This window comes from Bicyclus anynana, chromosome 6 (genome assembly GCF_947172395.1).
Source record: "Bicyclus anynana chromosome 6, ilBicAnyn1.1, whole genome shotgun sequence".
NCBI lineage: Eukaryota > Metazoa > Arthropoda > Insecta > Lepidoptera > Nymphalidae > Bicyclus > Bicyclus anynana.
Genome location: NC_069088.1, coordinates 9,012,429 through 9,132,204, shown reverse-complemented (window position 1 = coordinate 9,132,204; position 119,776 = coordinate 9,012,429). Strand labels below are relative to the sequence as shown.

The 119,776-nt window shown below is 35.8% G+C and overlaps 3 protein-coding genes across 9 annotated transcripts; 1 reads left to right on the top strand and 2 right to left on the bottom strand.

The window, feature by feature from the left end:
* Positions 1-353: 353 nt before the first annotated feature.
* LOC112046487 (teneurin-a) lies at positions 354-85,310 on the top strand. 5 transcript variants are annotated; one of them, XM_052882008.1, is made up of 24 exons: positions 354-425; positions 21,052-21,354; positions 29,372-29,431; positions 39,162-39,409; positions 54,636-54,755; positions 54,834-55,511; positions 55,619-55,813; positions 56,193-56,402; positions 56,928-57,113; positions 57,948-58,094; positions 58,574-58,781; positions 66,232-66,351; positions 76,727-76,891; positions 77,504-77,678; positions 78,350-78,592; positions 78,767-78,994; positions 79,082-79,272; positions 79,380-79,615; positions 79,852-80,580; positions 80,673-81,076; positions 81,191-83,076; positions 83,200-83,353; positions 83,467-83,821; positions 83,927-85,310. In XM_052882008.1, the coding sequence occupies exons 2-24, from the start codon at positions 21,227-21,229 to the stop codon at positions 84,916-84,918; spliced, it is 8,058 nt and encodes a 2,685-aa protein (XP_052737968.1). In that variant the 5' UTR covers positions 354-425; positions 21,052-21,226; the 3' UTR covers positions 84,919-85,310. The 5 variants fall into 5 exon arrangements, with proteins under 5 accessions (XP_052737968.1, XP_052737966.1, XP_052737969.1 ...); XM_052882006.1 differs by lacking the exon at positions 354-425 and adding an exon at positions 464-582; XM_052882009.1 differs by lacking the exon at positions 354-425 and adding an exon at positions 544-561.
* A 432-nt stretch (positions 85,311-85,742) lies between these two features.
* On the bottom strand, positions 85,743-112,819 carry LOC112046517 (transcription factor SPT20 homolog). 3 transcript variants are annotated; one of them, XM_052882011.1, is made up of 18 exons: positions 112,613-112,819; positions 112,268-112,513; positions 111,381-111,536; positions 110,012-110,251; positions 107,527-107,748; positions 106,160-106,312; positions 105,370-105,679; positions 104,338-104,477; positions 102,858-102,931; positions 101,528-101,588; positions 100,971-101,168; positions 100,193-100,321; positions 99,722-99,860; positions 99,275-99,495; positions 98,085-98,237; positions 97,263-97,461; positions 95,633-95,761; positions 85,743-95,519 (listed from the first exon to the last, which is right to left on the bottom strand). In XM_052882011.1, the coding sequence occupies exons 1-18, from the start codon at positions 112,646-112,648 to the stop codon at positions 95,434-95,436; spliced, it is 2,892 nt and encodes a 963-aa protein (XP_052737971.1). In that variant the 5' UTR covers positions 112,649-112,819; the 3' UTR covers positions 85,743-95,433. The 3 variants fall into 3 exon arrangements, with proteins under 3 accessions (XP_052737971.1, XP_052737972.1, XP_023938922.2); XM_052882012.1 differs by having other exon boundaries at positions 99,728-99,860; XM_024083154.2 differs by having other exon boundaries at positions 100,193-100,318.
* Positions 112,820-116,416: 3,597 nt separating this feature from the next.
* LOC112046498 (signal recognition particle 9 kDa protein) lies at positions 116,417-117,191 on the bottom strand. Its single transcript, XM_024083135.2, has 2 exons — positions 116,848-117,191; positions 116,417-116,538 (listed from the first exon to the last, which is right to left on the bottom strand). Exons 1-2 carry the CDS (start codon positions 116,986-116,988, stop codon positions 116,443-116,445), a joined length of 237 nt encoding a protein of 78 aa, XP_023938903.2. The 5' UTR covers positions 116,989-117,191; the 3' UTR covers positions 116,417-116,442.
* Positions 117,192-119,776: the final 2,585 nt, after the last annotated feature.

Below are 119,776 nucleotides of genomic sequence, written 5' to 3'. Positions count from 1 at the left end.
ATGTTCCTTGTCGATTTTAAATTAAATTTTAAAGACGTCAACAACTATTCTACTACTTGGTATGCAATAATGTCTATTATTAATGTGTAGCGGTTATTCTTCTAAACGATCACTATCCGAAGAACTCATTAAAGTTATCATATTAAATAAATTATCGAGCAAGATGTCATGTCACGACTGTCGGAGGCGATGCGATATGAGTTTTTAATGTGTAGCAAGGAAACAGGCAGGGTTAAATGCGATAGCCACCCGCGGCGGATAACTCGATATCTCGCCGTGGGATAGGGCGGCATTATCCAGCGCGCGGAGTGCGCGCGCAGCGGCGTCGCGAGGAGGGCATCAAATCGCCTGCGGAGGGCGGCCGGTCCGCGCGCGTTCTGCCTCTGCCGCGCGGTCACTCGACTCAACACCTCCGACTGCGAGAGGTTCGCTCGGTGCTCGGTGCTCGGCTCGGTGCACGACCCGCGGTCACTGACCGATACCGTTGCGATTGCATCGCTCGACCTCCGCCCTTACGGTGCCGCGCGACCCGAGGACGCCGTGAGCCCTCACCGCTTCCCGGTACTTCACTTGCACGGGCAGGTAGCGCCGATAGCGTGATCGCTAGCAATTTCTACAAAACAGCGCAGTAACCCCCCACCCCCCCGATCGTGTGACCGACTTTAATTTGTTTTTTATTGTTTTTAAGTGTTTATTATTCTCCTAAACTGTGTTCCGTAATGGTATGCTCCGTATTACACTGCGCACGAGGGCGCTCGTGTTAGTGACTTACGAGCCCCACTGACGTAGCGGCATAGCGTGAGTTTTTTATGAACTGCTCCAATTTTTCTATGAATGAGTATGCGACGCAGCAATTCCCGATTGAGTCGTAAAATAAAGCAGTAGTGTAGCAACACCGCTCCGAAAGCTTACGCATGATTTGACTTTCGCTTTTAAAGATTTATATTATATCATAAATACAACCTTTATATAATGATTTATTAGGAATAATAAAGTAATATGCATAATACAATAACAAAATATTGTTTATGTACAGTTTTATTTTCAACATCACATAGGTAGTTATTGAAAAGCAAAAACATACAGAGCTTGTATTGATCTATTTCTGTACAAATTATGCACGTAACAGTTGTTATAAAACCCTTGTCGATGTCGATTTATCTATATCACATTTGATGTAAATAGGCGTTTACTCTTTTTTACGCTCTTTTTAATTAATAGGTAATTACGTTGGTTATTATAGAAATAACAAAAATATCACATATTTCCTAAAAGTACCTACTGTTTTTTATAGATATTCCAGGAAAAGTTTCTAGATAAATAGTATTTAATTATCCAATAATTTGTGTGAGTCTATTATAAAGTAAATTGACCAAAACATCAATTACGTAAGTTAAGTATTATTATTTTACAAGATTTCCATAAATATGAAATTCATTATTCGTAGTTACATATTCTATTTATTTATTTATTTATTTTAATTCTTTATTGCACACAAATAAGATACAAAAAAGAGAAGAGAAAAAAATAAATAGAAAAGCACATATGCCTATCTGTGTGTGCACAATACTAAAAAGTTCATTATTTTTGTTAAATTCACACTCAAATGACTGTCTTGTAAAATACATTTTGTAATTGCCAAACAAAATATACACTTTCAATCAACAAACGGATAAAGTACAGTTCCAATATCTTCGATAGATATACTTTACTCGTATTATGTGTAAATAATAGAAAAATAATAATCAAAAGACGAAAAATACAATTTCAGTCATTAAACTCTAAAAAAACGACTACCATTTGTTGGTTTGTATCGTCCTGAGCGCGATTAAAGATACCCTAATCGTTACCCCAGACAACGCAACGAAAAATTCTGCAGCCTTTTCGTTCTGGCTGATACAACACGTGCGCCGACAAATTACTGCCTCGGGGAAGGTTTTTAAACCCAAAAAAAAGGGTTTACAAATCTGCACATAAAATCTCTTAAAATTGCTTTCGCAAAAGTAATGAATAGGGGAATTCGATATTGAGTTCCTATTTTATTTATACGGCGACGGAAATTGAAAAGTGCCTCGCTTTACGCCCGCTTCCCGATGTATATTTATTTTGTTTGACTTGTAAACCACATGCCGTTTACTTTATATGCACGGGAATATAATCTATTTGAAGTAAACTTGCAAGTTTCTTGAATGTTTCTCTATACAACTAACTTTTGAACTGTAACTGCATCGTTGAATATATTATTGTATACCAAAGCTCACAAACAAGTTGTTTGAGTCGAGACAGTTTGAATCAATTGTGGGGAAATTAATATAATATTATTACAGTTGTGCAAAAGCAATGTCTAGTCGTTACGTTAAGTTAACTTCGCTTTAAGTTGAAGCCTCCATAGCTCTACAGTTAGAGTGCAGAACTCACGCTTAGGGATCATGGGTTCGATCCTAGTTCAGGACTTTCCCACTTTAGAAGTGACAAAGACTTTCCGACTAATTGTAAAATATATCCAAACTAGCGGACGCCCGCGACTCCGTCCGCGTGAAATTCAGTTTTTCACAAACCCCGTGGGAACGATGGATTTTTCCGGGATGAAAAGTAGTCTATGTGTTAATCCAATTATTACCTATCTTCGTTTTAAATTTCAGCAAAATCGGTTCAGTAATTGCGGTGTTAAAGAGTAACAAACATCCATACACACTTTCGCGTTTATAATATTAGTATGATATGTTTTTATCAATATCTACACTAATATTATAAAGAGGAAAGATTTGTATTTTTTTATGTAACGGAAACACTTAAAACTACTGGGAGGAATTGAATTTTTTTTCACCAGTAGAAAGCTCCGACGGCCTCCGTGGCGCAGTGGTATGCGCGGTGGAATTACAAGACGGAGGTCCTAGGATCGATTCCCGGCTGGACCGATTGATTGAGATTTTCTTAATTGGTCTGGCTGGCGCCTACCGCCAAGCGATTTAGCGTTCCGGTACGATGTCATGTAGAAACCGATAGGGGTATGGAATTTCTTCCTACTTGTAACAAGTTAGCTCGCTTCCATCTTAGATTGAATCATAACTTAATATCAGGTGAGGTTGTAATCAAGGGCTAACTTGTAAGAATTAAATAGAATCAAAAAAAGCTACATTATCAAGATATAACATAGCCTATCCCCGTATTCCCATGGGAATGGGAACTACGCGGATGAAACCGTCGAGTTCTGCTAGTTTATTATATTCTTATTTCATTTATTCTTATTTCATTTATAAAAAGAATTATAAGTATTTTGCGATGCACTTTCCTTTAATGCATGATTCAAAATAATGATGCAGTATGCTTATACATTTTTATGATATATCAACAGAATTGTCGAATTCCTGAGTAAAGTAGTAATATTATGATCATAATTCCCTTTTTTATCTAAAGCCTATAATTTTCTAAACTTTAGCTTTTAATCTTTAAGGAAAACTTGATAATAGTATCGGATATATGATGAAAACTCGATAATATTTCAATTATTCAAGCCCTTATAATACAAGTAGTTATTATTATAATAATCTAGTGAAACAACTATTATAATTGTATAGGTTTGATATCGTTATAATATATTATATATTATATATATTATATATTAGTTTATAAAAGTACTTGCATTCAAGATAACATTAAAATCAGTAGTTTTTCTTATCCTGTACATTTTCTTCTTTACTGAAGTAACTTGTAAAAGTCGACCGCTTTCAAACAGGATTTGTTAGCTTATCTCTTGAAATACAAACATAATATAGAACAAAATGTGGCTTTGCGGCAACTTAGCCCTTCCTTGTTAGAAGTTCGCTCAAGTCCTCTACGTTATACTCGGACATGGTTTTTTACTTTAACTTGAACTTTATCTAACTCGATAATATGCCAAGATATATATGATATCAGTTCTTACATTTATATACCGTTATTCTTAGATATTTCTAAAATATAACTACATTTACATTTATGTAAATAAACTATTGTTATTTTGTTATTTTTCTTCTTTAATTGAAATCATCGAATTTAGATATTAAGTAGGTAATTAATTCGTGGTAAGTTTCCATGCATTCCATTCCATTCCATTAAGAGTATGAGTTTCCAAAAAATATACAGCCAAACATAACAACAAAAAACCCCGTCCTTTTTGGAAGTTGGTTAAAAATAAATCTGGTTCCTTTAAAGCAAATGATACACATCTAATATAAACTCAAATATTAAAAATAATATTAGGTTACTGAAACTCTAGTTGATATATAAAGTAAGAGTAGTTAGTACAAGAGTAAGTTACTGACATACAAATAATACACATCTAATGTAAACTCAAATATTAAAAATAATATGTAACTGAATTTCTAGTTGAGATATAAAGTACGAGTAGTTAGTACAAGAGTTAGTCACTGATATAAAAATAAATCTAAGATAAACTCAAATATTAAAAATAATATGTAACTAAATTTCTAGTTGAGATATAAAGTACGAGTAGTTAGTACAAGAGTTAGTTACTGATAAAGCAGACGCCCGCAACTTGGAGTTAGTTTTTTAATAACTTTTTTCCTTATCTTCGCCCTCGATGAAATATAATACAGGCTTAGTCTAATCTACCTGTAAACCTTAATTATGAAGAAGTTCCGGAGATTGTCGTTAATATACAGACGAACATGGATAAATTAAAGAAAATTTAAAATGAAAAAGTATTTTTTGTTTTGTAATCGTTCCTTTTATCACCCCTCGGTTTTTAGTATACATGAAGTTTTCAATGCAAAATAAATCTGCATAAAAATACAAAATTTTTCGACATTTTACTAAAATATACAATTACAGAATCAGATATTTCTTTTCGATAATATCGGCGAGCTACCCGAACGGTTGTCCGATAGAATTTATTAATAAACTAGTGGACGCACGCAACTTCGTTAGCGAAATTCAATTTTTCATATCCCGCGTTAACCATGAATTATTCCGGGATAAAAAGTAGCATATATGTTGCTCGATAACCTTTTCTATCTACTAAAATACAGATAGACAGACAGACAAAAATTTTTAAAAAGTTTGATTGTGTTTGAGTATCATGTAAATAGCACTATCACTATCTCGTAACTAACGCTTGAAAAACTTTTTTTTTTATTCTTTACAAGTTAGCCCTTGACTCCAATCTCACCTAATGGTAAGTGATGATGCAGTCTAAGATGGAAGCGGGCTAACTTGTTAGGAGGAGGATGAAAATCCACACGGTTTCTACACGGCATCGTACCGGAACGCTAAATCACTTGGCGGTACGTCTTTGCCGGTAAGGTGGTAACTAGTCACGGCCGAATTTTCCCCCCCGCCAGACCTGGACTAATTAAGAAAACCTCAATCAGCCCAGCCGGGGATCGATCTGTAAATAACCGCGCATACCACTGCGCCACGGAGGCCGTCAAAACACACTAACTAACTCGAAGTAACACTATAAAACTTGGAAAAACAAAGTTATCTTGTAATCACAGACAGACACTTCAATTTTATTTATATGTATTGATAAACTGCCCTCAGTTAATTGCGACGTTTTTTGCCGGCAATGCAACGATCGCTTTAATGCATTGCGGTATGATGATAGGATAGGGTGAGCCGTATGTTGCAATTATTGTACGCCAGTCTATGGAGGCGTGTTGGCAACTTTTTTAAAAGCTAGGGGAGTAGCGAGTTCTCGTTGTAATGCTACGAGTAGCGTGCATTATCTGCCTCGGTATAAAACACCCGTTATTCGTGGCTTTTGTTTTTACAAACGGTGCCTGGTCTATACGAGTAAATAATGCTACATTCACGAAACAACTTCGAGCTTGAATAGCTAATAACAACGTTGGTGTTTCCACAAAATTCTGTTGGTGAATCTCTACCAATTCTCATGTTAGGAATTTATGTTTATGAATTCAGAAATATTTATGTAATGCGCAATATAATCAAAATCACGTATTATATCGTAAGTCAGTAACATTGCTAGTGTTTTTTTTTTTAATTCTTTACAAGTTAGCTCTTGATTACCATCTCACCGGATGGTAAGTGATGATGCAATCTAAGATGGAAGCGAGCTAACTTGTTAGGAGGAGGATGAAAATCCACACTCCTTTCGGTTTCTACACTACCTCGTACCGGAACGCTAAATCGCTTGGCGGTACGTCTTTGCCGGTAGGGTGGTAACTAGCCACAGCCGAAGCCTCCCACCAGCCAGACCTGGACTAATTAAGAAAATCTCAATCTGTCCAGCCGGGGATCGAACCCAGGACCTCCGATTTGTAAATCCACCGCGCATACCACTGCGCCACGGAGGCCGTCATGTTCTTAGGAATTTATATTTATGAATTCATAGCCATCAGAAATATTTATCTGTGCGTAATAGAATCAAAATCACGCATTATATCGTAAGTCACAATATCGTAAGTAACATTGCGAGTTTTGTGGGATAGTAATGACGAAATGCAATTGTGGGGCATATTTATACATGATCACGATATGGCCATACGTTCATAAATATCGTAAGCATATCGGATTAACATGCATTACAGCGGATAACAATGTAGCATGTCTCTACTATCAGAATCGTGTTAGGCTGAACCGTTCAGAGCTTAGTGATATTGAGGTGACATGACGAAACGTCGTAGTGAGCCTGTGTTATATACATCTTATGTAACACTCGAAATATATAACGAAAATATTTAAAAACTTATCATAGAGGTCAGGCCTATAAGCGCGTTCAAACAGATTTACAAAAATACAAATTCAAACTGATCAAAAGAACACCATTTTGTAAATACTTGTCTCTTTTTATGTTCTTTTCTTTATATCCGTTTCAACGCTGTATTAAGGCGTTTATGATTATTATTAGATACAGTACATATCCTTAACAAAATTCTGTTGCTATAATATTGAATATAGTAATTAGATCTTTATCAAGCAGTGTGTTAATTAAGCATAAGAAGCTTAACAAAGAGCTTTATTTACAACTAAAACAATTTTCTCAATCATCGTGGTAGTTATTCAGTTAACTCGTATAATTAAATCAATACCTATTATAAATGTGGAAGATTGGTTAGATGAACATTTGACATACAATCACGGATAGATTATAATCTGAAATACCACATCAACTACTATTTATTCCGATATTGCCACAATGAACGTGGATGAAACCGCGGACCACAGCTAGTAGGAAATAATGATTGCCCGACCAAATACTTTAGTATGGTCATAATCTTGATTGCTGTTAGTATTAGGCGAGAACCTGTCGGCGCCGTATTAACGGTACCTTGAACTTGGACCTGCGCATCGATTATGGCCTTAAAAGAGCAATCAAACGATCACCAACAAAATTCGATATACGTGTAATTTAATCAAAAATATACATATAAATATTTATCTATTATATTTTTTTATTAACGACACGTTAGCGCTTGAATTTCATCTTATTTCAAGCAACTATGCAGTCTCAGTAGCTGATTGCTGGCTTAGAAGTGTGACAATTTATTAGGACCACAAAACTTAAAGCACTTAAGATACGTCCTACCCTTTATTGAAGTTCCTAAGCTAAATTGCTTACTGTCAGTATGTATGTCGGTAGGGTGGAAACTAGCCAACTAACTGGCTGAACTACCGACAAAAAAAGCTAATTTAGACTAATCTGGCATGAACTGGAAATACCAGAAACATCTAACCAAGGCATTCCTAACAACTCCAGAGAAAATGCGAAGTTTATAGAACTTTCGATACCAATAACCATTTTTAATAAAATTTATGTAAGAGTTATTTTACACAAACATATTACTCATAAAGTTGGAGCTTAAATTCAAGGCCACTGTTTAGTTTAATCCCGAATCGAAAATATTTTGACGTACAAATATAGTCGTATGCTCAGCCATAACTTTCGGATATGTGCGTCGATATCCAAACTTGTTTCTTTACTTATAAAAGTAAGCATTGATAATAACCAAGTAAGACTAACATGTGAAGATTATTGAAAAACGATGAAGGATTTTACATATTTTTCGTTGATATTTTAAATATTTAAAACGGTCATCTATGCTAATATTATAAAACTGAAGAGTTTGTTTGTTTGTTTTATTGAACGCGCTAATCTCAGGAACTACTGGTCCGATTTGAAAAATTCTTTCTGTGTTAGATAGCCCATTTATTGAGAAAGGCTATAGGCTATATATTATCTCCTTATTCCTACGGAAATGGGAACCACGCGAGTAAAACCGCGCGGCGTCAGCTAGTTTCATATAAAACAAGTAAATGCCTCGAGTTGCACAGATTTTTCCATCAAGGAGTCTTGCCTCAAATTCAAATCTTCTTCGAAAATCTACTTAATTTTTTTCTAAATTACAGAACCTAACATTTTCTTTAGTTACTTCATGTATTTATGCATAAATGTCAGTTTGTAAGTCGGTACTTTGTGGCGCTCTAGTTACGAAATGCGTGGGCCAATTTTAATAATTCATGCAGCATTAAATTAGTCCATGTAAATGTCACTAATGTTATAAGTTATAACTCTTACCAATTAGGTATATCTATTATAGTAGAAAAAAATGTCAACGAACTCCATAAAAAAAGAGCTTAGAGTTTAATATTAAAATGTTTTTGGTTCGAAATTGTTATTCATTTTCATAGCATGACTAAACGATTGTCTTAAGGGTTTGAGATTTTTAATATTATTTCTTATTTTACTTTTAAGTAGGCAGATAATGTAGGATGATTACACCACTCTGGTTTTATTCAACCTTGCAAAATCTTAAATAGATTTTTAGATGGCTTTCAGTATAATTAAAAAAATATTAGCTGAATCTTTAAATATTATTCTCCTTTAAATACCTAAGCGAAAACCCTGTATAAAGTGTGGGTGCTATGATTGGCATTACCCTAGACTTATCTAGACGAGACCTGGATTATCGCCTTCGAAAAGTGCAAAATCATTCATAGGGCTGTATTCTTTTAAACAAGATCTTCAAAGCGATTTTGGACCTGCATAAATTTAATCAATTTTGTAGATTACCAAAGAAGTCTGGTAGGGCATGTCTTTTTTTAGCAATGTCTTAAAAATCATTTATATAAATCGAATTACTATATAATTAACAAAAATACTTAAAGGCCATTGGATCAGCTTGCACACGGGAGGTATATTGTAATTATTTTATCATCAATTTTTAATATTGTAATTTTTGGAAATGATTATTATTAAAAAAAAAACTGTTGAGTTTCATGCCAGCTCTTCTAAGCAGCTTCTGTCTTCCGATCCAATGGTAGTCACTATTCAATACAAACAGACAGACTTGACAAGCCAACCTACTTGAAATCATTTTGAATTTTATGAATTTCATGTCCGTCCACTTAATAGCTTTTGACTTTGAGGCTTTCAAATATATTAAATTCTTTGGAATTCATGTTGAATTATCCGATACTCGGTCGCTGTCTATCACAAGTTCCTCTTCTATTAACTTTGACGTGTACGCAATTATGTACTCAGAGTAAATTGCTGGAAAATTCGTCGATAGTTAATGACCAAGTCTTACCGTGACACGTGATGGAGATCGCTTGCCAGTTCACACGCTGATACTGCTTGGTTCATGACAAAAAATAAATAACATCTTTAGAAAAACTCATCCAACCTCAACTCATCACCTTTAAGGGGGTGTCGATTTTCATCCTCCTCCTAGTTAGCCTGCTTCCATCTTAGACTGCATCATTACTTACCATCAGGTGAGATTGTAGTCAAGGGTCATCTTGTAAACAATAAACACAAAAAAAAAACATTAAACCAGCTAAAAACTTATATGTTTATCTCGCATAACTGTTATTATTTAGGTGTACCTTGTGATTTCACTCATGTAGCTTTTTCTATGAGTTGCAGTTGTAATATTAGTAGATATAGATAAAGATTGTGTGTCACGGTGTTTGTGTTAACAGTCCCCTAGAAAGGCCGACCGATAGTTATTGCGTTTTTTGTATTTTTTGTATATTTGATAGGTATGACCCGTATACCCCCATTTTGTAACCAGTATTTTAGTTTTTTTTTAGTCTCACATTATTCATGCAATCTGTCGTGAGACATTCAGCGGGATTTTAAGTAATTGTATTAAGGCGTGTTAGGTGCAAAATCCAGTGATTTGCCCAAATATAATAATGTAGTGTCTATCTCATGACATCTTGCGGTGCTCGTCTCTTGAGCCTTTTGAAAGTTGTACCAGGTTCCTTCATCATTAGGTTCCTTGCAAGTTGATTGTATGTTTACGAATATGCTTTTGGTATGTTTTCATTGAGTGTGCAACTTCTGTCTTTATAGTTTTAATTTTTAGTTCACATTTTAGTATTTGAGTACGAAAGATTTTTTTACTATGGTAGAGGCCAACGTTTGCCGGGTCAGCCACTTAAAATATTTAATTACTCCTGAGTTCTAAATAGCCGTGTTCTAAAGCCGTGATAAGCTATCGGAAATCATCGTGAGGAAACCTGCATACCAGAGAATTTTCTTTTTTCTCTGTGTGTGTGAAGTCTGCCAATCCGCGTGGTGGATTATTGGCCTAACCCCTCTTATTCTGAGAGGAGACTCGAGCTCAGCAGTGAGCCAAATACGGGTTGATAATGATGATGATGAGTTCTAAATATACCTATGAATATGACGGCGTACATACGAGTAGAACTCTTTATGTCTTTCATGAAAAAAGTCGCAAATGCCGGTACACATTATCTGGTCCCTTTATTTTTGTACGCCGTCACGTGTTCCAAATGAAACGACACGCACACATTGTTTGCCACGCTGGCCTAATGTCCTCAGCTAATGCGCCAGCCGACCGACAAGAGGACAATTTCCGGACTCGCCCCAACCTTGCCATTACGCTAGAAACAATTTTCTAAGCATTATAATCATTACCCACACTGGTCGACAATGATTTCGTTAAAAAGACAAACAAACTAATGTATAGATAGAGGATGTTTTTTACTCAATGACAAGTTAGTCCTTGACTGCGATCCCACCTAATGTTAAGCCTTCTTTCACACTAAAGCTTTTTAACGGACGTTAAAAAAGCGTTCAAATCATCGATCTCCCATTAAAAAGTGGATGCACAATCAGCGACCGAAAAACGTCCCCACTCAATGAGTGCCAAACAAAACTTCTTGGCACTCAATTCAAGTACTCGCATTTGTAAATTCAACCTTGAGTTCAATTCTCAAGGTATCTCTAACTACATATTATAAAAATTAAAAAGGAAATATACTAAATTTAAATTATATCTAAAGGCTCAGGCGTCGTAGAATTCATCCGAATCGACGAGTTGAATTCTCAAGGTTGAATTTGCTCTGAATTTGGGATGTTATTGAATATTAAACTATATTTAAAGACTTTTAGGCATAACTTTCTTTACCAATAATTCTAAAACTGTCAAAGCAAAATTGGCCAGTTCTTAAGTGAAATTTTCTACATGATTGTGCGTCCTTTTATTATAAGAGGTCAATGGTTCAAATACAACAAATGCATTCCCAAGTATATATTCACACGGCAGCGTTTTTAAAACACAACGCATTTAGCATTAGTAATTTTGCATTTTGTATTTTGGGCTTTTCATGAACTCTCTGTTAAGAACCATACTATCAATTTGAGCTAGAGAGACTGTGAAATGTAGTTATAGACTACAAGCCAACGCCTTGCGGTTTCACACGCGTCGTTTCCATTCCCGTTAGAATACGGGAATAATATATCACTTAAGACACTTATAAGTAACGTGGCTGTCTAGTGGTACATTTTAAATTTTCAAAATCGGTTTAGTAGATGTAAAGATTACCCCCTACCCGCACAAATTTTACCTTTAACTTTGAAATCTAACAAGTTTAAGTTGATTTTATTACCCAACTAAGGCGAAGCCAAAAGGGAGGGTTATAGATAATAAAAAATACGTATTTTAAATGCTTTCACAACATGAGCTCAGCGCCAAAGCTAAAACATTCCATGTGCAAACAGACACACGACTAATTACAAATTAGCCGTTAAAATACGTTGAAAAGCAGCAAGAATAAAAACGTATAATATAATCAAGTATCCTATAGTAGATGTCACATAAAAAATACAATTGTAAATATCGTAAGGGACGTTAATAGATACAATAATAATTAATAAGATAATAAAGAAACTGCACTGGCCTAACTGTAGAATCTGCTTTTCGAACCGATGGTAGAGTCACTACTAACTGACGGAATTAATTTTTAAAACAAAAAAACATTTACACTTATTGTACAGAACAAATTTTTTTAGACAAATCGGTCTAGCCGTTCTTGAGTTTTATATAGTACTAGCTGACGCCTCGCGGTTTCACTCACGTGGTTCCCGTCCCCGTAGGAATACGGGGATAATATATAACCTATAGCCTTCCTCAATAAATGGGCTACCTAATACTTAAAGAATTTTTCAAATCAGACCAGTAGTTCCCGAGATTAGCGCGTTCAATCAAACAAACAAATTCTTAAGCTTTATTATATTAGTATAGACAACTAACTCGACTTTCGTTTGTAAACTATATCGATATAGATTTACATAAAATTCTAGGCAAGTTGTCAGGCTTACATAAAACGGGCACCGTGTTTGGAAGAAAACCAGCAGTGCTCTTTTTACGTGATATGTCTGTAGATGTTTTTGCGAAGAGCGCATTTGTTTTGGAAGATCCAAAGTTGAACGCAACATCGTGACTGCCCCTTTCAACGCACGCCGCGTCCGCTTCTGTCGGATGTAATATAGCTCGGAGATCGTTTGATCTCTCCTTATAAAACTCTTCATACGTCAAATTAGAGGCGAATTTATTTTCCAAGATTAAGAGCCGCCGCAAATTAATAGGAAGGCTTCCTTTTTTAGCCCGACGAGTTTAGATAACAAATCTATTTTCTCAATAAAGCTTTTACAGATTCACCGCAGCAACCGATACAGCTTTTCTTCCTCGATAATACTAATAAAAACCGGATTGAGAATTAATAATAAATGAAAACGGAAAGAGTATCTATTATCATAATACTGTAATAGGTATCAATTATGATTAAGCTCAATGATGCTCCGCTCCGATCATCTTAGAAACAATATTTTAATTCAGTCAGAACAAAGGAGAAACAACAATGTGAAATATTTATTTTATTGTTATTGTAAACTTCGATCATTATTCATAAATCTACGCAGACGATGTACATCGATCGTAAGATCGTTTTATGATTGATAATGAAGCAATAGTGATCTATCGGTGAAGAAAAACATTCGCACGCGAGCGCGGTTCGCTCCCACGATAATTATGGTAAATAACGATTCCGGCAAATCACATACTCCAAAATGAGGCATAAAATGTTAGAGTGGAGGCTTGGGAACGAGACGGGCGTGCGTAATTACCCGTCGAGAATGTGGCCAAGTCCTGCGGCCGGCCAGCCGCGTCTCAACTAGGAATAAAGTGCCATGTCGTACCCTTAACTCGTTAATTACGTCTAGGAACTCAATTCACATGTTGCTGATTTTATGCGGAATTAAAGATTTTACTCCTCGAATCTAATTAAAAGAAAATTAGTAGTTGAGTTAAACTGCTCTCTTTTTTTTCTGTACACGCATTCAAATTATAAGTAGTGTGGTGAAGCTTGAGCTCAGTTCACTCTCTCAAATTATCCTTCAGTGATCACGTACTCGCACTTAGCGTACTTATTTTTTTTAAACAGTATTATATGAACAAAGAGTTGTGAAGAGTTTGCGTCCTCGGGGCATCTATTAAGACAGGAATCGTTTCCCACAGTTCGCTCTCAGCTCGTCACGGAATCAATATCGTCTTTTATTTTACGAAACGTGCTCCGCACACATGCGAGTGAGTCCCGTAACCCCAGTACTGGACCGCCTAGGGCCGTATGAGATAAAATGAACTAATAACATCGAGTGTAGTAGTAATATTTAATTGAAGCGAAAAGAGAATTTCATCTCACATTAAATAATAACCCTTGTTTTTACATCGGTCTTTAAAATCGTTTAATTGAAATCTCCCGATATTAGTTTTTCATTTACTTAATTGATTGGCTGAATCTCGTTATATAGCGACACTCTTTATAGTATCTATAGTATCTATTTTCTTAGTAAACTTAGTAGAAAAAGACCTACTTACTATAAAATATAAAATGGAAATTTTGCTTCATTCAACATTATCAGCTTATTTTAACAATACTCTACAGCCCTCCTTCCTTTTAGGAGAGAGGATATGGAGCTTTGACCCACTACACTGGTCCAATGCGAGCTGACTGGCTTATAAAATTATTTAAGTTACAACAATTACGAACAAAGATTTATTTCTGTACAAATTTTGTCGTATAAATACCTCACCAGTCCTAATATAGCAAGTAGTCTACACATGTCAAGTGTGGGGCATCCATTGACATTTTTACGAGAAGAAACATCAAACCTTTACGCCAATTAAAATAGTTGAGTAATTTTTTGTTGCGCAACGGGACGGATGCTAAAATACATTTGGGTCAGGAACGAAGATTAATTAGATACAAACTTGAGCCGCAGTGCTAATGCTGGTGTAAATGCGCTGTGTAAAATGTGTTTATTAGCTGCTGTTGTCTTGCACAGGCGGAGATCTTCAAATGTAAACAATACACAGTTAATTGCTGCGCTGTTAATGTGCATCACTGTAAAGGCGAGCAGCGGGCGAGCAATTGTTTGCAATAATAAATCTATTTATAAAGGGATTTGATACTGCGTAAATAAGTGCTTGACCTGCTTAAGCTTACCAAACGTTAACTTTAGCGTTTTTTATGTTCTGTGTAAATTACAATGATATTAATTTATATAATAGATACTACTAGCGCATCAAACTGAGACGGACAAAATGTGCATAATTTTCTTAATTTAATTTAGTAGTTTATTAAATGACGAACGTCATTTAAACAAGAACCTTATGACTAAAAATCGTCTACAATGTCGAGTTGTGTATTCAGGAAGTTTATAAACTATATATATATATATATATATATATATATATATATATATATATATAATGGAATTAAGGACAAAATTGTGCATTTGTGCGCTCAGTGGTGTAGCCAAATTCGGTTCAATTTTTGCGATGATCACCCAGGTCCGACAAAATACTCTCATTTGATTAATTTTGTCGGACCTGGGTGACGTTGTCATGTGCGTTCGTCGGCTTTTCGTGGATAATAGCAAAATAAATAAATTATTATATATTCATGATGAACTTCCGCAAAGTAACGCCTGTTTCTATCCAAAATTAATGAATATTAATAGCATTACAAACTACAAAATGAAATTTTAGAATTTAAACTATCGTGAGTGTTATTCATATTAATTGATTATGAAACACGGCTAAAACTCACGTGATATTACGTCGGAGTATGCCCGACTAGTTTCGAACCCATACGGGGCCCTTAGTCATGAGCTGGTTCTTGCATCGCAGTATGGGTTCGAAACTAGTCGGGCATACTCCGACGTAATATCACGTGAGTTTTAGCCGTGTTTCATAATCAATTAATACAAAATGAAATGTTTATTAGCTCTAAAAAGCAGAAATTTTACCAAAGTCCCGGAGCAAAATATACGCGGAAATAATATTATTCTGGAGCAAACACTACTCCTGATAGATTAGTAGAACGGAGTAAATAAAACAAGCAATAACAATTATCATTCGGAATACCAGTTAAGCTTCATAGATGGTTAATCTGTTTAAAAAATTATTCTTTCGACTTTGATTAATCACATTTCTACACCCACACAACTGGTTTTGACGAAATGTTATTTCTGATTAAACTATCACATTAATAATAGTAAGCCGCTCTTTACACTATGGTTATAAAATTGCAGAATATGTTATTATGAATTCTGTGTGAGACTGAGATTAGAAAAAGCTGATGTTTAATATTTATAGTAGGTATGAGAGATTAAATTATAAAAAAAAGTGCAAGTTTACCTGCTACTACCTCCTCAGCTTTGTTTTCTGTTGTCTTTTAAAATTAGACATCCTAGTATCTGGCTAGCTTTACAGCGGAAAAGTAAATCTGAAACGTATTAAAATGTGATACAAAGTATTATATATAAATTCTCGATTTTTAAAATACCACGTATTTATCATATAAACTAGTAGATGCCTCCGCGGTTTCACGCGCGTGGTTCCCGTTCTCGTAGGAATACGGGGATAAAATATAGGCTTCTCGTTAAATGGGCTATCTAACACTGAAAGAATTTTTCAAATCGGACCGGTAGTTCCTGAGATTAGCGCGTTCAATCAAACAAACAGACAAACAAACTTTTCAGCTTTATAATATTAGCATAGATTCTCAATTTTTAAAATCTAAATCTCACTAGATAACGACTTTCTTTCTTAAATATTCTAGTCAGTTACCATTAAAATAGAAAAAATAGACATTAAGCTTTGCTAACTGTTAACCCATTTAACTTCTTCAAAAGTTGTTCGCAAATAAATTATTACTCAATGTAGGTAGTAATAAAATGATTAAAACGACGTAGTTTCAAAACCAGGAAATGTAAACAATAAGACCAATAAATGTATCTGTAATTACATGACATACTAAGCTTTTCATTGTGTGGGTTGGTACAGCGAATTTAATTTTGAACGCCGCTCAAAGTAATATAATATTGACTCCTATGTCGAAAACAATTCAGCCACGCTTTACAATATTACAATATAAATTCATTATATGGAAACCCTACCATTATAATTGACACCTTCCACAAAGCTTATATATGTTAGATAGACGTGTATATTTTAGAGAAATCAACGGGATTATTTTACCTAAAATTGCGGGTAAATGGAAAAAACACATACATAATAATATGACATGTTGATCAGGAACATAATTACTTTAAAATAGCCGAGTTTTATTTTTTTAATAATTGAAGTCTCTTTATAGCCTAATATGACACAGATATTGGATTAGCTTACGTAGGCAGCGCTAACTTAACTAAATTATAATTATTGAAGAAGTTAAAATATTAAATACAAGCCGTCGCCTCGCGGTTTCATCTAACACGGTAACACGAACTCGGGGGATAAAATGTAGCCTGTGACACTCACAAATAACGTGACCTTCTAGTGGTAGAAGAATTTTCAAAATCCTTTAATTACCCCCTACTACACCACAAACTTTCGTCGTCATCAACCCATATTCAGATCACTGCTGAGCTCGAGTCTCCTCTCAGAATGAGAGGGGTTAGGCCAATAGTCCACCACGCTGGCCCAATACGGATTGGCAGACTTCACACACGCAAAGAATTAAGAAAATTCTCTGGTATGCAGGTTTCCTCACGATGTTTTCCTTCACCTATTGAGACACGTGATATTTAATTTCTTAAAATGCATACAACCGAAAAGTTGGAGGTGCATGCCCCGGACCGGATTCGAACCCACACCATCCGGAATCGGAGGCTAAGGTCATATCCACTGGGCTATCACGGCTTCACAAACTTTACCTCTTTATGATATTAGTATAGATGAGGACATGGTCATATGATGGACATGGACCGGTCCATCCAAGAGACCTATGTCCAGCAATGGATGTCCATCGGCTGATAATAATGATGATGATAATGATGATGATAATGATAGATTGAACCAAAATAAAGAGCAATATTATCATTTAACATTGAACCCAAACAGACCTATGATCTAAAACAACGGGCGAAGTAGAGGAAAACATCTATTATCTAATTAAAATTGTTGTATAGACAGTGGAGGTCAATAATGCTCTCAAAGCCCGTATAATCCCGTACGTGTTGAATGTACAGTTGAAGTACACGTGACTGATATAAAAAGCACGTACAAAGCTTGCAAGTTCAAGTGCAAGAACAGGCACGCCATACATCAGGTCAAAGCGCCTTGTATGCGCCCAGGCGATGGGAAAACGTCCCTCGCTTCCTCATCGCCTTATAAGAGCAACTGTTGCTCAAGTAAGAATTGATTTCTACCAGTTATAATCTATATTTGGATTGATTTCAAGTGCACAGACTTTCATCAATCGATTCGTATTTATTTTTGTACTTATATATTTATGTACAACGTTTAGGTCCATTATGCGGCATATTAAAAAAGTATATAATGACTTTAAGCTTTTTCCGTGGCTTTGGGTTTTCAGAGCATCATAATGCACTCTCAGACGCATTACAAATTGTTGTTTCTGACTTTTTTGTTTAAATATTTTACTAAACACTTTGTTATGCTAAGAAAGTTATGCTTTATTTACAAATACTTTTAGTATCATCGTTGTGCAATAACAAATGAAATTAATTATTTATCACAGTACCTGTAAATCAAAGTAAAGATATACATAGGTACATTTTTGTGAAGCAACCTCCATCACATTCGAACAAAACGTCGTGTTCCCAAAACGATGTAGGCATTTACTTAAGAAAAAACTTTTCAAATTGATCCAAATGAAATTTCCTTTTAAAGATGTTCCAAGCCGAGTGTCGTTCTAACTTGACAAAAATTTACTTCGTAAAACGTACCCCGACAAGTATGGCTCCGGGGATCCAACAAAGTTCAGTCGCTGGGGCTTCAAATTCCCTAATGTTTGTCAAACATAACATAGGTACTTAAAGCTGTCACGAAGCGCTTAAATCAATTTATTATACAGGTACTTGGCAACTTCTGAAACAGGTATCCTCAACTTATAATGTGTTCGATTACGTAATGTATGTACGAATATATTTATTACTTCGGGACTTCTATAACCATAGTAATAAATAGAGTCCTCCGCTACCAGAGTCTATCCATCTGTCTGTTCCTGATGAACTCGAGACCAGTTCTCGAACGGAAAAAACGGATTTTTGTACAGTTTTCACAAATAGATATTGTGATTTAAGTGGAAGGTTTAGGGATGAAACTTTTTCAAGGTTTTGTGTAACTTGGTAGAAATATGAAGATAATTATTGTTGGAATTTAACTAAAAAAATTGGATCCGCCTGGTAGGTTTTATAAAAAAAGGCCACTTGGATGGATATTACTCATTCATAGAAAGTTTACGAACAAAGTCACGGGCGTCTTCTAGTACTACCTATGTAAATCTTGTATGCTTCTTTAAAAAATCCATATGGATGTCTCCAAGCTTCTTTTATATTCTCGCTGTTATCCTTGTGGGATAATTCGGTCCCATAGGACAGGTTTTACATAATTTTGTCGCAACCCTTTGTATCCGAGAGGCGATGTAACTGTTTTTGTGATATTTTACGGCGTAGCAGTCGATTTAAATTAACAAACATTCAATAAATCACGGATGGCTCTACAATTTTTGCTATCGCAAATAGTAATTTTGAGGAAGGGTAACGAGTTTTCAAAACAAACATTTCAATGAGTGAAAGGGTAGGTGATGTACGTAGGGTTGTCACGAACTGCGAATAAGTACATGATGGTTTTTGAGATTTTGACTATTTATTTATTAATTTACATCCTTAATGTACTTTTAATTTTTATTTGTGCCACCATCATAGTTAGACATATGTTAAAGAAAAGCTAACACTAACATTAATTTAATTTGGTTTATTGTTTGATACCGCAAATCCAGTTGCAACAACGCTAAATAAAAATGAAATTATTTCATTATTTTTCTCATAGCTGGCTTTACTTGTACATCTATCTCTATATGAATCTCTGTCTTTCGGAAATTAAGATAGAAAAATCCCATACGTATAAAATTAGCACGTTTGGCAAAAAACCACTTAATGTCAAACACGTTTTATTTTACGAAAGCGACTGTGTTAGTCCAACTAAACTAAAAAAATCAATTCATAGTTCTTAGATTTCATAGTCTTTACAAAATACAAATTTCTATGCAGAAATTACTTTTATATTACTTAGCTCACCTATTTAAATATTCCAATAAAAAAGTAAAAATTGCCAAATTGCTACTTTGGCCCTTTTGTGGGATCCATGGATATAGTAGTTCTTGCTAGTAATTTGGCAACCCTAGGTAACCCGCCTGTCGTATTTGTCATGAACAATGTATGGGGGTAATTGTTTGACATGCAAAGCGCTGAGATCAACCGCCGCCTCTCCTATAGGGAGTGGTAGTGCGGGAGACGGGACCATGTAGGTACAATCTACGTAAGCCCACACTACCCTACTTACAGCTTGCATCAAATATGAATTTGCCATTTGCTTAGGGCTTAGGAGACGCCATTTCTTTCCTACTTTATATTTATAAGTGTGACGTCTGCTTATCTGTCTGCATGTGTAATATATGAGGCGTGGATAGATCGGTGAAACTTTCACAGCGATTTATTAAGTATGGTAACCTTTTCACACTTTTAGGACAGTTATATTAATTAAATGTTGTAGACTGATAAAGAAATTATTTAATAATGATTTAGTCATTTTGTTAATAATAGAGAAATTTTGTAACAACACTTAGGAAAAATTTTAAAATTTATACACAACAAACGATTTCTGTGTAATCTTTGATAATGCCATGAAGTCCTAGTCTTTAGGATTTTATCTAATTAGCTTATTGCTAAATATATAGGTATAAAACATTGTTATTAACTACGACTTACTACTCTTAGTTATATAAAATATTCTACTACCTATATTTAGATTTACCCCCATTATAATATACCTATACCCCCATTATAATATAGATGACAATATATTCACAATAAAATTCCCCATAAAAAAAAACGTTTTGTTCACACTTCATACAATGCATATTCTTTGAAATGAATTTAACCGCATCACGTCATGTTGAACACGGGTCGAGCGGGCGCTTTTCATTCGGTTGCGTCAAGTCTATTACTTGCAATGTGCCGTCTTTCGTATGGTCCGCATTTTTTGTTCGATCGCCTAATAACTCGTCGAGCTTTTATGGCACCTCGGCGCGAGCGCAAAAACTACAAAAGCTTAGGCGAGGGTCGGCGGTACCGACGCGGCGGGCCCCGCAGTCGCGCCGACGTACCCGGCAAGAATAGCTGTGTGCCCGGGCACCGACCGGCTAACCACACACATAACGTGACATACGGATATTTCTTTTCAGTAAAAGTTCCTCAATACAAACAATGTTGACCTCAATGAACGTTTAGACAATAGAGTTACTCGTAATGTGATTGAATAAATACGTTCGTATAGTGCAATGATGTAAGTGATAAAGATTGATAGTGATGTTGGGGAAGACCGACATATAGTAGTGCAGTGGACTGTTTGTGGGCAAGATGACGATGAAATCGCTTAAGTACTGCGAGCGGGAGGACATGATGGACGGCTTCAGTCCTGTGCCGCCGCCGCTGCCTCGACGCCAACCCGTCAGGAACATCTATGCGGAACCCTTCGTAGACCCTAGGTAAGTCAATACATTATGTCTCTTACCGTCAGTGACGTGCACATCATAGAGACATTCCTACCCTGGAGCGTCGCACTGAGAGAACTTATCAAAAAAGGTATTAAAAGAAAAAACTAGAAATGTTACCTAAAACTAAACAATTTGAACTTTTTTGTGTTGTTTTGTGATACTTTGTTTTATGGTTACTTTGGATCGTACTCCTGTGCACGTCACTGATTACCGTACCATTTGTATTTTTATCTAACTAAAACATAGACAATTTTTCCTTTTTCCTCGCATTTCTGTCTCTTATAAATTTTTTAAAATTTTTATTACTTTTTTGTACACGTGAAAAATTCTTCTGTTGATTTTGATTTTTTACCCAGCAGGTCTTTCTGTTCCATATGAATGTTTAGTATTATCTCTGGCTTTTCTGCCCCCAAGATTTCCTTAACTTCTAGATAACTTATGAGTTAAACAATAAGTCTACTTCTGATATAAATATAAGAAACTGATAAAAATGCAAATGGTGCCTCGAGGTGTGAAAATTAACATTATGATTAATATAGATATCAAGATCACAGGTAAGTACAAAATAATCATCATTGTTTAATTATTTTTTGATTTTTATACTGCAATTGCTCTTTGTATTTACAATGTAATGGCTTGATTTTAACTATTAAACGATCACTTTTCAATTTTAAATCACCTAGGTTTGGTACTTTTCTTTTTTATAATTCAGTAGTTTCATACTCAAACTTCAGATACATCTCCGATCTGTTTCCTCATATACACTAGAATATCTCTATACTACTATAATATACATATAAATAAAGTCTAGTTAGTCACACCATTAATAGCTGAAAAAAAGATGGATAGTAGAATTTTCTTAACTATATCAAAAACAGAATGAATATTAACACCAATTTCCTCGGAGACAAAGTCACGGTCGTCGGCTAATCACGCTAACATATAAATGCGAAAGTCTTTGTGTAAGTGTGTATGTTTGTTCCTCCTTTGATCTGCGGCTACTGAAGCGATTTGGCTAAAATTTAGGATGAACATATATTTTACTCCGGATTAACACAGCTACTTTTCATCCCGGAAAAATCTATGGTTCCCGAAGGATGTGTGAAAAACTAAATTCCACGCGGACGAAGTCGCGGGCGTCCGCTAGTATAACATAAAACTAAAAGTAATCGTACGCGGCGAGATGAAACACACGATAGTAGCTGCCCGTTGACATAAATGACTAAACTTTGATAAAGCCGGCTTCATTCAAATCCCAGTGCAGAGCAAACGTAAATGATCTCACAAAGGACTACTTTAACGTCGCATCAAACTAAAACTAGTTACTTCTGAGCCAGCCATTAATGTAAACACTAATCCGTCTTCTATGAGAGATAACTACGGAGAAATGGAAAATAGATAAACTCGTTAAGTAAAGTCGAAGGTTGTTATATCTGCCTTATGTTATGAATGTCATTATCACGCCTTATATAAAAGAATAACAATTATAGTATTTAAAATAACAATATTACTAATCAAAAAACAACATGCTTCGTCAGCTGTAAGTACTGCTACTTGAAACGTTATAAAAAATACGCAATTGATTTTAATAGTCATTGAAGTAAAAGCTTTTTAAAAGTTAAAATATGATCTTGCCTTTTTTAATTTACCTTAATAATTCTTGATTTGTCTGACGATCGAAATAATAAAGTAAGACTAACTTGAGTTTATCAGTGGTGGTCAGTACTGTTTGATTTTGTTTTATCACTATATATTTTGATACTATTAGCATCTATTAAGATTTGCATTTGTTTATTTTAGTGTATCTGACAATGATTATACTAAATATCTTAGGGGTCAAACAAATATATACTTCTGTAGATATGCATGTTACTACAAATTCAAAGTACTTAAATAAATTAACATACAACGTTGTTACTGGTGTACCTACTAGTATTATGGAGGTATGTAAGTACATAGCGTGACATGAAATGTTATTACCAATAATAAACGTTATAGAATCTGAAATGAGGAAAACGTTCATTTTATCGACTGGTTGAATCAATTGGCGGCACTTGTTTACTTTCGAACCCCAACCTTCTGCCCTCCCCTTGTAGTTGCACCCACTCGATGTGGCTCTTCAAAGTAATAATAAACTGCCTGAAGCCAGAAAACATCTATTTCATATCGTACGGCTATATAAACATGAAGCGGAAACCCCACAATACTCCAAAGACCACATAGCATTATTAAAGTAAGGCTTTACACAAAACTAATTCGGAGCCTCTTATTTGGCGTGTCCTTTGGGAGTTTGAGGTTAATATTATGGTTTTCATTTCACCGAATAGGGGATTAACAAAACAACGAAATTCATAATAAACCCTAAGTAATTTATAGACTAAAAGTAGTTTTAGGAATATACGAATAAATAATAAGTAATTCTGAGAATCATATTGTAATACGCTCGAAAAGGTATTTATGCATATTATAGTACTTTGCAATGGCTTTTGTTTAATAATTCTAAATAACAAAAAGCTTACATTGATACTTTAAGCTCAACAGTAAGACGTGGGCTGAGGAGTAAAAGTTCCTAGGTTCAATTTTATCCTAGTGGGAATGGAATGGGAATATTGGTAATATTTAAAATCTATGGCAAATAATATTTAAAAAAAAATTACAGTTGCGTTATTCAAATACTTACTCCAACCATCTCTTCTCTTAAATTATAAGATGAAAAAGAATTATTCGCGTTTACAAAAAGGTTGCTATTGTTATTTTTTTTTATAAATAAAAATTAAAATACAAATATCATCATCATATTACTCGTAGACACATCACTTAATTGCGTGATATTTTTATCATTGATGCTTTGCCAATAAGCTTGTATTCCATGCATATTCATAAGTGTGCTAATGGTCGTCTGTAGACTAGATACCATCGCAGCGAATGTGCGTTTCTGTGTTATGTTTTGTCGTAAATCATATTTTTCTCTTGGCGCACGTCTGCCGGGCAACACCGTGGAGCCGTTACGACCATCTGCGACACCCCAACTGCCATTCAGCTTAATTTCGACAGATTCGAGGGCGAATATCAGCTAATATTACAAGACATTCAACCAAATGATTACAGACCACATATTAAACAAACTTCTGTCCTCTGCTGAAATAATCTCTAAAACACAAAACTCTACAGTGGCGAAAATTAAAAAAAATATGTGCAGCATACTGGCATTATTAGGTTCGGACTTATTATAAACAGTAGAACCTAGTATACTTACGTAAAAAGTATTTAAAGCATACGTAAACTATGGCCGGGTTTCAACTTGCTTCTATACATTGTAATTACCACAACAATGTTGTGGTAGCGTTGAGTCTCTACAAATAATCTTAACCTTGAAAAGCAAGCTTACTTGAAATAAACGAATTGGAATTTATAATACGACATATTTTGATGTATTAAGTAAATTCATTACTCTTTCCAAACCGAAACTAACCAATTTTAAAACATAGAATGTTGAAACATTCTACAATGCTGGAAGTTTGAAAAATTATATCAAATTATTTATATATATAATTAGCATTTCTCCGTCCATTTTACGTAAACACTAATCTGCCTTCTATTAAAGATAACTACGGAGAAATGGAAAATAGGTATACAAAGGTTATGGTACATATCTGCTTTATGTTACGAATGTCATCATCAGGCCTTAATGCAACTTACTTAAATTAAAAAGAAAATGGAGTATGTATACAAAATATATTTGCATTTTAAGTTGGAAGTTATAATATTATATAAGTCCCAATTATTAGTCAAAGTTATAAAGCCAACAAAAATACGCAAAGTATTTACAAGTCCGTAAACACAAGCTAAGTTTCAACTTGCTTATAAGCAATGTACACACCTTTAATGCAGTAAAATTACAACAATGTTGTAATTTGGATGAATAAAATTACAAGCAACTCTTCTGAAGTCGCAACAATATCAAAGTTGAAAAGTTTAACACAACGGAGGAATGTTGCTGTTGCTTTCGAATGCAACAAAGAATAAATTACGCTGTACTCTCCAACTTTATGCAAATTAATAGACATTATTTATTATCTCAAAGAAGGTTTATTTTAATGCAAGAATTTTATTCAATTCTTCGTATAATATTTTAAGATGTGCCTTGTTTTTATTTAGATACAATGAGACCAAATAAACCAAACAATATCATACTTTAACCACAGAATACATAATTTAAACTAACAGTTCAATTGATTTATTTTAATGTACTGTGTTGTTTTGTACTATTTCAAATATCTAAATTAGTACATCAGTGGTGAGGAGGTTAAGTATAAAATTCACGTTTATTAAAGTGCGAAGATTTTATTTCTCCTTTCAAGAAATTCAGGAGGGAGGAATGGCTAAAAAACATACTTCAAAAAACATTCAAATAGACACTAGCAATTGGCTCATTAACTTTAATATAATAACTAATATGCTTTTTTAAGAATGACTGAGGTACAAACCAAAAAGTGCTGATTGTATTTTGTTTTTACTTTTTTGTTTAACGAAGCAGCTCGTATTTCCAAACAAGTGGGAATATAGTTAATTTATTGTAGACTCTTGTAATGACAGCAATTTGACATGGTAGAACGATGATCGATAACGGAAATTGTATCTGAGGTCCCTGTGTGAAGAACGTAATTTCCTTTACAATGTGTTAACAAGGTCTGAATACAAGTTCAAAGCATGTGACGGTTAAGTGCACGCAACAATAGTGGACAGATAACATCGAGGGTGCCCCTCGAGCCGTTTCAACGAACAAAAACTCATCTAAAGGTGAGAAATCTAAAACATAAACAATTGTAAAACAAACAATATTGCTAAAATAAAATACTCCCATGGATTCACTTACGTAGATATATTTATTCATTATCACTATAACAAAAACAAGAGCCGTAGAGACATATTATGAAGATGGTAGATATCATTTGATAATAGTGCAAATTTTAGGCCATAATCTATCTCTATGCTAAATTTCATTCAGATAATCATGTGGGTATACGGTTTGTAATATAATGTATGCTAGTTAAAATACTGTGCCTTAATAGTTCCACGATTTGGGGATATTTGGAAAAGATATTTTCAAATGCACTTGCTCTAAATAAAGAAACGAGTCTGTAAATTTATAATACAAAGTTCCTATAATCAATGTTAATAAATGCATGAAATTATGCATAAAACGTTTTAATTTCCATTATACCAAAGATGTTATTGCCTCAATAAAAATATTTTAAGTGGTAATGATTTAACCACAAATTTAATTATTTTCTTAAGATTGAATATCAATATAAACTTCGTCCTTCAACGATCTTCTGAACGATGAAAATTGTAAGAGTTTCGACATCAAATATTTGCACAAAAGGAAAACCGTTCAAGCAAGAAATCACTTCAATACATTCCGGACAGCCCAAACACGGTTCACACATCAAAGTCCAATACAAACCTCAAATTAGATCCTTCTTATTCAAACACAGTTCCTACTTATTGAAACTTTGAAACCTTTTTCTTCAATAAAGGATTTTTTTAACTACAAAAACTAATGTTATAATTTAGAATGGTGCAGGTGCTACCAATATAAAAGTGCCCATTGTAAATGCACAAGGAACAAGAGAGTTGAAAAAATTACATATATTAATTTGAGCACTTTGAACTTCAAGCGTCAGTGTTACACTTGAACCGATCAAAAGGAACATTATCCGAATACAGTGATGGATTGTTTTGAAGTCTCGGCCAACATCTTATTAATAGGTCGAATAATTAGAGGAAACGCCTCATCAAATCGTACCGTGTGTCCTGAGCGGCGTGCTATGAAAGGGGCATTGAGTGTGGGGTACTATAGTCCAATACGATTCGTCCAGGAAATTCAATTATCTTCTTTCGACGTTAATATGTAATATCGACACAATCATTTCATTAAGCGGAATCTTGGTGCTCCAATCGCACATAATTGGCTCGGTCTAATGAATCAATTACGAGCATGCTGACATCACATGCGTCTGGTATTTGCCTCTAATCCTAATTTTCGTTCTCACGACAACAATCGTGGTGTGTCTGCTTCTTTGTCATTTTATCTATGTTTGTATTTTGGTTTTATTTATTATTGTGCGATGTGGTATTTGGAACAAAGGATTAACCAGGATTACCCGCAACAATTCCCCTGTCACGAAGTTGGACATAAATCTCTCGAGTCGACGTCGATCGACATGTCGTGTTCCCACTGCACTCTGCTGTTATCACTCACACATACAAAAACGTACTGTCACCACCGATCCTTTATACTTATCTATTCCAGCTTTTGTAAACAAACCACTTTTCGTTTGAATAATTTACCCGGTGAGGTGAGGCTCTGAATACAATGACTCGGCTGTAATAGTTTCCGTTTGAATAAGAGATGGCCATTGTCTCTACAATATTGATTGACTTCGTCGTCTCCGCTTCATAGATAGACAAATATTGTGTTCCACAGTAGACAGTGTTTTTCATAGCTATGAATATGTATAGAGAATAATTGTATCTCTAGACAGGATATACGGATGTTAACGTTATTGATTTTATAGCGAGCATCTATTTCGGGATGATTATCGTGCCATATTTCAGAGTTCAGTGAACGCATTCTTGGATAATGAAAATCTAAATATAGGTTGTAATATTTCGTCGTGTCAGATGGTCGTCGGATCGGTGACAGTGACACAAGCTGCAGTGGCGTCAGCCCCGAGGATATAATATCTCGTCAGATCAGTGAACGCTTATCGGCTGTGTATTTTAGTTTAACTCGTTTTAAAATAAACAAACTGCCGTACTGTCCGACTAAATACAAACACACTTTGACACTGGCTCCTATAAATAACAGTAGGCAGCTGGCATGACCGTGGCAATAAGTAACGTCGACGTATCCTTTGCTTGAATTTATTTATTTCCTTACTCGAATATTTATTTTTCGGAAGTTTATAATCGTCTCACCCTAATAAACCGATTCTCAAGTAGGTGCAAGTAATTTAAAAATGAAAGGATCAAAAATCAATAAATAATTAGATATGTACTTAATTTCGCGTGGTACGAAATATAAATTCACGCAAAATTGTTTTGAAAAAAAAATCTTTAACTTTTAAACAAAATTTAACTTTTGAAAAAAAATCATACGCTACCCGATATCGGGATTCATTTAACACAAGAGCACAAACTAATATAATATTCAATGGCTCCAGTAACTACTTCAAGCAAACTCTAAAATGTGTTAAGTTAATACAACTTTCTTTATTATTAACTATGTAGTGCACCCTATGATGTTTTCTTTATTATCAAGACTATAGTGATTTACATTCCACTTCGACGCAATACTTGAGCAAATTTTTAAACAATGAATGTTGGATGATGAATTTAATAGTGCAAGTTCTTTTGATAAAATACCTTGTTATCAATAAACTATTTGAAATGTAAAATTAACTGCAAACGGAGGAAATTCAGTTTGAAATGCACATATTTGGTGAGTTAGCTAAACAGACCACACAGGATGGCTCCATTTGTCTAAACCCAAACTCCCCGAGAGATAACAAACGTGCAACGCAATGCTCTCCGTTCTCCGCTACACTTATCTAAACACTTAACACACGCCATACACAAACAAAGCGCCCTAACTCACTTTTTACCACGAAATGCCTTTTCTTTTTACCCTTTAGGAGTTCGCGGTACCTACCACATGCTCGGCGCGTCGAGTGCCTTTGTATACGTCCAGAAATTCATACATTTCACCGTACTGTGAACATAAAATGTGATACCAAGGATATCTTCTTAATACTTTACGATACAAAACCACTTAAAACTTTAATCGACGCACTTCCACTAGGTCAATAATAAAACGGAATGTTTCGAACGGGACGAAGTTTTACTAAGATAATAATATAATACAGACAAAAAACCTTTTAAGACAAGTACCTAAAGAGCTGCCGACGAAATCATTCTAATAAAAGTTTTGGTCTTGTCCAAGGTACACGTCATCGGGCGTGACTAACGAATGGCTCGCCCTTCAGACCCTAAATTCAGAGTCGTAAGTATCAGAGAGACGACAGCGCCGAAGGCAGATATCTACGAAGGTTACCGAACATTACCATAACTCTAACCGAAGCATATACGTAATTAGAGACACCAATAACACGAAACATTCGGGATGCATTAATCCTTTTGATTTGACAGGGTTAAAGCGTCGAGGCGTGCCTACATCACACTTTACTGCTACCTACGAGCTCCTAATATTCTTTAACTACTACTTTACTCTACTAGTTACTATTAGTAAAATGAACACTACTTTTCCGCTTAATAAAACAAAACACACCTAATAAACTGCATGTTTTTTTATTACTCTAGTAGATTAGCTCGCCACTCTTATGTAGAAATATATATTACCTGATTTTGATCCTTATATATACGTCTTTATCAGTGTGTGGATTTTAGTAGGTCTCGGACCCCAGGTAAAAATATTTGAATATTAAATTCCCAAAAGAAAAATTCGAAGCAATTTTTTTATTAAATAATGAATAATAATGATAACATTTTTCCAAGTTGTTAGTGCCCGTATGTATTATAGCTTAAGTTTAATATTTTATAATATTACTTAAGTTATAATACCTACCTACTTGCCGTGATAACTTTTGAACCAAAGTGATAGATAGACAGGAAAAACAAGTCCAAAAGCTAAAACTTGGTTGTGCTAAGAAATATAATTAGTAATAATATAGATAAAAAGCATACTTCTTAATTATTCTTACAATCGTAGGTACTTGAGATTTTTCCATTATACATATTGTATTACATTTACTGCGTAGATAAGATCATGTAAGTACTATAGAGTTAGTACTTATAGAATAGTTTTATGTTTTTTTAGAAATAATCCAGTTTATACGACATCCTGAGATGTTGCAACCTGTTTCATTTCACACACTGGCTTAACAGTACCCTGTGCGTTGCAATTAGTGAGCGGCGAGCGCTGAGCCCTCATTCGCACGAGAGTTTTTTTAACGGACTTTTTAAAAATGCGTTTAAATACAACAATATTCCCAAGTATATGATTTTGCTACTAATGCACGCGAGAACGTTTTTAAGAAACAACCCTTTTTTCAAGCAATGTTGCATTTTCAATTTTGGGCGTTGGAAATAGAATTTCATTTAACTTCATACTATATTTGAACACTTTTTTAACGTCCGTTTAAAAATCTCTCGTGCGAATGAGGGCTAAGACCGTTATATGTATAAATATTCATCCACAAGTAATACCGGCTAAGAAATACAACAGACGATGGGAAGGATAACCAATGACCCAACACCCTATCATTTATTTGCGCCGGTCAACCGTAAAATGACGCTCTGTGCAATTTAAATCGCCCGAGCGGACTTGCCGTTAATCTAACGCCCTTGCAAGCTGGTATTCTGTTATAATATCAATTTTAATTTGTTTTGTTTAAAAAATCTTGTTTACTGAGTGTAGACTTTTATAGTTAACTAAATTACTTAAAAAGGCTTAGATGTCTTTGTCTCTGTACTTGTATCAAAATCTATTGGTTCTTTTAGATATTGAGTATTGTTGACGCAAATTGAGTCGGGTCATTTTAATTTTATGTGATAATATTAAGTATTCATCGACGTTTCTTGTTTTAACCTCACTGTTAAGATGTCGTGTCTCTCATAGAAGATCCAGGTTACTATACAACGTCAATAAAACGTAAGCCATAATCACTTATAAATCGATAGCCATAACTTAAAAAAAAAAGATTTGAACAAATATGACTCAGTTAATTAGTACATGTCTCTGCTTTAAGCGTTGCAAATAAATCTGACTGTAAAGCGTTACATTTTTCCATTAATTTATATGATTTGATTTAGGTATAACACTGATTAACGAGTATATCACGATATCCATTGTACCATATACCATGACATTTTGATTTACAAAATGGTAGCATGTAATAAATTGTGGGTTGTTTAAATGGCGCGACATAATACCAAAATCGAAACCAACCGTGTTTAATTGATAAAATATTACGCATGGAATTGTCCTTTAATAAATTTCACGGACCGCCAGTCAAATGTGGCCCTAAAAATGGAGATGAGACGATATTTCAATGTATTTCTATTAGAAAGGGGTCCTAAATTCTTGCGGGAGAAAACTAATGTACTGCAACCATGAATTCGCGCTCCATTTCTCTTTAGCTCTATATATTGTCATCTTGTTGTTTGAAGCTCCTATATAAGTTTAGCAGAGGGTTTTAAATTATTGGTACCAATTTTGGAATTCACCCCCTTTCAAGTCTACAGTTACGTTTATCATATTTTATCTCTTGCGACTGCACTTTTACTGCTTTTTTAATATAATGCGGCTTACATTTTGAAATCCAAGGTAATTATATATGGGTTATAAACTTTTACTGCCTCAGTTTGTGGAGCTTTTACAGTAATGACTGCGACAATCCGACGAGAAGGTTGAGACGAAGAAAATAACAGATCTTACAAGACTTAAAAGTTTATCTTTAGATAGTCTTCTTTGGCTTTGGATAACTGAATGTTACTATTATTATTTCTTAGGAATAAAATAACCAATACAATGATATTTCGGACATACGAGTGCAAAATAATTGCTAAGCTAAGTTATATTGTTATTTTTAATTTAAATTCTTGGTACACGGTTTGCTGCCTATATTAGTGTCACTTAAATCTGATATAGGGGAAAATGTAGGGAATGCGATAAGCTTTTTTCAATCAGGGAGCCGCCGAAAAATATTTACAGTGTAACCGGAGGCAGCGGGAGGACAATATTGTGGAAGGATGCGAGAGGCGCCCGCGGCGTCGGCACGGGCCTTCCGCTTCTTTGTGCCACTGCCGAAATAATATTGAACTCGGGGTGAAATACGACCGGCCGGCGGCTGGGGACTCGCTTGCGAAACCGTTTTTCCGTTTCGCTGAACAATGGCAAGCGTTTAGTTAAGACTTGCGTTCCACGCCCGGCCGATAGCGCGCCGCGGACGCCCGAGCCTCGCCGACGATGGTTATCTAAAAAAATACAGCCTGCTTATAATTTAAAACACCTCCCAACCTCTCCTTTATTTATGACGTAACTTTTTTTAATTGAAAGATATTCTATGTTTATATTTCAAACATTGAAAGATTTAATGTTAAATATATACCGACCGAATGAAATGTAGAGCATTTAAAGAGCTATAGTTTAAATCGAATCACTTTAGCCTAGTGCACGCTATTCTTCTAGAATCTATTGCCGCGTTAAATTTGCATTCCTTTGGCATTACCATAATAATATCTTCAAACGACAACTCCGAAATAAAAGGTTATCGCCATAGTATACGGGTACTCCGTTAGGTATGGAAATTGGAAATGTTCGCCCCTTGCTCGGGCATCGCTTGGCTAATGGAAAATTGTTTATCGCTATCGGGTTTCTGCGCGTGAGCAGGATTATTTACGTGCAAGTCCCCCCGTCTGCGAGCGGGCGGTAATTGGTCGCTTATTCAGTATCACTTCCATTCATTCTCGCGATAATACCGCCCGAAGCGCATTAAGAAAGCGCTAAGCTTGCGGGCTGCACAGCGCTGGAGATTATATTCCGACTACGAATAGCAGATGCTTCATGCATTTCAATGCGCGACGATTTTCATTCTAGATCACCAGATCAAGATTCACAAAAATAGCTTATATCTACAACTACATACATGTCACCACCAGACCACATCTTTTTACATGTTACGATCTTTGCATAGTGTAAACACAAATCGAAAATATGGTTATTTATAGTAATTTAAACATTTTTAGAAAACAATACGATAACAGGTTACCTAACTTCATCGTCATCATCATCATATCAGCCGATGGACGTCCACTGCAGGACATGGGCCTTTTGTAGGGACTTCTAAACATCACGATACTGAGCCACCTGCATCCAGCGAATCCCTGCGACTCGACACAACGTCTTGGGTCTTTGAACTACTACCTAACTTTTAACTAACTTATAAACATTTATTTAAAAAATCCTATGAATAATATAGGTGACAAATTTTCAGTTGACGTGTTAAAACACCCAGCGTAGCTATAATTTGTTAAAGTTTCCGTCGCGAGATGTATTTCTCGGAAAATGATGTTTGCTAAATATATCCGAGCATGCGAACCTGCTAGCAAGAGGCACACTCTCCCATTCATGAATCAACTTCAGCATTACCTAACCGAACTCGATGCGAGTAAAACAAACAACGGTATGAGAGTTATTAATAAGAGGCGCGGGTTCAACGTTTCCCAGAGAGCTACATTTAATTCCCGATATCTAGACTTGAATGTCTTGAATGGGGATTTATCTAAAATCTTTAACGAGACCCGAAGTGTCAGATACTGACAATGGTAAATATTTATGGACCATTATAAAATATATAACCTCATACACCCACCATTACTACAAAATATTAATCTACTAATATCAGCTAATAAAATAAATAAATAAATATAACCTCATACACCCACCATTACTACAAAATATTAATCTAATCGCCTGCCATACGTTAAGATCGGTTATTACATACTGTCTGATGATCAAAATCCCTAATTAGTGAGCCATTTTGACAAATGTTTTTAATTAAACCAATGATCGTCTTCACCCAACCGGCACCTTCTGAACATACTCGTTCAAATGATTATGATTATTTTTATCTCGTTTTGTAACGAGATTTCTATCTTATAGGGCAATGTCTTTCAAGTGTTACATCCAACATTAACCATGCCGTCTAGCAACCACATGTAAAGCATTAGGAAACATTGGATGATAATATAATAAATATTTCTAATTAGCTTTCCAGTCAGCGTAAAGTTTCAGTCGTCGTGATCGACCGTTTCATCGTTATAACTTTGACAACGATGGCTATAATTTGTGACCACAACTCATTTTAATTAAAAGTTGCGTAAATCCTGCTATTTTTGTACCCTTAACGTTGGTGAAAGTTTTTCTTGTTTCGTTACTAAACGTTAACGTCGAGGGCGGAAATTGGCGGAACAGGGCAACGCTATTGTTACATTTCGCTTTAAATTGAGGGGCTTTCTTAAATTTACACCCGTGACTTGCAGCGGGAGCCGACGGGGACGGGGCTCGAATCGACTTACAAATTCGACTCGATCGATACCACTTACTATTTATGAATTCTCTTTGTATAAAGTTCTTAGGTTTTCCGTACCTCGTCTTATTTGATGTTATTATCGAACCTAGTTATTCTTTTGTGACAGAGCGATGTTTCTTCTTTGCAATTAGTCACAATATCGTTTTATCTCCTCAATGGGCTCGACACAATGAAGCGATTTAAACAATCAACCACTGCAATCACCATTGAAAGCCGTTCGCCAATCTATTATTAATGTTCCTATTCAATTCATATAGCAATTACTCTTAAGATCACGTACAATATTGTGTTATAATATCTACTCATACATATGATTAAATATTATTAATTCATCATGTCTAATTGTCTATAAATATTTAATTAGTTTGTGTTATTTTTAACTAAGCTATAGTAGAGCTAACTATACAAATTGATTTCTTATGTAACTATTTATGTAATCGTTTTGAAAAGGTACGTGTGTTTTGTCCAAGACATGTAAACACCTGGACAAGGTGTATTTAAGTAACTATATTTGCCATAGACTTTGTATAAAAACTGTTTTGGCTTATTTGCATTTTTTCTCAACATACATTCCGCAGCCAATTTTGGCATAATCGTATATGGTCATGGCGGAATACCACCGCAGACCTATATTTAAGGGTACAATGCAATAAAAGCACGCAGTCCGGTCGGACGCACGACTGTGCAAGATAAATGGACGGCACAGAGCGACGTTGGAGACGCGTTCTCACGGCCCGTGCCTGCATTTTTCTCTTTTTGTTTTATCTCGTTTCCGAGTTAGAGGTCGGCCGGACCGCTTCTAAACTAGAATTGACCGCTGCACGCGCGATTATAACGATAAAAACTGTGCGACTCTGTCCAGACACGGACGTCTAACGAGTTCTTCGTAGTACCTATCGGGAGCACCGCGTCGATAACGTTTTTGCGCCTCATTCTTTTAACTGTTCATGAAATCGATATTTGTTGTTGCCGCTCAATGGCGTTTTAACCCTAAATGCAACGCTCAACGTCGCTAACGTCAGTCTGATGTCAGTCTTTGTCATCGGAGGACTCAAACGTATAGACCGATTTCGATGTGTTATTTTCTCATTTGATAGCCAGTTTCCTTGCGGTGGTTCTTAGCTATGTTTGGTTAATATCGGTCCAGCAATGTAAGAGAATCAGCTCTTTTCCAAAATGATGTACTTATGTCATTTTTAACTCTCAACACAACAAAAAGAAAGGTGTTATAAGTCTGTATGTTTGTCTGTGACTGTGTCTGTCTGTGGCATCGTAGCTCTCAGACTTTTTTTGAGACTGCGGTTTTTTTGAATTTGAAAGCCAGTAAGCAAATAAAATTTCTATGATCAAGCTCACATATTGCAACGCCATTTAAACTTATCTGTTATAATGGATAGAATTTCTGGCATAAAGCATTATTTTAGTTAATTTCAAGATCTTCGGGGGTTTTTTTAAATGTTTAGTTTTCTCTTGTGTTTAGTTTAATGGTAGGATCGTAACACGAGGATATGCGGCGTACGAACTCGAGCTCGCGTTAATTAGACACGACTCGTAGTGCACAACACCTCATTATTTACCGCTTCATTAAGAGCTCACTCACGACGAGAGCTTGTCAAAATCTTAACGAACACCCGTCCGTCCGCCGCTTGAAATATCGCGGCGATGTCCTACAATAGGCACTGTCGTCAGCTCCCTTAATTGTCTTAGTTTTTCTTCCCTTTGCCACGTACGTTTTATGCTTACTGGTGATAGATTGGATGACGTATACACTTATGGGTATACAATGTACATTATTCCGCTACCACGCACTGTACGTGTGGTAAGGAAAGTAATCAGGGACCACGTCACTGGTCGTACCGCGAATATTCGTAAATTATTTCACGAATATTCGCGAGGGGCAGCATTAGGAGCATAGTGTAGTGGGCGAGTTACATCTTGTTTAAGTATGATGAGCGGATGCTTGCGACATCTTTAGCTTAAAGTCTATTTTTTTAATCCCACGGGAATAATATTTTCTCCGAGATAAAATTAACCTATGACCCACTGCATAGTCCACTTTATCGCTAAACCAAATCATCTGAATCAATTTAGTTTAGGGGTCGGCTTAACCGTGAAAAGTTAACAGACAGATGGATAGATTTACTTTCGCATTTGTAATATTAGTATAGAATATGTTATTTTATCGGCAAAATATAAGAAATATTATCCCCATTCACCAGACACTTTCGCTTTATGGCAACCCTTCGCTAGATACTCTTGAAGTTTCAAATTAAATAGTGTTTTTCAAAGGGTTGCCGCGAAGCTAAGTGACTGGCGACTGGGAATATAATTTATTAAAAAAAAATACTTTATACTTAGACGGTTGAGGTTCTGAATCCTTAAAACCTGTTACCTCCCAAAGCCACCAAAGTCCTAACTCTATAATTGGCTAATACCATACTTACTTATGGTAGGAGCCTAAGCTGACAAAGTTTCAACTTTTTTTTAATGACGAAGGTCAGGGATCCACTGGCTCTTAGACTATTTCATATTTTGATATAGTAATTTAGCATTACCGCATTATTATCGACCGTAAAAACAATAATGGTCGCCTCATTTCGGTAACGCGCGGAAATGATGAGCTCGGCTCAGTAATGGCACCTACGACCATTACGAGTACAAACTATAAAAAAGCTAATAACTATTCACGTAACAAAATCAATTTCGAATACAGTTGAACGGCCGGCATAACATCAGTAGACTGAACAGTTTTTGAAGCTTGTTAATGCCATATAATCTATACGTAATCTCACAATTTCACAAAGTACGTTTTTTGTGCGCAACCTATTCTGCGCACCTTTCACCGTACGTAGCCGCCATAGCGTGCACATGCCTAGCGCGTCCGCACGCACGTGCACGCTGTTGGCGGGCGCGCACGCAGCGCTGCACCTCGGTTGCGCACCTTTCACTTTTCAGGCGTTGCTATTGAAAAGAGTAAACTCCATTCGTGCGTCGGAGCTGACACACTTTTTTTATTCTTGACAAGTTAGCCCTTGACTACAATCTCACCTGAATGTAAGTGATGATGCAGCCTAAGATGGAAGCGGACTAACTTGTTAGGAGGAGGTTGAAAATCCACACTCCTTTCGGTTTCTACACGACATCGTACCGGAACACTAAATCGCTTGGCGGTAAGTCTTTGCCGGTAGGGTGGTAACTAGCCACGGCCGAAGCCACCCACCAGCCAGACCTGGACCAATTAAGAAAATCTCAATCTGCCCAGCTGGGAATCGAACCCAGGACCTCCGTTTTGTAAATCCACCGCGCATACCACTGCGCCACGGAGGCCGTCAAAAATGTATTTGTATTTGTATCGTTTTTACCTATCCTTACGTTTTTTTCTAAAATTCCTTTATGCAATCATGACAAATAAAAATTATGACTAAGACCGTCCTTAAGATGAAACCTTTAAAATTAAGTTCCTTCGCTAAACTTGTACCAATTATTTTAATATTTTACTTATCCTTTTGTCTATGGGTCATTATAATGGCGTCAGTTGGTAGGCGCATCGGACTTCACGCCATATGTCTTCGCTCCGGGCCTTCGTGAAAGCGAACTTCGGCTAATTGATTAATGGTTTCTTGAGGCGGACATTTTCAAACGGCCGATTATAGTTTTTGTAGGCACCCCTGATAATGATACGTTTTGATTGCATTATATATTTTTACCATATGGTGCGGGGCATTGATTTGCTCAGTAACAGTTGTTCAACCTTTTGGGTTCATACAAACAGGTAGAAGGATTCCCAGTTCCGGCATTAGACAACTGTTTGTGACGTTTGAGGTTGGATCAAATATGATAAAAAATATTAAATACATATTTTAACAAAAGGGCTACTAATGGTAGGCGTCCACTGATCCGCAACGTACGTATCGGACGCATAGCATCAAACGGATTTTTATTTTTTAAAATACGTACGATGCGGATTTGTGGACGTCTTCCATTAATCACCTTAGGAGAACATGAGTATTTATCCAATAAACCTTTTTACATTCCTAAAGATGATCATTATAATTATATTATCAGCCTTATTAAGTTAATATAATTTAAAGGCAGATATCATATACAGAGGCTCCATGCGGTCCTTTGTTACCGTGTTGTTTAGATGTACTATAAGAAACCTATGTCCAGCATTGTACGTCCATTCATTCGTCAATGATGATGATCACATAGAAATATACTTATAGTATAGAAATATTTAAATAATTTCGGAGATTTGAGAACTATGTAATATGTAATTTAATACACACACAATCCTCCACAGCTGAGCGGTAAAAGTGCAGACTCTCAACATCGAGAGGTCCAGTGTTAGTTGGACTATTGTCGTACCTACTCCTTAACAGTATTTATTGAATGAAGGGGGATTTATTGGTCATATTTAAAAGATAGGTAATGCAAATTATAGTTTTAAAAAAATAAACTCACCATTATCCTATTTTAACAGTATACTACAGTACTCCCTCCATAAAAGAGAAGAGATATGGAACTTAGACCAACCACGCTCTAAAGAGGTTCGACAGGCTCTGCTCTAATGTTTAAATTATAATATAGCGATATTAATTGTACGTTTGTTTGCAACAGGATGGGCGGCACGGGCATGTCGAGCGGCATGGGCGGCGGCACGCTGGGCCACTGCCAGCTTGCCAACCAGCCGCTGGTGATGCCAGTGTTCCCGCTGCGTGCCAGCCAGCCCAGCCCCGTGCCAGTCTACTCCCCCTCCCGCTTTCACATCGACAAACGGTGCCAGCACCGGTGTACGTGGAAGTGCTTGGCCATAGCTATGATATGCCTCTGCGTCATCCTAGCGGCCATGCTCGCCTATTTTATAGGTAAGTTGAAACATGCTGTTTGTTTGTTTAGCGCTGATGGGTTCTAGGGTTTTATCTACACGAAATATCGCGTGGACATGACAATTCATGTACCTACTGCATTGTACAAAATTAATAGATGTAGGTATTTACCTGTTTATTTAAAGAGCTGGAAGCAGTTGGAACTGTATTGAAATCCATAAATAAACAGATTACTAGACGACGTCCCGTGGTTTCACCCGCGTAGTTCCTGTTCCCTTGAGAATACAAGAATAAAATATAGCCAATGACAGTCACAAATAACGTGGCTTTCTAATAGTGACAAAAGACTTTTTTAAATCGGCTTAGTAGATCCAAAGATTACCACCTACAATACCTAAACTTTACCTCTTCAAAAAACCGACAAACTTTTAACTTTTAAATATCACATGCTCTCAGTTTATAATAGGTACATAAATTAAATTACAATTTTGATTTAATTAAATTTTAGTATCTTAAAAAAAATTATAAACGGAAACATTCCATTGAAATTACAATGAGAAAATGCTTCCTTAAAATAAGTGACTCAATCTTTAATACAAAAATAATGGATAGAATAACAATAATATATTATTTATTGTGGTACAATAAATGTACAAACTTAGAATTTTAATTGGGAATATCAATCGTATTCAGAGTTGAGCAACTTTTTCGATGTCTAGTCAACTCAATTTTGTAAATATTATTTTTATTGTTTACATAAATATTTATTGATTTTGAAAGTTATGAAGGTCATGTGAATAATAACATACTAGCTACCGATAGTCAACCGTTTGCATAATAAGTCAAATTTATGTTTATTCATTGATGATCTATGTTTTAAAACGGTTTTTAGTACAATTTTATGTATAAATTGAATAATGCCTAATATTCTAATCAGTATTAAGGCAGGTAGTTATAGTATAAAATTATATTATCAATTCTCGTATTTAAATACTCTACTTCAATTATTATGTACAATAGGTACAATAAAATGCATGAGCCATATTCAACAAATTACTAAGAAAAAAAAAAGTAAAGTTTAACTTTAATGTTATTACGGAACTGAACACAGCATGAAACAATGTCAATGGGTTTGTTAGAACAAAACGTAGAATACATAAATATTATATTTCTAATATATCATCGTTCATAGACACAGCGGGACGCTCGAAACGTTCGTTAGAGAGCATTTTTATTAACTCGCACGGAATGCAGCTTAGATTGTTACTGACATCACAATTTTTCATTATTATTAACCGACTTTATGGTACGGACCTAATATAGTGTATATACAAACCTTACAAATCGTTTTCTGCGCCAAATCACGGGCGCGCCGTGGTTTGTACGCAATAACGATCCCCATAGAGATCTAGACTTACCGACAATAGATAAGTACATGAAACAGCTCTCTCAAAACTATTTTGACAGAGCTGCCATCCCAGTCAACTAGTGGTTGAGGACTTTAAAAAGAGATGTCCCAAAAACGTCCTTTACGATCCTGACGATCTTCCCTGCAACACAATCACAAGCTAAACAGCGTCTTCGCCGGCGAAGACGAGGTTCCCGATATCTAACGTCGCCCGGACGTGGGTTTTCTAACCCACGATCTAGTGGGCGTCTCCGGACTGATACGTTCCGGTACGATGTCGTGTAGAAACCAAATGGGGTGTCGATTTTTATCGCTACTCCTAACAAGTTACCCCGCTTGCATCTAGATTGCATCAACACTTACCATCAAGTGAGATTGTATAGCTTGACAACTTCGTTCGTAATACTCCCAATGGTCCGCACGGGCCGTGTAGCGATGAATGAAAAACCCACAACTGGTGCACCTCACTTCCCCGCACGCCCATTTCACACGCGCACAGTCTTTCCCCCCGTCGCCCGCATATCATGGTAGTGTTATCAACGAACTTGCCAGACTATCAACTTGTAAAGAATAAAAAAAAATAAAAAAAAAATCCCTGGAATTCTACCAAGCTCCCTTGATTTATATCATTCGCATAGCGTAGTGTTTAAAAACTTCATCAAAAAGCAATTTGTTAGAATGTACTAATATTGTGAGTGCATTCAGTTTCGGACACTACTCGTACCTACTGAACTTTTCCGTAGCGCAAGAGCAACTAGCACACGAAACTTGCCAGGATAAGCTTTCAAATCAATCAGAAGTTTGTTCGTGTTCAAATTACTTGTTGGTTAACTCTATGTGCCCTTATATGGTTACTATAGCGTTCTGAAAGCCTTACAGCGCGTTTTAGTGTTTACTACTTGGTGTACAAGCCGAAGACCCGTTTCACCCGCGTAATTCCCGTTCCCTTGAGAATAAGGGGATAAAATATGACACTCGCAATTAACGTGGCTTCTAGTGTAAAAGAATTTTCAAAATCTGTTCATAACATCCAGAGATTACTGCCTACAATACCCACTTTACCTCTTCATAAAATGTTGCTACATATACAAAAAAAAATTGTTTATAAATGTATAAAATCATTTTGGAAACTAATCTGAGGATGATATTTTTCCTCGTCTAACCTTAAAAAACTGCTTCGCTTAAAATTTCGCAAAAAAAAACAGACGAGAGCTTCGTTCCTCGTTTGTTTTTTCTTGTCTCTTTAAAAATATAACAAAATATTCAATAAAAATAATAATATACAACATCCAGATCAATGGTACCATAGCACTTTTGTTTTTATTAACAATACAAATGAGTAAACGCGTGTCTTAAAAACTTTTTAACTCAGCCATAACAAACCTTTTTCATGTTTACTCACACTCATACTATACGCAACTCAAATAACAAAAGTTTGTTATTTCTCACTTAAAAGCTTGTCAAAATGTTGATCTAAAACAATAATTAAAGCATTCAAATAACTTCAAAATTATACCCTATTTTTAAACGTTTTTAACAGTGTGCAAACAACGTCATCAAACAATTGAATGTTATTATTAATGAAGCTGGTAGGGTCGTAAGTGACAATTAAACTAAATTTTGTAAGAGCCTCTTCACCCAGAAGCGCGTTGGCAACATTTCCACTGTAACGAACTTTTCTTTACCGACACGTAATTTGGAGTCTATAGAGCTCAATACCTTATATATACTGTAGTTACAAATGGTCATTTTAAATGCTTATCAATTCAATACAAATGAATCACCTTTATAGGGCTTTTCCTAGGTTAAAACAAATTTAATGTGAAAGAGAAATCAAGCAAGAGATTCAGTACTTCTACGTAGGTAACTGAAAAGTTACATATGTTTTGTTATTTTAAAACTAATATGATTGGTTAAATACTGTTTCTATATATTTTTCAATTAAAAACATAAATCTTATTTATCAAAAATATAAAATTAAATAAATATATTTTTACGGTAGATGTTAAAATAAATAAAGTCTTGAGTTTATTTAAAAGGCAGTTCATATAAGTATGTAAACGTAAATAAATCTCATTTCCTTTTCCTTACATGTCTAGATACATAGGAGTACATACGTAACCACAGAAACTCATATTGATTAAAATCCTACATCCAGTTGTACTTTCATTTAAAGCCGAGCGTAGCCCACGGCGGTGGATTTCCTCCAATAAGGGACAGATTTAATCTTTTCTGATTGGAAATTTATCCAAAAGGAGAGCCGGATTACATAATGTGTCGCCTTCGAGTAATACTTCCATGTTTGTACCTTTATTTTTATTTATACTGACGGGTAAAGGAACAACACACCATATACGATATAATATATCATAACAAAGTAGATTTGGATGAATGACTGAATGGATATGGCATAATATAACTGAAAAACAATTCATTCTTTTAAAGTAAGCTTAGTTAACTAACTTTTGAAACGTCAAGTTTGTCTGTTTATAACGATTATACCAACGATTTGGAAGGCAAATTTTACTGAATAGAACCGGCAAGTAACTTATCAGTTGCTCTTTTCAAATTTATTATTATTTCTGCTTATCTAAAGATATAGCCTAGATAGCCATCAAGCTTTGTCATTAAATTTACTTTTTATTTATGATAAAATTCTTCTAATTATAATCAAAAAAAAAATCGGTTGTCTGTAAAGTCGGTTTTCTGACGATAATTGAACGTGACAACGTCTTATGAAAATACTGATGGTATGGTTGCATTTTTCAAAAGAAAATGTTCGTTTTTCTAAAATACTGTTTAATAATCTTCATAGACCAGAATATACTTTATTTCTAGTAAAAAACATATTATAATTCTTCAATAAACATCAATGCCAATGTGAAATGACGCCAAAAAAATGAATTCAAACAACATTTTTGTATGCAAATGAATTTATCAAACATCGTATGCAACGAAAACAGACATCGACAGTTCGGCTTTCATCATTCTTTGTTTGGAACTCGCAACTGGCATTCACAGAGAGGGCCATAAAAAAAATAAACAAACATCAGAAAAATATAAATGATGCGACTAACCTGAGGCAACGCGGTGCGTGCCTCGGGCCCCCGCTTCTGTGTTAGCGAGGTTATAAATTATCTACCTCCGCGTCCCGTATAATTTTACTACTCGTATATCAGCCAATCGCAATCTCGGCTCATCCCCAAAAGGACCTGTAACAATTTATAAAAAAAATATTTTTGTAATTTGAAACTCACGTCCCACTATACTGTTACATGGTAACATCGCCTAAAGCTTTTGTATTTTTGTTATAAAGGCTCACAGTAAGGTCATCTAAAGCTTGTTTGTTCTCGTCTTGAAAGCCCTGCGATTAGTTTCGTACACATTATTGCTATCAGCCAATTTTAACGCCCCAAAATTACGATTATCATAGGTTTGGCCTTACTAGCAATAGGTAATTAAGTAAATTCTTGTATGTACTGAATTTTCGGTAATGTATTGCATACACATTTTTTATTAAAATCATTACCATTTCTTAAGCATAGAGAACAAATAGGTTTTCAAACAAAGACTGCAAGCTATTTCAAAGTTCTTATTAAAACTTTTTAAATAGGTACTATATTGAAAAGCATACAATATAATAAAGTACGAATACATTTTTAACATCTGTGGATACCAACGACAAACGTAGGTATGTGGTTTTTATGGTTGTCTTTGCAACATTAATCCATACTTCCATACTTACATTAAATCACTAACTGACCAAACCGATTTAAAAAATAAAGGTATTCAGTATCGGAAAGACTATTCTCTACTACTAATCTAAGACAGCCGTTTGATGTAGTTCCATCACTCACTGCCATTTCTTAAACCCAATTGAATCGCTCGTCCAAAAGCCGTTGAAATAAAACTCTACCGCAGACACATTTAAGAGATCGCAAAAATAGCATCAAAGTATACACGACCAACCAAAAGATAACTGCATTTAACCTACTTACAGATCACGCATTGGCACAGCCACACTGCTCTAAAGTTACTATGACAACTTAGTCGTTTCCTTTTATTTTTAAATTAACATGATGAAAGATTTTAATTTTCTATCTGTTTTATCCATTTATCCATGACTAGCGGACGCCCGCGACTTCGTCCGCGTGAAATTTAGTTTTTCACAAATCCCACGAAAACCATGGATTTTTCCGAGATGAAAAGTAGCCTATGTGTTAATCCAGAGTAAAATCTATTTCTATTCCAAATTTCAGCTAAATCTAAGTAAACAAAACTTTTGTACACCTTGGGTTACATTATTGGAATTTCAGCAAGAATCCTTATTTTTTTTGAAAATATAATATAGCCTTCCTCGATAAATGGGCTATCTATTACTGAAAGTATTTTTCAAATCAGACCTAGTTCCTGAGGTTAGCGCGTTCAATCAAACAAACAAACAAACTCTTCCGCTTTATAATATTAGTATAGATTGCAAAATGAATGCCAAAATGTATGTAGGAAAATACTTATAATGTGATTAAAAATTGTAAATTTTAAAATATTCTATCTGGGTTTCAATTTGTTATGTTAAAGTCCATATTATGAATGTGTCCAGTCATGTATTAACCAATATGATCGTGTAGTCCGCAAAAGCACCGCAGGTCGTTTTTTTTTTTAAAAGAGTATTTGCCGTATTTATTTGACCAACTTCCCCATTCCCATTGAATTCGTCAGAAAGACTGTTAGTACGACAGTAGTCCAACTGGCGGAGATCGAATGCTTGACCTCTCTGTGTTTAGCCTATCTTGGCCTGTGTGCCGTTGAGCTATTGAGGCTTGATATTGACGTTGTCTAATAAAAAACATATAAGAGCCGTGATAGCCCATTGGATATGATCTCTGTCTACGATTCCGGAGAGTGTGAGTTCGAATCCGATTCGGGGCATGCACCTCCATCATTTCAGTTGCATTTAAGAAATACATATCACGTGTCTCAAACGGTCATGGAAAAACACGTGAGTAAACCTGCATACCAGAGAGTTTTCTTAATTCTCTGCGTGTGTGAAGACTGCCAATCCACATTGGCCAGCGTAGTGGACTGGCCCTTCTCATTCTGAGACTCGAGCTCAGCAATGAGCCGAATACGGGTTGATAATGATGAATAAAAGAAGCGATTAAATAAGCAAATAGAAAAATAAATTGTCAGATTCAAAGTCTGTCCAAAGAACTCAAGACATTATAATAATAAAGTGAATTTTAAAATTATCGACAAAGAAGAACTATATAAAATGTTTTCTTGTAAAAAGTGTTCGACATCAAAGAGCTCTAGTTATTTATTTTTTGTACCTCGGGGCTGTGTCATGACGCATGCGCCGAGCGCACCCCGCGATGTAATTTTTGTTACCATACGATATTGGAAATAAATTCATTCGAAGAAAATACTCGCCAGTCTACTCTATTTTGGTATAAGATTGCAATCGTATAGAACAGGGAATCCGTAGAAACCGCTCGTGTTATTAAATAGTAATTTTACTTCATTGTGTTTATTTCTACTAAATATACTAAGAGGCACAATTATCTGCCCACTTTAATATGAGTATATTAAAGTGAGCGAATAATTGTGTATATAATATGTCTAAGTATATGTGGAACATCGGCCTAGGCTGGTTACCTACCTACCGGCAAAAACTTACGGCCAAGCGATTTAACGTCACGATACTACGCCGCGTAGAAACTGTCAGTGATATGGGAATAATATTGTACCTCTTTAGTCTTAGACTCCATCGTCACTTAGCATCAGGTGAGATAGCAGTTGAGGACTAACTTGTCATTCAATAAAAAAAAATATCATTATTTTTTTTGAGAAAAACCTAAGCGCAGTTGGTAAGTAAAGCTGTGGTTTTCAACAGAAAGTTTCTCAACTCCCAGCTCGTGTCTTAGAATTTTCTTAAATGAACACTAATTCCAAATTCAAACATTTAACAGAATTCATAATATTTTTTATCTATTCTTAGGATTTTTAACTATGCATATTAAAATTACTATGAACATAGTGGTTCTTTACACGCAAATTACATAACGTACCCAGAAACAAATATGTCTCTGGCTGCAGCACGCCATTTACGTCGAAATCGCCCTATAATGCCATGCTATATTTCATTTTTATTTCTCGTTTCTATTGTGCTACATCTCGGTATACGTATAGCACACTGGCTGTGTGTTATAGAACGACACAATACACATATAATGTGATAATTTACAGTCTTTCTAATCGTTAGTGTTTTCTTTAAGAAACAGAAATTTCCTTTTGATTTTATGACCCACGAAAGAGCAATCTTTAATATAAGATAGTAAGTAAAAGTATATGTGTGTTCATATACTAATTTACTATTTAGCTCTTCAGCCCTTAAAATTTTCATAATATTTTTGGAATTAATTTCTTCAAGATTCAATTTATGACTAATTCATTAACATTGATTTAGCACGTGGACATGAAAATTAAATCTATTTAATTTCCAATTCACTTCCGATAGATTATAATATACCGAAAAATAACACGTTAAATTGTAATCAGTATTTTCAGTTCACAATATGACGGCAAATTGTAATATCACCAATGAGATTATAAACTTAAGTATTTTACAATTTAACGGTAACATATACACCGCTATAAAAATGTTAACTATATGTCTATAAACAGTTTATATCGCCTTTATAATTTAAATGTGTTTGTTTAGCAATCACTATACTCTGATACGAAATTGTAATTTTTAAAGTTGTTTGTTCTTGTCAAATGGCAGACTATTAAAAAATAAACTCTTTTGACAAAGGTCAATAAGCAAAATTTCAGAAGCAGAGGGTTAATTAAGTATGTTATTAGAACAGTATTGAAATTTGAAACCCAATCAACCAACCGTATTCATATTAGCTAGTAGCTATTCATATTTCAATAGTTAGCTACGAGCTATTGATTTTAAGTAACTTTCAAGTATACGATTGTTCAGTTTGACCCACATATTACACATTCCTCTAATAGAGTACCATTAACAAACATATTTCGATGTAAGTTGACCCATAGTTTCTGGTGAACCATTTGCAATCACAAAATTATGTCCCCGAAACACGCTATTTGAATTGTCCCAGACTTCGACAGTGTAACTAACATAATTTCCATGAATAGTTTAAATACTGGTACCTATTGCTGCAATTACTGCTACTTCAGTTTTTTTTTTCGGAATATGTATAAAACATTTAAAATCTTGTCATTGCAGTATTACCAGAGATTTAAAGTTCAAAAAGTCTTAACTCTGCTATTCTATCAGTAGGAAACTAAAAGGCTTTGTTTACTATACAAAATGTTATTCATGTTGTTCATTCATATGATATTCATGTATTGTATTGTATTGTATGTATAAAGAATATGGTTTCCAGAAGCCATTTCTCATCAAATTTTAATAGCAACGCACTTGCCAGTTTTCAAAGTAAAATCCATGTGTAACACTTTAAGTGGACTTGACTCAATACGTCACTTTCTATATTTCTTAAGAAGCTAATCTGGTAATTATATACCTCATGTGTTTCATTCTCAGGTACATGTATAGTTACCTAATTTTTTATTCTCTTACTTTTCATGTACCAAATTACAACTTGTTTGTAGTACCTACCTGCTTACCTATCAAAAGAGAGTAGGTTGAAGTTAAGATTTCCGGAGACATTTTTTTAACTCAGCAACTTCTAGAAATCTTCGAAGTAACATATTCTTCATTACTATTCTACTTCACAGTAATGTGTATTTATGGACGCTTAGAGAGGTCTGAGATTGGTCTGGTAGTGAAATAAAACTTCCATTTCCCTCGTTCCTTAAAAGCAGTGTAATGAACCGGCTGAATGTAGAGTGTTTTAAAATGAATGGATCTTATCGTATCGGATCTTTCATTTAGATATGCATTAAATTGTGGGGACAGAAGATAAGCCGTGTCGCATATTGATGTGGCGGCACCGGCCCTACTTTAAAACGCTACGAGTATTTTTAATTGAAAGACTTATACACCTTCAAATCACCATACTTAGATTTATCAGAGATATTCTCCAAACAAGATCTGCTTCTTTAACGAATAGATCATAGATTACAGATAAGTATATTTCGATTTCAATATTTGTAGCTACCGTTTCTTATAAGTATTTACATTTATTATTTTGTGACTTCATTGCCTTCTTCAGTTTAACGCGTCTAAAATATAGTAGGCTAACTCGTAGGCAGCTAAGCTTTACCTTCAGACTTTAGTTTCGTTTATTATACTATAGTTATGGAATCTTTCAGCTTATGTTTTGTGGAAAATCATCGTCAATGGTTTATAGCATTGTCTTGTACAATACGGTTGACTATGCGCATCATCTTGAGGCATAAATCATCACTTTCACAAAAAATCTTAAACAATATTCAGATAGATAGCAGTTTATTCCTGATAATTTCTGTTACACAGAAAACTCCCCAAAATCAACTCAGGGGCTTTTTCTTTATCTTTTCACTTTTGACTGGACTGCGATCGGTCTAGATTTAGAAAATTAATTGGGTAATACATTTTAATTAAATTTAATGGAAAGAAAAAATTAAATTAGGAAAAAATATACTCCATCTAATTTTTGGAAGTTCTCGAATTAACAGATAACTTGCAAGCACTCATAGTTGCAACTTTAAAAATATCTTAGCTCACGAGTGATCCTATTATGATCCGTATTGAATTATAACTACTGAAAGCTTTCTACTCCTACTTTTATACTTGGTCATGTTATAAAACTAAAATAGTAAATAACTAATGTACTTTTTCCATTACAATAGTTATATTGACGTCAATGAAACTATTATTAGAATTTTCCTATTATACTTTACTGTGTAACCATTCTTAGAGTTCTTTTTTAGTTTGTCGATAGAAACTTTATAGTGGGGAAAAGAAAAGAAGCAATTTCATTTTACGAGCTAACTTTCATAAACTACTTAATTTATGTTAATTAACGTTCCCGCTTCCCTGACTAGTATAGGTTTGTTAATTTTCAAAATAGAAATTATACTAAGCCGTGTTTCTTTTCATGTTGTTTTTATTGGAGCTATAAACTATCAAGCACACGCCTGTTAAAAAACCACATCCCATCGTCTGGTAAAGGCGTATCTACTCCTTCTTCACTGAGAATCGTTTATCCTTATCAACAACAAATTAATCAATACTCTGATCATCATAAAGACATAAGACATAAGAAATTGTTTTAAAATAATTTCACTAACAATTTATAGGATCAAAGATTTTATAACATTCTAGTTTCGTGTCTTTTTTTTCTAAACACTCAGATACTCTATAGGTCTATTTGATAGTGGCTAGTTCTCACTGTTCCTGAAACGGCCTATAAGAATATGGTTTTCTAGTTGCAGCAATTATAAACAGCTGTTAACACTACCATTTTTTGGTGAGTCGTCTTAACATCAAGGGAGGTTCCAATCGAGCGTTAACTTTCCGCTAAAAAAGGGACCTTTCTTCGAACTACTCGTGTGAAACATTTCACTAACAAATCTGTTGTGCCTATTTATGTACTGTACACTTTAAGTACCGACTTACATAAAATATTTCTCGGTTATAAATATATAAAGCCGTTAGTTCAATTTACAAATCATTTGTGCCAATATTACAACCATACCAACCAAAACAGCGTCACGCGCGAGTTGACATAAAGTCTCATTAAAATCTATTCATAAATCTTTCCTCGGCGTTGGTACAATCATTTGGTTCCAGAAACACAATAAAAATATTTGTCGAACACGCCTCCCGACGTTCCGGATATGTAGCGAATAAAAAGCGTTCTGTACTTTAATCCGACATAAATCTACTGGTGTACAGTAGTTCTGCCGGTGTAATGAAAAAATGTGAACCATCTGTTGCACCCTTCATTACGTCCAGCGCGATGAATGGGCACGAATATAGCCACGTCAACTTTTTAATGTAATTGAAATTTCGTGGACCCCAAGTTTTTATTTAAACTCTCCCTATAAATGTAACTAAACGCTACAGTAATCTACGATGCATTCGATACCATGTGATACAACGCGACACATGGCAGGAATTACCTAAATATTTTTAAACTACTAGCATGTCTCTCAAAAAGTTCAAAGTCGCAAATAAACGCAAGCTTATAGGAAAGTCTTATTATAGTATTAAGGATTATATAGATTAAGATGATGGCTTGATGTTGAACTGCACTATACGACTGTGTACTTAGTTCTAGATACGTAAATTTGTAAAATGGATGGAAAACAAAAAAAATACCTTGGCGCTTTTGGAACCCTCGTAACTTTAATTTTAAGTTTTCGGCTTTAATTACCACCATTAAATCATGACATAACTTTACAAAAGTGCTTGTAAACTAAGCCTAATTGAAATAAATGAAATTAATTGACTGCGAATTTCCAAGTAAACGTGCCTTATAAATAGACATTTTTTACGAATTTATACCAAAATCTCGATGATTTATTTGTAATTAATAAACAGATCAGATTATTAGGTATTAATAGCAGTTTTGCGACCTTAATTTCAACAGTTCTTCACCCTGAGTATCTAATATTTTTATCATTGTTGTCACCGCAACAATTTATGGATAGAAGCAAAATTTTGATATATCTGAGGTATACAAATAACTCAAACGGGTTACAATATTTTAATGTAATAACAACATTATGTAAAGAATTCAATACCGTTATCTAATAAAGACGCATGGGAACACGAGTTCGAAACATTTTATTTTTCTAAAAAGGCTTTTTTGCTAATCCATATTGACTCATCTAAAATACCGGTTTGGAATGTGTGATCGTAAAAACTTGTATGTAAATTTTATCATTCGTTAATTTTATTGTTCTTTCTATAATATTATTATCTACACTTTAATTTATACGATTAAATAAAACAAATTAAAATGTTATTACATATTATAAGGTATTTATTACTTTATTATGATTTATAGATATATCGAATTGCAAAATAGACAATACTCCTTTTTCACTATTGCTTTAATGAGATTGAAATGAAAATGCACTGAACTCCCATGTTAAGTTTCTATAAAAGGTAGATACTTCTCGACAAGGTCTCATTTAACCAGTTTACACATTACACAAATTCGTATCTTTTGTATTTTCAAAATTCTCGTCATATTTTTTGTGATATTCTCTATTAAGTTTACACTCGGCGGAGATAGATTTGTTCTTGTCCACACTTCTTAAAATAGGGCAAACAAGACCTCGACCCTCCGTGAATGTGGATCATATTTACACGAGAGAGGGACGCTGATATGATGTTACTCATATAACCGAGAGAGACAGATTGACGCACACGAGGCGGAAGATTTATCACGTGACTAATACCAAGTCAGAGCGACGGCGGGTCCGTATCCCTCGGGACTCTATCAAACGAGTTCGCTCCCCCATCGCTCGATGCAATCTATGCTGAATCGTATTACAATAAATTGTATTAACTCGAAAATAGTACAGATAGCAAACATCGTCCATCTGCACACAATCGTCCCGTGCATCGCGCAGACGTATTCAACGACCCTCCATTTCCTCAGAGCAGTTCTATGGCAAAAATTTATAGATTTTACGAGGGATCATCGGGAAAGGCGCAACTTACAACATTGCAATATATCATTTTTGTGGGCGGAAATTACGTCATCTGTGCCGTTTTATGTGTTGCTCGATGTTGTTTATTGGCTTTTATTTAAAGCCACAACTATATATTTCATCTGCAATGTCTCCAGACTGAAATAATAATTGTATTATTTGCAATGATTTATGACTTGTTATTGGTTTACTAAAAATGAAACAACGATATATGCATACATTGTTTTCATTTTCCCCGTATGCATGATCGCTTATCTCGATTCAGCAGCTCTGTGTTTAAAAATCAATATGACTTACCATGAATATAAATTACCGATTTACCCACAGATCCTAGGGACGATAAAACTTATTGTCGTTAAGTATTCTCTGTCCCTCAATGCAGTGGAAGTAAATTGTCCAATTTGAAACCCAAATAACCAAATGGCGTCAACGCACTGAGATTCTTATCTCCCGCTGAATCTTTGAGATAAATGGTCTGTCAGGGGACGATGATAACTTAATTATTCCGACAACAACTTGGATTATGTGATACAATTATAGCTACAATAATACAATTTTTATAGTAATTAAAGCTAGAAAACTTTGTTCATTTTATACTTACACGGAATTAGTAGATAACCAAGTAATACTGAGTTTTATTTATATAAATTAGTGAAATTTACGCCTAGAAATTCGACAGGCATATTTAAGAAGCAACGGTAAATACAAGTTATTATAATCTTACCAACTTAACAACGCCCACTCTTTTGTTTATTTTAATCGATAACTGAAACTTGACCCTAATTTCCTATCTCAAACAAATTCTGCTACGTATACCGTTAATTCTATAAATTGTTACGGCTTCCGGCCATTTATTTTCTATATCTTTCAACAAATTGAAGACCAATAATCAAAAGTAAATGTTAGGCAATTAGTCTGATTCCGCCTCGCCGTTGCGTCAATTAAATCGTATGAGGATTGACATATGGCTTTTATTTAAGGCGGTGGCTGTAACCAGATACTGGCCTGCGCACACACTCACAAGCAAAACAAACATTGCATCTTTAATGGGGCATCAAATCCCGGTCGCATGCAGACTTCGTATAAAACTAATAAATGTACACAATCAATTCCCTTTAATATACGATACATCGTTTTGTTTCCGTTGAAACAATTGCACATCGACTTATTAATGACTTATTAAAATTAAACTAGATTAAAAAGCTTCTTTTTCTCTCATCTCATCTCATCACCGAGATGTTGTGGTTCGACCGCCCACAATAATGCTGGATTATTGTGTTACCCACTCCTAACATAGTATTTTTAACCGACTTCCAAAAAGGAGGAGGTTCTACGTTCGGCTGTATGTATGTTTTTTTTTTTTTTTTTTTTATGTATGTCCAGCGATAATTCCGTCAATTATGGACCGATTTTGAAAATTCTTTTTTTTCGACTTGAATTGGAGGAGAATGGGAATATTAGTCATATTGAAACAAATATGTAAAAATTATTTGAAAAAGATAAAGATATGTTTAACAAAAATAATATCAAAATTTTTAATTCGTCTACGAGTTGTTCATTCGAGTTCATAAATAAAAAAGTTACGTAGTTACGTGCTAGGAAAGTCGGTCCCCATATTTTTGAAGCGTAAAGGAATTCTCTTATTAAATTGCTTACCACGGCTTCTGGTCTTTAATGAATGTAATATAATGACAACAGGAACAAGAAATGGTTCAGTGTAACCGAGCCACCTACGTGCTCACAAGGCAAGCGGACCGATACACCGGAACCAATTGCTCCGTCACACTGCTCCGAAATGCGCCTCAGCCGTGCTCTGGTTAATTAAAACTCAACGGGACGTCACGACACTTGCCCTGCTCATAGATGCATCTCTCGAACGTCACATTCTTGAGCGACATTTCTCTTTGTGTCGCATTTCGTAATGTCGCTTATAACAAAATCAATGCTCTCAAGTTTGACTTCAAGATGTTATTGATCTGTTAGATAATGAATCAAATCATTTATTTCCAGTAGACGTTGTTTACACGCAGTTTCGGAATGTTAAGTTTGTCTTTTCGTAATAACTTTACTACCGTTTCGGGAGGCAACTCCTCTAACTCGAATATGTTACATAGAACTTTTATATTAATTACTGCATTGAAGTTTACCTTATTATTATTTTGTTAGTAACGTGTAAAACTGATGTAAAATGTAAATAATAATTTTTCTTTGTTTCAGCTTTATCGTCAATTAAAAGTAATATAGACAATTCAAATTGTATTCTGGTACAAGATGTAAAAGCAGTCACTCATTCACACGGAATAAGAGATGCTCTATCAACATCGTCACCATCAGATGGTATGTTATTTATATGTTTTTAAATATTATAGATGTATCGTAATATTTTTCTTTGCATAATTTGATTTTTGTTTCCAGAATCTATATCAACATCTTCATTAGGATGGTCTACGACTGCGGAAGCGGCAATAGAGTCAGCAGTAATACCTCAACAAGCACAACAAGCAGCGCCACCACCTTGGTCTCCAGCTCTAGAAGTTAGAGACTTTGATGAACTTCACAGTGCCACAATATCGGCTTATCAATTCTGGAGTTCCGAGTTTCGGAACAAACAACCTGCTTTCGTTAGTCTTAATTTCACCGTACCCTGGGGTGCCAACTTCGCCGTTTACGGGAGAAGAAACGTAGCGCCGAGTGTTACTCAATATGATTTCGTTGAATTTATTCGAGGTGGTAGAGTTGATCACCGACTTCGGAGAAGAAGAAGTCCGCACAGACACGATGCCTATGATCCCACTTTGGATGACTGGAACGCATTATTGAGCACGCTTAGTCCATATCAAAGATGGAACCACACGATAAGCAAGCGATCTACAGATATGAGGGTAAATGTCAGTATACTACAATACCTTGACACGGGAAGATGGTTTATATCGATATATAACGACGAACTTCAGCCGCATCACGTTGAAATGATTGTATCTGAGGCAGAAGGAGTCACAAACTCTTGTCCTGATGATTGTTCTGGGCACGGATCTTGTTATCTCGGAAAATGTGACTGTATGGATGGATTTGAAGGACATGATTGTTCAAAAAGTAAGTTCTACGATATTTGATCCATTGAAATACATGACATATATTAAATTTATTAACATAATATTTACTCAATTTATTTTACTCTATAATACTTCTTGTACTTTCAGGCGTATGCCCAGTTCTTTGCTCAGCCCACGGCGCTTACGCAGGTGGTATATGTCACTGTTCAGAAGGTTGGAAAGGAGCTGAATGTGATATACCAGCTCACGATTGTGAACCTGCTGATTGCTCTGGTCGAGGACAATGTGTAGCCGGGCTCTGTCATTGCAAGCCTGGTTGGAAGGGAGCAAAATGCGATGAAGGTGAGTTAAACATTTATATTGTACAGTGGCGTAGCGTTATATTGTATATTTTATTTAACAGTCCTGATATATAGCGTACAACTTATTGAATAGCAAAATAAACTACCACTGTTTCGAAAAGAGGGCAAATCTATAGAAGAACATTACTGCAGGCTTTGAAGAGGAATATTTATTTGCTACATTTTGTTTAATGAATATTTGTGAGGCGTGCACAGGATTATCCAACTTTTTTATTCGTGACATTGACAAAATCGTGACACTTGCCGCCGCCTCCTTTTGTATGCTGCCAAGGGCAGTTGTTCAGTTCTCCCCACAACTACACGGGATCTAAAATAACTTAGCAAGTATTTAGTGTAAACTTTTTTTTATTATAACACAGAGGACTGCCTAGACCCTACATGTGGCAACCACGGTTCTTGCGTCCGCGGTCGTTGCGTATGTCGCGCTGGTTGGCGAGGTGCTGCGTGTACGGAACGCGACGCACGAGTACAACGGTGCTTGCCAGCTTGTTCCCAACGAGGTGTCTATGACTTGGATGCTGGAAGATGTGTGTGTGACCCACTGTACACTGGCGACGATTGCTCACAAGGTAAATCATCATTTGAAATAACGAATAGAGTTCAATAAGTCAAAATTAAAAATCACTGACAGTCATTAGCTAAAGTTTAAAACTGTAAAGTCAGAAATGTTTTTCATCAATTTATATAAAACTTTTTAAAAAATTTACCGTTTTCTGCAATTGTAATGTACAAAAATTGTCGTTTTCTTTAATTTTATACCTCACTAAGATTATGTATATAATATTCACTGGGAAACTAGCTTTCAAATAAAGAAACCGCATCCAAATTGTCTAGGAACATAACAGCTGTTATGATGTTTAGCATTATTTAAATAATGAAATGCGATCACACGAGACTTCGCGAGGAAACCCTCAATCATTTTAGTATAATACATATAAAGCTTTTGATTTACTCTATCTATTATTGAATTCCGTTGGGTAGTTTAAAAGATCTTAGGGTGCAAACGCAGGGAGCAACTTTGTGTTATACATATAATGATTATAATACTATGTAATATTTGAAAATTTGTTATAAATCTTGCTACATATTTCCAGTTGTGTGTTCATTGGATTGCGGACCTCACGGGGTCTGTGCGGAAGGGGTCTGTCGCTGCGACGACGGCTGGACGGGGTCACTGTGCGACCAACGACCCTGTGACAGTCGTTGTCACGAACACGGCCAATGCAAAAATGGAACGTGTGTTTGCACGCAAGGGTGGAATGGCAGGCATTGCACATTACGTAAGTGTGTTTTCTAATGAAACTTTAACCTATATTTATATACATTGTAGTAGGTATACATCGTTTAGTATATGCTTGTGTATTATGTATTGTGTATTGTGTATTATGTATAGTATGTGCTTGTTATTTTTTTTTACTCTGTAAGTGGAAATACCTTGTTGATCTACTAGTTAGCCTATGTGCCTCGGTCCTGAGTTCGAATCTTGGGTTGGACTAAGAAAACTTTCATGTATAGTTAGCCTATAGTAGGGGAATTGGCGGTCATATCCCCGTGCCTCGAAGAACACGTTAAGTCGTCTGTCCTGGTCATTATAAGTAGGATCTGATGGTGGGCATCAGTAGCGTGCACTTTATAGATGCAAAAATGCACTGCCTACCCTGAGGAATTAATAAACTTATATTGAAGAAGCTATTCTCCATTTTCTACAATTTGAACGTACAGTGCCTACCATGGTTACAATCCTTATGCACGTTACTGGTGGGCGTTAATGAATTTAACATTATCACTCTAAAGGTAGAATTCTGATCTTGGCGACTGCGACGCACGACCGCGCCATGCGACCGCGACAGAGTCGCACGACCAAAGCCCGAGACCGCGTCACGCGACCACTTTTGTTTAGTGCTCCATATAAATTCATACTAAGCAGTGGGTCGCGCGGTCGCCAAGAATAGAAGGCTACCTTAAGCCAGCCAACCCGTATTGTAGCAGCGTGGTAGGACTATATTCCGTAACCCCTCTCCTTTGATTAGAGGTAGAATAGGCTGACTGAATGATGAACTGGAAATGTTCTGTTTTATGACTGTAAATGTAATAGCTTCACCATATTTCACCAGCTGGTTGTCCGAATGGGTGCAGTCGTCATGGTCAATGTCTACTTGAAGACGGCGTGTATCGATGCTCGTGTTCCGACGGCTGGGCGGGCACTGACTGTTCCATCGCCTTGGAACTGTCGTGCAGTGACAACGAAGATAACGACGAAGGTATTATTAGTAGTTACCTATTTCTTAAAATTTCCCCGTTGGTCTAGAGTTAGTCTATGTGGTTACGGATCACGAGGCCTTGGGTTCAAGTTCTGGTCGAGCTATGAGATATTGAGCTTTACTTCTGAGACATTTTCAGTTGAAATCTCAGTCCGGAGTTGGGAAGCTAGTGGTGTTAGCTCTCGTGCCTCAGAGAACATGTTGAGCCGTCAATCCTGGTCATTATCATCATCTAATAGCAGTCGTTGAGGACTTTAACATAAACCTAAGTTCACCAACCCACATTAGAGCAACGTGGTGGAGTCCAAGCTCCATATATCTTCACCTATAAGTACGGGGGACTGCCCTGTAGTGCTGATAATGATGATCATTTCGTAATTAAGTTACTTCTAAAAAGTCATTTACTAGATTAAGCTACTTCTTCTTCTAAATTGGTCTGGCCTTGTGAATTGGTTGACAATGGAACTACCGTTTTGAAGATGGCATGACGGACTGCTCCGACTCTGAGTGCTGCAGCCGGCCTGAGTGCACCGAACACATAATGTGTTTGGCCTCTAACGACCCCGTCGAAGTACTGCTTCGGAAGCAACCGCCGTCAGTGACTGCGTCCTTCTACCAACGCGTCAAATTCCTCATCGAAGAAAACTCAGTCCAAAGCTACGCCCACATGGACGAATACTCTGAAGGGTAAGTGATATATAATTGACAAAGCTGAAGTAATATACATATGAATTGATATATACATATTATAATAGGTATATATAACACCGAATCACTTCATACGTGAAAGATATCGACAATTTGAATTGTTTTTTATTTATATATCATGGACGATATCTTTTACACGACTTTGGTTTAGGATTGACCTATCGGTTTTGCACAGTTATAAATTGATAAATTGCACCTAACAATATCTGTAGAATTGTAATATCATCGCCATACTAATAATATCTATTAACCCGTAAAGAAACAAAACCTATGATGACATTTTGTATGTAGGAACTTAGTACCTTACCGATTTGATCCCTATCATCTTCCTGAACCTCTCCGAGGATTTGGTGTGGTTATTTTGATTTGATTAACAAAATATTTTTATAATGTTACTGTTTATTTCACATCTGGTGGAAGTGTTTTTGATTTTCCTATTTTTTACAAAGCAAACTTATTGATTTATTATTTGCAATCCCGGCATGGTTAACGTTTTCTTTTATAATTTGTGTTTTTAGTTTCATTACTTTTTAAATCGTTATGTTTTCACACCAGATCCGATGTGTTGTGTATTGTCTAATGTTTATCCCTTGTGTGTGTCTTACCCTACCTGTTTGTCTCAATAAAAAAGCGTCTGAAGGTTAAAAAAAAAAGAAAAAATCCGAGTGCTCAAAGCTTTCAAACAGTTTTGTTTGTCTTTCGCATAATATAGAACAAGTTTAAAAAGAATAATATCATTTTTAGTAACTCAAATTATGAAAGATACAAAAGCATTAGGTAATTAATGTTTCAAAAGTAGTAAATAAGAATAAAAAAAATAAACAAAAATGGCCATAATAGTTTGCTTCTTTCATGATTTGAGTAAATTCATATATCGAATATCATAAACAATGAATACGGTTTAATTCAGTTAAAAAAATGTGGTTTAATCTCTTTCAATAACAAAATAAGACAAAGCAAAACTGAATAAATAAAGTAGACAACCCACCTCGCTTTATATGCAAAAGCGCCTCCAAAGTTTGTTTGCATTAAAACACGAGCCGCTTAACTATTTTGTTTGTGTTAAATACTCCGGAAGGGTTATATTGCGTTCTGGCATTTGTTTCATTCCAATTCTATCGCAAAGTATAAAAAATTTCACCATCGCGCCAACCATTTCATAACTAAAATATATTGCAAAAACGCTTTGATAGTTCTCTATTACATCAGCAATACAGTTAATACAAAATTAAATAGTGGTGGCGTTGTTATAATGCAAACGGGCTTCATTTCTTAATCGGTACTAACTTATGGGAATACATTAGAATCAGTCATTACAATTAAAGCAAGTGTTATAACGCAAGGTAACCAGCGTAGACGAGCGCAGCCGGCCGCACCGGTAGCAAATCGGGGTGGGGTTGCACTGAGGGATGTAGGTATCTGTGTAGTAATCTGTCCTGTCTTTCTGTGTCCCTGTGCCGCCGTGTGTCCGCCACTCCTAGCGAGTTCTGGGATTCCTTTACACCATGGTAAGTGTCAGTCAGCCCGCCCTCGCCCCTCAGTGTTCAGTATCTGTTAACCTATTCCCTTTTGTTGCGACTCCTGCATATGTGTGTGATGCCTTCGCCCGCCGCCTGTCTGGTCTACTAACTGGCACGCGAACGGCGATACTAACGCTTTTCACTTTTCGTTTACTCCTTTGTCTGTATTCGTTTCATTCTATGTGTATGTAACATCTGTATGTCTGTCTTAAATGTTCTTTGTGGTTGCGGCAGAATGGCATGGGCTAATAACTTATGGATTCGTAAGAATCACGTCGAAATTTGCATCTTTACAATAATGTTTTGCCGCAATCACAGTCGTATTTTTTGTAATATTTGTTCTCGTCTACTGTGCTTCTATTAATAATAGCTCACATAATACTATGATATACTTTTGTTATTACAAAAAAAAAGAATTAGGAAAATCATTTACGCTTTCACGCAAAACGTTAAAAACACAATAGGCTAGGCGTAGGGCTGTAATATATACGAAACGAGACGCGAGTTCTACGTCGTCGATTGAGCAAAATTCAGCGTACACGCAAATATAGCTTTGAATAAACTTACCCTTTTATGTATTCCTTACCCTTTGTCTGCGTCTATCATCTGTTGACCAACCACCTTACCCTTTGCCCCAGCTCTTTATGTGTTTAGATCCTCAACCTTGTAACTAATCAAAACGACTTGTTAATTTACTTCAAACACTTCACAGCGATATGAAACACTGTACATTATAATCATTGCTTCCATCAACGGTCATCAAGTACTTACCTACATTTTTGTATTAACGCATTGAAATTGGTGCAATCAACTGATATTATAAAATATGTTTCCATTTATTCATTTAATATGTGTTCTCATGTGTCTTTCTGATTCCTTAAAATATATATAAATGTGTTTGATGTTCAGGTTATTTTCTCAGGAAAGTGTGGCTTCATATTCGTCTAGCAGCATCTATAAATAGCTATAAGAAAAGATTATTATAATTTAATAATCTTTTTTATACCTCGCTTAAGACTGTGATTTCTGTAACAAGATGCTAATAACTGCGACTCATCTATTCGTAATATTAATACATGTGTTATATCTACCTAAGCGTTATATTTATCAAGCAACATAGATTGATTTACCTAATTCGTAATTGCATTACAAAATACGAATTCTTTTTACAGGGCACCTGCGATGCGTAATTATTGCAAGTGTTGGTTGTATCAGTAGATAGATATCTCATCCTCATCATACTTTTATCATAATTGTCTTCAGCGAATCATCAATCTACGTGATTTAATCAATGAAGTCGACGCAAGCAAGCAGCTCTAATTATTAAATTGACTTTCAATAAAGCTTAATCATTTAAGATTTCTCCAAGAGCCTGCTGTGTATACCTACACACAGATATCTTCTACTATTATATACCTACACCTTATTTCGAAATTTAAAATGGAGTTAGATAGTTTATATTATAAATATACTTATTTTGATGTTTGTTAAGATGTTAAGAAGTTTATTAGTCAATCACGAGAAAGGGCTTAATGATTTGGATTAAACCAAACTAACTTATAATCTAGATTAGTATTCATAATGTCGGGATAATTTTCACAAGTAGATGGTGCTTAATTTGAAGAAATAAATATTTTCCAAATACATCATTGAAATTGGACGCAGGGTTTCAATTGGGAAAAACGAAATATATGCCGCATTATCGTGTCGTGTGTTTTATTCGAAAACAGAAAATCGTTATTACCTAAGACACAGAATGGCACTTGACGAAACATTTTCCATTTATATATTAGTGATTGCACTTCGCACCAATTTCAAATGCAGTATAGATGACTTAACTTATAAATATATTAGCTCTTAAATACAAAGAAAATAATATGTCTATGTGGCAGCTGTTACATGCATTATTATACCTACATACATATCTAGAATGACCTATGTTTATGTATACTGGTATATAATATATTTCGTAATTTATATAAATGTCATACATAAACAACGGTCTGAACTAGATTAGCTGATCCTAATAAGAGAATGTGCAATGCTAAAGACTTCTTATTTTATTTTCCAATTTTTATTTTCATACTTCACTTTCACAGATTTGATTGCAAGTTATATACGGTAGCACGATAACCTCAATCAAAATAGATTTGAGGAAGCGAGCACGGCGATATGATTCACACGTGAAACATTTCAAACACAAATCTTAACGTTTTCAAATTGAAACTATAAATCATCTACTTATTTGTGTAATTAAACTTTAAAGTGATTCAAGAGGGATGTATAATCTAAGATAATAATTGATTATTTTATATTACATACTCGTAGGTAATACCAAAAAAATAATTGACGCCAATCGAACACATGCCTCGACACCAATGTCGGTTACGCTATTAAACAAATATAGTAATAATAAAACAATTAAGTAAATATATACAAAAATATAAAAAAAAAATAGTAAATAGGTATACCTAAGTACGTATAAACATTAAAGTATAAGTAAGTATAAACATTAAACAACTCGCACGCAATTCCTGTAAGTGCGACGCGATAGCGATGTTTATTGCGCAGTAAGGGCCAGGCCACAACTGTGCGTTGCGGCGTCGCATCGCAAAAATCAACGACGCCGCACAACGCATCGTGGAAATTTCCGATGCGCTGCGCAACGTACAAATCTGCGATGCGACAACGCGTTGCCGTTTAGTCGGTGTCCATACTTTGAACGACCTGCACGTGTTTTTTAAGCGATATGGCGGAGTACGATGTCGACCACCTGATATCTTTACACAATCGGAATACGAGTTTTGAATAACACTAAATTGTGAAAATGATTAAACAGTATGATTATAGTATAAATAGTTTATTTTTTTCTTACCTTATAGTTAATCCCAGCATCTCCAGAGGTTCGATGGGTTTTCTAAATATGTATTTCTTTTGTAAATGAGGCTTTATCAAACTAAGAAGCTCTTCAAAACATCCTACACTCATCCTAAAGTAATCGAAAAATTTAACCTCGTCCACTTTTAGCGCCTCATATTTCCTTTTGAAGTGGTTTCCATCTTTATTCATAATTGTCAGTAATGGGTGCACCCAGTACTTTCTTTTCTGTTTCTTTTTCTTAATACGCCTTAACGCAAGCAGAAGTAGAACACGCGCAGTGCGATCCATGTCTCACTAGAAACTGAAACGTTGGTTAGCGTCTTTACGTACGATGTCGTATGCGATGAAATTTTTGCGTTGCGACATCGCATCGCATAGCTGTGCGATGTTGTTTTTACGATGCGACGCCGCAACGCACTGTTGTGGCCTGGCCCTAAGTTAAGTCTGTTAGCTAACTTAGTTTTACGCATATCTACCCCCACAACCACGGCAAACGCTCATAAGCCGTTGCGATAACTTAACCTTTTACAAAATCATCATGATATCTGTCCATCTTATTTAAGGGCGTAAATAATGTTACCTCAACAAGTGATACAAATTGAGTGAACGAATCATCGATGATGTTCAAAATCGCGTAATAATGTACGAAACAATCATGATAAGCTTAATAGTATCGGTAGAAATATTATGGAATCGGTACGGACTTAAAAGAGCTTGTGGTGCCTGTATGGCTAAGGGAAATTGTTAGTCTGTCAATTTTTTTGACTTTAAAAGTCCATTTTCAATTTTTTTTAAATTTAAGCAAAGTCAGGAATCATTAAAATTGTATACACCTTAGCACGGGTAAATTTTCTAGTCGGTTGCAATTTTAATATATCAACTAAAAATATATTTTGAGCTTGGCCAGTTAATAAAAAACTAAAAGGTCTGATAAACTTGGCCTTAGGCTATTTTTAATCTTCAAACCCAAATGATGCTTAGAGACAATGGTTTAATTTTTTGATAGTTACAAATTAAGGCAATTTAGAATTCTCTACCTTTATATTTGCAGATTTTCCTAGCAAATATTTCTCCCGTTTTGGCTAAATACTCGAGTATCTACACCATAATGGGTACATGTCAGGTTCTTAATACTAGACCTACTATTAGGTACATTGCCAACTTTATTATAAATGTTTTTTAATTACTCAAAACTTTTGAATTTCAATTGGTATTTTGAAAAATAATAATATTTATATTTCTTATTTTGGTGCCATTGTTTTGGCATTATTTTTTCTAAAAAATTATTAGCAGTTTGGGTGTCGACTCAATGTCAAAAATTCAGGTGTCAATGAAAAGGTCTTACTTACACGAGAAAATATATTTGTTACTTATGCAAAATCCTTGCGCTTTCGTCAAGAACTGCCTGCAATAAATGAACTTTTTAACGGATTTTTATGCACTTTTCACAGTAGATTAAACAAAATCTGAGTTTTGGACTGGATGAAAGAAAAAAGGGTCTTATAATTGTCGTTGCTCTATATAAAAAATATTTCAAATTACATGTATAAAATGTATCTATTAGGTCACCAAAGTTTCATATGACATTTAGGCCATCGCCCTTCAGTTATTAACCGCCTTACAAACTTCCTTTTTCAAAAATGACTTAATAAAAAAACACCTACACTGTTTACTTTCAGAAATTACAGTGAAATTATTTAGTATCTTTACTATTACTCGATCTTATAATATATTCACATTGTTTTTCAAATTACTGGGGCTAGGTAAATGGCGATATAAAATAATACATAAACTAAATAGCTGAGTACAAATTCTTCCATTTACATAAAAATGGGTACGAAAGTCTATCTTCATCAAAAAATCGTGTATGCAGTCACTCCACAAGTTGTTAGAATTCCTCCCTGTGGACAAAGGCGTCACTATGTTACTAAAGACGTGTGAAATCTGTACCTGTGAAATGCATGACAGAATGCTCTGATGACCCGGCGGTTCTTTTTTGTACGGCCTTTTGAATGCACGTTGTAAACTACGAACTACGCACACTGCAAAAAGGAATGCTTTTTCATGCTACACGGCAACCACTTCGCGAATTAAGGTCGCCCTCGCACGTAACTGGTGTTTAAAACGAGGTTTTGAATTTTAAGACTGTTACCAGTTACATCCTTTTCTACTTTCTTCGTGAAAATTTTACAAATGTTGGTTGCATTTCAAACATTTTTTCTAGCAAAATGTTACTTCCAGAGTCCCAATATAATTGGTACGTGGATTATATCTATCACTTATTGGTATGGTAGCCTAATACCATGTAATGGCATTTATGGTAGAGGTAGGGTATCTTCAGGGTAGAAGTATAGTAGCAAAATATTCATCCTTTACCATCAACCCCTATTGTTAATACCGATAAGGCAAACTAACGTTTACCAGGTCAGCTAGTATTATATATTTTTGTAATGATCTTTTCATGACATTATCTGATACCCATACTGTTCATTTGATATCCATATTGTTCGTTTGATACCCATATGTTAGGGTAAGTAAAGAACAAACCCACCTCCGCCTATTTTTCATTAACGGGCGCCATTTTAAAAATTTCTATAGCTTATGTCACTACCACAGTTCTGGTGAACTCAATGACACCTCATGCCTGTGTCAAAATCGTCCAGCCATTTGGGTAGTGCGAAACAAATTGCCATACATACTCACTTACAAATATTACACTCTTTCTGACGCAGTCGGGTAAATATGCCACGAGTAAATAAATCAAAAATATATGTATATAAATCCAGGAAGCAGTCTATTAAATGCCAAATATTTTGTCATCACAAATTAATGATATAAACCCTCTGAAATAATATCCTTAAGGATAAGATCTTTTGTTTATTATTAAATGACGATAATAGTAGCAATAATTTTTACCCTTCAATAATAACACAAAAAGCCGTTAAAAGAAATGTGTGAATCGTGTGAATCATGTCGCTGTGCGATCGGTGCTACGGTCGGCTCGATCTGATAAGCGGTGTGATGTGCAGCCGAGTGTCGGTGATGCGAGGGCAGGTAGTGTCGCCGCAAGGACTCGGCATCATCGGGATCAGGGTCTCCGTCGACCGGGAGGCGAGGTTCGGGTTCACGCTCACAAGACAAGGAGGATGGTGAGTATTGCTTTTCTACACAACACACTCACACACACTTTTTATTCTTTACCAGTTAGCCCTTGACTACAGTCTCACCTGATGGTATGCAATCTAAGATGGAAGCGGGCTAACTTGTTAGGAGGAGGATGAAAATCCATACCCCTTTCGGTTTCTACACGCTACGTTAAATCGCTTAGCGGTACGTCTTTGCCGATAGGGTGGTAACTAGCTACGGCTGAAGCCTCCCACCAGCCAGACCTGGACCAATTAAGTAAACCTCAATCAGCCCAGCTGGGGATCGAACCCAGGACCTCCGTCTTGTAAATCCACCGCGCACACAACTGCGCCACGGAGGCTGTCAGAAGGAGAAGAGTTATGAAGTGGAAAGATTTGTATTTTTGTATGTAACTCAAAAATCGTTAGACCGATTTGAAAAATTCTTTCACCAATAGAAAGCTACATTGTCAGGGAGTAACATAGGTTATATTTTATGCTCGCATTCCCACCGGAATGGGAAATACGCGGGTGAAACTGCGAGGTTCTGCTGGTTTTATAAAAGAGGTCGATGAGTTGAAACGGCTTTTTAGTACGAAGCTAAAGCTAACTGAGGTATATAAATATAGCTTTATAAATCATGCCCAGGTAGAATGCTAGCAAGAATACTGGCTGCGTTAATACGTTGGACAGCCAGACTGATCCTTGGCATAAAAAATGAGCCAGCTCTTCTGTCAGCAGAAGTTCTTTTTAAAATGTTTAGTTATTTCATTATAGGCTACAATAGCGGACTTTCAAGGGCATTATAATTAGCAATATAATATTTAATAAATCAGTGATATAGAGACATGTCCTAGATTAGGTAGGTACATTATAAACTATGGTTTAATTAGGTGTTTAATATTTGATGTCAATAGTTCCAACAAAGGTTTAGGTATTGTCATTGATTAGAATCAATGAAATGAGTACCTATGTGCCTATATTATAAACTTATCTTATATGAAACTTGGTCCATGAGTTAGGTTCAATTACGAGGTATGTTTAAAATCATCATCAAATTGTGTTGTATTTTTATTTTACAGACATATTCAAAAACAAATCGGATTAGTTACAGTATTTCTTAATTCCAGAATTTAACAGATTTGGATGAGAAATAGTACATAGATATATTATAGTCTAGAACAACACACATTCAAAATTCCCACGGGATCGGTAATCCACACGAATTAAACCACTGAGCTCAGTTAAATTGCTTCCTTGCACAGTCGTGCATGCCTTGTTTTATATCGGTAGGTCATTGTATTAATTCTAGGGTTACATCTCGAAAAATTCATCAAAGGTAGACATATTTTAGATGAAAGTAGATAAATTGTATACAAATAAAACAACCATACCAAAAACAAAACGCAAGATCGAAAGAAAATATCATCTGTTAAAATCAAATTTTTAACCCACGACGCATAGAGAGGGGTGTTATATTTTACACGTATCTGTCTGTCTGTCTGTCAATCTGTCAACACCATAGCTCCCGAACGGATGAACCGATTTCAATTTAGTTTTTTTTGTATGAATGGTGACTTATAAGAGAGTGGTCTTACAAATATTTGATGAAAATCGGTTGAGCCGTTCAAAAGTTCTGGGGGTTGAAGGTCAAAGAAGAAAACCCGAATGTCTGCAAATATACTCGAGTGGAGTCTCAAATGAAAGCGCACTGAAAAAGAATATTGATGACTTCATCGAGAGTGTAATCAATAATTTTGTGACCTTCCGGGTTTTTACATAACATAATTTTTGAAACATTATTAAACTATTTTATATATATCTACAATATCTTTCCCACTTGAACCGGCTTCACTTCAAATTATGGTTAAGAAATCAAATCAAATTAAGGCCAAATAGGTTAGTTCAAGTAAGTTTGAAAATCACTTTCAGAAATATCAAGTTTATCTGTTGGAAGTCTACTACTGGTTTGGAAGGCAAATCCAAACATATATGAGCTCTCGTTTCACACAAACTTGCATCGCAGTTGATTGTTGACTATACAGGGTGCTCGGGAGTATTTTTCATAACTCTAGGCTTATATTCTTTACGGAAAATTAGTAAAACATGCCTAAGGAACATGATTGTACTCTAAAATGAATATTATTCGAGTAAAGAATATTTCTTTTGTAAATAGATCTTAAATTGTGATAACGCATCCTTATATTATGACCTAGCCAAACTTATTCATTGATGAATATCATGAAGTAACTTACTAGTGAAGTGCGGAGTGCCAGTTGCAATATCTCGTCGACATCGACAGTCTTACCACTACGATTACGTATTAAATGCAAGGACAGATTAAGGCGTATTCTGCAGTTCGGCTCCTATAAGTGGACTCGTCAATACCTTGAAGTTATGGGAAATACTTCAACACCCTGTATTTTAAATACTTGTAAAATACAGGGTGTTGCGGGTATGTTTAACTTAATGATCGACCATAAATAAAGTAATGTGCTTATTTTATATGGGGCCGAATTAGTTACCATTCCAAGAACCACAGAATTCCTAGAACGAGTAAGCTTTTCTCGACAATTTACCTAGTTGTATTAGCATTTTATTAAACAGGATCTGCTTAGGCTACTCGTGTCTAATCCATTTTACACAGGCCATTAGTTTATACACGGAACGTTTACCTCACCTACTTAGTGTGTGTATTTTTAGCTGCAAGTAGCATAACGATGTACCTACCAACACAGAAGTGTACTTGCGTGTAAAAAGAAAGGTCAACGGGCCCGACGCAAGCTGCAATTTCATTGTTTTTAATGTATGTAGATGTACGTTTAAGTATTCTACAGCGAGAGCCTGTGGTAGTCAGACGTACCTTTTTTTGTGAAGGCTGATAGTTTTGTTATCCCATGTTCAGACCTTAGGTAAATATGAATTAGAATAGAACAAGTTCTAAACTTAAAACCGTTTTTGACGGCCTCCGTGGCGCAGTCTATTTACAAGACCGAGGTCCTGGGTTTGATCCCCGACTGGGTCGATTGAGGTTTTCTTAATTAGTCCAGGTCTGGCTGGTGGGTGGCTTCGGCCGTGGCTAGTTACCACCCTACCCACAAAAACGTAGCGCCAAGCGATTTAGCGTTCCGGTACGATGTCGTGTAGAAACCGAAAGAAGTGTGGACTTCATCCTACCCCTAACAAGTTAGCCTGCTAGATTGCATCATCACTTACTCGTACCATCAGGTGACATTGTAGTCAAGGGCTAACTTGTAGAAAATAAATAATTTTCGTTATTTTTTACTTGATATCATGTAGAATCATATCTTCAGTCGCCAGACACGCAGAGTTTAGACTGTTGCTTTGGAAGATAGCAGGTATCAAGTGTTGAAGCGTACCCAATTGGCTACCGTATTTATGGTACAATAGGAGCAATAGGTTGACAAACTTAAAACCTTCATAAAATGAGGTAGGTCTGGTCATTACACGCTCTTCGTCCATTTAAGTATTCCGCATTTTACGACGGCACGTGTCTCGCCACCTGGCGGTGTACAGTTCTCTACTGAATCAGCCGGGGGTTGATTTATTCGCAGTTCCCTCTTATGAATCATCGCGCTTGAATTAATTTTATATCGTAGTCGTCTCTACATTTTAGCGTGCATTCTAGTTTCATGCCGAAATTAAACTGTATAGATTACTGGATGTATATTCAATCTAATATCGCTTTGTTTCTTTATTACAAGTTTTTTTTTTGGTGTATGTACCTACTTGCGTAATCATGTAAGTACATGACGCTGTTATGATACCTACCGTGGAGCTGGCCTAATGGTGAATTCCTAATTTAGACAAGACTGGCGGACATTTAGTTTTCCACAAATCCCTTGAAACCATGAATTTATCCGGGACTAAAAGCCTATGTGTTAATCCAAAGTAAAATCTATTTCCATTCCAAATTTCAGCCAAATCGGTTTAGTAGTTGCGGCGTTAAAGAGTTACAAACATCCATACAAACTTTCGCGATGGGATGAACCGATAAAGATTGTTGTCAGAACAAATGAAAACCTATTTTTTTAACTAGGTATGCGATGTGTTAAAAGTCAAAACAGAGGACCGAAATATTTTAATTTTCTTTTAATTCGTTTTGTAGTAGGTACTTAGGATCCAAAGCTAAGCGTCTTTATAGTTGAGTCTAGTTTAAAATTAAAGGACGTGACACCTTTGGTATTTTTTCTATTTTCGATAAAGTAATGGAAAATTTTAATCGTCATAACAATGTTGGATTCGTTTTGACTCCCATAATTTTGTCTCCGGAAAAGAGAATAATATAGTCGGGTTTGATTAAAAACGTTAGATTTTTATTAAATTCAAATATGGAGTGCGTTTAATATATTAGTAGTGTAGTGCAATTAATTGCACTAAATGTTTAAGCGTTATAAATGAAAAATAATGGAACCCAGTGAATGTAAAGATTTTTTAAATTCCCGCTAGTATTCAGTAGGGAACTTTATAAGGAATACTTAGAAAACCGCGTCAGTGCTCATTTTGGTAAAATCGGTTCATTCTTAAAATATTGTTGTTCAATAATTTTGAAACAAAGCGTTTTTTATTATTTCCAAATTTTTTGACTGATCAATGTAAATTTTGAAAAAAAATTGTGGACCTTAAAAATTGCGTCTATATATGCCAAACACCTAAAACTTGTTTGATTCATAGGCAGCATATAATTTTTATATAGCTTATAAAAAATTACGAATTAAAAAGAAATATTTTTCCATATGATGTAGGTATATCTGTATATAATATAATCTGTAATTTTTCTTTATAAGATATTATTGTCACTAAATTTTTATGAAGTCGAGTTGTTATTGAATCGTGAAATGATGAGTGAATGTTATTGATCCATGAGCTATTCTTATTTTATGATGGTGTGGTTTGTTAGTCTGAATGTGTGTGTGTGTGTGTAATGTACTCGTATGTATGTAATCGTCTCTGGACTGTTTAACCGATTTGAACGAAATAGGCAACATTTAATAGGACTTAACAAAAATTTAACCAAACTCAGATTTCATGGAACATTTAAACCGATTCGAAGAAGAAGATTTTAAGAAATCTCAAACAAAAGTTTTTATATTTTATTTAGTAGATAGGTATATCTTTATTATATATTGTTATTGCTCAAATTAAAACTTTTTGCCCGTAACGTTTCAGTAGGTAACTTTAATTAATTTAGTTATTTTTTGGTATCAATTATAGGAGTTAGTGGAAAATTAAATCCAAGTTCGTGGGGTTGTCCAATCCATCCACGGCCGCCATCTTGGATAAACTTAAAACTTATCAAAACTTAAATGGTTTGTTGTTTATTTAACAAACTACTTGTATAAGGATCTCAGAAAAAAATATTTAAACGTTGAAATTTTAAAAAAATATTAAATATTATTCTTTCCTATCCTTAAAAAAACCCGCTATTCCTATATATATTCGGTCAATCGATCGGTCGGTAATTTAAAACCGGCCAAGTGCGTGTATACAATGCGCATAGACAATGAAAAAATTTTTCTCACTTAGAATGTATGAAAGGAACCCCAAAACAATTAGTTTTATACAAAATTTCAGCTTTCTAGTTTTAACAGACTGAGTTATCTTACTGACAACTTTATCTTTTGAATTAACAACGGTATTAATGTGAAATTTTCGATTTCCAATTATGTTTTTTAAGTTGGTCGACTATTACTCTTTAAATACCAATTGCTACCTAGGTGTTCTAGTTCCTTGTAATTTTATGTTATATTCTACTCTCGTGATTTTTTTCACGTATCCATATATAACCGTTTAGCTGGGAGAAGGTGCTGATACTTGACTTGTTGTTGACAAAAATGTACTCTTAAAAGCTTAATATTTTACAAACGGATCACTAAATCGAGAAATATTTATATATCTTTCAAAGACTTATCCAACGACACCCAGCACCATGATATAAACGGAAAAAAGTTCATCCTCACATTTAGCGGATTTATTTACCCTATAAAAAAGTTCTAGTAGTCTCTGCGCTAAGCCGCGGAAATACGGACAGACGGACAGACAGACAGACATGGCGAAACTATAGGATTCCTTGTTATTATCAACCCATATCAGATCGGATTTGAACCCACACCCTCCGGAATCGGTGGCAGAGGTCATATCCACAAAATGAAAATCACAGAAGTATCCTCTTTACTGATATTATTAACGACCGGAAGCACTATCTCTCTCTCTCTCTTCAGTCGGTCAGTCAGTCAGTGAGGATCGTCGTGACCAGGTCACTATCCTCAGTCATGAGGGAGTCATCTTTTCATGTCGAGTCATCTTTGATGTACGGTCGTCTGATGATTTGATGTACTCCATCGTATAAGGTCGCTGGCCATTTGGGCAGCACTCTAAAAGGTACGGGCACCTGTTTGTTTGAGTAGATCCGACCATCGGGTTGGAGATCTACCCCGTGGTCGTTTGCCTAATACATTTCCCACCACAATATTATTTATTTTTTCTAAATTGTCGTTACCACGGCGTGTGATATGTCCAAAATAACTACGGATGCGCTACAGACAAATGGTTCAAAGTTCCGAAAGTACTACTCGTACAAAAATAAAAAGTAAACGCACACAGCTCTAAAGAAGCGTGGTCAAAAAATGCGGCAAGGTCCATAAAGTGCGCCAAAAGTCCATAAAGGCACTCATAGCTCAGATCTAAACTTGAACTATAAATGACGGTCAGTACAGAGGACAAGGCCTGTTTCTAAACGATACGCTGATATATTGGTCCTTAAATATTTTGAAATTGGCATTTTGTTGTCCGGCCACTTTGATCACAAATATCTCCTCTTTGGTTAGGAATACAAATTTCAAAATTTTCCAAATTGGTCCAGGCGTTGTTGAGTTATGTGCTTACCAACGCATTTTAAAAATCGGCTTTAATTTCGTCCCTTAAAAAACGCCAATTTCATGGGTAAGAATCCAAGGATAAGGAAATATCCATGGAAAACAGTGCCTAATATCTAATGGATATCACGGCTCGGGCTATAAGTCTCATTACAAAGTCCACGCAATGAATGCAAAGTATATGTGTTTCTGCTTTATTGGAATTTAATCTGAATTATTTTCAAATTACTCTCCCAGATCAAAGAAACATAGTACACTGAGAAAAAGCCACTGAAAAAATTCGCCACGAACATATAGTGAGGTAACCTATTGCGGAACCGCATATGCTGGTAGGTTGCAAACTGACCCTGGATAGTTGTCAGAACTCACGCCGTCATGATAAAGGTACTTCAAATTATACCTACATGTAACAAAAAGCCTTTCAGTAGCTAGAGCTTAAAAAGGATTGAGTGCAAATAATAAAAGACAAATTAACATATTCAGAGCAGGCTCAATATTAAATTCGGAGCTTTATTGCATTCTAGTATCTGCACCTGATTGGACTAAATTAATGGATACGTATGAAAAGCATTATAAAATCACAGAGGATGTGGCTATTTCGAGATCTAGTCGACGCAAGCTTATAGAAAAATCTTATTATTGAATTGCACTATGCGATTGTGTACTTAGTTCTAGATAAACTAAAGTGATTATAAATAAAAAACCGGATAAGGTCGAGTTGAACTCGCGTGACGAGGGTTCCAAACGATGCTAATCTATCCTGTTTTTGAAAAAACTCTTTCTTCTCTCTTAAACTCTTCTGACTTAAAATTGTACCTTATTATATAATTTTCAGGCTTAGTTGATTCGTTAAATATTTATCTAAAGCTACAATTATTATTAATACAATATATAGTATTTAACAAAACTTAGCATAAGTTTTGATGATACAATAATATGCACAAGTTTTCCTGTAATCTACTTATAAGTATATATAAAATATATTTAATTATAAAATATATTTGAGATCATCATAGCTATTTCATTTGATATGTCAGACAATGCAGTTTACATTATTTTATTTTCCACCTTGCCCCCCAAAAGTGAGTGAAAATATAAAAAAAATTAGAGTTTCTAAGTTTGCAGGATGTCTTCAAGTAGTAAGCTAACTTCTGTATTTTTTTTTAGGTTTAGTAGTTTCGTAGAAAAAGGACATGGTCAATTGTCGTCTATTTGTTTAAATTAAATAATATTTGTTTAAAAAAAATAATATTTTTATTAAGATCTTTCACTTGATGTATCACACGATGGAGTTTGTAAAAGTTTCTTTTTTTCAACTTTCCATCTTACCGCCCATATTCAAATTTTACCTATTTACGATACATCCCTGGGTCACAAGAATTGATATGAGTACCAAATTTCAACTGGATTGGTCTAGTACGTTCGAAGAAAAAAGACATTAAAATGTGCGCGAGTGATACTATAAGGGTTCTGTTTTTGTACTACGTACGTTCGGAACCCTAAAATAGCAGACCTGGCAGAGTTTGTTGTGAGGCATTCTGGGCGTGTTTGCACCCTCGAAATTTTAATTTGACGTTTTCGACAATTATTATCACCTGACGTTTCGAAAGTGCTTGTAAAGTAAGCTTAATTGAGATAAATGAAGTCTTACTTTAACTTTGAGTCCGTACATTTTATTTTTATTTTTTCAATAAAATTAAACGTAGGTACTTGTAGAGATTTTTGTGACTAGGGAGACAAGCATTCCGAAGGACCAATAAAATAAAAGTAAATAAATATTATGACTATAATGGTCTAATCTATAAGCAATAAACTTCTGAATGGGTGTGAGAGGAATACCAACAGAATCTCTGTTTATAGACCTCACTAGAACTACAGCACGTGCTAATAACAGAATATAACGACTTACTTGCAGAATAGATTTACTTACAGAATACTCGTAGAACGAGAATCCGAAGCTACTCTATCTTACCATATTTTTCTGGGCAAGGAGAGCACCACGAACAGAGAAGATGAGTGTTAACATGTTACAAAGGAATTCCTTAGCCCTACACCTGTGGGCACAAGTCCAGGGATATGTTCGGAGTATTTCTCTCTGCTAGACGATAGACCCGACAACCGCATGGTGAATCCACAGAATGCTAAACTATTTGTCTCATTTTGTAACAGAACTTATGGTTAGGCTAAATATTTTACGAGAGACATGATAGCCCGGTGGATATGACCTTTGATGCGGAGGGTGTAGTTCGAATCCGGTCCGGGGCATGCACCTCCACTTTTCAGTTATGTGCATTTTAAGTAATTAAATATCACGTGTCTCAAACGGTGAAGGAAAAACATCGTGGGGAAACCTACATACACGAGAATTTTCTGAATTCTCTAGGTGTCTGAAGTCTGTCAATCCGCATTGGGCCAGAATAGTGGACAAAGGCCTAACCCATCTAATTCTGAGAGAAGACTCGTGCTCAAAAGTGAGATTATGAGGGGTTGGGAACATTAATAGTTACAATACAATTTTATACATGAATATAGATAGAACATTTATTGTAAGTATATTTACACGTTAAATTTCTAACATCGCGTGCCTATCGTATCTATTTGAATAGATACATGTGTATACAGAAGAACCAACAACCATAAACATTTGAAATTCAACAACCGTGCAATCGTTATTAATATTTTGTTGCGGTCATTACGAATTCCTTACACTTAATCAAATTACAGCTTAGATTGAAACTACACGGATAATTACCGAATAACAACACAATTTGATATAGGTATGATACACTCGTAAGTAATTTTCAAGTGGATTTTACTGTTTGTTTTTGGTGTTTTATTACTACAAAACATAATATGGCTGACATCAAATCGGTATGTACCTATCTATAGGTACTTAAATGTAATGTAAAGATATCCCCGTATAAATAGAGGATGTTTTCGGATAGCCATGCAAATTGTAATTTTATAAGGAAATTACAAAGAATATAGACATTAGATACCTACGTATTGTGGCATTACCATGAACCTACTTGCCTACCATTACAAAACATACTATAAAGAAAACTTTGCGCCACAACATGAAAACTTTCATGAATCTACATAATGTTGCCCGACACAGAGAATGTGTAGTGCAATTTGAATGTATCACAAAGATGTTTGCGAGGGTAGTGTGATTAAGTATAACCTAAACAGAATAGTTAAGTAGGTACAGAGCAGTTAAGAATGGTTGCAGAGTTCACGACTCACCTTCATAAAGGTATTGAAGGCGCATTTTCACTAGGCGACATATCGCAGATACTTATCGCTCTTAACCCAGCAAAAATTGTGGGACAATGTCCCGCGACATATGACTCATTCGAGTATCGACTAGCGACATGTTGAACGACTCGTAAACGTCGCTTGGACCGTCAGGCGACATCGCGCGGGACATGTCGTCAAGCGACAGAGTCGCGCGATAAATGTCCCCTAGTGAAACTGCGGCTTTAATATTAAATGTTCCCCAGGTTCGACGTTCTTGTAAACGGAGGCGGTGCTGTCACCCTGCAGTTCCAGAGATCTCCCTTCAAGCCTCTGCGGAAGACGGTCTTTGTTCCTTGGAATCAAATTGTAGTTCTGCCACCCGTACAAATGGAGCTAAGCGACGACAGTATAAAAGTGCCCACGCCAAGGTTAGCTTATATCTACCAAATAATAACTCGCGTTTATCAATCAATAGATATGCTTTTTTAGATTTTTAGAGATTTATTTGCTTCTCTCTTCTTCTTATTCGAAATGACACAAACTAAACGAGCGTAGCTGTATCTACCCAACAGTATGTACCTACCAATATTCACCATGTATCATTATGGTCTAAAGAGATCTATTTTTGTAGAAAATTAAATGTGTATTAGGTACTAAATAAATGAAATTAGGTAGATTACATTAAAATAAATGAAAATTCAACACATTTAGTTTTCTTTGCATTTTATAGTTAGTTATAAGTTAAAAACGAATGCGATACTTGCAATATAGCACGGTTTACATCGTCAAAGTTATATTTACTTTTATCGTGTCGTCAGGAAACCGTAGACATACAAGCTCACAGAAGCCGCTGACATAGTGGTAAATCGTTTAATGTCCACTAAGAGTACAAAAGTACCCAGAACGAACCCTGTGGGACGCCCTATGCTATTATGCTCGAAAAATGTCATGTGTATGTAAAGGCAAAAACTAACTGTATTATCAAGAAACTTATCCGTAATAAGCTTCCAAATTAAACATGGCATATTTACCCATTTCAGGTCACCACCCCGTCTTGATTGGTCGCCGATGCCGCAATGGTGGGAGGCTGAAACGCCACCTTGCAGCGCACACGACCATGAACGCCTCAGGCCTGAAGTTGTTGCTATGCCTGCGTTGGCTGCACCGGCGGTTTCGTCTCCTACCACAACCACCGTGATATATCCGGAGGCTCAGGTAAATTTTGGTGAATAATAACATAGAAGACTTGAGTATTAGTTACTACTGCAGAAACTTACCTACTGATAATCATTAAATTCTCAGTATGTAATACAGGTTCAAGAACTCAGACGGCTAGCTTACCAATGGTAAATAATATTCAAGTAAAACGAGACTTAATCATAGATTTAAGTTTTAAGTAGTCAGTGTCGAATCAACTTGGAATCGAGAAACGCCGACTTAATAATATCGGTATCGGAAGCTCTCCCGAATCCAATAGAAAACGAGTTTAAAGAGGTTGTTCTACATTAGGTAGGTACGAAGTAACACACCTAATTTAAAACAAAGTCCTCCGCTGCGTCTATCTTTCTGTTCGGGAGTAACGTAAAAACTTTATGATTATTTATAAAAACTGAATGATCTAGTCTGGTAGTAGGTATCAGTCATGTTTAATAACCACCCCACTGGCGAAGATAAGCTGCCTAGCGATTTAGTGTTCCGGTATGATGCAACGTAGAAACTGTCAGGGATATGAATTGAATTGAACTTGTACTCTACCTAGTAAGTCCACTTCTATCTTAGACTGCACCGTCACTTAACAATCTGAAGATCGCAGTCAAGGGCTAACTTGTCATTAAACAAAGAAAAGTAAAACATAGATATAACATTAATAGTTAATATATTTTTAGATCGTCAGCGAATCTATCGGGATACCGGGTTCTTCGGTCAAGCTCACCTATCGCTCGTCACAAGCAGCTGGCTACCTGTCATGTGTCCACATCCAGCTTACAAGACGAATAGTTCCGGCTTCTCTAAGTCGAGTTCACGTACGCGTAGAAATCGAAGGCTCTCTTCATACGCAGACCTACGAAGCCGACCCAGATTTGACCCATGTTTTCGCTTGGAATAAAAGAAATGTTTACAAACAAAAGGTACCTTATGAGTTGTTTTTACTGCGAAACTACTAAAGTCAAGAAATTTTGGTTGGGTTTCTATTACCATGTTATGAGTAAACTAACTTTCCCAAGCATTTTACAACTATATTGCCGTATTTACATAAAGTATATTACCGTACTAAAAATAACTAACTGTAACATTTCTTTCAGGTTTACGGTCAAGCACAAGCTAAAATATCTATTGGTTACGAATACACTGCATGTTCGGCAATTGTATGGGAAACACAAACGGCAACTCTCGCTGGGTTCGATGTTGATATTTCTGACATTGGCGGGTGGGGCTTGGACATACATCACCATTACAATTTCCATGAAGGCATATTGCAAAAAGGAGACGGTGCTTTGTTACACCTAAAACAATATCCAAGAACAGTACAGGTATATTATAAATTAATTTCTTAATTTCTAAGGATTATTATATTTTACAAAATATGAACATTTTCTCATCTCTCTACTATATTTCAGGTGGTATTAGGTACAGGACTTCAGAGATCCCTAAACTGTCCCGACCACTGCAATGGCAAGGCAGCGGATTCAAGGCTTTTGACACCCACTGCACTTACTTCTGGGCCTGATGGATCTCTCTATGTTGGGGACTTTAATTTCGTTCGTCGTATAACTCCTGAAGGCGTGGTGACTACTGTACTGCAATTAGAGTAAGTGTCGACGAATCATATTTTGACGGTTCTTATGATGGTATATACCATAATATACGCATTGGACTGTAGGAAGTGTGTATCTTACGACCTTATTTATGTTTTAGAACAACACAAGTCGCATATCAATACTACATCTGTATATCACCGGCTGATGGATATTTATACATATCAGATTCAGAAAGACATCAAGTTAGACGAGTGGTAGTATTAGACAAGGTTCGTGATCCAGCAGTCAATTCAGAACCAGTAGTGGGTAATGGTGATCGTTGTGTACCTGGAGATGATTCCAACTGCGGAGATGAAGGACCTGCCATTAAAGCAAAGCTGGCCCACCCGAAAGGTAAACTAATTTCTTAAACTCTATAGTAAACTTTTTTATGAAAAATAGGCTCGCGCTTCACTACAATTTTACTATGCCTGATGAAAAGCAATGATGCGGTCTTAGTTGACTTGCTTATCTAGATTATGCTTATTAACACTTTTGAAGTTCTTTAAATTATAAGTGACAGGTAAAACTATATTATTTTTGAAATCAGTTAATGACGTTACATCACTTAACCAATTCGTTATTTCCAGGTCTTGCCATAGCTGCAGACAGAACGATGTACATCGCAGATGGAACTAATATCCGTGCTGTTGATCCCAGTGGCATTATCCATACACTTGTAGGTCATCACGGACATCATAATCATTGGTCTCCGGTCCCTTGCCGAGGCGCCATTGCTCCATACGAAGCACAACTACAATGGCCTACTGGAGTTGCCTTATCTCCACTAGATGGATCATTATATTTCATAGATGACAGGATCATACTTAAATTAACAGTTGATATGAAAATTAAAGTTGTTGCTGGTCAACCATCTCATTGTCGACTTGGAAATGATGGTAAACCAATCACTAAAGCCACAAATAGAACTAATGCCGATTTCCGGGAAGACTCTAGTTTAGGCACCATTTTGGCGATAGCATTCGCACCCAGTGGAATACTATACGTAGCTGAATCTGATTCAAAGAAGACAAATACAATAAAAACAATTGATCCCTCTGGAAAAATTATGCATTTTGCCGGGAAATTGCAAGAAAACTTAAAGGAACTCAGTTGTGAATGCAATTCATCAATTTCGGCAACGGTAGCGCCCATTAATCCTCGTGATGAAGGAGCCGGATGTCCTTGCAGACTGAGCGTTGCGGCTGGAGATGAACCGCCGACTAATACTGAAACTTTGCTGTCATCTAATGCGAAATTCCAAACAATTTCAGCATTAGCCGTGACTCCTGATGGTGTACTCAATGTTGTTGATCAAGGTATTTGTGATATAAAGATAACATAACATAATACGAGTATTTTTAATAGCGTATTAGATGATAAAATTCATTTATATATTTTTCTATTTCAGGCTCCCTTCATATTTTGGCTTTAAAACACTACTTGCCCTCTCACGATGAAAATGGGGAATTTAGAATACCGTATCCCCCGACGTCAGAGATTTACGTCTTTAATCGATACGGCCAACATATAACAACAAAAGATTTAACATCTGGCAAAACTAGATATTCATTTTTGTATTCCAAAAATACCAGCTTTGGAAAATTATCCACAGTAACCGATGCGTCTGGAAACAAAATTCAACTTTTACGAGACTATAGTAATATAGTTAGTTCTATTGAAAATACTCAAGATCATAAACTGGAGTTAAAAATATCCGGAATTGGTTATTTAACTAAATTAACCGAAAAGGGATCTGTAGGAATTGATCTAGATTATGACGCAAATACAGGATTACTCAATAGTCGATCAGGAGTGAGTATTTACCAAGTCATTATTTGAATTCAAAAATTATCTAATTTTGACTAAGTATTTAACAACAATAATAATTGTTGAGCAAATATGCTAATAACAGTTTCTTTTTTTCAGGCGGGTGACACTGTGATTTACAATTACGATGAACTTGGACGTGTGACAAAAATAATAATGCCGTCAGGAGAACAGGTGCACATTACATCTGGCTTGGCTAAAAATTATGGACTTGCTGTAACAGTTTCAAACCCAACCAGTACTATTCCGGTTGGTGTTTCGAAGAAATGTGAATATGTGCTGCATGGACAGTCGTTTAAGCAGATTACTATTAACAATGGGAAACAAATAACAGAAGGTCGAATGTTCACTAATAACACTTTAGTTATTGATACACCCTGGTCAGGAAAGTTTGAAAGTATTGCAGCTGCAAAACATCCATTGCTAGAAGCTGCTTTACCAATCGAAGCTGAAATGCTACATATGTGGTCACATCAGACAACAACATTTGGAGACGGTTTAATAAACAACATGTATTCATTATATACCCTTGTTGGCGATGTAAGAAATCCTCAACAAACACTAAATAGAGAGATATGGGTGAACGATTCGAGAGTATTAATTATTGAATTTGACCAGTTTAAGAGCAGGGAAACATTCTTTAATGCCGATCGAATACCTCTTTTTACTACTGCTTATGATGTTGCTGGATTGCCGTTGTCGTTTACACCTCACGGGGCTGGAGTGCCGCTTAATATATCATACGACAGATTTTATAGAGTAAATGGATGGAAATGGGGTGTAACCGAAGAAACTTATAATTATGATCCACATGGTATGCTTTCAGAGATTACTAGTCCGCAAGACGGTACGAAATTTATTTACTATAATGAGGGCAACCTCGTCTCGAAAATTACATTGGCAAGTCAAAGGAATTTCAAATATTTATATGACGCTGATGGTGGTTTAACTCATGTCATACTGCCATCAGGAACAAACCACTCGTTTAGTGTGCAACCATCTATTGGATTTTTGCGGGTCACTTATACCCCTCCAGGTTCAACAAAGAAATATTTGCAACACTATTCACATACTGGTGAACTATTACAAACAGTATTCCCAGGTGATGGAGCTAGAATTATTTACAGATATTTTACAACTAATAAAATATCAGAAGTAGTTCACGGAGATGGTCAAACTCAAATTCACTATTCTGAAAATACTGGCTTGCCATCCGAAATATTACATGTAGACCGTGAAGTTGATTATAGATGGGAATCTACTTACGCTGATGGTTTACTTGTAGAAGAAAGACTTGACTATGGCGCCAAGACCGGATTGAGCAATGCAAAAATAATATACGAGTATGATAACAATTACAGAACAACTGCTGTTCAAGGTCGCATTGGTGGTCAAACGCTTATTCCACATCACATAATATATAATAGCAAAACAGGAGCACCTGAAGTGTTAGGACAATTTACTGTATCCAAACAAAAATGGAACGAAACATCTGTATACGACGGTATCGCTATGTTCTCTAGAGTTGTTAATGACCAGTTCCTTGAAAAAGAAATTACAGTTAATATTCACAGAATGGAAGTTTTTAGAATGGAATTTTCTTATGACCGCCATGGAAGAATTTCTCAAACACGAACACACACCAGAAATGTGGGAGTAAACACTTACACAAACGTGAAGAATTACACTTGGGACTGTGACGGCCAACTAACAGGCGTAGAAGCACAAGAGCCGTGGGGCTTCAGATATGACGATAACGGAAATATGCTCTCACTAACATACAGAGGCAATACAATTCCTATGGAATACAATGATATGGATCGTATTATTAAGTTCGGGGAAGGTCAATATCGTTACGACAGCCGAGGATATGTTTTCCAGAATGCTAGAGAAGAAAGATTCCAATACAACGCTAAAGGGCTACTAATTAGAGCAACTAAACGAGGAAGATTTGATGTTCGATACTACTACGATCACCTAGATAGGTAAATATTTCTCTAAAATAATGTTATTATATACCTACTCGTACTACAAGTTTCTATAAAAAAATCTAGGAAAGTTAAATTTTCCACACTCAAAATATTAAACATTTATGTATTTTATTCCAGGTTATCTACAAGAAAGGATAACTTCGGTAATGTCACCCAATTCTTTTACACCAACAAGGATAAATCTCACGAAGTCAGTCATATTTATTCACCTCGCGAGAACAGATTTATGACTCTCGTTTATGATGATAGGGGTCATCTTATCTATACTCAGGTGGGTTAATTTAGCAATTTACACAGTGCATGTAAATAATTATATAATCATTAAGCAACAATGATAATACGAATAAGTTACCTATTTATAGTATCTAATACATTTTGTTTTAGGTTGCCCGCCATAAATATTACATTGCTACTGATCAATGTGGAACACCAGTCATGGTCTTCAATCAATACGGAGAAGGCATTCGAGAAATTATGAGATCACCTTACGGCCACATAGTATACGATTCAAATCCGTATTTGTACCTACCAGTAGATTTCTGTGGTGGACTATTAGATCAAGTGACGTCACTGTTACATATGGAGCATGGGAAAGTCTATGATCCCCTAATAGGACAGTGGATGTCTCCTCTTTGGGAAAATTTAATCGAAAGAATCCATAACCCTACACAACTTCATTTATACAGATTTAATGGAAACGATCCCATCAATGTACGCCCACAAAATAAAAAACCAGCAGGTAACCGACTTCTTATATTAATTTGAATCATAAAACATGAATTTTATCAAGTATTACAAATTGAAACGAATCTTGTAAAACAACTAAGTTTTTATCTCTTTACAGATCATTTATCTTGGCTGAAACTGCTAGGATATGATACAAAGAGTTTAGCGCCACAACTTTACCCTGACGAACTCCCTGGTGGATCAATATTGCCCAGCATTCCTCGCGGACGCCCAGTGTGGGGCACTGCGCCTCTCGACAGCGGTCCAGTTCTACCTTATGCTATGTCACTACTGCCAAGCGTTATGATCGAATCTGGATTCTTATCACATATGTCAAACAAAAGAATTGCCGATTTCCGAAGCCTCGCTATACCAGCCATGTCTGCACTAAAGACTGATGGCCTTAATCTTTCACCAAAACGAATCGGCTCTGATTCAGAGCCACCTTTTGGACGAGGCATTCTAATTTCCCGAAATTCAAGGGGACGAGCGGTAGTGAGCACTGTTCCGTCAGCCAATGCCATTTACCGAGACGTATACACATCTGTCTTCAATAGATCCCATTTGCTGCCATTCTCATTTGTCGTACACGGGGACCAACAAGATGTATTTTACTTCGTGAAAGAAGACAGTTGGCGTGCAGCCGACGACAAACAACAACTGAAACGTATGCAAGGAAAACTAAACGTCACCTTCCACGAAGTAGCAGAAGGCGGTCGCTCTTACGCCGACGTAAAGATCCACGGACAAACGAGCATAATTAACTTGAGATACGGCACCAGCGCCGAACGGGAGAGGCAGCGCCTGCTGCACCACGCGCGCGCGTCCGCCGTGCGCAAGGCGTGGCACCGCGAGCGCGAGGCGCTGCGCGTGGGGCTGGGCGGCGCGCTGGACTGGTCGGCGGCGGAGCTGGACGAGATCCAGAAGGCGGGCTCGGCGGCGGGCTACGACAGCGAGTACGTGCACGACGTGGCGCGCTACCCCGAGCTGGCCGAGGACCCGTACAACGTGCGCTTCGTCAAGAAACGCTCGGACCGCGCCGAGCGGCGGCGGCGGAAGCGCGAGAGCTGCCGCGCGCCCTGGTGGCTCGCCTGGGACGACCTCTGCTAGTGACGTGTCGCCATCCATATGCCAAATCGTGTGAATGTTAATTCGATGTGTGTGAACGGTGACGGACGAACGTATATATGTGCGTGTGTGAAAATATATTTTGTAAATAGTCTCTATTAATTGTTAATTGTTGATGTATGTATGTACGTAGATGCGAATCCCTATCGCTGTGTAAATATTAAATTTTAATTTGCAGGGAGAGAATGGACCTTTTGAGAGGACTGATATAAAATAAATGTATTGTATGTATAAATAAGACGATCTATGTGAATATGAAATTATTTATACTTATTTATCGGTAAAAAGCTTCAATTGTGTCCAATGTTCTTATAAAATTAGATGAAGACTATTTGAAAGAATAATAAAAAAGCATACTTTTTTAACCAAATCAATGTGTTGTTTGATATTTTCCCCTCACTAGCCACAAGTCACAACATTCGAAACTAGGATGTTCTACAATGTATCATATTAAAAGCTTTAATACATGCTTCTTTACCTCTAAATTTTGGATTATCGATATCTGAACGGTTAACTGTTAACTGAAATCCGAAAAGCCCTTGATTCAGTTTTGAACATTGCACTTTTGTCATAACATCTAGTTTTAATATTTTTTTTGGAAAGAATTAAAAAATTACCCTTGTCAGACGGGTAAAAGTTACTCATGTACAAAAAACATGGCTTAACTATATTTTAAATAACTGGGTAATAAATATATAAAAAAAATATAAGACACTAGCTCGAACCTGACAAGTCATGGGTGTATGGAACACCTAAAATAGTCTGATCAACTAAACGAGTAGGTGAAGTTAAATGAAAATAAATAATAATATTATAAATTAAGAAAAGTTAATTTATTCATGTTCAAAACGTCAATCTCTGAACATCATACTCAATTTTTACAATATCAATTTATACATAACTCCAAGTCAACGCTTTAATATAAATTTTATTATTTACCGTCATAAGCGTAACTTTTGCTTATAACAACTTTTAATTATAAGGAATATTTACATAGACTACAATAAACGGTATACTAAAATTACTGACACTGGATACTATACAGCTGAGAGACAAAATTAGATTATTTGTATAAAAATTCTTTATTTTTAATAATATATGTACATTTTAGTAGTATAATCTTATTATAGACATTTACATTTTGATAAACTTCTGAGTTTATTATACAAAAAAATATTCCCTACATACATATTGAGCTACACGTTCATAAACAAATGAGATCAACAATTCGCACGATTATCAGCTACTTACGTAGTCGACACTTGCATTCGTTAACAGTAACATATCAAGTAAGTATAATAGTTTAAACAAAATATTTTAATTAAATTAATATATTACATAAGGACGTAGACTGAGAAATAAATAGACAAATGAACAGCATCCACCAAAAATAAGAACTTATTTGTGGACTCTGTGGACTGTAAACAATAACAATGTGGACTGTAAATAAACGAAACAAAGCGATTCTTTAATCGGTGTCATGACGTATGGCACGGTTCGAACCAATATGACATTTTTTTAAATATAAAATAAACGTAGTGTAACCACAACATTAATGTCATGTTTTGCAAAAAATATAAGTAACCATTTAGTTTAAAATATTAAATTGGTACAAAAATATTTAGGTCAAAATTGAATAAATAGTGCGACATATTAAAGTAGAAGTTAATAAAAATGGAACTTATAAACTTTCTGTGTGGCAACTCCACAATTAATGTCATTAACGCAAAGATCGGTCATTATAGAGCAACTAATTGGTGGTTTTATCAGACTGACTATTAAAATCATAGTGGAAATTGGATAATTTGGAAAGGAAAAAATTGGATAATTACCAGACGAATTACAATAAATATTTAGATGAAATTTACTTTCTTTTAATTTTAATAAATGTAAATCATGTAAATCATGATTTGTAAGTATTTTCTAAATATACTAATTAATTTATTTATTTTAGATACTATTATTATTTTCAACAGATTATCTTATTTAAAATAAGAACATAACATTACATACCCTTTAAACAAATTAACAATTATTATCAAGTATCAAGGTCATTGCAGTCCCGGTGAATGACAGTACACAGGGTCACCATAAGAACCACAATAAATGACTAAAGCGCCCTTATTTACTTTCTACTATTTTGTGTCACACTGTAAATAACTAACAACGGGACGCTGATCAGTTGTCTATTTCTTCTTCTGTCTACGCACAAGGATCATATTTCATTAATTACGTCACAGAACTAATATCATGCGTGTTACATTTCAAATGCAAACATACACCTCTTATTCGAATGTCAGTCAAGGATGCCTTGGGTAATACCTCTTATGTTAAAAGTTAATGATATATGATATAATAATTTATTTTGTTCTGAATAATACAATAAAATATTGTTTTTGACTACATACAAATATGGGTAAATTGGCCATTAATCGTTTATCTAATTTAATTTCTTAGAGGGCGTAGCGTATTTTGAAGAAGTGTCTAATTTAATAAGCATAAAATATGTACGAAATAAAATTTCTTGTTGTCTTTAATACATTAGGACCTGAAAGCATAACATAACATTTTCTACGTATCTCTCGTCTCTTTCGTCCCATCGCAACGAACAGATAGCATAAATAACGAATAAGCTTCTATCTTTCGTTGCGACGGGATGCGTTGTACACGAAAAATTATCATTTTATATCTTAGTTAGTCGCGTACTAGTAATAGTACGTAAGTGTGATAATATATTTTTTCGGTAACGTACTTTTTAATACCAATGAAATAAATGTCAAAACTTGAAAGCACAAAATGCAGTTTAATCAAACACCTTCTCAAAACTATTGCCCATATTCTTCAAAAGTTTAACGCAATCAAGTGGATCCCATGCATGCAAGCTTGAATAATAATCATACATTGACATGGAAATTGTGCGTACAGCATTTAATAATAATTATGGATAAACAGATATGGTTTGAAGTAATTCTAGTTGACATGACATATTATATAATTATTTTAGGATACCAAAGAACATCTTCTTAACAAGGATCCTAATCCACAATTCAGCTTAGCATTATAGACCAAATACAAAATCATTGTATGGTGGACAATGATTCTTTTTTATAATGAGTCGTGAAAAGTTCATGCAGCTATCTAACTAGCAAGCTAACACGTGATATTTTTATAGCCTACAATTAACAATGTCTTTGGAAAAGTCGATTAACATTGATATTAAATTGCTCACGGGGGTATTTTGTCTACGCTCTGTAATGTGAAAAGAATCCCCTGTAAAACATTAATCGTACAACAAAGTTTGATATTCGTACAACGATTTTAGATTTAGACTACGATTTTAAAGCACCACAAGATCCAATTTATTCTGGTAATGGAAGAGCAGAGTGGAGCGGAGAAAGAGCAGAAGAGAGTGGAGTGACTGGAGTGGAGAGAGAGGAGAGTAAAGTGCAGAATGGAGTAAGAGTACGTAAGAAAATTGCCGCACGCACGGTTTACATAATTGCTACTAATGTTTAACAAAACGTTTACTGACATAGTTTTTCGATGTTTGTTATTCCTAATTAAAAGTATACATAGTAGGCATATTTAGGGTTTAAACAAGAGTAAGTATAGCAGTTGTTAGCTTTTGTATACGAATAACTACAACATTTATTATTAATATTATTAACATCTATGTTAGGAATACATTTTATTGCTTTTTAACTGGTCTTTGTAGTAGTATTTCGGATATTTGAGACAATACTAAAATACAATTTAAAGTAAAAACTGCAGGCTGGTTTTTATGAATCTGTAGTGATATAATAAAAAATAGTATATTAGATCGTGGTCCACTCCACTTTTTTGATAATACAAATTAAATATCTTTCATTAACAAACAAATCTGCTGAAGTAGGAACCAGAATTATTTACTAATCCTGATCTGCCTACAACGATTTTTACCGGGTCGTTTAATTTTTTTAAATAAAATTTTATACGGAACGGTTGGCAACCATAATTGAATTGACAAATGTATACATGACATACGAGTGATCTAATTTTAAGTAACACATAATTATACTACTTTATCAAAACCACTACAAAGACATTTGAAAACCTAGTGGCTAGGCCACGATATTATAATAATTAAAAACGAACGAACGTAAATTTTCCAATAAATTCATTCAAAACAAATCATTTCAAATGTATTTATACATTTTAGGGATATACAATATAAATGTAATTATATATTGATTTCATAATCAGTGCGAGTAAATGTTTTCAAAACAATCCATAATCAGCAAGTAATGTTATTTATTTTGAGTCAATCCCATAATCAATCCATTATTTATACGTACATTTAATTACAGCAGCATTCAAAAAGTGCCACATCTTGAACACATAGCAAAACTTAACTTCCAAAGCATCTTTCATTCAATTACTTTTATCCTGTGACATTATATACGAGTATATTACATATTTACAAAATGTATAAATAATTATTATTTATCGTACATTGTACTTCATATTTACCCAAAGATAGAAACAAAATATCAACACGTTGCCATGTATCCCAATAACTTTGATAGTTATACAAGAGTGACTTTTATTGATGCCGAGTCTAAAAAAAACATTTTTCAAAGCGTCTTTAGTTATTTACTGAGGTAAGGTAAATAACTAATAATATATCACGAAATAAAGCAGCTGTTGTTAAAAAAATTGCCCAATTAATGTACAAGACTTTGGTCTCATAATGAAGTACCAAAAAGTATGTTTAGGTAAATTTTTACAAAAGAAAAAACTGTTATGTTTATTTCCAATGAGATGGACTAAATCTCAAACATCAAGCTATTTTCAAAGGAGTTAATAAATATTGGTCAGCTACCCGCATCTGGGATACAGAAGCCTAAGCTTTACTATAAATTAGTACACTGATTTAAATATATGTTTGAAGTGTACAACCACTTTATGTTACAGTTTTAAAATCTTTGGAGAAAAATATTGGCAGCACTGGTGTTTGGCGAAGGATACGGTATCATTCAAGCATAAGTTAAATGAAGACTTGAATATTGTAATTTCTGTATATTCTGACCTGCACTGTACAGATACGTGCCTAGGTCTATGATGCGTGCTAAGACATATCTACGGAAGACAAAATGACATTGTCGACCAAATGCGGCAAACCGGAAACATCGCTTCCAGCGATGGGACGAAAAGAAGAGAACGATATTTCCAGTTCCGTCGCTATTGGTTGACTATGTCTTTTTATCTCTATGAAATACATCGTAGCGCGCATCTTACGCACAGCGTTGGTCCAAATATATACAAATTACCGAGCGAAAATAATTTTTTCCTTTTTTCTTTCATAAACGGAACTGATAACGAGCACCTGTGGCATTTTCTAGTCAGTCTACCGTCATATCCAATATCTACGGTTTCCCTATATTTGATCTTACTATCGTCGGAGAGGCGTATGTCTTTCTTATGAAAACGCTTTAAAGTATAATGGATCCAGTATGCCTAACATGCGACAACGATAAATATATGTCGTGAGGAAAGGGATATATTGTCGACCAATATAATAATGGCGGAAATCTCGCTCTCTTTTCTCTCTATCGTAACGAAAAAGAGAGCGATAATTTTTCTGTCGTCATGAGATATCTCGTGGCATCCTAAACATACATGACGTGTCAATAATGTGTCCTTATCATAAAGGTCATGTAATTGCGCGAACAGCAACGCTAATACTGACTTATGGCAGGCGTCCACAGATCCGCATCTTACGTATCGGACGGATCGCACCAAACGGATTCTTTGAATAGAAAGTCGTACAAGTGCGTCTACTAATCAACATTTCAGGAATCTACCGTAAAATTAAAAAAATGCGTTCAATACGATGCGTCTGATATGTACGATTCGGATCTGTGGACGCCTGTTCTTAGAGTAACCAGAAAAATCACAACATTCTTATATGTCAAACGTTAGTATACACAATCATTAAGTACAATATCTTTGATTATTATTATTATTATTTGCAACAAAGTCAATTTCATATTATATTTTATATATATTTACAAAACTTATACTACATAATTGCTATTTATATTTATACAATATTTATTATTTACTACCTATTATTATTTACAAATGATACAAACATTTCTAACGAGATATAAAATCTTTTAAAATAATTATAATATTATTGGATTTTGTTTCTAAACGAACCGCATACTTAATATCGCTTACAATTTAAAAATGAGAACGCATTTGCGATCTGGTTTAGTCACATTCTTGTCATGATCCAATTTAACACGCATTTAAAATAAAGTAACAGTTTATTTTATTAATTAATTTATTATAGACCTAGAGACTGTGACAGCAAGAAATACCTTATTTCAAGAAGACTCAAAGTCTGTTAGTTCCTAGAATAGGTACGAGTAAGTACGGTATACATATGCCTGCATATGTGGTGTTTGAACCTTGGTGGTACCTTAATTATCACCACCATCATATCATCATAACTGGACGTTTCAAAAGTTCTTGTAAACTAAACCTAATTAAAATAAATGAATTTTGAATTATACTGTTACTGGTAGAGCTGTGATAGCCCAGTGGATATGACCTCTGCCTCCGATTCCGGAGGGTGTGGGTTCGAATCCGGTCCGGGGCATGCACCTCCAACTTTTCAGTTGTGTGCATTTTAAGAAATTAAATATCACGTGTCTCAATCGGTGAAGGAAAACATCGTGAGGAAACCTGCATACCAGAGAATTATCTTAAATCTCTGCGTGTGTGAAGTCTGCCAATCCGCATTGGGCCAGCGTGGTGGACTATTGGCCTAACCCCTCTCATTCTTAGAGGAGACTCGAGCTCAGCAGTGAGCCGAATATGGGTTGATGACGACGAATTATACTGGCTTTGGAAGGTTAATTTAAGTAGGGTTTAAGTTCAGTGCGTCAGTTGTTTAATTATAGGTAATAGTTATTTATGCCACTGTCATTGCAGCACGAGTGCTATAATGTCTAATTCCGTGGAGTGGCATACAATACTTTTTTTAGAACCATGATAAAAGACAACTAATAAAAGTAGATGAATGATATATAATTGGCTTTAATTAGTAGCACAACATAGTATTGGTAGCACGGTTTACCCCTGTGTGATAATTAACATTACCAAACGACCTTTAGGAATGAATAGCTTTGTGATATGGTTAAGGTTTTATATAGCGTAGATTACGAAATGGGAGTACAAAAAATGTATTTTTTGAATCATTTCCTCGTCATACTATTTAGAAAACAACTATACTTATAATTATAATAATTGACTACCGTACTTGTCTATGATAGGAGCATAGGCCGTCATACTTTTAGTCTTCGTAAAATGAGGCATGTTTGCAGCGGCGTGCATAATGTTTTTAATCAAAGTAGGCATAAAATTTAAAAATAAAATTTGTACAAAATTAAAAATTCCATTTCCAGTACAAGTTCGTACTGATTCCTCAGGGTAGGCAGTGCATTTTTGCATCTATAAAGTGCACACTGCATGTCTAGCTATTGCAGGCTCTCTGTCTATTACATTTGTGACTCACGTAAATTTCATGCATAATAATTTAATTGTGTAATTATGAGTCAGTAAAATTGTAAATACCGTTAGATTATAATCTATCTCGCGAGATTGTAAACGGTCGAAATATTGTAAACCGAATAATACTCCAAAGAACCGGAACTTGATTCAGAAACCAATGGTTAGGTTAGGTTTTTTATTTAATTATTTATCCGTTCTTCCTTACAATCTACGTAATAATATGCTCACAATCTAAACACGTTAAATTGTAAGCAGTAATTGCGGTTCACAATCTTTCGACGGCTTACAATATCGCGAGATAGATTATAATCTAACGGTATTTACAATTTTACGGTGACGTATATAAAACAGAATAACATAAAACGATGCAATTAAAATCATCTTCAGAATTCAATGTAATAAATAAGTGCGATTTCATTATTAGCAGAATTTATTAAAAAAAAAAAGGTAGATTAAAATACACTCTTTTGACCCAATATAAAATTCATTACTTGGGTATATAACGCAGAGCGGAAAAGGTCTACGAGTGTTATCTTTTCATCTAAAACAACGCCATCCTATCCAGTGGCAATGGTTTTAAAGTATATTAGGTTTACTCAAAATTACTTTAAAATGTTTATTTATATATGTTATATAGGTTTGTAATATAAGTTGACTATATGTGGTCTGCTGGCCTATTTCCTATTTTGGTCTTTATTATCAACCTATTAAAAAAAAAACAAATAATTTGACAAAATTTCATCCGGTGCTTACTGTTGGATATCATATAGTATGTAGATGACATTTTGTCAATTGATTTGTTATTTATTTTAATAGGTTTATAATAAAGACCAAAATAGTGAATAGGCCAGCTGCTGCAGCTGATAGTGATAAAAGGAAGACAGAAATACAAAAATTCTAAATTCCATTGGCTGTTTGTTTAAATACTTTTAAAATTGATTTTAAATAATAAAAAAAAAAATCTCTAATGAACACGACACGGTATAGATTTATTCACAAACAATCTTTATACAGGATGCTCGGGACTTCGGGAGTATTTCCCATAACTCCAAGGTGTTGACGAGTACACTTATCGAAGTCGAACTGCATAAGTAATATTTTTTTAACTAAAAAATAAAAACTTTTTATGTTTTAATACAAAATATTTCAGATAGTTCCGACTATCCATTTAACACACGTCTTTATCTATCCTTGCATTTAAAAAACTTGGCTACTTCATAATTATAAGGATACGTTATAAGGGACACATTTTAAGATCTATTTACAAAAGAAATATTTTATACTCCGAAACTATTCATTTTAGGACACATGTTCCTTGGACATTTTTAATTAATTTTCCTTAAAGAATGTAATTCTAGAATTTTGGGAAATATTCCCGAGCACCCTGTATATTTGAAATATTACAAAAAGTACTACTAGATGGCGCTGTTGCTATGTAAATTTGTAAACTATGAAACCGGGCCATAAATTTCGTTTCAGTCAGTACTAGACAGTTTATTAATAGAAGTGTTGTTACTCTACCCTAATCTTTCAGTCTCAGTGGGAACTCGTGGTAACGGCGCGTATTTGAGTTGTATACGACGAAGATAGCTACGTATTTGTTTGTTTGTAAACAAGAAACAGACAGAAGACGGGGGGTGGGTCCACTCATAACTCATTATAGTGTTTTTCAGATAGCATGGGTACGGTAAGAGTTGCGTTTTGACATTCATAATATGTATTATTATCGTGAATCGCAGCAAAAGTTTCAAGAGTGAAGCGAATTGTCACCGTACCCATGCTATCTGAAAAACACTATAGTCATTAATGTCTCTAAACAAAGTCCCAAGCATCGCAAATGCGATAAAATGAAGTAATAAGTAAATGTAGAATATTTTAAGCCCGATATTAAGTTACACAATATTTCTAGTTAAGTGGCCGCCAGCATTGGCCTAATTACTAATAAAATAGATCAATCACCAATCTAATTTCATACCTTGTTTACATATTTTTGTCTGTTCAGATCAATCTTCGATCAATATACATCGCCGAATCAAGAGTAGTTTTTTATATGGAATAGGCACGGATCTCATTTGATGGTAAGATGTGGCTTAAGGTGTTTGTTACACCTAGAAAACGACTATTCACTTTTCGATTAAAGATACCTTAGTTTTATAAATAGGAAACACAGACTTCGGAAGAGAGATCCATACCCTAGCCATGATGTAAGAAATGAAGAAGCAAAAGGCTTTATATGAGTTCATAGGAATGTCAACGACATAGTGATGGGAAACTACTCGGTTTCTTGCAGAGCGATGGCAACAATCTTTCAGCGATGATCTAGGCTTTGAAGTTTTACCAGAAGAGGTGAATATTCGCTATCTAATGAATATCTTGGTCGACAGTCCACAAGTAAAGATTTTATGTAAACATTTCATTAAAAAATTAAATAATTCGCGTTTGCATTTCTTCATGCCCTCTAGCTGCCTCCAAACGTAAAATCTTTAGTTTTTAAATTTATAAACTCTTTAACATATATGTTAAATAAAACCGTGCAACTGAATATCGATACCTAATATCACAAGTGAGCTGAAATTTTTCATACGCGTTTAGTTTAGATATCAATAATTCTTGGTTAGTAAATGACGTCATCCTATATCCAATATGGCGGACCAGTTATTTTGTATGCAACTTCAAAATCAAAAGTGACGTCACTGTAAAGCTTATTTTCAGTTTAAGCTACAAAAATCTCTGTCTTCCTCCCCAACTTCTGTGTGTTTAGTGTTTTATAAAATAATTTCAGTTAAACTTAGTCTGCTAGAGATCTGTTGATCAATATTGCACGCAGATTTCCATCACTCGATCTCTAAGTTATTATACAAATTTCATCTATTATATGCAACTATTATGTACATTCTAATTCACTATATCGGCAGTGGGCTAAGGTTTAAACATTTACTATGAACTATCAGGATTAGATTTCCGTCGTACTTGATGCGCGTTTAATACTTGTGTCTGCGCCTGAGTTATAAACTGAGTTGTACCTGAAAGTAGACACGACAATATACAACAACCTTATATAACAAAATCATCTATGTACTTTGTTTTTGCTAACACGTAAAGAAGATTGCAGTCCTGTAAAAAAATAGATACATACCGGCAGTAGGCTGTAGAGGAGGCCGGGGCGCAGGGCGGGGTAAACGTGCAGGCCTCGGCGCGCGCACTACTTGTACCGTACTCCCCCTCACGCCGCCTTTGACACTGCCCGACAGTTGTTGTAGTTGTGCTGGAAAACAACTAACTTTTTTGAACAACAACAACAACTAACTTTTATGCTTACGAGTAGTTGTCCACCGATCCGAAAGCGATATCTCAAACAAATCGTTTATTTAATTTTTGTGCTTAATAGCTTAGAAAAATATGCAACTAATAAACTAAACCTTATAGCGGTATCTTATTTTTAAAGTAAACCCTAAAGAAAGCTTTTTCTATGTCACTTTTACCTTAAAACTACTTTTACATAACTTCAATTATCTCAAAACTTGCTATGACTGAAATACCGCTTTTGCGCTTAGCGCGGCAGTATAGACAATGACAGCACTGAAGGTAGATCGTTACCACAACAGAGGTAGTTCTAGCAACATGGGACTTCAATGTCCAACGGCTTTTGAACTACGTTCCCCGCCCAACTCTGATTCGACAATGCTTTCTAGGCAACACAATACATGGCGTCTTCGCCGGCGAAGACGAGGTTCCCGATATCTGATGTCACCCGGACCCGGTTTAAAAACTCGCGATCTCAGGGGCTGCCCGGATTGATACACTCGGGCCAACGGCCCTCTAAGCCGCGGTTCGAGTCTCAGAGGAGACTTAAAGAGTCGTTCTGCCCGTTTACACTGCTTCAGCCTTCGGACCCCATTAGGCGGTGCTTCTGCTCTCAACCAAACCCCCCAGTGAAGCCGCTGAGATCCCATTAATGAGCATACGGCACTTACACAATCAGAAAAAAAAAGTCAACTCTGACAAGATCATGCAGAGCTCATCCGCAAGTTACTCTGAGCCTTATTATTAAATTCTAATTTAGCTGATATTATTACTCATTATTAGCAACCGATAGACATAGGCCTCTTGCATGGACTTTCAAACACCACCAACCAACACTGGGCTTTCCGGTCTAGGGTCGCCATTCCTTAAGACCCCAATGTCCATCGGCTCTTCGAATTATGTGGCCTGCCTATTTCCACTTCATCTTCATGTCTCGCTGAGCGTTTATATATCTTTGGTTTTTCTGCGGATCTCCTCATTCCTGATTTGAACATATATAGCAACTAACTAGAATATAATGACTCCTTACCTTACCTTATCTTATCAGCCGATAGACGTCCACTGCTGGACATGGACCTCCAAGCACATCGGTCTCGAGCCGCCAGCGACTCCATGCAACCCGCTTGATATCCTCGATCCACCTAGTGGGGGGTCGGCCAACACTACGCTTTCCGGTGCGGGGTCGCCATTCCTTGGGATCCCAACGTCCATCGGCTCTTCGTCTTGACCTGCTCATTGCCACTTCAGCTTCGCGACTCGCTAAGCTATGTTGACTTTAGTTCGTCTGCGGATCTCCTCATTTCTGATGCGATCACGCAGAGAAACTCCAAGCATAGCTCGCCCCATCGCTCGCTGAGTAACTTTGAGCCTTCTAATAAGGCCCATAAGGCCCATAGGCCAGGCACTGAGTAATTTCGAAAGATAAGATGTCGCTGTCAACGCTGCCCAGTCAAGTGACTCACCTATAGGCAATGAAATCACTGAGGGTTGGTTCGTCAGCACCACCGACGTAGTGGGCGGCACCGACACCAGCAGCCCGCTGGACGCGCCCGACACGTTGAGCGACAGCGATATCGGCGCAGACAGGCCCGGTATTTGTACTTGCACGTTCTGGACCCCCTGGATGCTTTGTAGACCTTGCAACGATGTTAAGCTTAAACCCTGAAAGACATTTAATAAAATAATCAGGTAACAAACATACAAAAAAAAACATACAGTCGAGAACCTCCTCCTTTTTTGAAATCGGTTAAAAAATAACACCTATGTTGAACAAACGCATTAAATAAATATATTCGAAGACCAGTGAGTTCATTTATTTGGCTATTTTACAAAAAATATAAGTAGGCTTAGGGTGAAGTCAGATTTCTCAAGTAAAATCTGATGAAGTCAGTTTTCTCGGATAAACTCTGATAAGATGTCTCGCTCATAGTGTAGTGGTGTTGGTGACAGAAGTGCACACAACGGACCCAGCGCTAAAATGAATGAATAAAATGCTAAGATATTCGTATTATCGTCGGTCTGGATGTGATACCTCGTAACTAACAATTTTTGGTAAAAATGATTTTGATGCAGAAAGCTTCAAACAGCTTTTCCGGTGGTAGCCCGTAAATATCTTGTAGTACATACATTAAAAAACCGTTTTTGGTCGCATAAAACGACTTTTAGTCCTAGATACCTAAAAGATGTTTCTTGTTGTGTTGAAAAGTTCGTCAGTTTAACTTACAAGCTATCACATCTAGACGGTAGACCGACGTTATGCATATGCAGTAAAAATTGTAGCCTACCTGCAAATGACAAACAGGTTGCGGCTGCGGCTGCGGCTGCGACTGCGGCTGTGAGGGAGGTGTCGCGGCCGGCTCGGGGCCCATGAGCCGCTCCAACAGCGCGCTCTCACTACTTGACACGTTCGTCGAGTCGTTCTCTCTCGTGTATGTTACCTACAGAATGAGAACAATGTAGATAGAAGGATTTTTAGCACCTTTTTTACACGCTTTATAGTAACTTCACTTATTTATTTATTTGTTTATTACTCTACAAAAAACACATTTCAATTAAGCCTAACCATAGTGCAACAAAAACCACAGTTGGTTTTACTGTGCACTGGTTATTACATAATACTATATTTAAGAACAAAAATAATTAACAAACAAATGAGAAGAAAAACCAAGAACAATCATTAGCGGGAAGTTAAATAAATATCTTAAAAGTGTGAGAGAACCAAATAGTATTCTTAAGTATTAAGTAACTTGTAACTATGTATGTAAGATAATCTTGGGATCTTAATTTGACCAACTTCCCGGTCTTCGATTAGGATTAAATTTTGCACACGCTCTGAGCTCTGATGACAATACATGACTTCACTACAAATCCAATATGGCGGCCTCCCCAAGATCCCGGACTGACTCTTTAAAATCCACCCCCATGATATGGATATCAATTGAAAGGGTTTCCTGTCAGGAATACGTAAAAAAAAGTCACGTGACTCCAATATTTCTAATTTTTAGTGCGTGCTAAAATTGTGTTTTTTAGTTTTTTAAACTACTTAAATTTATTACATAATATTCATTTTAGTTTGATGTAGCATAATTTAAACATCATTTAATATTTAGAATTGCCTTGATTATTAAATATATAGTTATTTGTTCAACAAGAGAGCAAAGTTTGTTTTCGCTGCGAGTGCCGTGTTTGAATCCCGAGTAAGCGAAGGATTCATAATTGAATCACGAGCGTAGCGAGTGATTCTATGTTATAATCCTGGGGTAATAAAAAATAAAACTTCACTGATATACTGCAATACTCACCTGTTGCGTATAACCGCGCTCGTGGATGCGGCAATAAGGCGCGCGCCCGATATGGTTACAGTGCGAGTGAGTAGATTGTGTGTGTCCGCTGTCGTGAAGCGTGTCATAGAACTGTAGCAACTACTACACAATTTCTACTGTCGTGGGGTAAACTCCACCGATACAATACTCACCTGTTGCGTATAAGTGGGTATGGTGTGAGCGCTCGTGGATGCGGCAATGAGACGCGCGCCCGATATGGATACAGTGCGAGTGAGCAGTTTGTGTGTGTCCAGAGAGCTGTCCGCTGTCGTGACGTGTGTCATGGCGGCCGGCGCGCTGTTCAGGAGGTTGAGTATCGTTGCGTTGTTATTCGCTGTACTGACGACCGATTTGGCAGCGTTTTGACTAGCCGCTGCAAAAATACACGCGTAGTATTAACATAACTGAAATGCAATAAAACTTAACTAATAATAAGGATCTATTCAGTTATTTGAATGTGATTAGCTTGTTGAATGTTTTTTAAAGTATAATTTTGCAGCTGCTTCTTTCCTGATTCTTATCTTATCCATCCTATATTTCAAACTGATAATAGTGTCAAATATACAGAGTTAAAAGTGTGCAAAAACGATTTTTTTTACCTTTACCTTGTTGAAACTGTTGTGCCGAATTCATAAGACTAGTGACAAGCGCGTTTATGGCTGGGTTTGTCGATCTCGGCTTTGTTATCGTGGCTTTCTGTTGTGTGGTCGCCGCACTCGTGTACTGTATACTTTGTACCTGGGAAATGAACTCATTTTAATACTATAGTCTGGCAAGTTCGTTGATGATTTGCGGGCGACGGGGGGAAAGACTGCGCGGGTGTGAAATCGTGCATGCGGGAATTAAGAAACGCAGAGAATTAAGAAAATTCTCTGCGTTTGTGAAGTCTGCCAATCCGTATTGGGCCAGCGTGGTGGACTCTCATTCTGAGAGGAGACTCGAGCTCAGTAATAAGCCGACATTTGTCTATTTCTCTAAAAGAGATATATGTCGTTGGTCGTATGCTTGGCCTACTGGGCTTGTAGTAGGCCGTTTAAATATGATAATGATAGTTTAATAAAAAGTTTTACCTGTGATGTGCCAGTAGATGACATGAGTGGATGCTGTATGTGTATTATGGCGGACTGCATCTTCTGAGGGTTAAGCGGTTGCGGTGGGTTGGTCAACTGCTGCGCTAGCAACTGATTTGTTGATGCCTGCTTATAGAGAAAAAAAGTCCCTCAGAAGGCAGCATTATAGCTTGACAAGTTCGTTGTTGACACTCCCATGATATGCGGGCGGCGGGGCGAAAGGCCTGCGTGGGTGTGAGGTCGTGCGCGCGGGGCATTGCTTCCCCCCCGCCCGGCTCGCGCGGACCATCGGGAGTGTTACGAACGAATTTGCCAAGATATAGGATATCAAATCAAATTCAATTTAAACAATATTTATTTCGTATATTGATAAGGAAGAAGGCTACGAAATATATCAATATTATTTAAACATAAGCTAAGATTTTTTTATAAAACTTAATTTAAATATTATGTATATTATGTATTCATGTCTCAAAAAATATGATAAATTTATTTTCAATCTAGTAGAACGATGATAAACAAATTAAAACTATTTTACAAAAAATTAGTTAACTTGCCTATTGCATCTTTTATCGTTTTTTTTTCCATCTTCACAATTTAATCGTACTTATGAACCACGGAAAGACTTGTACACTCAAAATAAAATTATTTTTAGGGTTCTGAACCACAAAAGGAAAAACTAAACCATTTTATCCGTTTGTGTGTCTGTATGTTTGTCTGTGGTGAAATATAGGTCATAATTTAAAAAAAAAACTAGAAGATTAGAAGATATTCATACCTGAGGTGACAACCGTGGAGTAGTAGGCGAAGGTTGCTGCTTTAACGCAGCTTCAACAGCGGAGTTGGTCGCGCCCACGTTGCCGACAGCGCCCACGGTGCCCACGGTGCCCACGGCGCTGACTGTGCCCACGCTTCCGACAACCGTGCTCACTGCGGATGCGTTGCCGACGTTGCCTACTTGTTGCAATTGCGCCTGCTGCAATGAAAAAACACTTTACTTGACGTTCACAACATTAATATAAACCTTATTACTTTACGATAAGATCTGATATACAATAAGCGACTTATGCTATCTCGATCACAACATTTAGAACTAAAATAACGAGTAAAATATTGGGGCTAAAAATTTTCTTTATAATTTAGTCTATATATTATACATACATTATAATACAGCAGGGTCAGAATTTTCTCCTTTTAGGAGAGCAGATTTAGAACAACCAAGATCTATAAATATATTTTCTATTTTACTTAAATTTGTTTTATAGCTTATCTTATATTTAATGAATATATACAATATATTACATAAGATTATAAGTAACTATAAAATATACTTACCAGTATTGGCAACTGTCTTGTACTTGTGTGGACATTGGGCGTGGCTTGTATTGCGGGTGTTCTGTGAAAATGATGAAAACCAATCAATTTAGACAATAAATATATCAATAAATAAAAAGTGAATAAATTCCTATATGCTTAGGATGCGCGGGCTAGAGATAAAAAGATAATGGGGATGATGACTAGGTTTGAATATATTGATTTTTATGATACATTCGGGTAAATAGGGTCAATGTTAACTAATTTATACATTAAAAGCAAAGATTGTCTGGATATTTGCAAAATAAATGAGATTATAAAATTTCAAAAACTACTAAAATTTTTTTATCGTAATTAGATGAAAATTCATACAGTTTTAGCTTCCTTGCATTAAATGTGACATTTTTTAATATATGAACTATAAAGATAAACGCACAAATAACAAAGATATTAGTAATTTTGTTTGAACGCGCATACAAATCTAACGATCATTACATTGCCTATGACGTCATTTTTTCGAGCCATTTTGTATGGGGCGTTTTTCAGGGATCCGCGGCAGGGCCGCAAATCTGACCCTTTAAATCCCTGTAGCTCCGAAAGTAATGATCGCAGATACCCTGTTACTTTTACAAAATTGCTTTACTATTAGTATACTCTTAATTTATATACAATTTAAAAAACTGTCATCATCCCTATTGTGTCTATATACTCTGCATATATGTGTTCTCTCTTTCATCCTCTCGCAAAGTTGGGTCGCAAAGAAAGAGATGGTGATATTTATTTATGCACATTCATTTAGATAGGACGAAAGTTAGAGCGATATTTATGCTCATTTGTTAGTATGGGACCAAAGAGAGAGAGCTATATTTCTGGCCGTTTGTTGGGATGGTATCAAAGTGATGGTATAAAGAAATATGCTCATTTGTTGCGATGGCGTCAATGAGAGTGCCATATTTATGATAATTTGTTGCGATGGAACCAAAGAGAGAGCGATATTTATGCTAATTCGTTGCGATAGGACGAAAGAGAGAGCGTTATTTATGGTCATTCGTTGCGATAGGACGAAAGAGACAGCGTTATTAATGGTCATTCGTTGCGTTAGGGCGAAAGAAAGAGGTATTTATCGTCATTCGGTGCGAAATTACGAAAGAGAGTGCAATATTTATGCTCATTCATTGCGATAGAATAAAAGAGAAAGCTATATTTAAGCTCATTCATTGCGGTAGAACGGAAGAAATAGCGATATTGAAGCACTTTCGTTGAGATAAGACCAATGAGAGCGTTGTTTATGCTCATTTGTTGCGATAGGACGAAAAAGAGAGCGATATCTAGAAAACTAAGTTATACTTACACTACAGGCACCGTCGTCGCATGCGTCTGGACTGTGGAGCTACTCGCCTGCGCTGACCGCTGCTGTAACAACAACTGTTTGCCCCGCAAATTATTGCCAAAACAGTTTATATTGTAATTCTTGTACATAATAGTTCTATGTGAATCTATATTTGCTCGTTCAATTTTGAGCCCTCTTTCTACTTAATCTACTACAGATTTTGACATCACAAGTGCAGCGCTTTTTCTTTTCAATTTATTACTTTTAAGCAGCCAGTTTATTGTTTTTTAATTATAATTTTATTTATTTATTTCATTCGACGGAAACCCATATTTCTCCAAAAATAAAAATATCAATATGCTAAAATATGCACATAGCCATCGCAAACCAATTTTATTTTTTACGACACATGCAAGTAAACAAACATTTTATTATTTGTAATTCACTTACAACAACATTCCCAAAATAACTTTAAAAAATATTATTTGTGTGGAGATATTATCAATTAGTTATTAGTAAGTCCGCCCATTGGATTCAAATGCTGGCTTAAAAACTGTGTAGGCTGGTTCTAGTCACGCTGACCGGACGCTGACCGTAGCTTGTCAGCGCTGAGAGTCAGCGCAAGACGTTTTAGTATCGTGCTGATGGCTGCGGAGTACAGAAATCGCGATTCAACAAGATTGTACACGCTGTCGGCATCCGCTCCGGTCGACACTAAAACGTTCACTGAATGCAGAAACGCGCGGGCAGTGGTCAGCGCCGACGTCTTTTTTTTAATAATCTTCAGAGTTAGCACGGAACTGCATGGCATTACATCGTGCTAACTGCCTCTAGAGTATTTCCCATTTCTTTTTCTCTTCCCGTTCTCTTTCTTCCCTTCTTATCATTATTTTCCGGAGCATTTGTGCGTATTTCTGCCACTCGCCTTCGCTGGACAGCATACGCGCAATAAGGCTACCGGAGTCTACGCCCCTCTATGGTCATCACAGGCAGAGCATTCGTATATGGCATGTTAGAGTGTCCTCTTCTCGACAGAAGTAGCAATTTTCGGTGGGAGATTTGCCTATTGCAAAGAGGTACGTGTTAAACACTCCGTCACCGCTCAGAGCCTGCGTAAACCTTCGGTCTACCTCTCCACGATTCCTTTGATGACAACTTTTCAAGTCTTTGATTAGCTCCCTCGTCCACGTTCCTTTTCCACCCGCGGACCATTCTGTTTCCCAATCCGTCAAGGTCTTTTTTCGCAGTTCGCTCGCAACTCGGTTCTTTGTCTAAGAAAGATTGCGCGCGTTCTCTAATTAGTTTGTCTATTGGGACAAAACCGCCGACTTCTACGCGGCGCTGATAGCTACGCGTTATTCTGAAACGCTCCCTAGCTCCCTCCCTGAATCTCATACATTTCAGCTGTCAGCGCCGACGGTCAGCGTCTTGTCAGCGTGACTCTAAAACCAGCCGTATTGTAATTGTTTTGTTGTAAGATAACTTAAATCTTCAGACTTACCATTTCTCTCATGCCTCCTGTAAATGAAACTCTTGGTAGCTGCCCAGGTACAATATGCTTTATCCTAACTGACTTTCGTCCTTCCTCTGTAAATATCTCCGTAAACTGTTGTATATATTTATTAGCTTGAAGTCGAGACCCTAAAATAGAAAAACAATGATACATTATTCAAAAATAAAAAATCATAATTAATTTCAAATAGGCTTAATTTACAAGCGCTTTAGTCTGTCCGTATTTATTATCATCCACCGTTTTGGAATGCAGGATTTGCTGAGAAAAACCAATAAATTGAATAAACTAAACGATTGTCCTTTTAAAAATCATTGTTATAGTTTAAAATTGTTAAATTAATTAAGGATTCTTTTAATTTTTATGAAGATAGATAGAACCAAGTATCTCTCCCCCTCAACGTGATCTCTATCTACATAAAACTCTCCTAGGAACTCTTGATCGAACGGCCGTTGTAATATCGATAGTTTTATATGGAGGAAGGCTCTTACCTAGTGTAAATCTACATGCTGCACCATTCCTCTCCCCCTTAATGTGATCTCTATCTACATACAACTCTCCTAGGAACTCTTGATCAGACAGCCGTTGTAATATCGATAGTTTTATATGGAAGAAGACTCTTACCTAGTGTAAATCTACATGCCGCACCATTCCTCTCCCCCTCAACATGATCTCTATCTACATACAACTCTCTTAGGAACTCTTGATCGGACGGCCGTTGTAATATCGATAGTATTATATGGAAGAAGGCTCTTACCTAGTGTAAATCTACATGTTGCACCGTTCCTCTCCCCCTCAACGTGATCTCTATCTACATACAACTCTCCTAGGAACTCTTGATCGGACGGCCGTTGTAATATCGATTGTTTTATATAGAAGAAGACTCTTACCTAATGTAAATCTACATGCTGCACCATTCCTCTCCCCCTCAACATGATCTCTATCTACATACAACTCTCCTAGGAACTCTTGATCAGACAGCCGTTGTAATATCAATACTTTTATATGGAAGAAGACTCTTACCTAATGTAAATCTACATGCTGCACCATTCCTCTCCCCCTCAACGTGATCTCTATCTACATACAACTCTCCTAGGAACTCTTGATCGGACGGCCGTTGTAATATCGATAGTTTTATATGGAAGAAGCCGGCGCCGGCGTGCGGGGACGTCTTCTCCGTCTCTAGGATGTACTCTTCGACTAGCTGCGGCTGGCAGTCGGGCGTCGGCCGCGGGCGTTCGTATGCGCGCGCGAGTCGTAGTGGCCCCGTCGGTTCTGATGGCAACGCTAGCGGCAAAGGCTCCATTTTTGGAGGTTCTATTGGCTTGAACACCTGAAACAAATGAAATAATATAGTTGATTCATATAAAATAAACAATATTAATTTCGTATAGTACATGGAATAAGGGTCCGAAATATATTGATATCAATTAATAAAAGTTGAGGATAACTTAATTTAAAAATCATGTATTTTTTCGAATGTCAAAAACGCTGTCGTCCATTTTGTGGTGCAGGCCTGTGTCCAGCAGTGGACGTCCATCTGCTGTTAATGATGATGATGAGTGGTTCGTTATGGCACGGCAGTTCTGTCACATAGACGATTTACATAATATATCTATAGCATAGCTTCCATAGATGCAAAACAATGTATATAAAATATTATTATTATATATATTATTTGTTAAACACATATTACAGATTTAAAGGCAATCCTTAATGTTTTAAAGTTAAAAAAAAACATTTAAATGCCAGTAAGTATAAAAATAATATAGCAGTGGTTTTGTTAAAATAAAAAAAAATATACGAATCTTACCTCTGGTGGTTTCTTAGGATATTTGGAAGTCAGTCGAGTATGAGGAACTGACTGTCTGCTGTTTTTCGCCCTCTGTCGGTGGATCAACTCTAGCAGCTCCAGTCCGTGGTAATGTGTGAATTGATCCAATTTCCTCTTTCTATTCACAGCCACCTTAAAATTAAAAATATTGAATAGTAAACACAAATTAAAATATATAAAAGCATTAAATATACAAGTTTTTCATCCTACTCCTAACATGTTAGGAGTAGGATGAAAAACTTGTATATTGTTGTATATATATTGTATTATGAAACCCACAAACCGAGGACCTCCGTCTTGTAAGTCCACCGCGCATACCACTGCGGCACAGAGGCCTCCAAATCTCTGACTAGAAATGTATCTCTGTTTAGTGAAAAAAAAATACTTTGACGCGTAAAATACTATTGTTATTAGTTGTTCGTCAACATTGGTTTTAAAATAATATTACACGTAAAATTAACGAAAGCATCTTATCCCGACCATCGACTTCCCATCAGTATACAATAATCTTCAACCTCGTTAGAATTATCTCAAACCAACATAATTTCTGAAAAATCCACATTAAATTTTATGAATTGTAAACTCAATAATTGTACTTTCAAATTCTAAAAGTTCTGAATTGTACTACTTAGTTTAATTTCCACGCATTATTTGAGAAAAGTACTATACAAGCCCCGGCCGCAACTAGGCATTGATGGACTTACGTATGTGTGCCTCGGCTTTGCCTCGGCCCACATTGACACCACATCAATGCCTCTCTTGCCGACCGCTGCAGTAATGTACTATTTCCAGTCAGATCTACCGTGGATTGCACTCTTGAGCGGAATCCAGGAAAGACCAACAGACTTCAACTCCACCTCAACAGATTCCATATTGCCTTTGGCTTTGACCTTGACCACTTCTCCGGTCCTCACTAGGATGCCAGTGAAAGTGGATACTACTTGGACTAAGATGCCTGTGCAACGCCGATCTGGTGTTACACAGGAGTTCCTATCCAGTGCCACTCTATCAGAGAAATGCTCAGACCAATTATAGAAGGACCTGTATCGCACTCATAGTCACGAACAAAATTATCTGTCATTTTCTGAGGAAAACGAGCTTAGATTTTGTATATATCTTATACTAAACTAGAAGTTTTTGCCCGTTTTTTTACACAATTTAAATACACAAAAATGTATTTTTACGGAGCTCTTTAACCGACGAACACGATTACAACTATTTAACATCGATTCTATAGAGACAGTTTTTATAATCGCATTAGATCGTTGATCATATACTTTGACAGAAAAGTAGTCTAGCGAGGCAGGTCCTATACAATAATTGGTCTGAGGAGAAATGTATCTCACTTGTGAGAATCTCCTCGCTTGCCGTCGTATCCGCGGCGTGTTGAACAGTCGTGGCGCGGCATGCAGCCTGGCGGCCAGCAAGCCCACCGCCGGGCGCGGCTCCAGACACAGGGGAGGCGCGGCCGCGTGCACCAGCGCCGCCTCCACCGCCTCCACCGCGCCGCGCTCCTCCCCCGCCCACCCGCAGCGGCCGCCGATACACATGGCGTCTGTTATTATGCTCTGTCAAACAAAGTATTTAAATTTAAAGAAAAAATACTTACAAATAAAAACGAGTGTGCTTTTTAGGGTTATGTAGTCCACAAGATTATAATTTCACCAAGTTCATCTGTTATCCGTCCGTCCGCGGTTAAGCGGAGAGACTATTACTACTAGAAAGCTGTAATTTTGCATGAGTATATATATTTTAAAAAAAAGAACCGGATAGCCTAATGGATATGACCTCTCCCTTCGACTCAGAGGGCGCAGGTTCGAATCCGGTGCTGGGTATGCACCTCCAACTTTTCCGTAATGTGCATTTTAAGAAATTAAATATCACGTGTCTCAAACGCTGAAGAAAAAACATCGTGAGGAAACCTGCATAACTGAGAATTTTCTTAATTTTTTATGTATGTTAAGTCTGCCAATCCGCATTGGGCTAGCGTGGATTATTAGCCTAACCCGTCTCATTTTGAGAGAAGACTATTGCTCGACAGTGAGCCGAAAATGCGTTCTTAATAAGATAAAAATAAAGTGGGGACGTTTTTTTTTACTCTGTTATCTCATGGAATTCTACAAACGAAATTTGAAGATTATAAAGGTTTTCAGAGCTAATTTTTGTTAAGAGTCAAGTGTCGCCCTGTACCAGCTAAACGGTTGTTTATGGATACGTGAAAAAATACACAGAAATAGGATTTATAATGAAATTTTATAATTAGATATAATTGTCAGTAAGATAACTCAGTCTGTTAGATCCAGAGAGCTGAAATGTGGCATGGGTATGTATGTATGTTTACGTTTATACAAGTAGTAAAAAAATTTGAAAAAAAAGGATTTGTGGTTCCTTTCATACATGCAAAGTGAGGATGATTTTTTATCGTCTATCCCATGGTGTGGGGTTTCGTTATCGGTATTTTTGTGCATTATATAAGGGGTTTTAAGTGTTAATTTAATCTACGGAACCCTACACGGCGCATGGTCCGACACTTCTTTGGCCGGTTTTTTATTATTATTGAATAACGTGGAACAGGTATAAGTTTGATCTACCCATACCTCTGACGATTTCTACTCGGCATCGTAACAGAACGCTTAATCGCTAGGTGGTATTTCTTTGCCGGTAGGGTGATAACTAGCCACGCCCAAAGCCTACCACCAGACCTGAGCCAGTTTAGAAATTATAAAATCCTAAACTGAAACCCAGGACCTCTGTTGAGAACCACTACTTTAAGCTACGCACAACAGCCAACCCCTGAGGCCAAGTGCGGAAAAGGCCCGGGAAAGAAGAAGAAGAGAACCACTACACACTGCGCTAGAGATATATCGCATAGTTTTGATTGTATGGACCAGGGGTTCCCAAAGTTCATTCTATTGCAATACATAAATAAAAATGCATTCCCTTTTCGAGATACTTCACCAACAATTATAATTCAGCATTAGGCAATATACGCAACAGTCTTGTAGGTCCTGTGATTAGCCTATGTAGCTTCAAATCATGAGGTCTTGGGTTCCAGTATTACGTCAGTCTATGTAACACTGAGTTTTTCTTTCTTCTAAGCTTTAAGTGAAAATTCTCAGCCCATAGTTGGGAAGTGATGATAAACCACTATGCCTCTGAGAGCACATTAAGCTATTGGTTGCGGACATTATTATTAACATCTGTTAGGCGTTATTATAGAATTTAACATCTAAGTTTTTTTTAATTTTTTATAAGTTAGCCCTTGATTACAATCTCACCTGATGGTATGTGATGATGAAATCTAAGATGAAAGCAGACTAACTTGGTAGGAGGAGGATGAAAATCCACACACATTTCGGTTTCTACACGACATCGTACCGGAACGATTGCTTGGCGGTACGACTTAGACGGTAGGGTGGTAACTAGCCACGGCCGGAGCCTCACACCAGCCAGACCTGGACCAATTAAGAAAACTTCAATCGGCCCAGCCGGGGATCGAACCCAGGACCTCCGTCTTGTAAATCTACCGCGCATACCACTGCGCCACGGAGATCGTCAAAAGTAAGTCAGCTTACTCACATTACAGCAGTGAGATGGGTGATGGCTCTAAGGGCCTTATCAATTCTCCTATAAGGACTATCCCTGTAGGGTGCCGTCAAAATAGGCTGAAAAAGCTGAGGCAAGGTGTGTACAGACTCGAGATTTGAAAAGCAATAGATGCAGTTTAAGTAATGCAATGGTTATTTAAATAAAACATATATATGTTTTTATCAGTGAGATAAAATATCTCTATCACTATAAATATAATAAATGATAAACAATAGTAAATACCTGATTTGTTGGCCTTAACAATACATGATGAGTGTCACACAAAAAACTTGGATAAGCCTGTCTGTAATCCCTTATTTGAGCTATTATGCATCCTGAGTAGAAAAGACATGAGTGTTCTGACTCAAGGAGGTCTAAAAGCACCACAGGTAATTCTTCATTGTCAATGTAACTGAGGAGTTCCTCTTCTTCATAAGGCCACCTAGGAGTCTCAATCAAAGTCTCATCTTGACTTGATGAGCCCTACAAAAACAAAGCAATTAATTAAATACTCAGAATAATTACATTAGGACTAATATTGCACCCAAATTCACCAACAAAATTGTTTGTAATTTTTTTGAGAATAAGGAGCTTGTTTATATGTTATACTAAACTAGAAATTGTTGACCGTTTTTCACACCATTCACCTACACGAAAAGATATTACTGGCTCTAAAACAGAGCTCTTTACAAGTGTTTACATGATTCATAAATAAACTTCATTTTAATTTTTGTCTGTTTGTCTGAGCTAATGTCTGGAACAGCTTAACTGATTTTCTATTGAACTTTCACTGAATGATAGAGGTTAATGTCAACACAGATTACTTTTTATCATGCAAAAATCCATGGTTCCTACAGGAACCTTGAAAAACTGATATCACACAGACAAAGACGCGGATGTCTGCTAGTATATAAGATACTTTGTAAGCTTATCATTAATTTATGTATAAAGGCCTCAACCTTTGACATAGCAAAGGTTCCATATTCAACTCTACAGTAGGTAATCTCTAAACTGAATCAACATTTAATAAAAGTAAAATTGTACTTTTTACAATGCCCTCTGTGGATAAGAATGAAGCTATTTATAAACTTATCATTTTACTGCTGCTTCCTGTAACTTATCAGTGATCTTATATAATCAACTGAATAATATATGGATCATTAGTCAATAAGCCTTAATAGCTCTAGAGTAAAGGGGCGAATGTCATATTGAAAGGTCATAGGTTTGATCCCCGATCAATGGATTATTGTTGTAACCTCTCTCAATAGTTTTTCAGACTAATAGGAGGGAATAGGGACTATTTGTCATACTCAAAAGACATGGCAGTTTTTTTTTTAAATAATATGGTTATTTTGATTTAGCAAACATTACACAGTTATATCTGTATACTGCCCATTCCTGTTGAAATATATTTCTCACTGATAATGTAGCTTTTCATTGGTGAAAGTATATTTAAACTAGATCAGCAGTTTCAGACACAAACAAAGTAACAAAAAATCAAATTTTGCTTTTTTATATTTTTATGTATAGACTAGATACTGTACTAGCAGGCCAAGCATTTTATAAAGCTATGTTACATACAAAAACTTATAATAATATTCTGACTACTTACACTCAAGTCTGGTGGATGAATATACTGTGTATTTCCATTGACTTTTAGCGATAAAGAATATCCCTTATTTCCTGGATACAAATTTATTATCAAAGTGTTTAGATTATAAGTAGCCAACAGCTTTTCTAATAGATAAGACGTAGTTTTGAGTCCTTGCTGTAATAATCAAAGAAATGGCCATATGATTAACTTATATATAAAATATTTGCACAGTGGTCATCATAAATAATAAAAATTATGAATTTATTTTAACAGACTATTTTGGTTAATAAGTTAATAAGTATTTTTGATGGTCACAGTGCAAACTCTTTTACAGAGGGGTATATTATAAATATTTGATTATTAGTTGAGGAATTATCACCATAGTCCTATTTTACAGGCCATTACAAAGTCAAGCCTTCTGCCTTATAGAAGAAGGGTTGACTTTGGCTGAAACCCACCAAGCTTGTCAGGCAGATAATGTATTCCCATTAACTGGTTCAACAGAGTCATTCCCAGTTCCAGTTCGAAAAGTTATATAGATGTTATTTCTATAACTCTTAGATAATAATAAAAGGTTCAATAGTAATATGCCCTCGATCATGATTTAAATAGAAGAAGAAAAATCAGACTTACTTAAATAATAAATGGACAATGCTACAAATGGAAATAAGCAGTAAACTACTACTGATTTGCTAATAATTAAAATATAAACGTAACAACCTGGGTAAGAACAAACATAGAAAGAGTATGGCTGGTTATTGAATTTATAGTTCAAATATGGATTACCAATTACACAAAAACATACTTAAAATAAATTAGCAGGTCATTTATGCTCATATGATGGCTATAAGCAGTCTCCAAAGCACCCCAGTTTGTAATATACTGTATAAAGTTCGTGTACTCACATAGTTGGTTTGTGAAGTTTCATCTTGACTGAGCTCATTATACAACTCATGAAGTTTTTTGTACAGATCAAACTTCTCTGAACATTTAGCAACGGAACTGACGGAGTTACGTTGAAATTTCATCCTGGAGTCGTCAACGGTTTCTGCTAGATGTAACTTCTCGTGGGTCCAAGTCATTTTATGATCAGAGACACCACTGTCAAAATTTAAGTTTGTATTCACATGTTTGGCCCGGTTCAATATTACCTGAAATTTAAATATTTTGCAATAATTAAGAGATAAGGAACACGGGGAATTGTGGATTTTATAGCAGAAAAGCTGGAATAGTAATATTAAAACGCTTACCTCTGCTTCCAATGCCGCGTGAATTAAACCATCCATAATGTCATTAATTAAAAAGAAATGTATAAGTGGCAGTTACGTCTTTAAATATATTATTTCATTTTAACAGTTTAGACTTGAGTATTAAGTCATGATTTTTATAAAATTAATACGCTTTATTTATGTTTCACACTGCATGACAGTAAAATAACATGTCCAATTTCCATCAACATTTTTGACAGTTGTTGATACGCTGTCCACAGATCTAAACTCCATCCACAGATTATTTAGGGAACTACTGCATCGTTATTACTGGTCGAAGGAGTTCCCTGACTGCCGCTTTTTTACTATTTAAAAAGTTTATAATTTTATTACACATTTTACTTATTCTGTATTATCTCTTCTTTGCTGGTTATAAAGAAAAAGAAGTAGACTAGGTGCTGTGAGGAGTTGAATGTACATAATAAGAAGATCGCATTCTAATCACAAAGCCATGATAGCCCAGTGGATATGATGATCTCTGCCTTCGATTCCGGAGGGTGTGGGTTCGAATCCGGTCCGGGCATGCACCTCCATCTTTTCAGTTGTGTGCATTTTAAGAAATTAAATATCACGTGTTTCAAACGGTGAAGGAAAAATTCTCTGCGTATGTAAAGTCTGCCAATCCGCACTGGGCCAGCGTGGTGGACTATTGGCCTAACCCCTTTCATTCTGAGAGGAGACTTAGCTTAGCTTGCTTAGCAGTGAGCCGAATATGGCTTGTTAACCTTGTTAATGATGTTTCTAATCACAGCTCAGACGAATAGGCTACTTGCCTGTAGTACGAAAACAAGAAGATTTCCGACCGATTCCATCATCAGATGATAACATGATTGCAATGGGAGTTCAAACAAAAAAAAATCAAATCGGTTCAGGCGTCTTCGAGTAGTCGGTGGACATAAAAAAAATTAAAAAAAGATTCCGACGAATTGATAACCTCCTCCTTTTTTTGAAGTCGGTTAAAAATAATAAGAGTTGTAGGACTTGTAGTACTTTTGTCGGAAACTTTTTTTTTATATATGTTCACCGTTTATTCCAAGACCTGAACCGATTAGAAATGTTTTTTTTTTGTTTGTAAGGGTTTGCTTTCCACTTGGTCCCATAGTAATCATGTCAGGATCTGATGATGGGATCCTGGAGAAATCGAGGGGAACTTTCGAATATTATCGGGCCAACTAGTGCGTTTGTTAATGTTTTCATTATTTCAGTATTTTAAAGCAGTACAATTCAATGAAGGTCTGATGTCGATCTGATGATGGAGCTGAAGCACAGACGAGGGAACTCGTCATCGATTTACAGCATTTACCATGTGTTTGGACTTATTTATTTGTATCGATGAGCATTTTACGTCTACATGGGTTGTGACCGTCAATAGGGGTCTGGTGATGGAGACGAGGGACAATTAAGGGAACTCCTCAACCATTTACAGTAGCTAACTTGTGTTTGGGCTTGATGAATTTGAATTGATGAGAACTTTACATCTAGATGTATTGTGACTGTCATTAGGGGTCTGGTGATGGAGACGAGGGACAGTTAAGGGAACTCATCAACGGTTTACAGTAGCTACCGTGTGTTTGGGCTTGATTAATTTGTAATAATGAGAACTTTAAATCTAGGTGTGTTGTGATAAGGAGTCTGGTGATGGAGACAAGGGATAGTTCAGGGAACTCGTCAACGGTTTACAGTAGCTACCTTATGTTTGGCCTTGAATAATTTGTATTGATGAGAACTTTACATCTAGATGTGTGGTGACTGTCTTCAGGGGTCTGGTGATGGAGACGAAGGACAGCTAAGGGAGCTCCTCAACGGCTTACAGTCTTGGAATTGGGCTTGATTAATTTATATTGATAAGAACTTTACATCTAGATGGGTCAACACAAACAAAGAACAGGGAATAATGTAGCTTAACGATTAGAGCGGTCGGACTCATCACCGGGAGGTGGTGGTTCGATCCCCGCCCCGTTGGTCTATTGTCGTACAATAGACCCACTCCTAGCACAGTATTTTCCGACTAGTTGGAGGGGAATGAGAATATTGGTCATTATTTATAAGATATGGCAAATATTTTAATTTTATTTAAAATAATTGGTATGGTTGATTATGTCAAGGTAAAAATCATAAGATAATAACGTCGTAATTTAAGGACCTATAATCAAAATATTTAATTTATTAGCCAACTTCAAAAAAAAAGGAGGAGGTTATCAATTAGTCGGAATGTTTTTTTATGTATGTTCACTGATTGCTCGAAGACGTCTGAACCGATTTGATTTTTTTTTTTGATAGGGTTTGCTATCCATTTGGTCCCATTGTAATCATGATATGATCTGATGATGGAATCCTGGAGAAATCGAGAGGAACGTTGGAATATTGTAGGGACAACTAGTACTAGTACTAGTCAATAAATAAGTATTTTATAGCACTTCATTTCAAAGAAGGTCTGGTGTCGATCTGATGATGGAGCCGAAGCACAGACGAGGGAACTCCTCATCGATTTACAGCAGTTACTTTGTGTTTAGACTTGGCAGGGTCTTATAGTTCGCCGCCGCGCCGGTTCCGCGAGCGATGACGCAGGCATCTGTGGAGATGTCGTATTAGAGTAGGTAGAGGGCGCTCGGCGCCTCCTTAGACCCGGCGCCCGTGTGCTCCGCACACCCTGCACTATAGGTAAAGACGCCTTTGAAATCTGTTACGACACGAACAAAATAGGAAGAGCCACTTATAATAATTTTATTTAGAGCCACAGAATAAAGAAGATCCAGAATGAGTCTTTACAAGCGGCGTGGTGACATCCGCATGTACATTTTTTTTTATAATTTGTAGGTATTTCAAAATTTAACAATAACATATTATTACGTAAATTAATTTAATAAATAATAATCAATAATTGCCAATAAAAAAAACTCCATCTTATTTCTTTAGTTTTTGTAAACAATATATATAACAAATATTTAAGAACAAAACTGGCGTCTTATGTTTTTAAATATTTTAAATAATATGCCATTTTTCTTGAGTATTGAATATAGAAAATTATTCAACAATGCTGATGCGACGATTCTTGTCCTAGGTACTGACTCGAGAATGTATTCTTTTTTGAATTTTGTATTTGGAATGGTTCTTATTATTCTTTAATCTGTGTTAGAGCAGAGTGACTTTATTAACCTTATACCAAATAATGTTTAGAAAATCTAACTTTAAGGTATATTATAGACTATTGAGAGGATTTCAAATATTTTATTTTTGTAATTTTGAAAATAATAGTTTCTGAGGTAGGGAAAATTGACGACCCCCTTTTATATGAAACTACTCAACTTTTAATTTTGAAAAAAAAAGAGTCAGTACAGAGTAAAACAGTTTTGTACTTGTAGAACCTTACAATTTTTTTTTTAGCAAGATGGACAATTTGAGTAATAATTCCTAAATGCATTTGAATTTGGTAACACTGCAATATGTTCAAGGCAAAGCAAAGCGTCTTTGTCCAGTGGTTACCCTATGCTGCTTAAAATCATGAACTCTTGAGATCGAGTCCCGAGTTGGGTTAGGTTTGATTAGGTTACCTAATGAAATTTTGAGTTCTCTTTCCTCCAAGAAATTCTCAATAACAGCCCTGAACTACAAAGTCATTTGTGATACACCCCCACAACTAAGTACCTCCATGTTAAGTTAAGTTCCAGTAATTATGCACATAATAGTTTCTTTTATGAGTACTAAATATCAGTTTCATGAACATGTCATTAGTTTCAGGGTACTAACACCAACATTATGTTACAGTATTACAGTAAAATCCAGATATTTGACATAAATATTTTAATGAGTTTTTAATTATCATTTGATGCCATGTGCCTTATTAAATCTGATATAAATTTGTCTATTTTTCGTACATCTTGCTGAACTTCGGTTTTGTATTGGAGACACTGAAAAATAAAAATAATTTAATTATTGAACGACAGGGTATCAGGAGAACCTCCAGATCCTTAATATTATATATATGTTAGAGACAACCAGTTCCTAAAAATAAAAATAAATAAATATATTAAAATAATATGATAACTATATTAAGTTATATTTTTAATCATAACACTATGATATGTTATGATGTATGTACGTTATAAAGTATCCACAACAATTTTTGAAGAAAAAAGTCACTTAAAACCATTGTTATAACAAAAGTTTTTAGATTTAAATGAATATATTATAATTTGTATAATTATGATAATAATTACCTTTTTATTGTCAGTGATTTTTACCAGAAATACTCCTTTTGAATGCGAATATTTTAAAGAATACCGGGTATTTATAGGATCACGCAAGTAAAGCATTTCAGCAGACTTTTCAAACTCTTCCCAGTTAGGAATAAAAGTCATGATGGTTGGTAATTTCTATAAATTACCTTATTTTATTTTGAGAAGTGATCTAATTGGCTTATTTAAATTAATATCGTAGGCTGACAATACACGTAAGTTAATGTACAATTTCTTACTCAATAAAAGTGATTATTAAAAATTTAAATTTAAATGTAAAAATTGAGCTAACATTCAACAAAGCAGACGTCTCGGTTAAATGTCATTGTCAATGTCAGTTAAGCTGTCAAATATCTATGACAGTGACATTTGTATGTCTTTGTCTGTGATGTCTGTGATAAGAACAATTAGTCTTTTTTGAGTTTTTAGTATTATGAAACTCTGTACCTACTCTTAAATCTATGTTAAAGAAATTAAAAAATGGAGGTTTAGAGGTAGAATGTAGTGCGACATAGAGAGAAGTTAATAAAATTGGAACTAATAAACTCGATGTGTGGCAACATCTATATTGTATTGTCAAAGGTGGTAACGTGGGGCAATAACTGTCATTCTAAAGGAAAGGAACCACTCATAGTGATAGATTGTTAAAATCATAGTGACAATAAATTTAATTTATTTATGGGATAGACTTCAATTTATTTAAATTTAATTATTGTAAATCAAAAATTCAGCTATTTTTTACCCATAACACATGATTTGGAGTTTACATTACAATATACGCAGATGGTGTTACCAGTAACGGAAAATTACCCCATATTTTAAGACTGGCGTAAAGAGTAACAAACATCCATACAAACTTCCGCGTTTATAATATTAGTAGGAAGATTTTGAAGAAAAGGTTAAAATGCACCTCCCATACATTTTCATTAGCAACTTTGTAACTACAAAGAGTACACACAAGGTTTATTAATGGTACACTCCAGTTTCATACATTTTACAGTTCTGGAGTGTACCATTCTTTTTTTCCATTTAGATTCTAAATTAAAGAAAAATAATTATTGCACTCAAAGCTTCTTTACAAAACAAATAAAACATTATTTAAGTATATTATGTATATTGGTATTCATGGTACATCGGGAACTTAATTTGTAAAGTGTAACAACAATCGGATCTCAAAAATCTAACCTTAGGGATTTTTTCAAAACTATTCGAATTAGTTTTAGAGAATTAGGTCGTATATTTGTGTTTTCTCCATTAATTACAGGACACCCTGTAAGTCACAATGACTTTTTGGTCTATAATAATGTTTTTTCATTACAAAAATTTTAAGAATTTTTTATTATATTTTTGCCTAAGTAGCATTTTAATAATATACTATTAAGCAATGAAAAATATATTATAAAGTTCTTAAAAAACTATTTTTCCCTAATTGTAGGGAACAGATAAATGTAAAACGTTTGGTCACCCCAAAATCCAGATTATCCGACTAAAGGAGATGGTCCATTTCAGGTCCACTCTTGTACCTCGTATCATTAAAATTTAAAAAATACAAGGATTTTATTAAAATTTATTAAAGTGTTAAGTAAAAATTTTGAGTTATAACAAGACGGCGCCTATAAAGCAATTGACAGCAAACGTCAAATTGATTACTGCATTGAAAACGTCATCTATCTGCCATTATTACAGTTAGCAATGTTGCATTTCTTGGGAGATAATGAATATTATTTCGGAAGAATTAAAGTAAATTTGTAGATTTGTATAAATAGTTAAAAAAAATATCTTCTTTTATTTCCGCTAGGGTACAATGACTGATCCTGGGCTCCATACAATTTTGGATCATCTCCTTTAAAATGTTTCGTAATGCACGGGAAAATGGATACACTAGATGCAACTAACTTACCTACTACATTTTGGTAGTTAATCACGCAAATTTTCGTTATTTTGTATAGACTATTAATTTAATATTTACTCTTTCCTTAATTCCATAATTCATTCATTTAAAACATATCTCATAGCCAAACATACGATTCGTAATATACGATTACTTAAAAGTCAATTTAAACTTTAATACCATACTTTATAGCTCAAGTGTTAGTGAAGAGGTTTCGTGAAGGCAAAATAATTGAGTGACGTTACTGTAGGGGTAGAGTACGGGTAGGGGTAGGGTGGGGGAGAGTAGGGTAGGGTATGGTACGGTACGGTAAGGGTAGGGCAGGGTAATGCGGCGGGCGTACCGTGGTTTGTGCGCAATAACGACCACAATAGAGATTTGGATTTACCTTCAATGGCTAAGTACATGAAACAGCTCTCTGAGTGGTTGAGGCCTGCAACTACACTCCCAACCTTAACGCTAACTTCAAGCAGAGGCGTCTCAAAAATGTCCTTTACTATCCAGACGATGACATGACAACCGACAATACTTCCCAAGCAACAAAAATACAAGCTACACAGAGTCTTCACCCGCGAAGACGAGGTCCTCGACGTAGGCTTTCTAACTTGGGGGCGTCCAGACTGAGTCACTCAGGCCAAGGTTATCTCTTCCCGAACGTCCCTCTAAGCCAAGGTCCAAGTCTTATAGGAGACGCCCTTAGAGAGTCGTTCCGTCCTATACCTTTATTTCAGTCTACGGGTCTCATCAGGCGATGCTTCTGCGCTCGCCCAAACCCCCCGGATGACGTAGTAGTTCTGCAGAGAGCTATCGGCATTTACTCAAACAGAAAAAAAATCATTGACTTGTACTATAAAGACAAAGAAACAACTCTGCTACAGCTGTATTATATTATTACAAATAAATATAATCCATGGGTTAAAGAATGCTGAAACTAATTAACATTTTGCTACTAATGCACTTTTGTTACCTGAAAGTAATATGCCTGTAATATCTTTTTAGTACGGACTAATTCACTGGAGA

Coding starts and splice junctions, on each gene's coding strand:
- LOC112046487 (XM_052882008.1), top strand. CDS start 21,227: ATGACGATGAAATCGCTTAAGTACTGCGAGCGGGAGGACATGATGGAC. Junction 58,095..58,573: donor CAACGAAGATAACGACGAAG/GTATTATTAGTA, acceptor ACCGTTTTGAAG/ATGGCATGACGGACTGCTCC. Junction 80,581..80,672: donor ACTCAATGTTGTTGATCAAG/GTATTTGTGATA, acceptor TTTCTATTTCAG/GCTCCCTTCATATTTTGGCT.
- LOC112046517 (XM_052882011.1), bottom strand. CDS start 112,648: ATGGATGGTTTAATTCACGCGGCATTGGAAGCAGAG. Junction 101,589..102,857: donor GCGACGACGGTGCCTGTAGT/GTAAGTATAACT, acceptor TCATTTTCACAG/AACACCCGCAATACAAGCCA. Junction 95,520..95,632: donor TCCTCTACAGCCTACTGCCG/GTATGTATCTAT, acceptor GTCTACTTTCAG/GTACAACTCAGTTTATAACT.
- LOC112046498 (XM_024083135.2), bottom strand. CDS start 116,988: ATGACTTTTATTCCTAACTGGGAAGAGTTTGAAAAGTCTGCTGAAATG. Junction 116,539..116,847: donor AAATCACTGACAATAAAAAG/GTAATTATTATC, acceptor TTTATTTTTCAG/TGTCTCCAATACAAAACCGA.